Below are 144,179 nucleotides of genomic sequence, written 5' to 3'. Positions count from 1 at the left end.
TTTGTATCAGTCCAAGATCATAAAAACCTTTTTCACTGGTTCTTGGCCTTTTCAATCATTTGAGGCTAAATCATACATTACTTATGGCACAGATACATACATGTTGGATTATGTTTCTCTTAGAGGTTCAACAAATGTTTTTGTAAGTTGGTTTGAATCTTGAGGTAAAATTTGTGTCACAAGCACATTTTAAATCAATACCACCATGTTCTTTTCTCTCGTGTACTACTTTCAGTACTACATGATACTCTGTGGTATTCGCAGCCACTGAAGGTTCTCCTACACGCTTTGAACGGAAGAGAGAGACAAGGGGTATTCAGATGGTTGTGATCACTGATAGATGTCACTAAATCACACTTGTCCTTTAAAGGACATATGACACTCTGAATTACAGCTTTAAACTTTTACTAGTCACTTCCAAGTCGTTTTGATTTTGCTATGTAGTTCTCACAGTGGAGGAAAAAATGCAGTGCATCAGTGCAGGTGGACAGAATCCACATTGGCCCTGTTTTAGTGCTGATGTCCCACAGAAGCAGTATTTTTAATTTTCTTTCTGCAACTCACTGCCTAGTTTGACAAATCCTGCTGCACCTCTGCTTCGTCTCTTGTCAGGCAACATTCGTTTGTGATCTCATACCTGTCACACAAGCAAAACTTTGAGGAAGAAAAATACTTCGACCTTTTTGACCCACAGTCCCAGCATTACAAAGCGCATACTAAAAATGTCATTGGCTAGCGAGGGATTGCTGAGAGAGATTGGTTCTGCAGGTGAACACCATACAATAGATTTCAGAATAGGCTGTGCAAACCTGTTTGTACAAGAGGCGTCAAATCAAGGGCATTATCTCTGGTGAAGCCAGCATACTTTCATTCTTTCTCATTCCTTTCTTCTGCCCTGACATCTCCCAGAAGAAAGTACAATGCACTGCATGCTTTTATGTAAAACAGCTCCGACCCCTTATAACCTGAGTTATTTGATTAGTTGTCTTTCCGTCCACAAAACTTCATATTTTCTGTGAAGCTAATGAAAGTGAAAACGGCCTGGTTGTTCTTAGTGTAACTGATAGAGATTTACACTTTCACTGCCTCTGATTTACTGTGATACTTGCAGTAGTAAATCAGTCCTAAAGTTATGGACAGAATCTTGTACACTAAAGTATAAGGGGGAGAACATAGAAGAAAAAGAATCCTTTATTCGTCACAATTATACACACAACATGCAGAGTTGAGGGGGAAACTGCAACCCTGAATTTTGTGAAATTCTTTCCCGCTTTTTGACCCATCCTGGTCAGTCCTTCCTCTGCGGCATACCAGGAGCGGTGGGCTGCCAGATGACCGGGGACCCAGTTCTCGTTTGTCGCCATTGGTCAGGTGGTGATCTTCTTGCATGTTTTAGTGGGGGTATTTTTTATGGAGGATACCCCAGGTGAACATGAGGAGAACATGCAAACTCCACACAGAAAGGCCCTTATTAGGCACCAAAGGCATGGTGGAGGACACGCCACTAGCGCCTTCTTGCTCTGAGGCGACAGTATTACCACTGAGCCACTGTGCCACCAAAGCTACTTGAAGTGGTTGTGTGTGTTGCTGTATGTCTTAGTATGTCTAATATCAGTGTCTAAGAATATGTTTCACTTTTGTGAGTAATGAAATATTAGTGTCACTGCATCTTTACAGTCACCAAGTTCATCTTTAAGCATATTCTGGGTAAGCCTCCATGTCAGACTAGGACCTCGGAATTGTGGTACATTCACACAGAAAGTGACATTAGACACCACTTTTACTTCTTTGGTGATCTCCAATTACCAATTATTATAGTGTGAGGTCTAACCTTAGATTGCATTATATTGTGTAGAGGTGTGTCCTTTCATCATACTTAGCGCCTACATGTCTGAATTTATCTAAGAACTCGTCAAAAGCTATTCTTGACTTAGTTTTCCTAATAATTTCACTTCATTCATTGACCTATTTATTTCAGTAGTCTCTGTACCACTGCAGTCAGTGGTGATTTTGACAAGCTGACTTGTTATCAAAGCTACTGGACCTGGCAATTGTCAACATGGCATTTTATTAATTAATTTAATATGAAACAAAGAGTGTGCAGTGGGTGCAAAACAACTGCTTTTGTTCACAAGTAGTTCCCGAGAAGTAGGCCACGTCGAGTAAAATGGATTGCACAGAATCTTCTGCACACAGTGTGTTTAGATTGAGAATTCTCAATCGATGCTACATTTTCTAAAGGATGTTCCCTTCACCCTGAAAATGTCATCCTACATTTTACTGATTCTCCAAAAAGAAGGCTGTATCATCTTCCGCCTGTATGTAAGAAGAGAAAAACATTTCAGCTTGTGACAATATTCATTCAGTAGGTTCAGTCTATAGCAGACAAAGGCCTGCCCTGTCTTGTGTAAGATTCAAAACACTGAATGTTTTTTCTGCTCAACCCCTATTATACAACAAAACATGAATCATCACTTTGATTTTATTATGTTTTATGCACGATCTTAAGAGGTGTTTGACTTTCCTCATTTTTCCCATGATAGCGAAGCGAGATGCAGATTGCTTTGGACATGATATGCACTGCATTATTCTTTTTAATTAGGGGGCTGATGTTTATAAGCCCCAAACAGTAACTCTAGATAATAGTGGATTCATGTCCAGTTAATCAAAATCCTGTTGGCAGATAATGGCTGCCAGGGGCTCCACCAGGTTTGCAAAAATTTAATTAGCAAAGCCATGAATCTCTACTCTACAATGCTTGCTCAAGGGTGAAAAAGGACTGAACGCAACATTGAGTTTGTGCTTGACTGGTTTAAAAAGTTAAAAGGTCTTCTTTTAGACAGATTGCAAGTCGTAACATCTTTACTTTTAAGTGAAAACCCAGACACAGAAATGCATCTACTACACATAATTGCCATGTGTGCAGCAGAGCTTGATTTTGTTTTTCTGTCATCATTGGATAATTAGCTTAGCTGTAGTGGCTCTGGTCATAGATGTTTGGACTCTGAAGCAGAACGCGGAGACATAGCAGGTTTTTTCAAAGCAGAGGTCAGCAATATGAAGTCAATCAGCAAAGGCAAACAAATTCAAACAGGGAGCAGGCCAGCAAGAAAAAAAGAAAAAAGAAACAGGAAAGAAACATGAAAAGAGGCTGGAAAGCTATATGGCTACAGGGGCACAAAAAATGATCAAGCAGTGATTAGGTGGATGGCTAAAGAGGGAATGAAGAGCAGGTGAGCATGACGGAGTGGAGTTCAAGTAATGTGGAAAGCCCGGAACACACTGGGCACAATTGCTAGACAGGGAGGACAAGGCACGTTTGGAGAGCATTTCTTGAATGTGTGGAGTGTCTATCGCTTCACCTATGGCCAAATAGAAGACAGGGATGTTTGACTTCAGCCGTTTAAAGACACTTCAGAGACAGCACAGTGGTTTTGTATTGTAACAAATCAAATTATTCTAATCAAAGGCGTGTTATGATTATGACATGTGTTCTCAAAGTAAGAAACAATAACAATGCTTACATGTTGATGTTTTGCAAGCTTACCATGTTCACCATCTTAGTTTAGCATGTTGGAATGCTAATTTTAATTTCCAAATTACCACAAAACACAAAGTACATCTGAGGTTGATGGGGTTGCCATTAGATTTGGAGATATATCCAATTCTGGACAAAGTTAAAATCAGTAGGCTTCATCATCTCAGGACCAGCGACACCTGTGTTAGATTTCATGGCAATCCATTCAAAATTGTTACAACATTCCGGTAAAAAAACAAAAATGGCAACCTCCTGTTGGCATTACAGGCAAAGTAAAAGGATCACCAAAGTCGGTGGGCTTCATCCCATGGGAAACATGAATGACTACTAAATTTTATGGCAATCCATCCAATAGTTAGAGGTATTTCAGCCTGGCCTAAAGTGGTAGACTGACTTACAGGCCAACACTGCCATCCCACATTAGCAGTGTGGCTAAAAAGCAAATCCGAATCAGAAGCAAAATGTATTTTGCTACTGCAATATACTGTCTGTAAATGCATATGAGTGTGATTTTGAGGATGGGTTGAATAAATTGTGATTCTCTGTGGTTCAATTAAATTTACTGCATAGTATAGTCTTGTCCATGTAAGCATTGTGTAACACTAGTAAGACCAGTGCGAGGACCAGAGGACTTTTTCTTCTTTTTCAATATTTATAATGCCCTTTTTACCTTTATATTTATGACCTATTACTGTATATGTGGCCCTGTACAACTATTACATTACTGGCTGGATTTCAGGGTATGGGACTCATGGGTATTCTTGTTTCTCTTGAAAAAAAAAAAAAAAGGGAGGGTGCACAGAGAGAGTTCTTTTTAGGTGCTGGACAGAGAGCACACAACAAAGGGATTACATAAAAATAATAATAAAATCAATCCAGTAATAATATTTGGAAACCCTTCGGTGCTGATTAAATCCTTTACATTTTATCTTGTTGTTTCTGTAAAACTCATGTCAATTTTCCTTGTAACATTGTTGTCTCATAGAATAAAAATTTATTAAACAATAATTAAACAATACAATAATTCCTTGAGAATGGAGAGAAGATTTGGTGATTTTATGACCACATTCTGCAAGAGATCAAATGAGTTTTGGATTCACATCTCTGCTCTCACCCAGCTGCCATCCAGACAAACAAATGGAACCATAGTCCAAGCAAAGCCTAATGCACCACGGAGAGGACATTAGAAACACATATCCTGTTTTATTAATGTGGTCAATACAGTCCATTAGGCCAGGGATTTAAAAGCCACAGAGCTCTTCCACCTCCATTAATATTTTCCTATGAACCATGGCAAGCTTGTTTTTTGTCGAAGAGGGCCAGGTTGCTTTCCATATTCACCAAACAGCAGGAACAGAAAATTGTTACGCTGACAGTATATGAAATTTGTATAGCATTTGTATGTTTTGAACTTTGGTCATTCGAGTTGGGATGTGCATAATGTGAAAGTAACGTCATGAGTTTCAGAGATCACTGGCAATGTTATTATGGCATTTCACAGTCTCACAAGATGAGTTTCATTTCCATTTGTTTGGACAGACTTTCCTCAATGGACAAATTTCATGCATTAGCTAACACTGAGGTATATTCAAACTTGAGGCTTGAAGATTTTTAAGCTTGAAAGAAGCAACTTTGTCCACTGATGTTGACTGGAAATGGATATCTGAATAGGAAAATCTTTGGCCTTATTGTGTCGCCAAATTGAAATAAGGAATTCAAGAGATAGTCAGATAGTTGGTATTGTTGCAAAAGGTAAGGCATCAAAGATCAGAGAGCCCAATGTCTTTACATGACTAATTACTCAAAGTGATACAATAGGACAAGAATAACGGTGTGATACACGTTGTTAGGCTGGGTATGAGAAAGGAAAGGTTTGAAAATTACACTATATTTAAGAACTCAGAGGCCAAGAAATCCTGAGGGCATATATGCATGATTGGTATTGGCAACAGTTCAGAAAATGTATTTATAACAGTGGATTTAGGCAGCACATACATTATGAAGCACATGTTTCATTAAAACTGCATGCCAGTTCTGAGTAAATTGAAGAGTTGGCACTGGAAGGCTTTTGAGTTCTTGTGGTCTGCTTTTTTACAGTTGGACAAAAATGCTCTATAATCACATAATGCACATTGTCAAATAAAAGCTGTTATTCAAATAGTGGATGATTCTTACTCAAATGATGAACAATTTTTATGGTCATACAATACACTTCTGGCCCTCCATCTGCAGTTCGCGTGACCAGAAAAGAGTGACATGATGTCAAGTGCAAACAACCTATTGTTGACACTAATCTTGGACGCCCACCTTGAAACTGTAATGATTGTATTGATCTTCAGTGCTGCAGGGTTGAAGATGTGTGTGAAGCATTTACGATTTGTGGCTTTTTTACAGCAACACCCATATTTGAAGCACTGTAGTCAACTGCAAGCCAATTGGTTGTGCTGATACTGAGCTTCAGGTGATTGTGATGAAGTCCTCTGTACTCCTCCATCTAACATGCCTCATGTTTCTCACTAGAAAAATATAAATAAAATACACTTAATGTATTTTTCTAAGTGAAAACACATGAGTGTGGACAGATGTGGATGTAACTTTGCTGCAACTTTACTGGTCCATGAGGCATTACATGAGACAGTAATTCTTGTTGTTATGTGAGACTTTATTCAGGATTTTAATCTTTCAGTCACGAATGCACTAAGAAAGGTTTGCATGCCAAAATGACGATGCTTGGGGGGGCTACCATAATCCTACAGAGGCTGAGGATGGAAAGGATGTCGCAGAGGGCTGGGTCATACTTTTGTCAAATTGTTAAATGGTTACATAAGCTATGAAATCCACTATCTACATCTTTGATTTGTTTTGTGAAAATCAATAGTCTTCTTTTTTTTTATCTGCTGAGAGATTACATGCCCCCAGTATTTTCTGGCACCATCGGTGCATATCTGTATCTGTGCACTATATAGCCAAGGTTGTCAAGTTATTTCCCTCTGTAGTCCCATTCATAGCTTGTGTCAGGCAACTCCCTATGACAGTAATGGCTCTTTAAAAGCTTGGCAGAGGTGTATTCCCTTTGCTGTTTGACAAGGTTGAGCAGCAATGGTCAGAGCACACCTTGGCCCACACCTGCCCTCTCACAAGAGCACTATTTCAGGTGTGTGGATGTGGAGTATGTCCTGATTCACAGGGACATTATGTTGCACAAAGAAATTCATGGGTGCAGTGTCATGCCCTCATTCCAAGGATTTGTAGTGATCAGTTGAGAGGGTTCCTTTTTTCTTTTCTTTTTTTCTGTATTGTATCGTGATTCCCAGGGCAGAGAGGGACAAGGCAGATAGCATAGGGAGATAAGACACAAAACCCTTTTATTCACCACCTGGTTTGAAACAGGGAAATTAATTCAGTCTTATTATCTGACTCTCTCAGGAGCCAGAGGGCCGAAACTTGAATGTGGTCTGCAGAGATTTTCCAAAATTGTGTCCTAATGCAGGTACTGTACATTATTCAAACTCGATATAAATATGAAATTCTAAGTTCCTTGAAATGTAACAAACTTGAAGAGTTCATAACTGGTAAAATAATGGAATCATTTGATGTATCAGCTGCAAATGGAACGGCATTTAGCTCAGACAGTGTCCTAGTAGTACAACAGTGTAATCTTTGTACATTGTACAGAATTTCCACTGTGTTATTGTAAAAATGTGAGTTTTGTATGGCTTCCCCAGCACAGATTGTGAGATTGGTGAGGTTTGACCCCAAACAGTTTCCCACAAGGTTAGCATGCCCTCCCTACCATGTTCATCTAGTAGCCCCATACATCAGTGGTGACACTGGGAAAATTAATGTCACTGTGATCCAGAGCCCAGCGATGCCACTGATGGCATCTTGCTCAGTGGCCAGACACATGCGAGATCAGGTAAATTTATCCTCAACAAGAAAAAAAACATATGTTAGCTTTAATATTAAGGGAACATAAATACGAGGCCTCTTTCCGTCTGTGCTTCTGTCTAAGTAGAACTGATCTCAAATACTAAATGCTGACAATAAATTTAACTCTGGATAAGATATTTTATCCACAATGCTTGACAGCATCACATATATATTAGCTGCTATTGCAAAAGATCTTGGATCTTTGCAGCATTCAAAAATAAAACTAAGATGATGGTATCCTAAGAACAAACTCTGTATTTTTATGTATTTTTCTAACCCCATACTGAAGAACATTCAGTATGAGGTTAGAATAACTGGAGTAGATGAGCAGTTCTCAGTGAGAGGCCCCCTGTTTTAATTATGCTATCATTAATAACACATTATAGATCAGTCTTAGGGAGAAACAATTCATCATGTCAGTTGAAGGGTCACAAACATGATGAAGTGATTAAAAGCTAATGTTTAGTTAATGATCATTGCAATACTTTGAATTCAGCAGCACCCGAGTGCTCTTTGGCCATTTTGGTAGACTATTATGTTAAAGACTGAAATGTTTAATATCTTACTTATCATAATTCTTGCATTGATTAATATATAGTTTGTGCAATAAAGTTTTAGGCCATTCTTGTACATTCATGATAATGAAACTGCATGAACTGATATTCTTATTCTTTGGAATGCTGTACTTTCACTGCATTCTAATAGTCACTGCAGATTACCTTGTAATCCTTGAACTCGTAATTATAGCAAGTTTACCTATAAAAAAGAAATGACCTTGTAATTGCTTGCAATACATTTCAGTTTTACTGCACATTTACTACCTGTGATTACAGTATATTTAACTTGTAACTGGCTGTTCCTCTTACAACACTATCTAATGATAATACAGGTAATTATATCTTTTTCAATCAACATTTACTCAGGTAACTGCTGCACCATTTAAAATATTTTATCGCAGCCCCAACAGTACAAACTTCCTTTTCATCAATACCTCAAAATAAAAAGCTGGATAGAAAGTGTACATCAAAGGGTTATTTTGCGGCGTGTTCACTGCCCAGCTGCTATGAAATGGATGGATATGATGTCCCACCCAACTACCGACTGAAACTAACCTCTTAAAGGAAAAATATGATGATTATCTTCTACTGGCATCTTACACAGACAGACAATATGTGCTACAAGAGAGAGACAAGGATGAGGGATACAGGGAGAGAGAGGGAGAGAGAGAGAGAGAGAGAGAGAGAGAGAGAGAGAGAGAGAGAGAGAGAGAGAGCAGGCAACATTCCAGCCTGCAGTAACCTTGATGACACCCTTCATTACTATGTGCGGGCTGACATCCTGACAGAGGCATGCGGCACCAGATGGAGGGGAGGGACACAGCACTATTCCCACCCTCCGCTCGTCCTTTGTAGAGGGGCAGTGAGAAGGAAGTTGTGGGTAGGGAAGAAAAGGATGGGACAGAAGTTGCGTCGGTGCACAGCTTGACTGACACTGCACTGGCTCAGCTCTGCAAGGCTGCCCTTGTCCTTGTGCTTTGACAGCAGGTGGCCTAAACTCTGGCCCGACCTTGCCATATCAAAAACCTCAGCCTACAACTCTGCATGAATCGGGAGGACCCTTACTCCAACCCCTGTACAATTTCTGAACATCCCCCATAGAGAAATCAAAGCCAGTATGCTTCATCACAAATTTAAAATCACAGCAGGGGGGAAAAGTTCCATGACTTAAAGATGATGTGCAGCAATTTGTGAGTGCTAAAAACTTCTTAAATAAAACACAGATGTTATATTGATGATGGTCACAGTTCAGCATGAAAATCCTTCTCTATGCACCATACTCTTACTTATTTAATTTAATCCAGATTTCTTCTATGGAAATCAAAGTTCATGAGTGATACTAAAACAAATTATTCTTTAAAATACAGTGAGCAGAAAACACACTGTTTTGATGAGAAGCCACTTAAATGGACTGTTTGTCTGAATGCTACGGTGCAACACAGAAAGCTATCTAACAGTCAGTGCTGTGGGAAATACAGTCATGGTGGACTGATCAAAGGTGGCATTGCCAGCAGTCCCCTTTAAGGACATTGGCAGTTAGCACAGGGCTGCCCAGCCTCTTTGTCTTCCTGGCAGCCCTTTGATGAGAGCCCCCTGGGTGATTCACTCTTACTTACAGAAGTGCACACGGCTGTTAAGAATGGGATCAAAACAGATTGAGAGGGGGTTGAATGCACAGGGAGGAAGAGTAGAGCAAAGGATTAAAAATGGGAGATAGATAGGAAGGATAGAGAAACAGTGTGTAAAAAGTAAGAGACGGAGCATGGGGCAGTCAGAGGGTGACTTAAGGGGGGGGGGGATTAAAATGTTGAAATATTCAGTCATATCCGTCGGTTCATTGTTGTCACGCTGAAAGACAAAAGGTCATTGTATTTAATGGCCTTCCTGTCCTGGGGTGGGCAACATGGGTTGTGTAATCAACTCATCAATTTGAACAGTGAATCAGTCATGCTCATCTTTGCATGGTTACAAATCTGATGTAAATTTAGATGAATCCCTGCCCTACTTAACTCATCAGCCTTGACAGTTTTGCACGGACTTCGCCAGTCTTCATTAGCGTGTACTGCATGAGCCACGGGGTGAATCAAAAAGGTTTTCTGTTGTATCTGTTAAAAAAGAAAAGATCTATGCAAATGATGATGTGTGAACAACGTAGACCAGTGCATTTCAGAATATATCAGACTATCTGACTGGCAGTGGTGGAATTATTCTGACAATTGTCTGAGTTCCCCCCATTTGCTTCATGGCAATGGACAATGAGTTGCTACTTACGTACAATACCAATGTTTATGATTGTCAACTCATTAATGGAATTGTTCTAATCACTACGTCACACAAATACTGGTAATAATAATAGAAACATGAATGGCGACACTCTACTGGAAATTAGTAACTCTGTTTACACCTGACTCAGAGCATTTCATTCAACATCGTTTATCAGCAATTAAAATTAGTCTTTCATATCTATTTCATTTTTGATGAAGTTTTTCCAATGTTGTCTCTTTCATTTGTGTTAGAGTCTCAGAAAAGAGGACATCAGGTATTGTTCCAGAAGTTGTAAGAGACAAAAAATGCGATGTGCATGTCTGACAGGCACTATTAGTATAACTGTTTGATTAAGCATAACCAAAGTTTTGCTACTACCCTAAATGAATGTGTAATTGGCAAAACTTGCACACACATTTTACTGATGCAGAAGAAGACTCAAGAAATACCCGAATGATTAGCAGAAAACCTTGTTAAAGTATCACATGCTGCACATGAACGTTCTGTCTAATACAGCAAAGAAACATTTCAAGTATCATTGTATTTGTATCTGAAAGCAGATTTTGATGATGGAAAAATTTCAATTCATCATGAATTCATATGTGTAAAAAACTACTTCAGTGAGAATGGCCTCCAACAGGGGTTTACGAGAGCTGCTTAGACTCAGCAATACAGTAAACGTGCTGGATTAAAACCAAAACAATGAGCTAGAAGAGGCTAAACAGCTCTGGAGAGCTGCAGAGTTGGATGGTTAATTCTCCACACAATGAGGGACCTTTATTCAGTCCTACACAACGTGGAACATATCTGTCATCGCATGTACATAAAAATGCAGCATGGGCCGTCTCTTCTGCTCCTGTTTGTCAGTGGTGTAATATTTCATCCTATCATTGATTGGCAACAGCATTGGTTCCTGGCTGTTACTGCAGCGGCAAGAGGCACATATTAGACCTGCTAAATTTTGGTGGCAGATGGCAAAACTGTGTGCTCTCCCATGGGGTGGCAGCCAGCTGGCCTCTCCCTGCCACTGTGACTCGGGTGAGCAGTAAAGTTGCCACTTTATGTATACTAAAACATGAAACTTTTTTTTTTTCCTGCTTCCTACTGTGTAAGTTTTGCACATTTAGGCATGCCGTGGGAAGTGATTCAATATGCTTTTATTTGTCATGGATTATTATTGTTTAATGTGGAGCAGAGGTCAGTTGTGGAGCATCAAGGGTGCCTGCAGGGGGCACAGTATTGAAGGAAATCTATTAATATTGATGCTACTGAATCGTCTTGGACAAAGGAGCTTCAAATTTCAAGGTGCATCATTCTTGACATGATTTTTTATATAATCTGAAAATGGCAGCCTCTAATGCACTCATCTGTTAGAAGGCAGCCCTGACAATCCTTCCAGCCCAATAAGCCCTAGCCTTATTTGTTGTGATTGAAGAGGGTCATGTTGTAATTCCAGTTTCTATACAACGCAAATGAAACCGAGAAGGCCTATAAATAATGCAAACGACCTAAAGACATAACACCAAAACAAATGCACATGGCTGGGGTTGCTAGGCGACAGGCTCTTTAACTACGGTGTACAGCGTGAAGGTACCAGATTAATCCCACAGCCATTTGCTGTATGGTTCAGCCAGAGAGCTTTAATAGCCGCAACAGTCTGGGGGAGCTGATGAAATTATTGCAGTGCAGCCAAAGTTTGTTTACTGAAATGTGAGTAAACTAAACACAACAACATGAATGGCCTAACAAGCCCTGTGTTTTAGTGGTATGTGTTTGTCTTTTAGGCAGAGAGAGGGAGACTGATGCAAGAAATTTATCATGCCATAAAGCATCACGTCCAACCAAAGTCACAGTTAAAACAGTAAAGCGTGTGGTGTGCTGTCAAATTGATGGGAACAAACATAGAAAAGAAAGAAACCAGAGAGAGCAAAGAAATAGCTGTGTCGATTTCAACTAAGCTCCATCTGACATTGAGCAATTTGCAACTCATCAAAACTGAAAAGTGCACCAGGAAAGTAAATAACGTTAATAATGTTGGCCACTGACACAATTACCAAATACACAGGACTAATGAATAGCTTCACATCTTGTGGAGTGTAACAATCATTTTATGTGACTAAATCCTAATTTTGGTCAAATATAAGGGTCAACAGAAAAAGTCCAAAATATTGCATTCATTTTTTTTTTAAAGTAGCCACTCACAAACATTTGCATGCCTGTGTATACGCTTTAGATATATTGGCTAGCAGCAAAATTGAGGTCAAAATGACACCTTTTCTCCATGGCTGAGTAGTGTGGCATCAGCAGAGACTAATTACTTGTCCTACAAATCATAAATTGTTTTGCCAAAGATTCCTCTCAGTGCCATGCAAAATAAGGCCAAAGGTAATCCCATTGATTAGTGTCATGTGAACTCCGCACCTTTCAACAATGAGGTGAGCATGCCGTCCCATTAAAATTAATTAATTACCTTTTGCCATTTGGGAACCATTTAAATTTGTAAAAATGTGCCTGGGCCAGGCAAGGTTAATTGGGCATTTAGCTCTCAGAGCTCCCCTCAACACCCAGGAGGAGCTTGTCCCTAAAACAGAAGCAGGTCCTTAATAAAAGTAGCACAGTGACCCCTCACATAGACAATAACTGGTTTCTTGTCTTTGACCCCACCCACTGTGATACTGATAAATAGATCCATATGAATGTGCCTGCATAATCTTACTCCATTCTACTACAATCCCTAGAAAGTAGGAGAGGGAGGCTAGAAAGGTGTTCCTGGCTTGTGTTTTGAAACTGTGATCATGGTGCATGTGTGTGTGTCTCCCCCCTGACAGAGACAGATGGAGAGGGAGCCACCAGATTTACCAGAGGAAGCAGTTTATAGAATATTGTCAGGGGAGAGTAGGCAGTTTCTGAAATACAGCTTTCAAGTCACAGCCATCAATCTCGCTGGTGCCTGTCTAGATCAAGCAGGCTGGAGAGCTAGTTTGTTAGTGTTCACAAAAGATGAGTGTGTTACGCTGCACTAGTCTGAGGCCTCAGAGACAAAACAGCCGCCAGCAGCTTCATGCAAAGAACTAAGTAGAAAAGGTGAAGCTGTCGGTCATCAGTATGTAAATAAGTTGCCCCATTCTGTCAATCATACAGTGTAACTAGGGCAGTGAAACTGTAGGTCCTGTGTTAATGAACAGCCTCCTAGGACTATTTGCAGGCACAAATACATTGGGGACTTGCAACATGTTAAACAAATTTGACCGTCCATATTTTGACCCTGTTTTCATCCGATGACCCTGTTAAGGCCTAAAAAGGCATTAGGCTCATGATGATACTCATTTTTCAAAAGAAAAACCATATATACAATGCAGTGTATTTCACAGGATGGGCAGGAGAGCTAAGACTTTTAAACTGGTTAAACTGGTATCAATAAAATCTGAAAATATGACATCTGATATCGATAACTGGGATGGCAAAATGGGTATCAACTTGTTTTGCCAGGCCAACTCAAAATTATTTAGTCGATGTAAAATGGTGATGATTAAGAAAGTTGCAACACAAACTCCAACTAGAAGAAGCAACATAACACGTTACTTAATTAGTTTTACTTAGGTTATGTGTCTCAAAGTCTGAGTACTTTCATAAGGCAGCATACTACAAAAATAACATATATACCGCCATTCATCATTCAGCAAGCATGAAATCCTATTCGTGCCTCTATTTCTTTACCTCCAATGAGCTGTTAATAGATTAAACCACTGTGTTCAATATAAAAAAGGTAACACTGTTCTCTTCCAATAAAACAGAGGGTTACAAATTCCATTACCACCATCCCTGGTCATGTTCCTGCTGTGCAATGCCCCCCTTTAGTTGGCCTCCAAATCTGATTGGACCATATGGCTTGTAAGGCTTTGATGGTAGAAGCTATATTGGAAATGAATGTTATGCTCAATATATAAAACAAAGGTACACTGGGGTCCGCGAACCTTAATAGGTCTAATAGAGAAATCATGTGTTACTAAAACTGTGTGCTTGCGCAAGTGTCTGAAAATACCCAAAATATATTTTCTAGCAGCAACTGAGGAGTCCAGGAACACCTTGAAAATGAAAGAAATGATACTTTTTGGCAAACAGAGGAGTAGACTCCACCGTGAGGGCCAAAAAAGCAAGTCTGGACAGAACACGAACATGCAGCTTGAACTGAAAGAAAAGTATCGTTGCAGACAACAGAGAAAATGTTCTAAAGTCACGCATCAACAACATATCCAATTATCACTACCCAATCCAATAACGACTACCTCAACACCATCACAACTGGCATAAACATCAATCTTATCATCAGTGCTAAAGCTTTATATGCATAGCACTCATTATTTGGTGGGAGGTGATAATTTAGCTGTATAGCAGAGGATTCTGTCATGCTTGTGACTTTGTTTCTCAAATTTACATCCAAAGGACAGTCACACAAATCCACAGTAAAAAAGATTTTCCCAAGTGTTCACTCTGACGAAGTCTAATTAGACCTCTGCTAAAACGGTAAGGCAGCTCCGGCAGACTTTTGTACATTATTATTTTACATTATTTTATTTTATTTTACATTATTATTAGTTTATTTTAGCATAGTGGCTACATGTAGCTAATAGCTACTTATGCTGTGTTAGCATAAGCATGAGGCACAGCCCTGTTAACACTGTGGAGCAGGGTCACAGACATAGTAGATAATAATAATGCAGGGTGATAAAACATTATTTTTCTGGTTTTTGTTTGTTAAATGAGGGATTGTAGTGTTCAATTTACACCTTTGCGGTTGCACAAGAGGTGTATTTGTTCATCAAAAGAGAAGATTTATTGTGAATGAACAGATCACAACTGTTCTTTGGAGGCCGATTTTTATCTTACACGGTGTCTTTCATGGAAATTCATTATTTTCATTTCGATTTTGTTGTACAAATTTGCATTTGCTGATTGTTAAGTCTTGTGCCTTTGTATTCTTCACAAAACTGCCATGTAAGTCTCCTATTTATAGAGCTGCTGTGCCATTTTGTGCTTTGAAATCTTGCTTTGACTCATTGTATTATGTTTTCTTTGCAAATTTGTGATTTTGCTCTGCACCTGAGGGCCATCATAAATAACACCACTGCTGAACCCAAAACATCATAATATCAAGACAACAAACCACACTCGTTTTCACCATGCATGAAACTGCATTAAGGTGTTTCAAGTCATTTTCTTCTAGCTGTGAGCCATATGACAACATTTTGCACCTAAAATACTTTATGCTTTTTGTGTGTGTGTGTGTGTGTGTGTGTGTGTGTATGTGGGGCTTGTCACAAAATTCACTCTGTAGAATGCCCTTAACATAGGCACTCACACATTTCTGTCATCCACAGCTGTTAACAAGATTCTAGAATAACAACAGCCTTGAGGTGTTTACGGTGTAGTGTCTTCAATTATCAGGAGAGCTACCTGCCAGGTTGTGTCTAATTCCTTGCAAGGCGAGAGTGTACACTAACAAGTGTGTTTATTTCTGTCAGCTGTTTTTAGGCCCAGAGGAAAGCTCAAACTTGACTATAAGTTCACCTGTTCCTTGTTAATGGGCTTAATTTAGTTGACATTTATTTCACGGGAGCTGGACCGTTTTCCCCACTTATCTCTTATATAAGGTGCGTGTTTTCGTCGCCCCGCTTTTTTATCATTCTGGTCTGCTTTCCTGTTGCCCGGAGGGTCAGCGCTTTGTGAACTTTAAGAAATATGTTTCTTTTGTCTTTTCTGTGCTTCAAAACATAATCACTTGCTGTGAACCAGAGGGAGGAAGTGATGGAGTTTGTGTCCAAAAATCAAAATCAAAATCTGATTTTTTTTGGGGGGGTGGGGGTCAAACTCTCAATGGGTGCAACGTTTTTGACAGACGGCATCCGTTTCCTCTAGTCTTCCTGGTCCTGTGCTGCTATCTGCCAGGTGTTGACTATGAAGTTTCAGACACCGCACCACAAAAATATGTATTCAAGACACTAACTTAAGCACTATGATGTGCTTAAAAGTAACTAAATCAAAAAAGTAATTTCTCTTGCTTGACAAAGAAATGATTCTGTGCCAAAGAAAGATTCATTTAAAGTGTTTACAGCAGGCATGTCCAAACTATTCCACAATGGGCTGTGTGGCTGCAGGTTTTTCGTCCAACCAATCAAGAGGATGCAGTCTGACCAATCAGCTGTCTGAAGACTGAGATCAGCTGATGAAATGAGTCAAGTCTGGTGTGCTGCTGCTGTTGGAAAGAAAAGCTTCAGCCACTCGGCCCTTTGTGGAATAGTTTGGACATGCCTGGTTTACAGTGTACTTTTTAAAAAAATATTTAAATGAGTGGTATTTGTTACACTAATACATTCAATTAAACTCCTCTTGAGATATTAATCTATTATCACTAAAACATAAGCCTAAAGAATAAACAATGTGTACTTTATTTCACATAAAAATATCCACACATATAGCATTTACATTTGGCTGTTAATTGTTGCTAAGACACTGGTAGTTTACTGACTGCATCCCAAAAATAAGTCTTATACCTGAAAGTTAACTTTCTTTTATTAATTTTCAAAACACATAACTCTGATACAGTCTAGTTCAGTGGGCTCGTTCCCTCTAGTTCATGTGAATCCCATTATCAATGCCAGAGGTTTGAAGTATGCTTGTAAAAGTGTGATTTAGTAATGTAAATTTAAGTCAATGCAGTCATTCAGTTACCACCTGCAAAGACGAGCCTAGCATGAGAGAGGGCACTTACGAGAGAGCTCTTAATTGAATTTGGCAGGGAGTGAGCTGAACAGGTAAGATGTTGGTTTAACAGCATGTACTAATGGCGAACGTGTCCAGTGAGCCTGTCTCACACTGAGAGAATATGCTGGCGGGCACCAAAGCAGTAGGTGTGCATTCTGAGGGACAGGAGACCTCATTAGGTAAATTGATAATTTCATGTCTGATTAGGTCAATTAGTTGCGATTTGCGATCAAATGTGTCACTACAGAATGTTTCGAAACCATTTGTAGTAAACAGGGATACAAGGATAGGGGGTGGTCAGTGAGGAGGTTTCCAAAAAGCTATCTTGTCAAAAAGAAAGTAATGACTATCTTTATTAGCACTGAACTGAAGAGTTCTGAGATTCACAGGGGAGCTTATATCTGTAGCTTTCACTCAATAGTGAAGCAAATATCACGAGTCAATTTATTGAGACTGTAATATCGTTCCGGAAATTAGCTTCAGGGAGCTCAAGGTTGATATACAAAACCTTCCATTACGCCAGTGTTGATGCTGTAAGTGTCGGCCAGGTTGGCGTGATGTTACAGCAGTTCAGATCAGAATTCATGTCATAGGGATCAGATACAATGGCTGGTGAGGCAAAAGTGTTGCATCAGAAACAAGACTCTTTTCATGTACAAAGCAAACCATGTGACAGTCTTACCTAAGGGGTCAGACGCAATATTTCTATGAGTATTGAAGTCACAGATAGTGAAGTGTAAGGATTAAAAAATTGTAGAACAGGAGGGGTGGGGAACCTTTTTATCTATCGAGGTCCACTTCAATTTTTAAAAAGTCCTTTGAGGGCATTACTCAGTGGGGCCCACAGAAATATTTTATAGGGATGGCACACACAACACATATATTACACTAACCTCTGTGTTGACTGGAATTACTTCTCTTTGGTGAGGCGTCTGATGTCAGATGGTAGTGATGATGATGATGATGATGATGGTGGTGGTGGTGGTGGTGGTTTTCCAGGCCAGTCTTTGCAACAGTCAATTTTGAAGAGAGCTGCTCAAAGTTGCAGGCCTTTGCTTTGCAACTCAATAACTTCATGTTGTAGGTTGTCAGGCACATCAGCGGGTTCCACATTAAGCAGTGTGATGACCACGTTCAATTCCTCAGCTTATTCATATGTCACTGCAGGCTTTTATTCTTGCAGAGTAGGAAAATGCACAGTGTTACCTTTTTCCAGTTGCACAGCTTTAATTTCTCTTCAAATGATTCCACATTTGAAAGCAGAGGGAAGAGAAGCTGGCTGGAGCTTGAGGTTCTGCTCTGAGAGGTAATTCATGTCCAACATGGAGGCCAAATCACAGACACTTGCCAACACTTTCCATGTCAGGTCTTCCTTCATTTCTCCAACATTTCCTCTACAAATTCTCCTTGTGAATGAGGTTTTCGCTTCTTAACTATTAGCTCGCTGACCACAACGCTTGCCTGGAGAACACTGTCTCTGTCAGAGTGGTCTGTGAAAGCTGCTTGTTGGGCCTCCAAACTCCACCGAAGCGTTAACTTCGTCCATGCGCACTGCTCCTTGTAGCTCGTCCAGTTTAGCATGTTTGTGCTTGTAGCAGTAATTATGTTCGAGATTAGCCTTCTTCATCACTGTCCTCACAAACTAACTCAGACACACTGCTCTACCTTTTATTTCGACACAGAGAATCGTCCAATTGTCTATGGAAAGAACAACGCCCCGCCTCTAACTACTTTTCCGTTGACAGGCGCTATGATACGTTGACGTAATACCAGCGTCTCTTGTGTTGTGTTCAGGGACCGCTCGGAAAAATGTGAAACCAACTGTTATTTTCCTTATTGCTGAAAAAATTAAAAGAAGCAATTGCTTTTTTGTATTTATGAATTGCCTCGAGGGCTTGGGAGGTCAGAGATTCCCCACCCCTGACGGACAAGAAACTGGAGGTAACAAAGCCGTTCAACGATTGTGTAGATGGACAAAGATCGATACTTGAGATCCACAAGCACCCAAAACTTATCTGACCACATTTATTACCACTGTAATCAAGTTTAATTTGATTATGAAAATAGAGGATACGTCCATTCCTCACCCACAAGGACTAAGACTGCTACAACTCACTCCTGGCGGGTGTGCCCATAGACATAATATACGTAGACGCCTCATTACGTGCTGCAGCGTAATCCAGCGTCGCTGCCATCTTGGGTGGGTCTCCGCTAGCACCAGAGCCAACCGAAGTCGTCGTAAAGAGCGCAACTATGCCCCTATTTTATTTATTTATTTTATTTTATTTAGCTTCCCAGCCCCAGTTACAAGCTTAACAGGGTAGTGCAAGATGCTGGAATGACCTGGAATTTTAAAGCTAACTTTTCCAGGCCTTAAAAAAAAGAAAAGGAAAAAAATGTAATGAGCAGGAATATATGGGAGCTTTGTATGTATGTATGTGTTAAAATCAGTGTATATCACAAACATCAGCAGTTTCAGTACAGGCTATTATGGAGAGAGAGAGAGAGAGAGAGAGAGAGAGAGAGAGAGAGAGAGAGAGAGAGAGAGAGAGAAATCAAATGAACAATCAAACTGTAAAATCAGTTATAAAATTAATTCATTTATACATTTATTAATATGCCATACCATATGTCTTTATTTTGCTCTTTAACAAAGACAAGGTATTTTCAGCATGAAAGCAGTCTTTAATGTGTGACACCGTCCTGTATCATAACTACATCTCTGACGTTTGTAACAAACCAAACCGTGTGAAAATCGGGTTAAAATTAGAGGAGTTATGATGATTATAGTAGCTGGACAAACACCTTCCTTCATAGAAATAAATGCACAGGGGACGCATGGGAGACCCATCCAAGATGGCGGCCGCGCTGAACGTCAGCTCCAATAGGAAGCGTCAGTCAATGAGGCGTCTACGTTTAGTATGTCTATGGGTGTGCCTGTATGAGTCATCCTACCCCTCCACCTCATCCAGAATACAGCAGCCCACTGGTCTTCAACATACCCAAATTCTCCTACACTACACTGCTCCTCCAAACCCTGCTCTTGCTACTCAAATCCAGCTAGAGACACTGGTAACTGCCTACGTTCTGCATATGGCTCAGGCCTATCCAGCATCCAGGAAATGGGCAAAAAAAAAGAGAAAAGGTTTTACAGTATCTTATCAAAACATTTAAGCCAGCCTGTCCACCACGCTCTGCTACTGCCAGTCAGCTTGCTACTACCTCAGTATGTGGCAAGCCTAGCTACTGCTCAATAAAATCTTGGCTGCTTGCTGTCCTGACTCCATGATGCTGGAATGAGGTCGCCGTTGACATCAGGATAGCAGAAAATGCACAGATCTTCCATCACAGAATGAAAACTCACCTGTTCAGACTGTACCTTGGCCCATTTATAAAATAATAATAATGACAATTTAAAAAATCAAAAAGTTTTTTCTCTCTCCTGTATTGTCGTATTGCTCTAAATATAGCACTTACATTCAGCATAATCGATGAGTTTGATGTTCCTGCAACTTATGAGTTGTACCACATGGCTAAATGCGTAGACCCTTTGATGAGTTAAAACAATGCAATGTAATGAAAAGAGATACACATCGTGTATCTCCTCACTTATTATGAAGGATATGACAAAGTTGTTGTTCACCGCTCTGCCTTGCCATGGATTTAATTTAGGAGCGGAAACATTTGTCTCTGGCTGTGAGGATATTTCCATTTTTTCCCTATCTTTTTGTGTGAAGTTGTGCTTGGCTAAAAACTGCCTTGTCTTTGATAGCACCTCTATGTGATGCAACATGCACCACACAGTAAGGCACACTAAACAATCATTCTGGGAATGTGACTTAACATAGCTGGCCACTCGGATAACATTGTATTACAACAGTCACATTTGAGTGCAGTGCTTTTGTGACTAAGTAATTTAATTTGATCTGCTAATTAAAGTGCAAAGAAATGTGGGATCACAAATCAGCCAACGAAAACTGCAAACCAACATGGTTAGCATCCTAGAATATGACAAAGAACTAAAACTTGATTTGCATCCGAAATAATAGATTCAGCGCGACTGTATTGGCTGTTTTTTTGTTTGGGTTTCTTATTTTTGTCTTTTTGTGATTCACAGATTTTGTTAGCCCTTCTCAGTTTTCCTTTGTGCTTCTCAGTTTGTATTTGCGTATCTGACCTTGTTCTCCACAGTAATTGGAATAATGTTCTGGAGTGTGGATTCTGTTTGCTGCTCTTCTACTGGTCCAATAAACAACCAGCCACGTCTTTGCAGGAACTCTGGAACATGACCATAGAACCCCGATGCTAGCATTGCGGTCATACCACTCCCTAAAAGTTGAAATTAAAATTGTTGTGTTTGTTAGTTTTCCTTACCTATTTATGAAATCTTGCTGCTGATGATGAACAGCCTGATTAACATGTGTCCAATTACTTTACGACCAAGGTCAGAAACTTCCAATCAATTATGTTGCAAGTGCAGCATTTAGACTGCCACTGCACTGCAACATGAGAGAAAGGGTGAGATTTATTAAACCTGTTGTGTCTCACATGAGATGTTTGCATTACAATAGATTTTCAGTTATTCAATTAGCTTAGTTGGAGATGAAGAAAAGGAGAGGTGAACCCAATATGAATTGTTCAATTTCCATTGATTAATGGAGGACAAGAGCAATACAGACAACCTCTGCCTTGCAGCTTTCTCATAAAATTGACTTGTTCCTGGACCTTGACTTTTTTTCTTTTTTATTTTCCTGTTTTGTTTTTGTTTTTGTTTTTGTTGTTGTTGTTGTTGTTGTTGTTGTTGTTGTTGTTGTTTTCTTTTTTGTCAGTAGCCTCCAATCTTGGTTGTTGAGTGCCTCAAATGCAAAGCTCAACAGAGTACGGTATATATGCCATGTACACATATGGCAGACGAAGGCATGTCAGTATATCAGGTAGTTATTTGAACAGCTGCTTGCCTTCTGTTTGCATTTAAATCAAATTATCTTAAAAGCTTTCCCTCCATTTCTCTTTGTAAAGCCTATTCTTTAAGTTCAAGTCACAGCTTGGGACAAGAGAACCATTTTCTTTGAAAAGGAAGAAGCTCCGGGGAGGTAAGCAATTATTTATTCCCATCAACTAAAACATTTACCCTCACCGTTTTGAAATTCTTACACTTATCTATCAGAAATGTTGCAATGCTTATGTACAATGAACAATGCTAATCTCTTTACCTTGTTCTCATAAAGCAATAATATAGTGTAATGCAAATGTTAATAATGAATGACTGCAACAAGTTTTTGGATTATCATCCTGATGGCAATATTTCATGTTAAATGCAACATGCTGACATTGTAACACATTATAATCAAATATATGCTTTAGTGAATTTTGAGTGTTTCGTGCAGACACTTTTGAGCCTGTTCTTAAACAAGGATACCCACAGACAAACATGGGTTTTTAGCCCTATGACAGAAACCTGAATGTTCACTTACTGGCAGAGCTTCCATTGGCTTGATTAGCCATTTCAACCAACAAAACTGGTGAGATGCCAGTGACAGAGCATGTCCCGCTTTTAGTGTTTTTGCTCTTGGTGAGGGTTGAGACCAAATCATATAAATGTTACTGGGAAATTAGCTTGCAGAAGTTCACGGAGAAGCTAACATGCACAACTCCAAAGTTTGCTTCTCTGTGTTTCTGACAAAATTCTGACTGAGCAGGGAAGGGTATGTTGTAGCTAGCAGCAGCTGGGGTTAACCCAATCTTGGAACCCATTGGCTGTTGTCCGAAAACGATTTAGCCTCTGGGGGTAACGGCCGGTGCGGGACTTCCGTTGTCACCAGTGGATGTCCGGATAATAGAAAACAGATATTCATGCCAAGACTTCGTCTTCTGTGGTGCTGTCATTGTTTAGAGTCCAACCAACAACTTGACTTTCAAACTCAACACAAACTTTCAAATATGACATTTGGGTTCATCTCTATTCAGATATCTGCATGTGAATGCAAATGAACTAATAGATAATAACAAGCTAAATTGTCATCAGACGATTGCGGATGTGTTCCGAGATTGTATTTTAGCCACAATTTGCTCAATTTACCTCCTAGTTTAGCTAATTCTACTGTACTGTACCACAGTGTCTTACTCTCTGAAACATTTGTGTGCATCTGCAGGTTAAAAGCACCAAAATGTATTTCCAGTGGTGTAGTCTTATAGAAAATTTTCAGTACGGCTGGCAGAGTTAGTGGAGTCCACCTGTGATGTATGTAAGAAAATACTTCTGCCACTTTCTAATCTTTATATGTGTAATTATCTCACCTCCTGACCACTGAATGACAGGAAACTGAGGGTAAGTCTTGGTTCCTAACTTGAAAGCACATGCATATGTATTTTTATTTTTTTTAAAAAATGTCATTTTTCATCATGATTCATATTGCTGTGGATGTATAGAACTATCAGGCATATCACAACTGCGACTACATTACTTTTACCAACAATAACAGCATGTTAGCAATTCATTCTATAATGAAGAAAGTTTTAATTTTATTTTAATCACTTTTTCTCTTAATTTGAAACATCCAATTCCCCATGTACTACAGTGTTTGTGTTGGCAGCGGGAGGCTGAGGAATTATTCATATGATAAATAAGAGATTTACTGAACGCTGTTTTCATAAGCTGATAAGATGATAATATGAATCTTGTGTGATCTGTAATAAATAACTTAAATGATATAATGTCAGACATTGCAGCCAGAACACAGTATATTGTCATCTAATCTCTATCATAATTTTTCATGAGCTTAAAAAACAGCTCTTATATAGTGGCATTAGTATCATGTAAGTTATAATTCACACAAAATTTAAAATAGGACTGCCATGCACAGTACTTTACAGAAAGAAGAGTATACTGTACCTCATAAATGTACAATTTAAAACAAATAAGGATAACACAATAGTGGCATGTATTAAGCTGATAAAATTTCTATTTCCCTGCTCATCACTAACAATAATTTGTATTAATAATTATTTGTACTGGGCTGCACGGTGGCGCAGTAGGTAGTGCGCGTGCCTCACAGCAAGAAGGTTGCCGGTTCGATCCCCGGGTCAGGCGGGGCCTTTCTGTGTGAAGTTTGCATGTTCTTCCCGTGCATGCGTGGGTTCTCTCCGGGTACTCTGGCTTCCTCCCACAGACCAAAAACATGCTCATTAGGTTAATTGATGACTCTAAATTGTCCGTAGGTGTGAGTGTGAGTGTGAATGTTTGTTTGTCCTTGAATGTGGCCCTGCAATCGGCTGGCGACCGGTTCAGGGTGTACCCCGCCTCTCGCCCATTGTAGCTGGGATAGGCTCCAGCCCCCCGCAACCCCGAAAGGGATAGGCGGTATAGATAATGAATGGATGGAATTATTTGTACTAATCATTGTGTGTGTGCAGTAGGGGGCACTGTAGCTTTTATCAAACTAGACTGTATTGCACAGACAACCTGTGCTATCACCTGACCCATCCAGCATTAAAACTTCAGCGCTGTGCTGCTGCAGTTTCAGCAGGGACACCATCTTCACAGATTTACAGTAGTTCGTCCACCGTCTCCTCACTGAAGTCAGAAGCTGCCTGTCACTTTATGAGACACTTGAAATGTATTCAAACATTTGATTATTGTTTTTGGAAGCTGATACTTTTGGCCACCAAAATCAGAATGTGTCAGTTGCTCAGTGTTCTGAATCCCCCCTGACCTGGAAATCTTGGGCAATACCTTCAAGTTGCTACTTACATATCCCCCACTTCATCACGGGGGTATATTTCACTGTATGCACGGTAAAGCCTGAGAACAGTTCTGCTCTCATGCTTGTATCAGCGTGACTTTTAGCTGCTGGAGTGCTGCAAAGACAAAAAGCAGGCCATGATTAACTGGATCAGTAGTTGGATAGAGCTATTGGGTCTGTATGAATAAACACTGAATTTGTTAGTAATGAAAGCCACCACCTTACTGAATGTGAATCCTTGGACAGGGGCATCATTTCTTTCACTGCACTCAGCAAACAATAAAATGTGAAGCCACACAAAGAAGTGGTTGGCCGAGGAAGAAATCTTTGTTATCAGCAAATTCAGACACAGGATAATGCTTATGTTGAGAATTTTCTATGGAACCAAAAGCTGTAGTTAAGAGTAAGTATTTAAGCAATGCATTGGCCATGCCTGTAGCTGACACTAAAAGTGTCTGGCTCTTAGGATTTGTAAATAGTCTACATAGAGAATGTGCTGCATTGTTGTTCATGAAATACTAATAAGATGTCCTTTAAAGGGAAAGGGTACAAACAAGCCTTGCTCTTCTTATTAAATATAGCATTTTAATGAGAAATAGATTATTATATGAAACATTCATTTGAAATAAGCTGATATAATGATCTCAACAGAACAGCAAAAAAGTACATAGGCAAGGTATTAGGTGTAAAAATCTTCAGACATATCCATGGATACATGTAAGCAACACTGTGGTAGCATAATGCCATACGAGTAAATGTGCTTGTTTTAATGACCTTGCAGTGGCTCAAAACTAAATTGTAATGTACAGTATGTTTTAACAATATAAAAACAGTCATAAATTGTCATGAATCTAATTAGATACATAAGACATGGGTGCCCTGTCCTTTGTGCCAATGTACTCAAATGGAGGGCTTTTCTAATGTAATCTTTGTATTCCCTTTCAATACTGTTATATTTTATAATATTGTCACTGTAGCGGAGCATTGTTACTGCAACAGAGTTAATATTTACAGATATACTGTACAACAGGGGACAAAAAAAATATCCACCATTACTTCAAGTCATTCTTTGTCTCTGTCTGGTGGTTGATTTCCCCACATGCACAATCCTCCTTGAAGGCATAGTTCTCTGGAGGAGATGAAAAGTGTATATTTGATCAACATTAATGGTTTTAAATTCTGAAGCTAATTCAGTGTCACTCCTCTGTGTAACATCTAAAAGTCTTCTCCAGCTCTAAATGTGTTAAAGGGATAGATAACAGGCACTTAATAATAATAATAATTAAAAGAAAAAAAAGAATAATAAGATAACAGTTCATTTGGATAGTCCAATGTTGATGCTGAAGAATAAAGCCCCCTATTTACTGCATCCTCATTAATTACAGGCTTGTGGCCACCTCAAGCTTGCTATGCTTAGCTTCAGTTTGTAAAAATCAGCTCTACATCTGCTTTAACAAATCTGTTCAGAGACACTGTTCACATGCAAATGTTGCAATGGTAATGCTAAGGATGCTAACATATTTGCAAAAGTGTTTACCATGTTGGCATTAGCATGCTAATAAGCTCAACACCATAACTGAGCCCAACAAACTGGTACAACGCCATGGCTCTTTGAGACAGCTAGCAGTTAGCAGCTACACCCAAGCAGATGCAATACTTATAATACAGTACATTTTACTAATATCCACTGGTCCAGATAGCCTCTCTTCATGCTGCTGAGCCTTACCTACGACTGCCATCCTATGAAAATTGGAAACAATAGCACTGCAGAGGTGACCGCTCAATCACTAAAAGCACCTTTATGAATATATATGGATACTATTAGCCTGACAAAGATATAGACTGATCAAAATGTTGGCCGTGAGATTAACTAGACAGTATAGAGCTGAGCCTGACAGCCTGAGCCTTACTTTTCCTGAACTGGCCACCACATGGGCGCTAACCCACACATTGGAAATCTGTAAACTATTTTGCAGACTACTGAATCACCTGAAATTGATTAGATCTGTAGTGATACTTAATAGTTAAGTGAATAACTGAGTTGTTGCATTGTGTTAAAGGCGCTTCACAAAAAGACTGACAACATTAAAGTAATACATAACCATTATCATCGTCACACAATGCCGGACATGATACAGCCTAAATCATGACGAGAATGCACTTCTAGAGACAGCTGTTTATGTTGTGATTGTGGATGCAGAAAAATCTGCAGCTGACAAGCACACATCTACAAGAATCAGAAACAGGTTTTATTCTGCTGCTATTTCTTGCTTAAGTCATTGCCCTCTATTTTGACTGCTGTTTACAAGAGGTGTTGGATTGGTCGAGGCCAACCAATTTCCAGCTTCATCGCTATTCCCACCCACATTTAATTCACAACCCACCACCGTTGTTTCTAGATACACAAGACTAGTCTCATCACTATGTAAAAGAATAACAATAATTGTTGAAAGGAACACAAAATTAAACAGAAAATATCAACCAAACTATAACTAGGCCAAGAGAACAGACATAAAGAAAAAAAAAAAAAAAACTGGTACGAGTTTTTAGATGTTATTCTAAAAGCTTGCAACTGGGCTGCCAGCTTTTACACTGGGAGGGAGGTTTTTTCCAGAGTTTGGGTGCCAAGGCAGGAAATATGAAGTCGCCTCATTTTTAAGTTCATCCCATCTAGGTCCAGAACAGCTTGGTTGTATGACATGAATGACCTTGCCTTCACTGTTGTTAACAAACATGCAGGTAAATGGACTGGACCTACAAAAAGTCATCAGCGATAGTTATGTTTCAGCATCAGATTACCCAAATAAAGTGTGACCAACAATACATAGGTAGTGTTTCATATTTCAGTTTGATGATTGAAAGTGTTAAACAACTTTGCAGCTCTGTTGATGTTTCCAGCAACATGCAAAACAAGGTTAAATTTCATATCCGGAAAGAAAAACAGAAATCTTTACATAAAAAGCTTACAGATTAAACACTGCCAAAAAGGTATTTTAAGCTTTAATATAACCATTTTTTTCTTCTTTCTTTTTTTTTTTTTCCTGTGGCACAACAGAGAAATTCAATGGCTTTACAACACGATTCTTATCCAACATAATATGCCTTCTCTTGTCATCCGTCTTTTTGCTGTGCTCTTATCTAAAAACTGAGAGAATAAAATAAAAACATACACATGGAACACTTTTTTGTCATGTTATGAAGTAAGTATACTCTGTGAAACGGGGATGGACTTTATGTCTTACTGTATGTCTACCTCAGGGAAGTGTATGGCTTTAAGTTGTCTCGCAAATGTGCCTGAATGATGAATGTTTACACTTTGCTCTTGGTGCTGAAAAGCTCCACAAATCAGCAGTCACAACATGTACATTTTGCAAAGCTGTACAAAATAGCATTGATTGTTAAATCTTCAGACCACAATATTGCACTCACGCACCAGGAGGTACTGCCTTGTGAAAAACACAGCTTGAATTTCAAACACGGGAAGAAGCGCTCCAAATGCAAGATTTAGCTTAGACTGGAGTCAATCTCAAATGACACATTCAATTAACGAACAGCAATAAGCATCAAGCCAAAAAAAGGTGTACGCACATTTGCACACGCACACATACACACACATTCACCCACATATATATGTATATATAAACAGCTGGCTTTTTGTTATTTGACATGACTATCCATTACTGCCCTGCTGTGTGCCTTATGTGTCAGAACAATGACAGAGTGCCTCATAACTCACAAAGAGCAATTCAGATTCGCTGTGGGGTTGAAATGTAATAAAGAGTCTATAAGTAATGTGTTGACTACTTACTCACTAGGGCTATTTAATCCTTACAATGTATAAACATTTTTAATATTAAACTGTCCATTATGTTTGAAATATTTTGCACATTAGCTGAAATAAAAGGATATCTGTTCTGCCCTTGTGTTATGTCATTATTCCTTTAAAAATGTTTTTTCCAAGTAAAGAATGGCAGTTTCAGATATAACCTTTTGATCCCTCAGAGTAAAATCAAGGCCTCATTTTCACCAGTACATAGATTTCATTTTTTTTTCTCTCTCTCTTTCTCTTTTAAGATCTTTTAGGGAATGACAGACATGCTGGGACAAATATGATACAGTCCTTATAGTGGTTCCATAAATCTTCTTTATCTGCCTGAAATTCTTTTCATCACTGCCTTTTTCCTTTGTCTCTTTAAGAATTATGCTTACAAAGTTAATATTACATCAAAAGGCAGAAAAGGTCCAAAAATGAAAAAGAGAAAACAAAATTAAGATTAATATCCCCTCATAGTTCATTTGTTGGGTGTTTCTTTTGCTGTCCTTATCTTAACGTTACTATGTTCAACAGAGTTTAGCAGTCAGGTGATCTGATTGTTTTAGTATCTCTGTGCTGTACATGTCCAAGGCATGATTTACTCGAATCATCTCGCTGTTGTTGAGCTTGAGCCTATGCTTTAGCATACAAGAGAAGAGGTCCAGCTGGGGTTTGCCAGGTGCAGATGGAGGGGCAAGGCGGTTAATCCGATCCCTAATGTCCAGTAACAGGAGCATAACAGATGAGGATGAGTAGAATTGAGTTCCTTGTGTGTACGACTGGTTAACCTGCTGCACAGCACTACGGAGCAGGTCGGCATTAAAGCGCAGGCTGTAGCCGAACACTTGGATATCAGATATTTTTATGTAGATCTGCCGCTTGTTAGGGTCTGCAAGATCCACTGGACCCTGTCCTGTGTCATTGCGTAGGCCAGTTGGAATCTTAGCACGGCTACGCAGGTAGATGTGCACCGTCTCAAAAAAGGTCTTCCACCGGTTGCCCAGCAGGAGAGTCCAGTTGAAGCACTGGGAGTTCTGCAGTCGTACTTTTTCCCAACGGGGGTAACCATGTTCCCCAAACGGCATGCTCCAGCCTTCTGAGTGGCTACCACTGAATGGGTTGACATAAACAAAGAACATGGGGTCAATACTGCTATTTCGCATCTGGCAGATCTTCATAGACAGACCGATTATCATGTGGAGGTAGTCCATCCGATTTTTGTTACTTTTGAGAGTCAGGGACATGCGCTTGCGCCATCGAGGGTCAAAGAAGGTCTCTAGTCGGATCTCATTACTGATGAAAGTAGTGTGAATGTACAGTCGGGAATCCATTTTCTGTAACAGGTATTTGAGTTCCAGGTCCTGAAAGTCCAGATCAGTTTCAAAGCTGATGAACTGCTCACTACGTTCTGAGTCCACATTCTGAGGCTCACATCGACCACGGTACAACTTGTAGCCCTTGTTGCAGGAGCCACATTGTGAGATGTTGGCCAGGCTGCACATGGCACAACTGTTGTTTCCACCTATGACACATGGGATGGGTCGCTGGCATAGGGTGACACCCGTGTGGCACACGCATGTCCTTTGGCTCTCCAGAAAGGTCCCCCAGAACCCATTCTCATTGCAGTAGAGGAAGGACTGAACCCTGTTGAGCCACTGCATCACAGACCTAGGGAGAGAGAAGAAAAAAATGAGGAAAGAAGTATTAACAGTGGTCAGATGAATCTATCACCATGGACACCATGTGGTTTTAATTATACTAACTGTATGGTAATGCACTTGAAACTATGGAAAACTTTTCAAGGCATTTGACATTTTCCACTGCCATACTGTATTACTCAAAGATGCAGTAACATACAAAAAGAAATCCATCATTAAGTTAATTCGGGTGGATTGCTGTACCATTCTAGTAGCTTCAAGTAACCTTCAGCAAAAAATCAATGAAAAGCCAAAGCCAAATGTTTGGTAGCAATGTGCACATGAAAACCATCTAGTCAGGATAGTCAGGGAATAGGATAATTTCTTCCCTTCAAGGGGAGGAGTTGCGTTATTTCCCTGAGGGGGAAGGCATTACTTGCTATTCTTATCTTGTCTCATCTTTTCCCCTCAGGCATCTTTCCTTGTCATCTTGACAGTGCTGGAACTTCTTTTCTGACTGTAGGAGGTGAATTCTGAATCCTGATTCTTAGGAGAGGAAGGCTGGTCAAGGTTAGCTTGACATGTTAATGAACCTAAAGATTAACTATGATGGATGACATTGCATTTCCGGCAGGCCAGAAAGCCCCCAAGCTATACCCAAAGTAAGCCCAGAGCAGATCTTCTATAGAGGACAGTGGAAGCACACTGTTTGAGGCCACTAATTTTGGCTTCAAATTGAGGCTGGGATAAATTGAAGGTGCTGTAGTTTTCAGGATCCCATATTCACACACCATGTTTAGGCTCTTAAGGCCTGTATTTTCAGAATTGTAAGCATCAACTTGAAGTGTGCATAGTCAATAATACCCCACATAAAACATCTTTACAAAACATAATGGCAGTACTTTCAGTGGTCATTGAATGCATTCTTGCGCCATTTATTGTAATCACTGCTTGTAATGCCAAGGTAATTTTAATATTGCCTATCAGGTGTTCATCTACTCCTCAAAAATCCAGAAATTCGCTATTCCTTGAGTATTTTTTTTATCCATAGTCCCCATGTATTCCATTCTCCCCTGTAACTTTTCTGGACAAAGTTAGTGTTTACAGTAAATATTCATGTTTTCAACATTCAAACCATACAGGTTATTAATCTTTATAACAATAATTTAACCACCAGGGTAAATACAAGTATTTTATCTATCTTTCACTATTCAGTACTGCATGGCTTGAAATTGTTCAAGGACGCTGTTGTGAGGCAACAGATTTGAAATGATGCAGTCTTGGACAGGTTAAGTTTGTATAATCCTTACAGTATTAAAAAGGATTATACATTTTGAAAGAGTCTGAAATGTAGAATAATAAATCATCAGCATACAATCTGACTTTATGTTTTTCTTTCTGGAGGAATACTGCATGAACTTAGCTGAAAGCCCAGTGTGTCTGTCTGAGACACAGAGGGCCATGACAAAGCAATGGTATTTAACATTCTGGAAATAAGAACAGGCTTGCCCATCTGATTCAAAGAAATAACCCAAAGAAGCACCATGCAGGTGGGTAAACCATACTATGTTAGCATCCAGTAAGCTCGATTGGCTGTACATTTCTGGGTATCAAGGGTTTTTCACATGGTGGAGACACTTGCATGATAAATAGTCTGTGCAACAGCAGAATATCAAATGCCACATCAAATACATGAGATACAATTAATAAATTCTTGTAACACTCTGACATACAGTATATGCTCCAGGAATTCCTTTAAATGTTCCAAGTCCACAAAATGAAATGAATAAATCCAAAAAATAAAAACCTAAAAAACAAAACACAAATCTGTATAAGTGATGAATCATTGATAATTCTGAAGACTGTAACTTCATAAAAAAGGATTTAAAGGTATTATTTATTTCCATGGATTAAGTGTAATCTGGATGCATCCATTCCCTTAATTCAGTATGCTTGAATTTTACCAAGTCAGTCAGAAGGTTACTTGTCTTTGTGGATAAAAACAGATTTCCTCCAGTCTGGAGAGGATGTATTCTCCTTATATTAAATCTGGTGAAGGAGAAATTGAATAGCACAGATCTAATTTAAATATCTTCTCCATGACTTCAGTTTCTTTTTCTCTGTGCAGTTTCTTGATTAAAAGTGTTGCGTAAGATAATATGTCTCTGAATATATACTTTGAGTGTCCTTTAAGAGTTACTATTAATTGAAGATTTGCATAGTCAATGTGGCTTTAAATGTGCTCAGCAAGTATTTGATCTGCTCGAAAGTGCCACGCCTTGGTTGTCTATTCTGGTTTCTCTTTGGCATGATATTTGTTTGCAACATGACAGCATGAGACAGAGTTTCAAAGCTTATGTCTCACGCCAAACGCTTGAAAGTTGGCAACCCCTAAATATGAATTATCCTCAGATTTTATCTTTGGCTTCAATTTTCCTGACCTGTGCATTTTTTGTGTATTTTCTTGTACTCTTGCCATGAATTCATGTGGTCTTTCCAGTGCTGCAGCTGATGGTGTCACACACTGATTTCCCCATTTGTTCCATCATAGACTTGGTATGTGCCTTTTGCAGAGTAGCTATTTCTTGAGCTTGTTTTCTTATGTGCACCAGTGTATTGATGTCTGCTTTTTCCTCTTCCCAGAGATGAAATGTCTTAATCTCCTGGTGCAGGCACTGTATTTGTGATTTTATATCATTTTCCATTGCCTCTCTGTAACGTTGCAGTTTGGCCTGGAGTGTCGTTGGAGAGATGGGTGTATCATGTTAGGTTCCTCCAGCATGTGTTTGCTGTCTACTCCTGTATGAATATAAAAGGAGCTGCCAAACAGAGATATGCCAGTATACCAGTTTTATTAAAGCAAGTCACAGCAGGGCCGGCTAGGATCCACGTCTGTCTAGGTTTGAGCTCTTGCTACTCTGGCCGTTACTTGCAATGTTACCATTAGCGAGTAAACCTACTGAAGAACAGCTGGTTTATGGGTGTTGAGTCATAACCTTCAGTGAGAGAGCAAACATGCATTTTACATGACTGACACAAAGTAAAGCTGTCATGTCAGTTGTGTCAATTAACACATGCAATTGTAACATATATGAAAACATGAATGGGAAGAGACACAGACAATATGCTGAATTTAAAGTAATTTCTAGTGAACTTTATTGAACTTCTAGCAACAAATCTGGTTTCATTTGTAGGTGTAAATTCATTCTGTGTTATTTCTGTTGCAGAGTCTAAGTCTAGTTTTCAGGTTTGATAAAATCATATCCAATCACTGTGGAACATTTTTCTATGAATTTTTACCATATCTCAGCTCTACTAGTTGTGTTTGTGCAAAAGTTTGATGATTATCAGGATTACCTGGCCACGATAGTCATTCCATGAGCACATCCCTACTACAAAATAAGAAATCTTTGGAGGAACTTAACTATGTGGTTATTGTGAAGGAAAATTTTCAGCTGCTGAAGTTTGAAAGCTACTGCATTGTGAATGTTTGTGGGTAACTGGATTTAGATTTAAGAGATCAAACTTGCATATTATTTTGACATATGTAACTTGTAAATATTACAAAAGATTAAGTAAAGTGGATGTGACACACTCCAGCTAGTAACTCAGCACATTGCATGATACAAAACATTTTTCAAACACAGTTTACATATATAAGTGTGCGTGGGTTTTTTTTTTGTTTGTTTGTTTGTTTTTGTTTTTTTTGCCCCATTGGAAATGACATACAAACAGACTGCTTTCACAGATGCCTCACATATAAAATTATTCCCATTATTTTTCATTGCATTGGACACGGGCATAGTCATAATGACCCCTCCATTGAATTGTTTTGCAATGACTGTTGAAATATCTTTTCTAAGACGCAGAACCAAAATATGGTCTATTCTACAACTGTCTCCCTCAACAAGCTATTTGAGTGCATCATGTAGCAAGTTTTATTTGTGCCTTATTTCTTTCCATCTAAAGCAATGGCTTGGCTTAGATTTGCCATAGGAAATTAAGTGAAAATACATTAGAACAGATGCTGTTTGTTTTTATGAATTCGAGTGTACTGTGTGTTTGTAATGGGGCATCAAGCGGCCCTGGTATTCAGATGACATACATCATACATACATTGCTCCCACCTGGAATTCGCCTCTAATCAAAATAAACCTATGACCTAAGACCAACAGATCGTATTAACAATATTGTGATATTTAGAGGGCCCCTGAAAAGTCACAGTAGGAATTTCATTTTAGAAATATGTTTGCGTTACCTTGCAATAAGTTTTGCATTATTTTTCAATACTTTTGAGAAAGGCTGGGCTGGCTTATGGTATGGTACTATGTAGTAGACACTGTCTGGCTGTGATCTAAGGTGCAAGCCTGTGTTATTGCACTGCGATAGATCTGTAGTAGAGCTGGTTTACCTTACTCTCACTGACAGCTGTCAAGGCTGCTTGAGACAGGCTGGAGCTGTGATTATGACAATCACAGCTTGGCAATTGCCGTCAATGTGACTGTTATTGTAGCTATGGCTGATCTTTGGTCATCATAGACACATTCATTTATAATGGGAGTAACACTTATGCAGGACTTATATGTGGACAGGGAAATGACCTGGCTGTGCTGGCGGAACATTGTATTGAATCTAGTGTATTGCTGAAATCCTGTGGTGTATTGTAACAAATCTGTCATATCAACTATAAGCTCCTCACAGCCAGTGGCTGTATGCTGTCAGAGCTCTGGCTTTTGAACGGAGTAATGAGAAATAAATGTATAATATAAGGTGTCACATCATCTCTCCTTTCTGTGGTATTTCCAAACTGGCAGTGTATCATAGCTGGACACACTTACTGTTCCTATGGATCGGGGGAATGCGAAGAAATATTACGAGGTAACCCAAAACGTTATATAAGGCAACACAAAAAGTCTGAAAAAATTTCCCACTATGACCTTTTTGGGGCTCAGTTTGAGAGAAAGCAATATCTTTGGTTATTTCATGTGACAGGATATCTGCAGTATAGAACAAAATACAAACATTTGGACAGGATATGTTTTAGCAAAAACTGTTAGTCACTTCAAGCAGTGTCACTTCAAAGTCGATAGAAATTAGAGCAAAGCAATGCATCATATGGAAGGTACATTCATATTTGTAAATATGCTTGACTTTGAAAATGAATAATTAAAGCCAATGCATAGCTTGGATGCAAATGATTTGGCTGGGAGTGATGCAACTTCATATCTGTCACTATTAATCATTTATACCAAAGACAAACTGCTATGTTCATTCTACTTGGAGCAAGCTGCTTTACTCATTACAGGAAATGCAATGGCAAATCCAATACAGTTCAGCTATAAAATCTCCACACAGTTATTGCAGTGAGTGTTCACAACAGGAATTTACGATGCTTGTAATGAATGGATGCCTTGCGGTGAGGTAAACCTAGAAAAAGGTTGTGATAAAGTGGTGATATTGTAATTGTAATTATGGCCAGCTAACAATGCTTCTGATGCCTGTCTCATTAGCTGATGTGCAGATATGGGCCGACTTCATGCAGATCTAATATGAAATGATGAAGTACCAGCATGATTTAATTTTTTTTTTTTTTTGGGGGGGGGGGATAACTTTGACATCATATCATAAGTTTACATCATAATAATTGCAATGGGTAATAAGTAACAACCTCTTCCCTTATTTTGCATCCATAATTTAATTAAAATAAAAAAACTACATACTTCGACTGGCATAATATGGATGCTTTAAGGCTGCATGTAAGAATTATGAGATAAAATCAAGCTCAAGAGGAGCTGGTTCATTAAGTATGAATCTGTCTACTCTGCAGTAGTGTCAATCAATACTTTATCACTGGATGCATATTACAGTACCTCTATAACCTAACCCTCTATTTTTAACTTAACTACTGTATAGATATACTGTACATTTACTCATATTCACAGTCATGCCTACATGAACAGTGCCTGCATGATAAACAAGGTTTCTGAAGCAGGTAGTGGTCAGTGACATGAAATACATTACACATAAAAAAAATCTGAGTGAATCCAAGCTCACCTCCATGATTCAACTAGCTTTCTTAACTATCTTAAAAAGCTTTTTTTTTTTTTTCTTTTGTTCCTTTTTCTCTTTTGACTTATTTTTCTAACACTGCAAAAGTCAGTGTTAGCCACCTGCAGCATCATGGTAGAGCAATAGCCCTCTTAAGAAGGACCAATTTCTAATGTTGCCTCTTTATACTGCATACAGAGTACTTGCATTACAGTACTACAGTTCTCTTATTAGTGTTAATAAACCTGAGAGATGATTTCACTGTAAGGCTAATCATCCCCGAGGTTTACTATTATAGCACCCTGGCATCTCTTTTATCTTGGTTACCTTGATTTGATAGGACTGACTCCTTGAATCTCTCCTTCCTCCCTTAACAGCACTATGAACAGGTTTTCTGGGAACCTCTGAAGATAGCATGATTTTGAATGTTGTAACACGTAAAGGTTAAGATAGTACGGCCCCCTGAGGAGCCACTGTGCTTGCCACTTGTTGATCTGACACAGAGTTGCAAAGTGTTGGTTGTTGCTCAGGAGGTAGAGCGGGTCATGCACCGATCACGGAGTTGGTGGTTCTAACTCCTCTGGCTCCTCCTGTCCACATGTCAAAGTGTCCTTGGACAAGACACTGAAGCACAAATTGCTCTCGATGGTCAAGCCAGCAACTTGCATGGTAGCTCGCTGCCATCAGAGTGTGCATGCGGATGAGAAGTAAAGTGTAAGATGGATAAAAGTGCTATATAAATGCAGTCCATTTACTGTTTCAAAAACTACAGTGTTGATGGGATAATCTGTGATTGCACGTGTGTAGCTGGGAAATTCTTCCAGCAGAGGAGTCTGGATGGCATTAAACCACTGGAGTAGTCAATGAACATGATTCTTACACTCCCTGTTCAAGTGGGAGTTTGCAGAGAGGAGCAGGTGGATGGCAGCCTCATCCTCCCCATTGTCGGCCTAATGTATGAACTGGAGGGGATCTAAATGGTCTCTCACAAGGGATCTGGCCTGCTGTCATTTAGAACCCCGGTGTGCCCATTCTTGGCCACTGGGGCCAGGAACAATGTTTTTCACATCATCGTCAGCACCCTCTGCAGTCTCACTGACAGGTTGAGGATGTGCTGGAAGGCCTCCCTGAGGTGGTTGGCATGCAACTTGAAAACACTTGGGCTGATGCTTTATGGGCCTCCAGCTTTACCTCAATTCCCTCATCCTCTGATCAGCTGTTGTTTGCTGCCCAGAGGAGAGGTGAGGGTTGGAGTCCCTGTTGGCATGGGGGGCCCTGTTCTTGAATCAGGGACAAAGGAAGAGACAAGTAGATCTTAATGTGACTATACTGACTGTACACATGCATAGGGCAAACTCACGAATATAACCTTTTAACATAATAACTTGTATGATGCAGCTAAATATTGATAAAATGATAATAATAATAATTATTATTAAAACAAAAAAGGGAGTTAATGAGACTTGGAATGAAATAAAACAAAATTAATTTCTGTACAACAGTTTATACCAACATGAAAAAAGAACAGTAAAGCTGAATTTGAAACCCATTTGTGAGCTATAGACCACTTACGCCTCATTCACACATGTATGCAAAGCACACACACACACACACACACACACACACACACACACACACACACACACACACACACACACACACACACACAGAGGTAATGAAAACAAATAAGTCCTCCATCTGATGCAAAGCTGTCTCACACAAGCAAGCAAATAAACACACTGCTCTTATTTCCAGTGCCATCAGGCACCCTTGATGCGTACTCCATGGAAGAGGAAGCGCATACTGCGTCTCTTTGATAACACTTCAGAACAAACCTCAGCCAACTCTCACACACAAATGTGGGTGTGCTCCTTTTCTGTCAGTGACAGTTGACAACTGCTCATTTTCAGACCATTTAAATGAATATTTTACAGATTCTGTTTCCATTTGTATGGTGACATCCCCAACACAGAACTGTTTTAGGGGTGTTTCATGTGGCACTTGGAAACTTTGCATATTTTGCAGTGTTTTCTGATATTTGCTAGAGCGGGTGGGGAAATTCCTGGCATTTCAGGCAGTGCTGACACTATGGCACATCCGCAGCAGGGCTCTTAAGCTGCAACTGCAGTAGGTGGTGACAGATGTGTGCAATGACCTATCAAGAAAACTCCCACAGCTACATTTTCTTTTCAGACTGCGATGTGAAATACAAGAGTGAGCAAGAGTGCTTTGGGCATGTGCAACGCTCAGCACTAAGTTGACTTGATGGACAGAAACAACAGAACCATAAGTTGAAATATATAATGAATGACATCTTTACTGTGCATGCTTCAAGAAGCAACAATCAAAATACATCATCTTAGAGGAGATATTTCGCTGAAAGATGTCACTCCTTTGTGGGTATACATTTTCACGTCTGCTTTTCCAGCTCTTGGAAAAGAAAATATCCAAAAATATCAACATCAATAACAGCATCCTTGCCTTATGCTGCCGAGCTAATCCGCATCTAATTTCCATACTGAGGTCGTATTTCTACCCACCTCTCCCTTGGTATCTGGTGGTTTGGGTTGTGGTGACAACGGATGCTGAGGCCAAAGAGCTTGCGGGCAGTGCGCTGAATCCTGCGCCGCTGGATCTCCAGGGAGCTCTGAAGGAGCCTGTAGCGGGCCTGAAGGTCCCAGTCGCTGCCCCACAGGAGATGCACACTGCTGATGGGCAGAAAGTGAGTAGAGGGCAACCTCTTCAGGAAGGACTTGAACTCATCTGGATGACAGAGAGGGATGGAGCGAGAGAGCAGATTGTAAAACAGAGAGATAAGGAGCGGAGCGAGAATGTGGTGGTGTCACAGAAAAAAGTGAAAGTGAAGACTTAAGTGAAGCTGTGATAAAGCAGAATGCAGAGTTGCAAAGATGTAACCTTCTGTATTCGAGAATATAATAAATCACTTAAAATTTGTACTACGTTCTTAATACAATAATTATCTAATTGTATAATAATAATATAATAATCAGAATAGAACATCTAAGGTAAAGGAGAGCAGGATATATCTATTCTTCAAGCAAGTGAGTTATACTGATGTTTCCATAGCATCTATCAGTGACCCTACCGGCGTGTTTTCAAGCAAATGCTAACAGTGTAATCTTAGTTAGTGGGTTTGCTTGACAGAGATGATCCATTCATTTATTCAGCTAAACAAGCAACAGACAAACAAGCAGCTAAATAAGCAACAGAAACGTTGAGACTGTTTGCAGGACTGGTGAGTGACTCTTGAATCTGTTAGTCCGTCTGTACATTGTCCATCTAAGATTACTGTTTACAGTAATAAACAGCAGTGCCGGAGTAAATTTGGTGCTGTGACAAACAATAGTTTAGGCGTTTTAGCAGAGCGGGACACAAAACAAACCTTCCTTTCACTCTGTCAGAATGAACCTTTATTAGTATAAGTTTCCAGAGTTGTCTCAAAGCTTAAAGTAAGCAAATAAGTTGCTTTTGTTTTCTAAGGTAAGAACATGAACTTGCTGTCATGACCAAAATTTGATCTGGCCAATTCATCCAAAATGAAAACCATTTGCCTTTAAGGCACTGCAGAAGGACCATCTGAAGGACCTCTATATGCCTTATGTTTTCAAGGATTCTATGTCAGTCCTATAGTTTCAAATGTGGCAATGGCCAATGAACACCCAGCATTCTGGCTCGTCTTATTCACATAAACATGTGGTCGGACATCCGCTGCTTATTTATTTTTTGGATTGCCTCTATTGTGAGTATTTGCATAGAATTGAGACCTTCACTGCAGTAAACGCCCTCTTACTCCCACACACTTACTGAAGAGCACTGCCCAAATACATTTGTTACCACCAGTGGTGATGATTATCCTCACGTTCCTCTTTCTGCCTCTGATTATTCTTGCTCGTCTCCTCAGACAGCCTGTGAGTCCATCTCTCTGACCCGTGTTTTCAACACTAGCTCTATTTTATAACAACAGTGGGCATGAAGATGTTACTACAACTTTAGCAGCAAACACACAAGGACAAGGAATCTTTTATCTCTGGTGTTAATTAAGGAAAATTTTGAGTAAAGTGACTCAAGAGCAGTTCATCATTATCTCCAAAGAAATTTAAGCACATCATTATAAATAATAGAGTGAACAATTTCACACCTAAAAATGTCTCCTTAGCAATGTCAGCCCGGCACAAAGATAACCATCTCTGCTAAGGGTTCACTTTTCATCTTTATGCTGTCATAGCTTAGATGATGCAAAGCTACACATGGTCTATTGCAGCCAATGTATGAAATGGGGGTGCCACAATATCTGCTGTGGAGGAAAAGATAACACAAATGTTCTTGGAGAGAATGCAACGTCTCTGCACACTCAACTCCTAAAGGAACAGAGCCCCATGTTGAAGACATGCAAAGACCTGTACAGTAAGCCAGCACCCTCCTACAGACCCCTCCAAGACGGTCTGACAGCATTAACCACAGAGTTAAGAGCTCTTTTTCAGTAACAGCCGAGAAATGTCAGAATTTCCTCCACTCTCCTCTCAGGCATGTCAGAGCTCTCTTCCCCCTTTTCTTCAAAGACGCCACATTTCTTCTCCTCCCCTGTTTTGAACTTTCCACACTCCTCCACCCAGTTTTCAGAGATGTCTCTTACCCCCCTCGCTGATTTCCTCGAAGAGCTCAGTATCAGCAGCTCCCAATATTCAGAAATGTCTGATTCCTTCACCATTAAAATCCATGATAAAATCATTCCCTGCCGGTTCAACAGATGCCAATTCCTTTCACACATGCTTCAAAGTCATCGAGGATCCCATCCTTAATTAAGCTACCAAAGAGTCCATGTAGTCCATCGAATGACTCAAGTCATTCTTTTCAAGTTTCACAGCACTTTATCTAGAGATTACAGCTCTCCCTAATGTAACTCCATCTTACCATTTGTGCCAATACTTCTTTATTTGTTGGGTCCCAGAAATATAATGACAAATATTTTGTCATTTCTAATTTGCCCCAGTGAAGCACAAAACCAAAATGCATCAAATCAACTGAACTAGCTAGTACTCTTGCAGAAGCTTAAAGATTTCCAGCATATTCCAAACTTTTAGTAAATCAATGTGCCATCTGAACCAAGACTTTTTTTCATCAGCCAATAGTAGCGCAAAGAGGGAGAACATATTGAGCATGTAGAATGTGTAGCTGACGTGGTAATTTTTTGGGAGGATGCACAAATGCAGCAATGTTTGTAGTGGAAATACATTATCTGTGGACGTGGTAGACGGTGATATCAGTCGTGGCAAATCAAATCAAATCACCATTCTCCTTCCTTTTAAAAAGCACCTGACAAGACCAAAGAAGTTTCTCCCGAGAGGAAACGGGAGTCTTTGTAGAGAAGGCGCTGTGCATATTGCTATCAGCAGAAGAAAGGTGTCCTAACAGGATATATTTCATTTGCAATAACATTTTACTTAACTAATAATAAAGTGAGGAGGGAAAAAAAACGCAACTCCTGATACAAACTCACTCTCTGTAGTGATTACATTAAATTACATTTTGGTTTTATCATGCTGGGGCAGAGGTCTTCATAATTTACCAGCATGAGAATATAACCACTGTGCCACTGGATGTTGAACAGCATGGCTGGAATAACCTGTGTCTAATTCAATCCTTCATAAAAAAGATTATTGGACATTGATTGTTTTCTGTTGTTGTGGTTGCACACAGTAAATTGTACAGTCTGTCTGAAGAATCTGATATCACGTTGTAAATTTGGGTGGTTTTGAAGTATAAAAATTGAGTAAAATGATGCTCTCCCATTTTAGGACAAATGTTCACTCTCACTCTGAGAAAGATAGCGATTCCTTAATTTCTTCTTTTGGGGAGTGTGCGCTGCACACTTACCAAGGCATTTTGTTTTCTGGGTCAGTTACACATTTATATAAATTCTTTTTTTGGACTCTTCCTGTGTACTTCATTTTCAAGCACCTCTTCACAGATGCACTGCACTCTGTGACCTCCATGACTCACATTAACTTTCTTCTGTGGTGCATAAATATATTTATCTGTTGCTGGCAGGTTTTATTGGGACACTTTTATATCATATCAATAATAGATAGACACGGTGCCTTGCCATGTAACAACTGGGCGCGAGCTGTGCTTTTTTCCCCTACTGTGTCTGCATTTGCATTCAATGAAAGCAGATACATTTGTATGAGAGAATATATTCCTTGCCATGACATTCAAGCATTTGACATATGAAAGTTTTCCATTCTTTACAAACAACAATCCTCAAGAAAACAGGTTTCTATGGCCCCTATGCTCAAAAGTTGAACACAGGTTAAAGAAAGATCATCATGATGGTCAGAGGAAAACTAATGTTTACAATTGGTGGGAGGTTCAAAGTGAACCCCAGTCTTTGGTGTTGGAATAAATAAATTGCATTGTCTGCTCATGCGCGCACCTTAACTCCTGTACCTTGACTTGTCAAAGAGTTTTGTCTCTGGACTTGTAGCACCACGAACGTATTCACACTAGTTTATGCGGTGAACCTAAGAGAATTGTATTCTCTATTATTTATGTAGATTTGGCAGTGAGCGAGGGAGAACTATGACGCCAGAGCAAAAAGAAAATTGCAAGATTATGAGATTACTTTAGCTGCCTGAGCTCTGCATGTGTGAATTAAAACTACTGCATAAATATATAAGGAATTCTTCCCCTGCAAAATAGTATAAAATATCTGCATAACTAAATCTTTAATGCAATACTGCACAACAGATTATACGCTATTTCATAATTGTCATGGTAAGTAACAGTTGGAGGAATTTTCATCTTACCAGAGTTCTCAAAGTCTTTATAAGACGCAGCCCAGGACTCAGACATCCCCAACAGGGTGTTCTCCATAATCTGTATGTCGGTGATGGGACAGTTGCATTGGGGATACTCGTCGGCACACTGACAGATGCATTGGTTGTCATGGCACACATACTCCCCCTCTCCATTGCACATGATGTAGCTCAGAGCTGACTGGACGAATTTCTCCTGCAGGTACTCTGGGAAGATGACCTGAAGACCTGAAACAGAGATGAATGGAGGTTTTAGTGAAGCATAATGCATTTTAAATGTAAGTACAAGTCAATAATAATAATAAAAAAACTAATTCCAATCCTTGCTCCATTGTATTTGTGTTGGAAATCATTGAAGCAGTTGGCCGCAACATAAATCCAGTAATCTGAAATGTGCAGCCTCCATGCTGTTTATATCTTAAAAGTGCACTGAACAATAAACTCTTTTTTTTTCCTCAACAAAAGCTTTGATAAAATGGCATGAAAATATGCAGAAAGCCAAAGAGTGAGGTGAATTACTTTTTCATCATTTTGTATATATTTTAAATGTATACTGGTGTGTGGAGTAAGAACGGAATCACATACAGTAAATAAACACACAAGAGAAAAAAAGTTACCAGAATGGGATAAGGGGCGGTGAAATGGCTGACTGCCCTTCCAAGATTGCTTTGTGTTATACGCACTCATTTATTTTTCTGAAAAATACGTTCAACTTGAGCTGTCTGTTCTGCTGCGGGTCACTCATGATGTGACAATGTATAACAGTGATTGCTCCCTGCTCTCCTGTGCTCTGTTGGTTTATTTAGCACAGAATTGCCTCTGTGTGCACATGTGCTTTACGGTGAACAATAAGTGTTGCCGTTTGTATTTGCTGGCGGTTTGCATTAGCAGCTTTGCAGCATTCTGCTAATTAAACACTAATGGCAATAGCTGAATTTGTAATCTAGAGGCCAATTTGGGGCTGAAGCTGAAAGCACCTCTTCACTCTCACCACTGACAAGGTATTTATAATTTTTAGACTCCGAGCCAATCCATATCTCACCCTGGGGATCTCATAGAATTGAAGCTTGGACAGCGAACATTAAAGCCTTTCTCTTCAGTCCAGGCCCGGGAAAATAAATCCCTAGCTCTACAAGCCACTGGATTGGAAAAGAACTAAATAGATTTTTTTTTCCCCTTCTTGTATGAAACAGCATCTTGGTGAGGCAATATTTTCTTAATAGGTTTTACTTGAGCACAAACAGTGCTTCAGCAGCAAATATGCAGCCAGGAACCAGAACATAACATGTTATTGAATGATGAATGATTGCATTATTTTTACCGCTCACGTATTATTTTCACCTTTGGGTGAAAATAGGAATCCATTTATGCAAAATCAACATAATGTAGCTGGAATGAAAGGGAAAGTAAGCACATAATTTCATACCGAACACATGAATCATTTTCAGGGTGTTGTCATGGAGTCAAACGGTATCTCTTATTATGCATATGCATGTGGCAATTAACACTCCTTATTTTCACTCTCAACATACTAGACAGGAAACTGTGGGTAATTGATACGCAAATGACAGTCTTAACATGTGCCAAGATTTGACTCTGAAGCACAGGGCAGCTTCAACATCCATCATCATGGTGACAGCTTTTGAAGAAAGCCAACACATACGCTGTGTATTCAGGCAGCAAGGTTCGTTACTCATATCTAGGGCTGTGCCGAGTGCCATGTTTCACATTTGAAGCCTCTACTGAGGTTTTCGAATGAAGCTTCAGAAGTCTATCATCATGCTTTATGATGTCATCACCAAAGAAAAAGAAAAGAAATCCTCCAAAAAAACCCTCAGTGATTGATTGGATTAAAGGAGATTAAGTGACTTTTTTCCTTCTAATTAAATCATCTTCCTTAATAATGAATATAACTCGTCAGTAAATACATCTGAATATACTTTTGTGTATGTATGCCTGTAGTGACCGCTCTATGGTCAGACTCAATGTCCCGCCCACAGCGCAGTCTGATTGGTCACAGACTGTAGCTGTGCCGATGCACGAGCCGAGCTGTGTTTTGAAAGCAAGGCAGGTAGAGCTGAAGTTGCAATTAACATCACAATGTTACAATCTATCGAATGCTGATTTTGAATTTGCATGTCAACGTTATGAGTCAAGCTGTGAAGCTTCAACCTATTTGGCACAGCCCTATTCCGCTATATCAGTTATTGATGCTAATAGTTTGTAATCAGTTCAAATGCAAGGCTACCACAAAGCAAAAAAAAAACAAAACAAAACAAAAAAACCTCTGCAGTTGTAGAGCACAATAACACTTTGAACTGTGCAAACACTCTTTGTAGCAAACAAACCTTCCTTGTAATGCGTACCTTTTGTTGAGTATCAGCAGGTTCCCTTCTGCTCTAAACCTCATCAGAACCACTGCCCATCAGTAATGAAGGGAACAGAAGGAGGGAGGGATGGAGGGAGTAAAAGGGATGGATGGATGGATCATGTCTGACCACAAAAGAGTTGGGTTGCACAGGGCTTTCTCTCCATCAGGCCTGTCTGTGGCCCCTGGATCCAATATTCATTTAGCTTGATGTATTCCTGGGCTTGAAACTTTAATGTGATTTGTGGGAGAATCCAGATGGCAAGTTCACGGATCAACGCCGCTCACTGACAGTGCTGGTGCCAGCGGCCGGGTGCACAATAACACCGAGTGCCTCAGCCCTCCCTCCTCCCCTCTTCTGTCTGAGCAAACCTCATACCCCCAAACCCTACAGTCAACACACAGAGACACATTTTCTTTTTCTGATATCAATGTGTTGGTACCGGTGGATTGCACCAGGAACTGGTCGGGATGCTGACATTCAGCTCGGCACTATCAGTCTTGCAATCTCAAGTTTTCCTTTCTTCTCACCATCCCTTCTCCTTTCCATGCTTCTCTCTCTCTCTCCCTACCTCATTCTCCGTGTCTGTACACATCTCTTCTGTCTTACTTCATTACACTCACTCCTACTCCCGCAACACTCATGCACATGCCCCTTGACTCGTCCCCCATCATCCTTTGGCTCTCATTCACTCCATCAATCACTCTCCTCATTCCTGTTTCTTCACCTCTTCTGCTCTCCTCTACATTGTCCCACCGAGCACGTGCTGTACTCAAGTATTGGAAATTTGATGTCTTGTCCTCCCACTCCAGTGTAGAAATGATGTCATGCAATAAAAGTAAATCCATCAACATTTGTTAGTGCAGTGGGGAATGAGCGAGACAATTGGAGCCCTCGGGCCAAAAATGAAATTAGAAACTAATCAGAGTAAAAACATTTATCTTGGTGACTTTCGTTGCTTTGTTGTTTTAGTGCAGTAACATGTGAAAACATTGAGAATGATTGGGCTATAAAGCTACAATTTACTGTGGCTTTGAGGCAGATTTTGTGTAGAGGAAAACACTGGATATTGGAGTACGGAGTTCCACTTACCATCATTAAAGACATGCCGATAAAATGAATAGGTGCATATTGGAATTCCCGCGCAACCATTTGATAACCTCCTACTTCATGCTCTGTCAGTGCACATAATTCCCTGCAACCCCAATGCCTGGCTTGCTCTAAATAAATAGCACCTCAAAATGGCAGTTAATCTCATTGCATACATCAGAGGCTGATATATTTCCTTCACGTACGTTGCAGGATATAGCCCCACAAACATTCCATGAATGCTAAAAATGGAAAGTCTGTGACTCTGCAACTGTGACTTTGCGTTTTCATTATATCTCTTTCCAGAGTGCTCTATTTTTACATGGTGATAGATGGGGAGTGTAGGCCGCAACTGAGGCTTGTAACTGCCTTGGCAAGCAGTTGCCTGCTTATTGCAATGCCACGCTCCGCCTCATAAGTTACAGTTTCATTAAAGATTAATTGACCATTGTGTGGCTGCAATTTCGCAAAATAATCATTACTTAATCCACTGGTGCAATAAAGTGCATTACTTCAATGGGGGCATTAAATTACCATTGGAGGTTATCGTTGCAGCCATGATACAAAACCAAAGACCTCTGAACTGGAAGATTGCCTGTTTCTCTTCAGTCCAGGCCTGCCCAGTCCGCCATGCTGATCTTCAGATACTTAAAAAAGAGGGGGCATATAGCTTCAAGATTTGCTGCGTTGGCCCATTTCACACGAGAGTGCCTCTTCCACAACTAAGAGGTAAAGGTGCAGCTAAAGTAGCTATTTATCCACTTTTCATTTTTTTACATAAAGAGCTTTAGGTCTTTGACAGTGTGTGTGTTGGGCCTGACAGAGGATAACACGTTCCACTGGAGCTACTCTCAGCTCTCAGAATATGTTAGCATTTTTTAAAGTTCTGAATGAGGTGTACTTAGCATTCAAATGGATAATGTGTGGCGGTGTCTGTGCTGAGTAGATTATCGTAGATTATCATGAGTGTTCTCAGCGCACTTGAAGGCAGCAGCCTGTGTTATCAAACAGTACCGTCGACTTGAAATTTTCTTTTTTGTGTGAGGCAGTGCTTGTTTTGGGACAATTTAATAAGCATTTCCATCTCAAACATCCTTTCATGTCCAGTGTTTTGCACAAAAATGTATTTTTTTCCTTGAATGCTCTGTTGAGGTGTTTTAGATTTTTATGGTACATTGCTGCTGAGGCACACGTATATTTGAAACAGCAAACAACAGAGATGTGGCAAATCCCATTTCCTAGAACATATTAACACACAAGTGCCCGCATATGCATATGTGATACACACCACTCTATCTGTGTGGAACAGAGAGACTTGTGGAACACAATGTGTTTCACACAATGTCTAGAGTGTTTGCTTTGAAGAAACCCACTTATTCATATTGTTAACACAAAATGCACAGAAGGATGCAGGTGCAGTAATCACCGTGAAAGCATAAATTACATATAAAAATGGTCTTGGCATTCAGGGCTTGCTGCTCCTGCCTCCTGAAAAGGGGAATTGCTGAAATTGCATGTTGAAGCAATTGCTGGATGGAGGAGGGCAGGCTGTCTGGAGAGGTAGATGAGCTCTCCATGGTTCTGAGTTATTGCCAGTTGTGCTGCACACTGAACACAGACACACAAGTTGAATCGGAGTAAAAGTAAGTAACTGATTGCTTCTCTTCTCCTTTTCCTGTGTGTAAGATCATAGTAGCGAGAATGCAATTTCATATATTATACGGGAAAAATGAATAACGCCCTCTGTGCAAAGTCTGTGCAAATTGAATGGAATCATTTTGTTTTCAATTAGCAGAATACTCTCAAACACAGTGAATATTATCTGCATTTCAAAATATGTGATGCGGTTGCTGTTGGCTGCTTATGCACTTCAGTTGCACTGTTCAAGCTGTTCCGTCATGTGCTGCCATGTGTCCCTGCACAGCAGCAGCAGTAGGGCCTCTGCTGGTGAGACATCTTACTAGTGTCACACATTCATGTGCACGCACACACACTCGTGTATGAGCACATGTACACACCCTTTGCAGGCTCTTGCAGAAATCACATGTTTTACAAGAACCCTGGAGAGGGGGAGGAGAGACATATGACAAGCTCTGACATTTCTATTCCAGCTCTAAAAGATACAACTGCCCTCAAAGTGTCAAGATGTGCTGTACACACGTCTAAGATCAAAAGCCCAGATTTATCAGAGAAATTACATCAAACATCCCTAAATACTGAAATAATGCTAATCTGTTTGTATTGGGAGGCTTTACTCTTTGCTCAGAAGGAACAATCTACTGATTCATTAACAACCTGTTTCATAGTAACACAAAACTGAGAGCTAGAGTGCTTCATAGTTATTCATATGCCCATGTGTGTATCATCTTATTGGCTCATGAACACATTCTGATTTTAACTCCTTCTGTAAGTCTAAATATATTATAATGCACATGTATAACAGTTTGAGACTCTGCTGTAATAGATTCATTCAGAGGTAAATCACATTTGTAATAATCACAATTGGGTTTATCAATCTTACTATGATTTTAACTACAATGTAACACTTTCATGCATATATCACCCTTATTATGCATTATTTATGTTTATCATTTGCTAATATCCACTACATCCATGCAAATATTAAAATATCCAGTGCAATATTACATATTTGTTTAATGTGCTTATATATTATTTCTTCTGTGCAATAGTACAAAATGCTGTATTTTATTATCCATTTCCTACCATGTGCAATTCAAAAAAGTGAGCCATCCTTCTAAAGGTAACTTTATTTTTATAATATTTTTTTATATAATATACATATATATATATATTTGATTTTATTTTGTATTCTTTTTTATTGTCTATTTGTTCTTTTTCTACGTCTCCTCCTTTATTCTTGCTTTTACTGCCGTCTGTAACAACGTCATTTCCCCGGCATGGAGATCAGTGAAGTTATATCTTATCTTATCTTGTCTTAACTTATCTTATCTTTCTATGCATGTACACATTATAACCTGCAATCTAAGGTGTTACACAAAGGGTTTGTAAAAACTGTTCACGGCAAGGGCCCTTCTCGATACAAAAGAAGAATAAAGTAAAGAAAACCCCAATCAATGGATGAAATTCTGACTCCAACAGAGAGAGAAAAAGACTGAGTGGAAAACCGTGGCACTTGCTGAAATGGCAGCCTGTAGCTGGCAAGGGCGAGTGGGGGGAAAAAAACGGAGATTTATGGTCATGCTGGCCCAAATGGAAACTCACTCTTGATTGACCACTTCCAATTGAAAGCTGACCTCCAGGTCAACATGGAAAGATTTCATCAGGTAGTGGGGTTTCAGCATGCTAGAGAGAAGTGAAAAAATGTGTGCAGCCATCCATCTTGATGGAAATGATGCAGCGTTATCAGTTCTCTCGGCAAAAGGACGCATAAAGGAAATGGTTGCCTCGCGCCAAACGCATGGGCAGCATGTCCGGGAGGTTGCTCATTACCTCTGACCGCTCCTGTGACAATCCAGACATACAGCTGCTCAGGTATTGTGATTTCTAGAATAATCTTTTAAACCGTGCAATTAGTGTCATGAAATAAAGACACGTTTTGCTTTTGTACTGTGCCCGGGTTTGAGGAAGAAAAAGAAAGACCAGACAGTTTCATCCATTGAGAAAGACGCAGAACAAGAGAAAGACTAAGATGATGAGAATGCGTCTCTGTGTTTGCTGTTGTGCTCATCCAACATTTGCTCTCCATGTTTTGCACCAAAGATTTTCCTTCAGTAAATTATTCTCTGGTAACCAAGGACATTGTGTTTACTGATATACTTTAGTGTCCAAATCAATTTTTCAACAAGTCTGTCATCAGAAACAACTTAATTGATTTGTATGTCTGTTTGTCTTCCCCACAGTGTTTGCAGCGTTTTCACTCGAAAAGAGGGACAGGCATCGAGCGACAGAGCAATGAGTATCTAATTCATCACTCTCCGCACGACTTGCCTACAGGGCCAGTTTAATTTATTTTCACTTCACCACTTTGAAAACTGTTGGCTCAGGCTATTCTAACATATTCATAAATCTTCCAAGATAGGCTCATGGCTCTTCCAAGATAGGCTGTTGAGGAAACTGGAGGAAAGAGGAAAGAGAGGAAGCATGCGGTGGGGATTGAAAGAGGCAAATTAGTTTGCTTTTGTTTTGGTGCTAATTTATGACAGCCACACTGGAGGTGATTGGGTCCTTGCAAGGTAATGGCTTGTGGAGGTTCCCGGGCCTTTTATCTTTCTTTAGCCCAGTTAGCCAATTTGCTATTTTCAACCCCCAGTACGTGTTTTCTCTATTTGTGCTGATATCAAATTACACCGCCAATGTTCCAATCTTCTACCTAATATACAGTACTGAAAGTCCCTGCTGTTTTGCTATTTAAAAAAATCCCACCAATTCAAATACAGAAATCAATGATGAATACATGCATGGCAGGAAATTAGGATATTAAAAGAAAATAAAAATGCGACTATTTTCTCACAGCCACCTGAAATAAGAGTATTTTAAGTAAGCAATGAAAATCCAGACCATTTAACTACCACACACTAATTCCCTCTTTGGCTTAATTCTCACCCCTCAATAAACTATTTTTACTTCCATGTCCCAGTGGAGGAAGAAAGTGAGAATCCAGCCAAAACCAATATCATTGGGTTTCTAAGCTTTAGCCTGGAGAGAGGACAAACAAACAGATAACAAATTAACATGGGAGAACAAAAGTGTATTTAAATCCCAATTGCAGTAAAGCTAAGTAGCATGGATCTTTCCTTTGGACTGAACTTGAGAGAATAAACAAACCGTCTACGTTCTAATGAATGAGATATTAAAAATTCAAGAGTGGCTTCCCATTATGGCTTTTGCTACACAGGATGTGTCTTTGGCCCAGCTGATAGTTTGTAATCCGCAATAGGTCGATTATATCATGTTCAGACACATCGACGTGTGCAAGGTTACGCTGTAAGTCACATCCAGTGGCAGACTGGGTCAGGATCAATGAGTTCTTCTTGCATGTCCACAAACAGTCTCTTCTAATAACATATCCTGATGCCCTCCTGTGTTGTATTTAGCTGCCAATAAAGCTGTGCATATAGTAAGCACTCAGGCGCTAACCATGCCAAAAAACTGAAAACCCCCACAGTCATATTAAGTTTAAGCAACGCAAAGTTTCATGTGTGATAGATCAAAGCTTTGCTAAGTCATGCATGAAATCTAATGTGAAAAAATCGTTCCAGTGCCATCTCAAATTCTGATGATTTCTGGGAGGAAAAAAAAGGAAAAATAATGGGAGAAAGCAGAAAGTGTTGGTTAATTTGCCAAACATTTCAGAAAGCAAAACTGTGGGAGAGAAGAGGACTGAGTTTAGGCTTTGATAGGTAGCTCCCTTGATGTCAGAGTCCACTACAGCATTCTAATCTAAATCTAAGTGAAAGCAGAGGGAATATCCAGGGAGTGTCATATCCGCATTGTGTTATCTGGAGCTCGCAGCCCCACCAGCTCACAAAGAGCAGACCACAGGGGTGAGAAGGAGAGAGAGAGAAAAATTCCCTTTTGAAAATTCTGTTATTTTGGAAGGAAGTGTCTCCAGGAGAAATTTGACCACAACTAAACTCACTAGCTTGCTTCTTTCTTGCCGATTAATTTAAACCAGTATGCTGTCTGAGACCATCCCAAAGTTAATTCCACCAAAGCGAATCGCTGAAAAAGCAGCAAAAACTGTTTGGTTACAGGTTTGTAATCATTTTCTTGTGTATATTTTTGAGTTAAGTTTTGCAGTTACACGTATGCCTCAAGGTAGATAAAGTGCTGAGGTTTGGAGTGAAAAAATAAAAGTAGGGGGAGAAAAAGGCATGATTAAAAGTTTAATTAGAAGAATGAAATGGAGTGGGTTTTCTATTACTGCATCCTCGTTGTAACTCACATGGTGCTGCATACTAATACGATCCCCTTATTTAATTCATAAGCAATTAAAATAGCTAGTGTAGATTAAGGTTTTTATGAGTTTATTCATTTCCAAAAGATGAGGGTGCAGTAGCATTATACATAAAGGATTTTTATCCAACCTTTAACAGTTGGTCTAAGATAATGAGAAAGTACATGTTTAGACTGTCCAAAATATGGATCACCTGTCTGTCTGTAGAGTGCAGACTGTGTGAAATCATACTTTAGACACGGCAAATGACAAGCAGCCAAATGAAAAGCATTATAAAAAAACATGTCTGGCTTGATGAAAAGTAGAGTTTAAAAAAAACCCAGTGGAAGAAAATGGCAGAGATTTTAAAAAAAATGAGGAAAATAGGCAGAAACGATAAATGGGCTGAGTAAGGGAAAGATTAAAGCAACGTGGTGAAAAGGTTTCCAAAAGAACCGTTTTAGAATCACCCAAACGGAGATAAAAAAAAAATTAGTGAAAAAGCTGACAAAAATGTCCCTGGCATTGCTTATCTTTGCTCACCAGAAATGTCTCCTGTTCGGTGGAAGATCACACACACGCCGCTCTGACACATCAACTCAATCACGACAGAAAAAGACGCGCAACAATGTACAGTATGCGATTCTGTCATTACAATTTCTAAAAGCTGTAGAATTCATTCTTCATTCTCTCGCTGTGAGGGACTTAGACATCTGTCTCAAAAAGCCCTTCTCATCCACCCAGAATGCATTCAGCTGGGCCTAAATGAAGTCAGTCAATCAGTCAGTCAGAGTGCACTTGATACTTGGTTATTCTCAGCCAGTGTTAGGCAGCGTATTGTGATCCAACCACATTGGCGAAGGTTCCCGTTAGCCACAGGCCTACTTCAGTTTGAGAGTGCGCTGAAGAAAGCCTTGAGCTGAAAGTTGAAACATTTGTGCTGCATTATTTTCCCTGAGATGACGAATGAGGGAAACATTTTTTGAGCTTTCTGGACCTTCCTTTGTGCTTTATGTCACAAACGGTTTCATTAAACACGGCAGATCAAAGAGGACGGAGATGCGCTTTGAGAACTAAGATGCGACCTTGTTATTTCAAACTCAGCGAATCAACATTTGTCTTTCTCGGGATCGAAACTGCAAACCATCTGGATGACATGTTTTCCCTGTCCTGTGAAAACCATGTATCTCCAAGATGTGTTTTTTTTTCTGACAGGATATATTTCAGCCAGTACAGCTGAGGTTTCATTTTTGTTTTTTTGCTAAGCAAGTAGGGATATTTCCTCAAATCATGAAGGAATCTTACCTGATTTTAAGACATATGGACATTGGAAGCCTGAATGATCTTTCTATGTGCTCTAGTCATGCTGATTACCTCATGAGCTCATTGATTTGAAGCACATGCTCGCCGTGTTGAACATTCACAAGCCACCTGTCTCACACACAGAGGATGTGTAGAGGAGTTAAAAATAAAATGACTGCATGAGAGTTACAAGTGTGCAGCTCTCTCCTCCATGCTTTGATGTCTACCTGTGAGCCATTACCTCACGTGAATAAGCCTTTATTTCCCTTCAGCTCTTTATTGAAGAAACACTGAAAATTGTGAGGTGGTTAAGCGCTGTTGATTCAAGTTCAGTGTGCTCATCTGAACCTCATCTTTTGTCCCAAAAGTCAGTCCTGCACATTTTGAATCAGCTCATACTCATGTGGACAGAGTAAACAGACAGAAACCACCAGACAGGAAAACTCAGTTCATGTGTGTTCAGTCTGTCTATGGAGGTCCACTGGGGTTATATCTGTTTAAGCTTAGCAAGATATGTCTAAGATTACTGTGTTCAGAGATTATTGTAAAATCAAACTTCTATTCCAACTAAAATGTTGCACAGTGTGCAGATTTTGCACATTAGGGAATGCTGCCAGTGATCCGTGATCTTTCTTATTAGCCAGATGTGAGTCCTCCCCACAGTTTAAATGCCAAAAGTTTGCATTTTAGCTAATTGCCTGGTAAAAGGTCAATAGGCATTTGAAAATTAGACACACGGTGGGTGTTCAATAGATGTGCTGAGAGCTGCTAGTGCTTATAAGAGCAGTCATGGGCCCAGCCAGTGTCTTCCTCCTCAAGGGATAGTTTGTGAAGTCCATTTATGGCGTGTTGTCAAAGAACAGGACAATGCTGTCAGAGCTGTTATTTTCTGGGCACTGACTATAAAGACCGGCCAAGGGATACAGTAAATCTGTGTTTTGTATGAATAAAAGAAGATCAAGCTGCTCTGGGAGGCACTACGAGGTTCACAAGTTGTTCCAAAAGGCTTATCCATTAACTTGCAATTTTCCTCATATCCAATTATTCTAAGTGCACCCAGACAAAAGGGGAAAAAATTAAACATGCTGCTGAGATGGTGCTTTATACCTTCTTTTCTGTGGAGTGAATGTATTTTTCTTATCACTCAGAATTACCATAGCAATAACTCCAAATACTCCAGCACAGAGAAGATGGTAGCAACCACCTATCAATGCACTAAAATGGCCAGAGACACTTTACCAAACACGTAGTACCATCCAAGTGGACAAAAAAAAAACAAAAAAAAAACACCCTAGCTGGAAATGTCCATTATATCAAACACCACAGCAGTTACCCAGCCATGCCCACCCAAATGTCCACACCACCACACCCAGCAACAACCTCGCAACACCTTAACAATCTACCTGGACAACAAGAAAGTATCTGTCAATGCCCTCCGAATCAAACAGTTAGCCCTGTTTGGACACACCGTACAGATTGACTAGATAAGATAAGATCAGATAAGACTTTATTGATCCCACACCAGGGAAATTAAGTGGTTTACAGCCAGCAAGTATTACAAAATGCAGAAAACAGTGGCACAGAAGGGTTGAGATAAAAAGTATGCAGGCTATAGACTAGAAAATCAACTATGAACATGTACATTCTGGACAGATTCTAAAAAATACTAAATACCATAAAAATACTATTGCCTATATTTTTATGAGAAAACTACCAATGTCATATGTTGTATGGACCATATCTGCCATGGACGCAGCATCCTGTATCTCAACCTCAGCCCATATCTTTCCAAAACAGAGAACTCTAGCGATCTACAACAATATGTAAAGGCTTTATGTTGCACTTTCCAGTAGAGTAAAAAAAAACATGATTTTGAAGCTGACTGACTACCTCCTGCCAACATGGGACTCGATGCAGACCAGAGGCTGTGACCCATGTGAATGAAAAGGTTTAACCTATGCCAATTTCATATGTGCAGGACTGTCTTGATCTGAGAGGAATACATATGGCTCACCAGGAGATAAAATAAGACTCGTTGTTACATTTAACCTAATATTCATGACCTGTAAAACTGTAGGGTGCATTCAATGATTGGATTTCATTAGAAATGTATTTGAGCAGAATAGACCTTAAAGCTCTCCATCGACTACATGCCTCTACATGCGGCGTGTGAAGTGCTATCACTTTGAAGGGCACTACGCTTGATGAAGAAGTTACACCATCAGCTGTCTTTCTAATTAAAGGCAGACGATAATTGCTCTTAAAAGAACGCATTTTCAGGAGAACACTCAACACCTCCTATCACACAAAATGCACACACACACACACACACACACACACACACACACACACACACACACACACACACACACACACCAATAATTTGGTCTACAACAAAACTCTAAGCCAGAAATCACCCAGAAAAGCTTTTCCATTCTTTTGGGGTTATTATTGAGCCAAAAGAAAGAATCTTTGGCAGGCCTGTCATCTATCAATCGGGTAAAAAAACAGTCTTCAAAGCAGAAGGCTAATACATTTGGTGCATGACAATAAAGCTTTTCCAAAAACCTATAGAGTCCTTTGAGTAAGTGGCAGTGGAGGACTTAAAAGTGTTTCTTTGACAAACCACTTAGTTCTCTGATTTTAGAGGACGAGTACTGATCCCTCTCTGAAAAGGAAAGGGGGGGGAGATTGTGGGTTGGATTGAAAATAAGCCTCTCTGATTCTCAAACTGGTTTTAATAACCTGCGTAAACTTGAATAAATCAAAGAACCAATCACTCTATTCAAACACTTGACCACAGTTACACAGTGTTTCATCATTCTTACTCCCCAGGGTGGCTGTCACCGCGAGCAATTTCTTCTCTTCGGCTAATTATTAGATGTGTCAATGTTTAAGACAGAACTATTTTCACTTAAAGGAATGGAGCCACTAATGAGTAAAAGTTGGTATTTGCATCCACTGATGTATGATCTGTAAGTGATTTGCAAGTAGATTCCTTTTCTAACACTAAAGAAGCTTGATGAAAGTCATTTATATGTTGAATAGATTCTTGATGGACTAAAAATAAATCAGAGTTTGACACTGATACTGATAGTTAAGTGAGATGGTTAAGTAGAACAATGCATTTATACACCGTACCATGGATAATGCGAGTTTCTGCTCTTACGTCTGAATGGTTTGCACAGTTCATGCAACTGTTATGAATTCAGGCCTGTCTTTGGACAAAGCTCAAAGAGACTTAACATGTTAGAACATCTATAACCACAGAGAGTCATATTGCAATCCTCAGAGGGGATCGGGAGAGCAAATCTATCCGAGTCCCAATTAAAAAACGCACTGACAAGGCACAAACTGTTTCCCCTCTCCACCTAAGAGCATGTCATGTACAACTATGGATGTCTGATTTTAAAGGCCAAAATGGAGTTTGACCCTGCTGCCCTGTCATGTCAAACATCACGAGGCAGCAGATGGAAAATATTGATATGCTGGGTTTGTTTACCTTGCAGATGAAGCTTGCTCTCAGGGCTCTGCAGAAGAATTGAGCTAACTGAGTCCAGATTGTCATAGCTACTGCATCCCAGTGGCCCCGTCCGCGTCTCCGTCACCTGCAATAGAATTAAAACTAAAATGAAAGACACATTTGAGAAGCAAGCAATTGCGGTGTGTGTGCGTGTGTTTGAGTGTGTGTTGGTGCAAACGTTTGCATGCACATAACTCATACGCTGTCAGTACTCTGTTCTGATGCATTCCTCTTGCAGCGCTCATCACAAAGTTAGGGATCACAAGACTTACCAGCAATTAACAGCTGGCAGTACGACGTCAACACCTGTTCATGACTGCTGTCAGAGGATAATGTAACAGTCATTAGAGTTTCTTTTTTGATTGACTTAGTTCACACTAGTATATTTAACACCCCGTGGCCCACAGACAAAGAGTGATTGTGTTGTGGCAGCATGTATTGAGACAGGTTCTCACACAAGAAACATGTTTTATAACCTTAGCATTTTTTTCCCACCTACCATAACGTGAGGACTAATTGACTCAATGTTCAAAAGAAGGATTAATTGCATTTTAAACAACACCTCTGCACAATGCATCATTAGTGTAGCAGTCGGTGACATGTCCAACTCGGTAGGATGGGATTTCTTTTCGAGTCACTTTAAAAACACTTTTTCGAAGGAGAAGCATTAATGGCCATTTCACTTGACCTTGTTCCATTCCAAACAATAGCACTGAGACTATACAGTAGCAGCTGTTCTTGTAGCCCACCCTGAATCACCATCAAAAGAAATAATGACGCTATTCAGATGAAGAGGTGAAGAGGCTGCTTTAAAATATACAGCCTCCACATGAGAGACCTTGAGGAGGCTGCTCTTGAAAAGAATGGAGTGAAAACTCTTCTCCTTCCAGTTGCCTTTGCCCATTAAGTCCTTCCAGTAGTTCCTAATAGTATTTTTACAAGTTTCCAAAGAGCCAAATGAGATAGAAATCAGGGAAGAAGATTGAGGGAGAGAGTGGGTGAATCTCACCAAAAACCTTTTGTCTCTTTCAGGTCTTTGTTGAGCACAAACAGAAAAAAAAAAAAAAAAGTCTATGCCGAGAAGCAGATCTATAATACATGGCAGACATTTAAGATAGTAATGGAATATTACAGTTGTTATATTTTAAGTTCAGAAATAAATACACAATATTGACATAGTATCACCTTTCAGCTAATGAGGTGAATTTGTTAGCAAGCAGCTGTTCCGTGTCTGAACAGCAGATACAGAGCAATGTTAGCATGCATTAGACTCATGTTTCTAGGCACCTGGTGAATATAATATAATGAAATATCTGGCTATGTTGCAGCTAAATGCTTCTTGTTCACCCAACTTGTCATATATAGGCACTTAGTCAGGACCCCTTGGTGTCACTGTCACTTTCAAAGAGGTTAACATTGTGAAATGGCTTTTATCTTGGGTTTAGGCACCAAAACTACTTGGTTAGATTTAGGAAACGAGAATGGTTTACCATATACAAGTGTAGTTAGCTCACTTAAAAACAGAAACTTTTACTTTTGGTTTACTTGGAAATAGTTGGAGGGCATTCCAAGATGATCCACAGGACTGGAACTGGTACTAATTAGGACACACCTGATGAGTTTCCAGTACATTGGTTATTGTAGCCCATTGCGCTCTCTGTACATTTACATGTAAACTGTTAAAACAGCAAAAAAAATGATGTGCTACTTGTACTTGAAACCAATCACTGAAATGTGCTTCAAAGTGGAGTCTTGAGGAAGCGCTTCACATCTTCAGTCATGCTGAACCTGGCAGAAAATCTTCACATTATCTGATAAATAAAAATGACCAAATTGTTGGAAAGATATCCCCCACCTATGGCCTCAGCAACTTGTGCATTCTAAACTAGTGTGTGTGTCTGTGATTGACAGTGTGATACCATTTTTCCTGTCTTTAATGTTGATACAGCAGCAGATGGTGGGCTGACAACCAAGAAATTAGACAGATGTATATCTTAGCCTTGCCATCAGGCTGTTGGGGGGAAAATGCAAAATCAGGCGAGGAGACAGGCAGGGCCTGTAGGAGAGCTATACGATGTTACTATTCAGTGGCTTTACTCTTGAATAAACTAAGCCATTTTTCATCATCCTTGGTTACATGGCATTCACATCACAGTGCTGGAACATGACAACTGTATGCACTGTATGATTTAATCCCTTTTACTGTTAAGGAAAGTCTGAATACACTGAACATACCTATCAGCATATTACAGTATGTTACTGTTGCATTGGAGTGACATTCTTAATGTGTGTGTCTTAAAAACAACTTTAATGACCAGTAATAGATTCAATATAGAGTGACAGAGAAACATCATTAGCTACCATAGAAATATTTCACAATACTTTTGCGATGTCATAAAATACATAAAAAAGCAATAATACACTTTAAGGTCAGTGTAATTTCTTTACACTACCAACACTCTTTAATAATGTTCCGCCTCTGCAATATGCTTTCATTAACACACACACACACACACACACACACACACACACACACACACACACACACACACACACTGAACTAATGAACTTGAAAGTTCATCAAGTGTAGTCTGTTTATTTTTGTTTCTATAAAACCTTGTTTATATCCTAGAAGTTAATGTAATCCAAATGACTCAGAATAGATTACTAAGACTTAAGACAAGGTCCTACTGGTTAGTAAAATTGCTTTTCTCAAGCTGCTGCTGTTATATTGCAAGTATGCTGTGCTCTCTATGTGAGATAACAATATAAAATCTATTTTCATATGGAACTATCACATTATGCAGTGATGAAATGCTTTGCAGTATTGCTCAGATTCTTTATAAAACACGGTAAATGATCACATTTAAAGGTGTCATGAAGAACTTTCCTTGTTACCAGATGTTACCGTCTGGGTGAGGGACAGCGAATGTTTTGACTTGGTTGCAGGATCTTCAGAAGCTTGGATGAAGGTACATGGATGGGACACAAACATCCCACAATGGACTTTAGTCCGCTTTGGCTTGCATGAACCAATTCCACCCGTCTGTCAGTCTAATATTACTCAAAACACAGTATGTTTTCCTGGATATTGTTAAACTGGGAACTATTTTGTTCGACTGTTAAAGGTTTAAGTGACATTAATGAACATCTCATTGCATTTTTCCCCAACTGGTCCACAGTTTCCAAACATGTTCCCTTCTTTATTTCCTTCCAGCCAAGCACTTTGAAATGCACTGCATGGCCTTGCATAAAGTGCATGTGCAGATTGATTACAGAGCTCCACTTGCCTATCACACTCTACCATCTTGATGGCTGCTGACAGTGCTCTTTTTCCTCGCTTTTTGTTGTGCTTATCGCCGAATGAATTACTTCCTTCAAAAGGTTGTGTTGCATGATCCATGGTGACAGAGCAAAATGAATATCTGTCCTCTGTCGCCAACGGACATGTTCCCAGGTGGCAATGGCTTGCTCGGGCACATTTACATTACAAGTTACACACAAATCACACATGCGCACACACATACACACTCTAATGGATGTGCATAAACATGAGCACAGCTTGCCACAGCCAGTTTACCAGAGTAATTTTCCCCCAAAATTATTAATCCGAATTGGAAGCAGACATATCCAGCTTTATGGATTAGAGACTGACCCTTGTAATCTGAATGACTTTAGGACAGCATATGCAGCACTTGTTAGGCTCTCTCCTTTCTTTCTCTCCAGCACACACCATAAGAGTACTGTGCACCAGATTATGAAAATGGAGTATAACGTAATAAAAATACAAGGAGCAATCAAAGGACTGAAGTGGGCCGAGGGGGACTTAGAGGATTTGGATTATTAAGCAGAACACAACAGTGGAATCCCACTGGGCCCAGACTATATCACAGCCAACAGTCAGAAACCACGGTTCTGGAACATCCTCTCTAATTGTCATCTGTCATCAAGAAAATCGTCTAACCAAATAAATAAGAGATGATGCACATGAGATCCCAAGTTTCTTTTGTTTCTGTACTTTCTGTTGGCAACCAGCTATACACACACTATTCCCCAAGTCACAAGTGTTGGAAAACTAAGTTTCCCCTGTCCATGAAAACTTATTTGCTTTTAGTTTGATGTAAAACTCATCCTGGTGACATACATAAAATGCAGCTACGGCACATCAAGTGCGTGTAGACGGATGTTTGGGTTCTGGATGTGTGTGGGCTTCTGCTGAGACTCAATATCACTTCTTGCTTTTCAGGATGAATCCCATATGAACCCATGTCTGTCAAATACATGCTGAAGCAGTGCACCAGCCAAACATTTTGACCTGGAGCACTTTTTGGTTACATGTTGAAACCTCAGTCTACTCCTTATACCAACCCAGATACCTAAAAAGTTGGGTGGTTGTCTAAAACGTAAATAAAAACAGAATGCAATGAGTGCAAAGTGCTTTTACAGACAACAGCTTTACAAAGTGTTCCTGAACCCATGTAGTAATATCCTTCATACAATCATGTGTTCACAGAGTGGTGAACCTCGCTCCATCCTCGCTTGTGAACCACTGAGCCTTTCCAGGATGCCCCTTTCATACCCAATCACGATACTATCACCTGTTACCAACGAACCTGTTTACCTGTGGAATGTTCCAAACAGGTGTTTTTGGAGCATTCCACAACTTTTCCAGTCTTTTATACCATGGTCTGGGTGAATACTCGATTCTGATTGGCTGCAGGGTGTCCGTTGTGTTCCGGTCAGATAGCCTGATTGTTCTAAATTATTGCGCTGGCTTAAATGCTAGTTGGTAACCCTGACAACAGAAACTCAGAACATACATTAACATACGTTATTTCACAGTTTATTTATCACAACGGCAAGACAGTGGACAACATGAGTGATTTTACAGTTTCCTTCAACCTATTTGGTGAATTTGATAATTTTGAAGACTGGGGTGCAGCAGAAGAGAAAGAGAGAAGAGAATATAAGAAGAAGGAGATGCGACACAAGGAGGTGACATCGGACAAATGGAACAATTTAGAGGATGACAAGGACGAGGTAAACACAAAGAAAACCACGTAACATTACGTTAAGCAATTATCTCACTTCCCTCCACTGATTAGGCCTAATATAACAGCTGCGGCCAACCGAGCTGTAGGTTCTGTGGCCAGAGCCGGTTACCTTGGCAACACGTCACAATGAGAGATATTAAATAGTCCACTCAGCCGCTTCTTATGAAAAACTTACGATTTTAACAGTAAAAAACAACATTAACATATTAATAATGATTTAATATTTATTTCTTTCATAAGTGACCATGGTATAATGCCCTTCGAGGTGTCCATTATCAGAAATGAATGGACACCTCATCGGGGACGCGGAGGCGTCCATTCATTTCTGATAATGGACACCTCGTCGGGCATTATCCCTTACTTGTTGCTCCTGTCCCAACTTGTTTGAAACATGCTGCAACTTTTCTGGAATCTGGGTTTGAAATACTCGAAAATTAGAACAGAAATGTTTAGTGCTATTTGATTGGAAGTGTCTTAGTTGACACACCCTAATTAGGCAGCTAACAGCTGTACTGTACTGTATTTATCTTATACTGTCTGATACTGTACATGTTTTTTTAGCATGGACTTCTTCACTCCAATGCACATGTCTTTGGTAAAGCACAAATTCAAAGTCTCATGAGGTTACTGCAATATGACAATTTCTTGTCTCAGCAGTCAACATCAGAGGCAAAAGTCGCCCCAGGACAGAGGAAAGTCATGCTATTATTGCATTAGGCAATGCAAATATTCTTACTGAGCGTAATTACAAAATAGACTCACATTTTCATGGAGCACTGTGAATTATCTGAGATAATTGTCGGCCTCTCAGAGCATAAATTGTAAGATAAATGTCATAGGACTTCCTTGTACCTAATTAGAGAGACTGAGAAGTGGGTCATTTTCAAATAAGAAGATGTCATCAATATCTTCCTAACAATGTTGAAAACAGTGATTGTTTCATTATTTATACCTTATTGTCATTTTGAGGCAGTGTTACGTGAATTTGGCCCGAATGCTTATATCTGCATCCCCACCTGTCAATAGAAAATACAGGAGACCAGACTTTTACTTCCAATTAAATAACATTCTACAGTAATGCATGGAATGAAATTAAAAAGGCTCTAAATCTCTGGACTTAAGCAGTATTAGCTTTACATTAGCACTGCAGTCCTGTGATAATGGAGAGGGAGAAATCATATGCATTACATGTCACCCTTGGATGTGTATCAACTGTTTCAGTTGAGCAATAAAACCACTTTCCACCAAGTTCATTAAAATTATCACAGCATATGGAGCTCTCATTATTTCTGTAATTCCTGTAACTCGTCATGGGAGCAGGGTGTTCTCACTCCTGTTTTTCAAACCATACTGCGAGCAGAATATTATACCAAACCTCACATTATACTTTGTCCCTGGGTTGTGTTTCAACTTGAAAGACCGAGGAGAAATAAAAGGCAGTTTGAAGCTATGTGAGATAAGGAAAACAAGGGATGAAGGCAATAAGATGGGTGAGTGGGACAGGGAAGAGTACTGTAAGGTTGAACTGTCTTCATTACGCATCGCCTCTACTGAGCCTTCCTAATATGCCCATCACCTGCCATTCTCTTAATGACTTGCTATTTCTGGATACATAGAAATGAAGAGACGTGCTCCTAAGTAATTCTCCAAGCCTGAAGATCTCTGAGGACATTTTTTCTGCCTTGTTCCTATCATATAACATGTGGCTACAGTGTTACCAAAAGTCACATCCTGATTGTTCGTGTAATAGCACATTTATACATGTATTTCCGTAGCACTCCTTGTATGAATAATTAAATTTGCATTCTTTGGAAAATACAAAATTGTTCTGTAAAAGCCATTTTTAATGTAACTCATTTGTTTGAAATGATACTCAGAAAATGGTTAACTTTGGGGCATTTCTAATTATAACTATTGTACCCTCAAATGTGCAACACAAGCAAGACTGCATATAAAATCCATCATGCTTGCTCATGGCAAATGCAAATTAGGTGTAAACTGCTCCAAACTTGACTACTGCAGTCGACAAAAATCTGGGTCATATTGTATACACGTTAAAATTCCTTTACCTCACATGAGGCTCATGTGACTGGATTGTGGTGTGAGAAACAGGATAGTGTGGCTGTGGCTGCTACACGACCACCACCCACAGCACTGCAGCATCATCAGGAAATATGCATATTGAACGCTGGTGTAAATCAGTCCACAGCAACTGTATGGATAGGTGACCTTGTGAGGGATGCAGTAAGCACACTCCCCAGCAAGGAATGCATACTTGCACACTTCATGCATGAATGACTACACGGTACACACGCCACAGTCGGCAACACGCACTCACTCACATGCGATAGCACGCGAGCACGTATGCACTCAATTCCTAATCGCACTTCTTCCTGCATAATCACACTTTTCCACAGGAAGGAACTCATAAAACTGACATTTTCTTTCCATTAAAACACTCCATTGGGTATCTTATTTTCATTCCTAAATGACCCTCACTCCCCACTGGAGTGCAGCAAACAGATTCAACCACACAAAGACAAACAACCACATCATTTATTTCTACCAGCAAGGTATGATATTGTTCACAGTGGGGAGATAACACTCTTCGTATGGACTATATATATATATTGCTTTGTATTAGAAATATAATAATGTAATCATGTTAAATGAATTATTTTTCCTGCTAAAGGATTACATATTGGTACACGAGTGGCAAAGGGATCAGAGCTGAATGGCCCAGTGGTTAAGCATAGTTGGGAAAAAAGTGAAAATGATGATGAATACATATTTTGGCAGAAGAAGGGAGATAAATATGATTTATGAATCAGTACAAATGTATAATACCTCCATGTTGAATGGATTCTGTGATTTTTTTTTTCTTTTTTTCTATTTAATAAAACAGCTGCAATACGTTCATGGAGATAAATGATGTATATCAGGATTCCTCTATACTGGACAATCTCATTATATCTTAACCCCAGGCCAGTTTGTTCAGCACTGTGGCTCTAATGTGTGTTTGTTTGTCTTTGTGTGTTCGCAGGCTGCAATAGATTTAGCTGTAGCTTTGAAAGACAATTTGAGAGACAAGACTCATTCTATGGTCATGCCTGGTTTTGTTCCTCACCTTTAAGTTACATATACACATCTTGTTTACTTTTGTTTTAACTTTTATCTCCATTACGCAGCTCAGTGCACAAGGGAAGGTGAGGGGAAAAAGCATTTGTTTTAGCCCATGTATTTCTGGATATGTGACTTTCAGGTAAATAAGGCTTCTGTGGAGATTCTGCGGAGGGCGCACAGTGGGGATATGTCTTGGTTTTGATTAACGTTCACATGTAGCTAAGACCTCTTAAGCAGTGCAAAAGCTGAGGGAGACAGAACAGGGTATCAAGGATGAAAGGTTTGATAAATTCAGCCAGCCACTACGCACGTACCAGTCCACACATTTAGTGGCAAGCAATTGGATATGGTCTGCACAAAGGAAACACACAGACAGAGAAAGCTATTCCCTGCTGTTTTAAGCCTATCTCATGTTTTATACTTTGTTTATCACTGATGTTGATCACTAGTGAATTTTGCATTTTATATTATTTCAACAATGAAATCAGTGCTACTTAGGGACCAATTTGTACATGCTCTTAAAAGCACTCTATAATGTGTTTTCAGTATTCAAACCATTGCAGCTTGCACAGCATGTGTTACCTGTAGGAGTCCAATAACAATCAAACAATTGTTTGTATTTCTCGCTGATGAAAAGACGGCTGAGTTTATAATGAGAAAGCTTTGCATTAGCCTGCACAGATGTCTGATGACATCAAAGACTGATTGTTATATTTCCTGCTGGCTGCCCTGATGTTCACGTACTGTTCCGCTGCCTCATTAGTAGTCTGATAATGACACAGTTAATCAAATAATGCTTGAAAAAAAAGATATACACAACATACATTTTGTTTTGATATACCGCAGATATGCATTTAAGTTCAACTGAAGTTAAATCATATAGTTTTTGTCTTCTACAGCACACGCATATGCCATGTAAATGACTTTGTCACCTGTATCCTCATTTGAGAAAAAAATCAGAAACAGAAATGGACAAAAGTGTATTTTCTATGTTTTAGTTTCATGATGGCACATCCTGTTTTTGCATTAATTCGATGCAGACATTATGTCGATACAGCCAATCCAATCTTGCATAAAGTAGTCAGACTGAACCAGACAGCAGCCTGCCTTTAAACAACCACATTAGCTTTCCTGCTAAAGTCTCCTTCTTCTCGAACTTTCAAACATGAACACTCGTCTTTTCCTGCATCTTAGCTCGTTGAACAAACCAACTGACAAGGCTAGCACTAGTTCGCTGTTCAGCTGCAGCACATTAAAGGACCAGCGTGCATGATTTAGTGGCATCTAGTGGTGATATTGCAGACTGCAACCAATCAAATGTCGCCTCACCCCTCCCTTTCCAAGCATCGAGGAAAACCATATGCTGGGAAACTCGGTGGTGATAGCTAAGGCCTGACGGTGCACTCTGCAGACTGCGAGATGCCTTAATTTTCTTCTTTTAAATAATATTTGAGACGTTATTTATTATGAAAACATGGATCATTTAATTGATTTCAGTTGGACTTTAAATCATACAGTGTTTTGAATGTAAATCTGTAGAGCTGATTTAACTGTAAAATGGATTTTACACACTATTACTAGACCTAACTTATAAACTGGATCTCTAAATGTCCAGTGTAGTAAAGGCATATTGTCATGGTGTGTAGTGTGTGGTTGACAGATTTTTCAGATTTGCCATACTATATGTGAATTTGCCACATCTTATGTCAGCAACCAAACCTGATGTAACATTTCCTCAGGGTAAGAAAACAGATTTGGTTACTATTTTGTTTTGGTCGGAGGAAAACTGCTATCCATCATAGGAAACAGTTCTGTGATATCAGGCGAAGAGCCAAAGAAAAGCTGGCGGCAAACCATTTGGGACATTTTGTAGGGAGGGGGCATCCACCAGCTTGTCCCTGACATCTGCACAATATGTACCCTCTTTTCTTTTCAAAATCAAATGCAATTGTGGTTGGTGTATTGCAACAGCACTTGTCAAGGGGCTTTATTTATCTATGTATTTATTTGTTTTATTGGCTGGGTACTCCCTGGGTAACAAGGGTTTAATCGGCAAGGTTTTCTGACCACATTTGTTTGCTAGATATTGAAATCCCTTCTGTTGGACCTTATTGCATACAATGCAAGAAAAAGCTGACACAGCAAACAAGACAGGCATCATGTGTAAGAGGCTGTGAGAAATCATTTAAATATAATGTAGTCTTTAACATTTTAGTCTTTCATATGAAGCTGTGTTGGTGGTTTCAGTATTGTACAACCAGTTTGTGATGGGGCTATGTGACCTAAATCAACTGAAAGCATAAATCTTGTTGGATAAGTAATTGTAATTTGCCCATAGATCAAAAGGTTTGATCTGTAATTTTATGCTCTTTTAACATTAAAGTTATAATACGGCTAATAATAATCACAATATGGCACAATGCAATGTTGATAATTACATTTACTCAAATACTGTACGTATGTACAAGTTTGAGATGGCTATATTTTATTTGAATATTTTCATTTTGCGTTGCAGTACTGTACTACTAATCTACCCAGTAATATACAAATTGGTTCCACATTGACAAACTACAACATCGTGATGCTCTTAAATGTTTTTGTTCAGATCAAAGTGGAACAATATAATATTCCACATTAACTTAAGCTTTTTAAATGAGCCATTCTAAATAACAACTGCAGTTACTTTGATTATTTAAGTACATTTTGCTGATAATACATCTAAGCTTTTACTGAAGAAACATTTTAAATTCAAGAGTTTTACTTGTAGTGAAGTTTTTGAAGACTATGATGTAATTATGATTCCAACTTTTGCTTTTTAAATGATCCGAGTTCTTCTTCCACCACTCCAGCCTCTGTGTATACCCAGATGTTTGCCTCAGGTTGATAATTATCATCGCTGAAATCTATCTTTGATGGAAGAGAACATACATATTTCAATGCATTTAGTGTCTGGAGAAAATATCGGATAATCAGCAGTTTTATTCATTGCATCAGTAGTTTTATATAATCTGCATACATTTGCTTATTAATTTCTGGGCATTCAGAAATACTGGATAAAGGAAGGCTCTCCTTTTCTTGACCCTGGGGAATCAAGCAGAAGAAAGTGGAATATTGGCATGGTATCGTGAAGGTACAATGCTCCCTATAATAGCTTTTGATTTTAAGATTCTTCTTCAGGATATAATAATAATAACATTATTATTATTATTATTGCACTAATTAATGTAATAATACATTACATGTCAATTCCTAAAAAGTAATTTAAATGAAACTGTTTACGTGTGTTGTAACTTTATGTATGCAAAATGCCACATGTAGAGTGATTAAAAACTGTTGGAAAGTGAGCTAATCATAAAGAAATGAATGAAATGATGAATTCCTCCGAGGCTAAAGTTACAACTGCCTCACAAAAACATAATGGTGGAACAAACCTGATTTCTAACCTGCTTGCTTGGAGACAGGAAATGTCTAAAACATTTCTGCTGTATTGACACGTGTTTTTCATCCTGATTGTAAGTTTGCACTCCAAAGCTGGTCTCACAGCCATACTGAATCAATATTGGAGGAGCAAAGCCCTTGTTCTCTGTGTTTATAGATCCATGCCTTCTGCTGGACTTTGCTTTCTCTGCACATTCTGGTCACTGTCTGTCTGCTGGCGACGTGACTGGAGAACTGCAATTTATGCTGCCTTTATTTATAGTCGAGAGATATGAGATCACAAGTTCAGCCTTAAGATGATTTTGTCTTACTATGCTGCATGTATCTGCATTTTTAAATATCACTCAAAAATTAAATCAAATTGAAAGTATTTTATATGTCTTTTATATATTTTATATAAAACTTGCTCATCTGTTGCTATTTTAAGTTGTTCCAACTCTCATTTCACAAAGATTTTAATCTAACGCTGTCTGGAGACACAAGCATATCCATCCATTAGCTCCATGTTCTTAAGCATATCAACAAAAAGACTTAGAGCCATGCATATGGCTCTCAAGTTTTATGCCATGCAAATTATAGTACAGAGGATGGAAAACATTTTTCTTTGGAGAGAAGGTGCCCTGGACTCTTCTCCCAGCCTATTAGGAAACTGTCTGCTGAAATGAGCCGAGTTCATGTGATTGGCTATTCCTGAAGGCTGCACCAGCTATGTCCTCTGATAATAGGTTCCTGAATATATATGCATATTTATGCCTATTTTATTCTTTACCCTCTTCTCCACATTCTCTTGTACCTGTCAGGACCACATTGCAACAAATGGTTGGTCATACAATTGCATCTTGAATACATATTGCTCCTTAATTTCCTTTGTGTCAAATATTTTGTGGCTAAACATATTTTTTTGGAGAAATAAGCATCATATAAGCACTATAGACTGAAAAAAAGAAGGTACTGAACTAAACTATGACACCAGACCCCTCTACAGGACAGAAATTTAAGACTATATAATAACTTACTCTTATTAATCTTATGTTGCTTATCATCGATCTTATTAACCAAATCACCACAGACCAATTGCACACAATGAAGCTTTCAGGGACCCTCAGGCAATTGACCACTATGCTTAGCCAGAAAATAAGCCTAGAAAATGTGGCTCATAACACAGAAAATTTGGAAAAACTTGATTTGCTTGTAAAATGAAACCCCCTTCGAAGGCACATCGCTGGTGCAGTGTACCAAAACAATAAAAATAAAAAAAAACACCAAACACAATATGTAGCCAGCCATTCCCACTCAGCAATGTTTGTTTCACTTGATGGAGCAAGCCTATTAAGCTGCTATTTTATCCTGTTAGAGGAGCAATAGACATCCACTGTGAGTTTCAAACAAGTCATTACTAACTCTCAGAGGACGCAATACCTGATAGGTGAAAGACAAGCTATCTCGCATGCCTGCATTCCCACTAACCAACTCACAAACTCACTCAATCTCCAATCCATTCCGAGCCCTTTTCCACACTCAGACAACGCCTCACCTCTTGACATATGCTACAGGTCCATCAGTCTTGATCAGCAGACATGCAGTCCACTCAGCTTTGCAGTAACTTTGCGTGAGTGTGTGTGTGTTTGTGTGTGTGTGTAGTCTCTCCTCTCAACACCTACTGCCTTCCCTTCCAGAGAAACTGACTCAGCAGCCACTGTCAGGTCTGCTTAATTTTGTCATGCTTGACTTCCTGCTACCTGGAGTCTCATCTGCCAGAGCCCCTTAATCCACTTGTCACTCACAACAACAAAAAGCTAGGAAGGTGCTCCTTGAATGAAGACAGGGAGGTGGAGCATTGGTGGGTGTATGGGTGAGTTGAACTGGAGGTTTTTGTGCAGGTGCACAGGCACAGGTGCAGCAGCTGTGGGGGCTTCGGACTTGTGGAAAATTTCAGCGAATGCCAACACTATATGGAGAAGAAGCCAATAAATCATTCTACCATCCAAGCAACAGAGAAAGTAAAAGGGGAGTATTTTATGAAAAAAATAATAAAAAGCAGAGGAGGGAATGGAGTGCTGTCATTAGTATTGTCAGACTTTACAAAAAATAATGATTAACTCAATGAAAGATATTTCAATGAGCATATAATACAATAATTCTAACACTGATAAACTATTGTAAAGTAGATATAATGTCAAAGGAATTTAAAGGTTTTGTGTTTCAGTGACCAGCACGTATACTGTACATATATAAGCCCCTTTTTTTAATTAACAGAAGCATCTATGCTCACTATGTGTAAAATGTTCACTCATCTAATGCTGCACTTTCTCCTACTTTTTAATAGCTGTAATATATAATTATATAATAATTTACAATAACATAATAATCAGTGACATGCTTCCTGCTCTATCACCGTCAAATAGTTCAAACATTTGAGCAACGGTTCTGTTCTTTGACAACTTTTTGGCCATTGCAATTAAAAGTGCATTTTTATCAATGCTAATTTTGCCAGACCCTCTGGCTAAGCAGGGCATCAGGCCTGCAGCTGCTGCATCCCACTAGCCCGGGATGAAGACATGGAAAGAGGATTGGCAGAAATGGGCAGTCCTGAGGATGTTTGATGTTGTAGAGAGGAGAGATAAGTTTAAATTAGTTTTCATGGATCTCTGTAGTCTGTGTTCCAATATGCCTCCAGGATGCCTACACTCCTGCTGATCCGCAGTGCAAAAACTAGCACTTCGGCTAGAATACCTACAATAAGCAAGCAGCTTGATGTGCACAGGCGTTTGTCTGGTTATTTTGCAACAGCCTGGTGCTGACTGCGCATTATTTAAATAAGCCAGCCACAATGAATTAAAGTTCTGTAACTGCACTTTGCTTTGATAATATGCATTTTTTTCCCAAAGAAGTGAAACTTAGAAATGTAATTTCTGTTGCCCCCAGACATCTAAATTCAATCAAATGACAAATAAACATTTCAAAACAGCTTAGATGCAGTTATGGAGTGATGATATTTCCCATTAATCTGTAGTTCAGATGAGACTTTAGTGCCATATTCACAATAAAATAATGTTTTTGATGGTGCTGTTTACAGCAAAAGTGTTACAAATACCAACAATTGCGTCCTGCAGCATTTTAATCACTATGTGAAACTCACAGCTCTCCGATCAGCTGTGTCAAATTACATCAAACAGATGTTTAACCACATGCCAATATGATATTCAGCTGACAGATGACAAAATGTAAGGCTTTTTTTTTTTTTTTAAATCAATGTTACTTTACGAAAACTGGACATGATCAATTGCATTTATACCCTTGATCGTGAGGGATTCATCTTGTAAGGCCTGTAGGACACAAATTGTGATCTATAGAACCCACAAGGGGTATCTGAGGAGGTCCCCAGATAAAGTGAGACATTGTCCCGTGTCATAGTTGGCAACATATGTTTTCAAATGGGGCTCTGGAGCCAAAATCTGTCAGCCTGCAGTCAGACTTGAGAGGGTCCACTGATATTTACAAAAGGTGACACACTGCTGCAGGATGAAAGTCTATACGATCGCATGTCATTCCATTTTCTCTGTGGCGGAGCCTATTTTCTCATCTGCAATCTGATTTCTGCTAAGAATTGTATGATTGCAGACCCATGGAAAACCAGACAGGTCTCAATAATTATGATCACCTAGGCTTGAAATTAACACCAGCCAGCTCACTCAGAGTAGGTGAAATTTGACTATGGCAGGTAACACAATTCTAGCAGCAGATTTGTTGGCTTGTTTATTCGTCTCTCTCGATTTCCATATGGAAATAAAGCTTTTCCAGTACAGAGGCTTCAAAAGTATGTGCTTTTATGTATTCTCTCCCACCTACCTGCTTGAAAATAGAAAAAAATAAACATTTTCAATTTACTGCACAGCTATCTTATTGTCCATTCCTGAATTTTGTGTTATTGAGTGTAAGGTATACTGAATGTCATGAAGTGGTATGTTTTTTATTCTTTTATCTACAACACAGTGGTGGTTTCTTTGTAGCTGAAGTGCACATTAAAAGAGAAGAATTGGAGAGAAAGAAACATTTGCATAATGAGTATATTGTTTTTGTCACTACACAGTAAACATGTGGATTGAGCATGTGTGAGGTGATATATTTGGCATATTTACTTATCAGTGAACATACCTGGGTGGAATAACACTAGACATGTACAGCTGCAGTTCACTGTCAGTAACCTATGCAGAGGTGCATTGGGTTATCAGGTTCTCTCAACCTATACTTGAAGAATAATACATGAACTGAACTGCAGACTTGTTTGTCAAGTTCACATCTTAACAATTCATATGTATTGTCTTGCAAATAGGTGCACATGAGCAAGGTCATAGCAGGCAGGGGATGTTTTCTGGGGCCCTGGGCTCTATTATCTATTTGTTACACAGACATACACATGGAATTATAATGCCTATTACTGCCTCTTTGTTATAGGACTGATTTACTATTAGACACTGTGCGGGGCCTGAATTGTTGTGGCCATGCTTCGTTTTAATCCTGTGTTTTCCTGGCAGTAAAACAGCCTTAAGTGCTTCCATGTCATCAAGCACTGGATGAAATTTATGTTAGTAGAAAGACAAGTCATTACAATTCTGACATCATGTTTATAAGTCTGGGTGTAATAATCAGCTGACTGAAATACTTTGATTTGTGTGTTTACATGCCATTTGATAAAGTGATAACATGCGCAACTCCAGTTTGCATGATTTAGTACAGAGAAATTTCTCTGAAGGAAGTGGAATGCTGAGCCATGTTCGATGTTATTATTGTGATTATTACTATTGATCGTGAATTGGGTTTAGTGAATGTATTTGCATGAGTTTCGAAAATAAGCCTTACTCCATGCTGATACCTCCTCTCTCTTCACCTAAGACATGAATGAACATTTGGGCTAATTACTGGAACATGCTCTCGAGGGAGGGGTATTCCAAAACCCTGGCCTATTTGGTTTTACTCAATGTTATTTATATTTTACATTTCACAATTGCTCTCCCTGGCCCCCACTCCTCTGTCTTTCTGGGTGAATGAGCATGCGAATGACCATAGCTGACAAGCAGTTGCAGGCAGAAGGCTCACACAGCTTAAAAATCCCATTTTCTTCTTCTTTTTTTTTTTTCAATCATTCGTCTGATGGCAGAAACAGGAGAGAAAGAGGAGACTGTCTCCACCAGAAAAAAATAAATAAATAAAAAGAAAATGCAGAAATCAGTCTGTGTGTCCAATTGCTGTTGGTTAATGTTCATGGTTAAGTCATTTTCAGCACCTCCTAGTGGCAAAATGTGCTAAAATTTCTCAAATGACCCTGGCATGATGAATATGCATATAGGAAGTACGTGTCTAGAATCAGAGACCGCAACTCAGTCACATGCAAGAAAATGCATGTTTTACGATCCATCTGCTCCTGCGTGCATCCTTCGGCCTGTGGTAGCATCTTCTGCACTGATTTATTTTCATCACTCATCACTAATTAGATTAAGAAAAAAGATCATAGGTTAAAATAAGGGTGTTATGCATGTCATGTGGCATAAGTGCATTGTGCAACTTAAAATGGGTCAGCGCTGACTTTCGCTTTCACACGGGACACAAATAGCGGTCTCTTGGGTGAAAGATCTGTGTTTGTTTGACCGATCCGTCCGCCCCACCGTCCTCCAAATGCAGACTTCCTCTTTATACAACATCACGTAACATTCTCCTTTGCTCCCGTCATAATTATTCCAGCCACTAGAGGTTGCCACCAAACAGTAAACATAAATATGGGTCATAATAACCTACTTGCAAGGTCAATCTGTACAGCTGTTTTTCTGCTGAGGATGGACTTGCTGTTAAAGCTGTCATAAGGGTTGTTTATATACTAAAAGCTGCATCATCAGTATAATGAATACTAGTTTACAAAAAAACTGATGCATTTCTATTTATTCCGAAATCCAGTTGTCAGGTGCATGCAAGACATCCCTCAGGTGGTGCTTCCATGTTTCATCGCAGAGCTGTATTGGCATATGACATGTGTTTGTATGTGCACGTTCAATATGCACTAACCTTGATGGCATTGGTGGATATTTGGATCTCATGCAGCTTCCTCATCGTGCCATCACGGTCAATGAAGTAGGATGAGGCCAACTGATGAAGGGCTTCCACATTTTGAGTAGCGTTGGCAAGCTTCCTGTCCAGCTTGTTTTTGGCCAGGTACATCGTCAGCGCCTCCTCTCCTGCAGGTTGCACAAGGAAAGGGAAATATGATTAGGATTGTACGTACTTAATGCCTTGGAAGTTTTTTGGGAAAAAAAAACACTTAATGTACTCTAAAGTGCTAAAGTGAAATAGAGACTAAAAATATTTAAGTTCTCATCTGAAGAAATTACCTAAATTTAAGGTGCACTGAATAAATAATGTGAGTATACTGTAGATATCTTCATTTGGGAGTCCAATCCAGACTTATCTCTGCTGCCAATAGAGCTCTTAACAGTAGAGATAAGTCAGAGGTCTGAATACCAAGGCAAGCACTTTTAGCTTGAGAAACCAGATGCCCCAGTTTTCCAGGAACAGTCTCAGTATTTGCTGTTTTATCCCCAGCTGGCACCGTCCCCAGAAATGTCCCCGGATTTACCCCTATTGGGATGGCATTATTTCCATGAGAGGTCTAGTGATATAGAATTTTTACCCAAATACCACAGGAATTTTATCCTGTGGAGAACAAATATATCACATCCGGTATCTTTTTTTTTTTTTTTTTTCCACATCTACCCCTGGAAGGGAAAAGATAGATTGAATGCAAACACACACACATAAAAAATTACATGAGTGATTGCAGAGATTTAATTATGCTGAGAAAAAAAACAGAGATGAGTGCGAAGCTGCAGCAGTAGGTGTTAAAACCATGTGGAGCCACTTGAGGAGGATTGTGTTTATTTATCCGTACAGTAGGATTGTGAGGCATGTTCCTGGATTACCACACTTGCATCGTTTGTTTTTTTCTGCCCCCCCCTTTCATCTGGATGACTGACCAAATGTATCCACGTGCATGGTTAAATGAAATTACTGACCCTTTGCGGTGATACTAACAAACAGGCTGGAGAGGTGTTAAATCATTTCTCTCTCTTTCCCATACTCAAAACAGATAGGGAGCACTTTTTTCTATTCTTTTCAAATATGCTTTTAAGCCACAGAAGAACGGCTTAAATAACCAAGTTGCTGTCTCTTAAGTCAACAACAATCTGGTTGGAATTTGGTTGGTGTCTTGCTGATATAACTATCGGCCAGAATTAAGACAAAGACTCCAAAACACAGACTTGGGTAGACCTGAAATCCTTACTTATTTTCTGAAGTAAAGAGGTAGAGTTCCCACTTTGAGTGTGATGTGAATTTAAAATCACTGCCACTGTAATGAGGTCACAACTACTGTGAATACAAAACTGATTATGCGCACAAGAAAATCAGCGTGTGTCTAATCCCTCTCCATAAATGCAGTTCTATGCTCAGAATTAAAATAGGAGAGGTGAGAAATGAAAACCCCCAAAAAATCCTCACCCGTCACCGTGCGTGTGTACAGTATGGACTGTATGTCAAGTTTGAATGTCCACAGGCAAACAGGGGATGGACGCATTTAAACGGAAACCACTGACCTTTCAGTGAGCGTCTGAAGGGGAAGAATGCGAAAGCCTAGAGCAGTAACAGGGACAAATATTTACTGAGCACCAGACAATCTCCCTGATTTGCATGTCATATGTTTGTCTGTTGACACACTATGAAGGGTTGAGCTGCTCATTCTATACACATCCCATTTTTCCATCTCTCATTCCTACAAGCGGAAACAGACGCATAAAAAGCAAACAAGCAAACACCAATTCATTTCCACGAGCTCACACACACACTCGCCTTCCAAGATTACTGCTCAAACGGCAAACCATATGCCTGCGAGTCGCTCAACAGCGTGTCACATATGTTCAGGTTTCTAGTGATGTGAATGGTTATTTGGCCCCCGGCGATGCATTGGAGTTGGTCACTTAACTTGTGGTGACCGTGACCAGGGGTGGGTAGAAGTCAGGGCCAATGTCTCATGCCTGGTTAGAGTACAAGCACTGAGGGGATGAGGCCCCATTCTCTGACGCTACCATGCTCTCTCTCCCTCAGGGGTTAGCAAAGTTACTTACACACACTTGACTTACACTACTGCACAAGAATAATGGCGCCACATTAAGCCTCTGAAATGCCCTTTTTTAATCTCTATTGCAACTTAGTGTCGCATAAAGGAGGCCTTCTGTACATAAATATTTTGTGGTTATTGCTACTGGTCAGGCAAAATCATTACCTCCGAGGCTTTAAAAAAAATCATCTGAGTGCACCTCTCTGTAAGTAATACATTGTGTAACATTATTACAGGGCACCTCACTGGCACGCTGCCAGAATTAATCAGCTCACGCAGAGCTCATGTGTTTACAGCTGAGAGGTATTTAAAAACGATGTACTGTTTCACCTCAAAATCAGTAAGAGTGAATGTGAAAATGCAATCATTCCCTTAATATTGGAGTGAATGGACAGCAGTTAGTCTAAAGCCAAGCGTGTCTCATACGGATGCTCAAGGGTACCTTGTGCATCCGTATGAGACGCAGACGGGTGTGCCAAAGCGTCAGTATTTGAAAACCTGGGAATGAGAACGGGTTGGAAAGTGTGCATCTACTAAATATGAACATTATATATATGTTTATATTTTCCTTTTAGGTTCATGCATGCTGATTTCACTGAGGGTTGTGAGTTCAAGTAGGGTTTTAAAGTAATGGAATGGCCGGGAGTGCTCCATTTGGTGTTAATGGTACATATGTGGGTCACTTTATGGAGAACATTAAACTATACTGCTTTCTGCACTGCAGACACAAGAAGCTAATGGATGTTTTTGTTTTTGTTTTTTTTCTTTTATCAAAATTCTTTCATAAACCATATAGATTCACAGAGTACATGCACAGATACAGTCGAATGCATCAAAACATCCTGCTTCATTCTTTTATGTATTCAAATTTTGGTCAAATTTGGCAATAGGGAACCAAACTGATGACTCTGATAATAAGCTTTTGTTGGTTTAACACAAGTAAAAACATAGGGCTGTTCTAAGGCCAACACAATCTGTGTATTTCACAACATACCACAGCAGAGAGCAGTAAAACCCCACCATGGCAATGTATGAAAATTCCAATCTCTCTTTCTTTCTCCTTAAAAACAGGTGGATAGACTCTAAACTAAAATACATAATGAATGCATACATGCAGCACATACAAATAAATAGAGGAATGAATGGAACCTCAATCCTATTCAACTATAACTAGATTGTCTCCGCTTTATGCAAGAGATATTACTGAAGTGGGGCTGCTGCTTTGAGATAGGCACACTCTCACTGTCCGGTTATGCCCTGTACCTTTTATGTTGGCAGCAGAACAACAGCAGCTACACAAAGTTTCAAGTGTGATGTGGCAGAGGGTAGTTGTGACAGCTTTCCCTGGGTGGTCTTCCACTACAACCCAAGGCACAGCCAGTGTTCTGCATATGAACTGCGGCCTCAAGCTTCAGTGACCACAAGTCATTTCGATAAACTACTCCTTCCTCTTCAGTGCTGAATGCATAGGACTGTTGCACTGAAAAGGTCTCTGATCGAGTCATATAGGTTGTGCGTTCACTCGAGAGTAGCAGGGAAATGAGTGTTCAGAGATCCAGCATGTGAAATCTTTATGTGGGAGCTCATCACTGTGGAGTTATGCCAATACAACCTTCCTTGATCTGATATGATCAATAGCTGATGCTGATGTTAGCTAACCTTAGCAAAAAAAAGTTGATTTTGCTGTGACCGTGTTCACTGACTTGATGACTCGTCTCTTTTCGTGGTTATGTAGTCTCACTTTAAATGTACAGTATGTCATTTCTGCACACCTCAATCAAAACAATGAAAACTAAAGATGGAGTTTGACGGCGTTGTGAAGCAGTGTGGGATCATGGGAGCTGTTGTCTTCATTATTAAACCACCACAACTGCCAATGAAAATGATGACTTGACACAGGCTGAACTGTTCCTTAGCGAAGTAATATCTCAAATTTTTAGTCACAATATTTTTAGTCTTGTTTGCTGACAAATCCTCTGATGTTTCTTGTGTTTGCCTGGAAGTTACGGCAACCAGAGGGGGATAAAAGGGACGTGACCAGATGAAACGCACCTTTACCTTAAATAAGATTATGCATTTCTCTGAGTTTGATCATTGTTGGAAACATTTGGGATAATGTACTGTAAGTACACAAGTCAACAAAATATATAAGGTCTAGTCAGTTTTAGACATTTTAATGCAGAAATGTTACATTTCACACCTTCAAGAGCTGGAAGTTTGTCTTTTTGCCCCCTTAACCTGATGTGCAGGACAAGAACCTCTTCAAAAATCAGAGCCAAAGTGAATTCGATCGTCCCATTTGTCTTCCTATGCCTTCGTAAACATTTGCATATCCTCTCTCTCTCTTTCAACTCAAATGCTCTAGACCACAGAATTCACGGTGAAACAGCAGCGCTCTCACTTGAAGTGGAAAACTGATTTCAAACATATGAGGGAGTGGGAATGACAGATGTGATGAAATATGTTCCTCACAGCTTTGGCAAAATGCAAATCTATCCTTTTTCTGACAGCAGCACCCTCCTCATTTGTACATTTATACACAGGCTTGGTTTGCAGTGACTCCGCCATCATTCTTAAACTCTGGACACACAGAAAGGTTTTGGATTCCACTCTCCATAGACATACTACACCTACAGTGTTTTTCTCAGTGGCTGGAGGCAAAGAGAGATGTTAAGCATCTATGTCAAGCTGTTTTGATGTGTTTTCCAGTTTCAGCTTCAGAACTTCAGTGATGTTCTGAAGCATTAACTCACAGTGGTGGTGTCTTTTGTTGGGAGGACTGAAATGTATTTGCTCTGTTCAAACTTCAAGTCTCCCACGCGCAGTGAGCACCCAGGATGCAGTCGGGTCATACCTATGTTGCACTTCAAAATCCACATCCCTTGTTGCTTTCTGTAAAGCATCCACGCAAGCCAGAAATCGGCTTCAGCTGTTATAAGGAGGTTGAAATGTTCAGACAGCAGAAAAGCAGCAGGTAATTGTTAATTTTTTCATTCGACATCTCAAGCGGATGCTGTCAATCACTGTTAACAGAACGTGGCACTGTTTCTCTCTTAAGTGCTTGTTGGGATGGAGCATTATTACGTTGTCATATTTCCAAACATTTATGAACAAAGAGCAGGAGTTTTGAATGAACATGGTCCAATTTTCAGTTCAAATGGATATTATCATTTTTATTACTTGTGTTATCTTATTTGTAAGTAAATCAGATGTTATCATGTTCAGCTGCTTAAACGTTCTTTGAACCTATAAAATCTGATTAATCTTTTAAAGTGTAACAACCACAGCACAATTAGTGAGTCATTGCCTCGCTGCACCCTGGGCCAGTACCTCTCCCCAGGCAACAGAAAATATAGAAGCCTTTATATTCCGTAAAGAGTGGCTCCATAAATCCAGACAAAGACAAAGAGTATTGTCACAAAGAGTTTTTTGTTCTTCGAGCAATGCGTGCTGGTGCCTGGTGCTTCCAGGCACCACAGGCGCCATTGTTTTTGGCCTGAAAAGAAGCCAAGGGACAATGAAATGCAAAAAATAAATTGCTAAAAAGGTCACACTTTATTTGCAGAATCCAGTAGTAATACTGTACTAAACTTAGGGCTTTAGTTTTAAACAGGGGATAAAGGATGAGGTTGCATGCTCAGTTGAGAGGATTAAGAGAAAAAACAGCAGCGCCGGTCAGTTGTTCAAACGGTCGATGGCAAAAGGGTTCATTTGCAAAAACAGATAACTCAGTTTTCATTTATTTTCCTCTGAGGAATATTAATCAAACTGGTGTTGGTTTATTAATTTCAAAAAGAATAACTTTTATCTGTTTTTTTGCAAATGAACTTCTTCTTCTACTGTTGAATCAATAAAGGATGAAGAAAGGGTGGATGACCTGACATAAAAAATGTGCATCATCAACACACTCATACTCATCCTCCATCTCTACCGCAACAACTAATCTTTGTTTCTTTAAGGTCATCTTTCCATAAAAACCTTAACCATGATCATGTTCTTTTCCTAACCACAACCAAGTAGCTTCAGTTGCCTGAATTGGACCAAACCTCAAAGGTGCCCTGTGGAGTTTTCTTGGTTTTGTTTCATCAAAAAGTGCAAGAAACATGTTGAGTGCATTACCCTCTTCATAAAAAAAATTGCAAAGCTGATCATTTAATATTGTTAATGGTGTATTGTTTCCATCAAAGTTTGTGAGCTTGCAGGTGCATTGACATGCCTCCTTTTGTTTTAATACCATCCATTGCGTCCATTGCTCCATAGTGCGCCTAGTGCTCAGATACTCCACAGGGTACCGCCAGCTGTAGGCTGGTAAAAGCTTCTCATACAGCCTGCAGAATATTAATGAATTCAGAAAATTGCACACATTTAACATGACTCACCAGAGGAAGAAACCCAGGCCATCCTGAGAGTGATCACGCACAAGCTACCCTCAGCATCCATATGAGACGCACTGGACTTTCAACAAAGGCTACCATAAGCCCATCTGTGTCAATATTAGACGCTCAGAACAAGGTGGCATAGTATAACGGGCAACAAAGTCCGCAAATTGGGGAAGGCGAGGAGACACACACACGACTCACTCAGAAGACAAGCGTTCATGCCCCAATTGTTTTTGATGCCTAAACCTAAGCAAACGGTGACCGTTGCACAGCATTAACCACATGCCACAGAGGCTTTCTGGCAGAAAGGCTATGTGCTGTGATTGTGTTGGGTGACTGGAGCAGATACTCTTGAAAGGCCATGAGATGCCTAAGAGCATGACAAAACAGCAAGATTTAACAATCGGGTATGTGACGGGTTGGTATTATGGGAGATAACTCAGGAGTCGTCAAAGAATAACTCAGCTTGTCTATGCAAGAGGCAATTATTTTCACTGGAAAATTGTTGTATTGAGTCTCTAAGTGAGTATGTTTATTTGCTTTCAGAGTTATTTGTTGAGATAAGGACTCATTGATTGGTAGTTGAATAGTTGGTTTTGAAATAAGCAATGACTGTCTCCTTGGCTGAGGTCTGAGAGCATTTTCTAGTTAGGTATCCAGTTATATTTATGGATTTTCTGTGTTGTGCTTTATTTATTTTCGTTCACACTGATACAGGCTGATAAATGTTGAAAATGTGAAAATGTTAAACAATAATTCCAATTTCAGAAAGCACCCGACTTAATAATCTAAGACTTTTTTGAAAGGATCATAAGGGTTCAATCAGTTTTGAAGACTTTGAGTGAGAAAGTGAGATAAGAAGGTGGCTTTTATTTCAATATGATGCTTCTCAAATACCCCAAAAGTGACAACTCTTTATTTTTCTCAGCTATTATGCTTCAGTCACTTCACTTGAAGATCACCACATTATGTGCATTTGCTGTCTTGCGCAACCAAGACACTCACAAAGGAAAAACAGACAAAAAAAGAAAAAAAAAAAAGACATAAAAGTGCTTCAGTGGATATGCATTGTAACCATTTCTATGTAGTTCAGAAGAGTGGACCTTTAATGGGGCTATTTAGACTTGACCACTCAACTTTAAGTTTCCTGTGAGAATGAGAACTCTCTTCTTCCCTCTCAAGTGTATAATGACTCTTGAGACCACAAAGTGTAGGTGCCTAAAGAGAGAATTAGCCCTTTTTTTTTCGTACTTATCACTAGCCTGGTGTGCACATTTATTGGTTCACATAACTGTGGTCTTTAATGGGGAAACCCAAGATTGAGATAAGAGTGTGCTGACCCATAACTTGAAACAAAATGGTCTCAAGGTTGAAGATAACATGGTGATTACTCAGAAGTAGAGGAGAGGAGCCAGAGGTTAGAAAAGTAATGAAAGGCAAGAAATGTAAAGAGGAAACATATAAAGTGATGCAATACGATGAGAATAAGAAGGATGCTGTGGTTGAAAATGATACTGTGATTATTTCTGTGGTAATTTTAGCCACCTGGTGCATCGATGGTGATGGTGTTCTTCCTAGCTTAGACACACTTAATTACATTTCATCTTCATATCATGCTTCAGTTCAATATTGTATTTCCAGATTCCAAATTAGTGTCTCAGCACGCATCACCTTACAGAGTGGTGTGCGTCACACTGCGACTCTTTCACGCCTGATATTCCTCTGCACAGTTTAACTGAATTATTAAAGCCTTTACTGTTTGACATTAAGTGGACTGCAAAATTTTAAAATGAAACAAGTCTCCTACTGGATTTCATTTTTGTGTTAAATGTTTAAGCACCTATGGTTCTAGCTGAAGTATCAGTGCTGATATACAAAAAACTGTCTCCATTTGTTCTGTAATATTAGACAAAAGGCTCCGTTCTAACTCTTTTTGAAACAGAACAGATTCATGCATAATTGTGGCTTCAATATATGCAAAATTCACCATATTCTCTTCATTCTTAATCACTAATCCTAATTTATCTTTTATGCTAAATCTTAAAACAAATGAAACCAGGGTAGCAAGTTTCAAGATCCAAGTATGTCTGTACAGTGAAGACAAGAGAATACAAGTGCTACTGGGACTTTGTGGTGATCTCATTCAGGGGCTCTTTGAATACTTCAAGCGTACTTCCGAAGGGCTCATTGCATGTGGAATATAATGTGAAACAAAAATGTCAAATGCAGGTCTCCTTCAAATCCAAGGCACACTGTAAGATTTGTGCAAGATTAAAATTCCTTTATTTTTCTTACTTTTCAATATATATTTAAAAAAGCCAACACGTTGTGACTGACACAGGTCTTCATAAGGGTCAATGTCAGCAGCAGACTCCATTGTGTTACACTAAGAGGTGAGTGGGAGGATGGTTCTCTATAAGTGTGAAAGCCTATTGGTTACAGACTACACCAATGCAATACCGTTAGGATTGTATAACTGAAAGTTACAAAATACCCAGGAAGCACGAGATAGAAAGTTTTCTTTTTTGTTACACATTAGCTTAAGAATAATGAAAAGATTTCAATATATGGAACTATTGATGGTTCTGGTGAGTCATAGTCAATGCATGTGCTTGCTCAATGTGCAGGAAAATGGGGACCAGGTTACACATTGAGGAACTTTTGCGTAAGGTCCACCTTGACGTAGTAGCTACATTACATCCATCTTCCTTTTTTACATGTAGGTTTACCTCTTGCCTCCTTCTTCCATCTCCATTATTTTGGAGATGTATCACTTCCTTGTTTTTGACCAATGTGCTTGTACATTGACAGAGAAGCAGCCTCTCAATAGTGTAACACAATACAGATCATTAAGCTCCTTCTGACAATGACCCTGATGAAGACCTATGTCGGCAGCTGAGGCTGCCCTTATACATTCATACAATGAACCCTTCACAAGATGGAATATGTCTGTACAGTGTTACTGAAGAGAGGAAAAACATGCCGAAAGTATCATGTGTACTTCTCAAAGACGTTTGATTGTGAGATAACACAGTGACATACATCATTCTGCACAACTGGAGTGACTACTTGGCAATGTTTCATGCATACATTTATATAACACAGGGTTTGAGTAAAAGAGCGGATTATCTTACTAATTATATCTTTGAAATGCAATTGGCAAAGTGATCACAGTTAGCTGCCTTCATGCGTCCCTTGGAGCTTGAGATAAGATAAGAGATTCGAGGGAGAAGCCATTTATATTTAGACTTGGACAGCAGGGGTGCTTTACTTTTATTTTGGGAAGCAGATCCAAAATACTGAAATTATCCATTAGAGGCATTTATTCCTCTTTCCACAGTGAGCTTTTGGAACTGGCAATTTAATGCGACTTATACATTTTCTTACATTCGCATTATTTTGGGACGGATGCTTTATTACCAAAACATTACCAAAATAAAAAGGAAGGTCTTGAAAGCAGGTTACATAAAACAAAATTTCCTTAATGAAACTCGCATTTCTGTACAGTCTCCCGCCTAAAAGTACTCTTTCTCTAACATAGGCTACCTGAAATGTGCTGAGTGTTTTCTTTATTTGTTGTTAAGTCTGTGCTTGTGGATAAATCAGAGCAATGCATGTAATAATCATCCTACCCCACTTACCTGAAAGGTCCATAAGCACAAGTACGTATGAAGAAGACTACCTTCAGGTTAAATTTGGTATGTACTGTACATAAAAAATTCAATTACCATATGTATTGCTGTAATGGTCTTGGGAGTTGTGAATAAAATTGAAGCTGCGTTGTTCGAGCCGTGTGCATTGAGGCAGCTGTTTTTGAAGATGAATTTCTTTCGAAGACTCCTGTCATCAACGTGTTGTTAGCCCTATCACACTTAGTCCGTCTACCCATGATGGAAAAAAACACCACGTAGATGTAAAACTGCTAATCACATAATGTTCCTATTTGCATCGAACGTTGCTTGGGGCAGTAAACAAGGCCGTGAGACATTTTCTTAGAATTCTTCTCCGAGGGCAACACACTATGGCAACTGAAAACTAATGTTGGCAGTTATTTGCATTGCAATCCTTCATATTGCCTCTGTGAACATGTCAATTTTGATTTTTGACTGCCAGCCTACGGATGGTCGAAAGCCAAAATACCTACGGGCTATGTGTACAAAATGAAACTCATATGAATGTTTAACCTTCTATTATAACACTGTCTGTAGGTCTGCTGGCCAAGCCACCATGTAACCTCAGTGTGGTCTGAATATGGCTCATCATATTTTCACATGTTTTTCATAAAGTTGTGTTCTGCATAAGGTAAGTCTTACATACAGACTGATCATTTCTCATGCAAGAAGATTATTCATTAAAAGTGCATATTTGATAGGTTGATGGCTTCCAGCTGGCAGCCACACCTTGATTCCACAATAATAAAGACTGCAAGAATTCCCATTATTTTTCTAGTGTTACAGTTTTGTCTTCACTCATCAAATGGTGTTCAGTGGGGATGGAGTTTGGCAGCTGCAGATATAAGATAGTCCTGTCATATAGTAGCTTTGATGCAAGTTTTGCGTCACTGTCCTGCTGGAAAATCCACTTAAGCCAGACGAGATGAAATGCTTGTTCAGAATAGAGTGATACTTCTCTTTGGTCAGTGCAGCCAATACTCTGCAAGTCACCAACATGGACAACTGGCACATACCTGAATATAGGCTTCACTATATATTCAAATGTAGGTCTTACATTCTGTTACATTTACTTCTCATACAGCAACAAATTTCGACCTTCCGGGACAAATTTTTGGGTTGTGGGGCCAAATACTGAATGTTTAGATGGACTTTGTCATCAAATAAATGGACTGGAAACTGCTGCTCATTCATCAGTGCTGCTCTTTGTTCATTCAGTTTTGCTTTATGGATGCAAGTGCTGCTCTGGCACCAAGATGTCTTATGAAATGGTTCAGTAAGCCTACTGCTGGTCACTTTAAATTGCTTTTATCTCGCTTTGGAAGAAAGTCATTTGGTTTGTGTATCTGGTCTGCTCCGTCCGGCCCTCTTGTGATGGAGCTGCAGTTTTGCTGTGAGAGAGTTTTTCAACACCCAGGAGAACAACTTGACCCCAAGCTGCTTCACCGAGCTGTTTTGACATTGTTGCAAACAGGCAGATGAGTAATCTTTGACACCGTGGTGTTCCAGTTTCACAGCACGTTCATTTGTCATTGAATAATGATATTTATGTGTATAAATGAGTAGGGAAATGTTTCCTCATTCACATGCTGAAAGGGTTCTGTCTTGTTTTATAGTTTGTTGCACATATATTATTATTGTTAATTAATACAATTCACATTAAACATTAATACCCACAACTAGCAGTTTAACACCTAATACGACTTCTCTGCACAGATACGTCTTGTGCTCTTCAGTTCAGAAATATTCCACCTCCTCTCATCCACCATAGGAACAAGTCTCCTATTGTTACATGCTTATATTTGGGTAAAACACCATATATATGATGCAGTCCTAACGGTCCTTTAGAGTCCTGTTGTAATACTTAAACCTGGCTGCATAAAATTACTACCTCAAGTATTATTTGCAGCCCAAAACATTTGTTACTTCCAATAAAGTAATTTCATTGACAGGAAGCATGTAAGCAAACCACAAACTATGTGTAAAAAGCATTTAACCAGTGTGTAAAAACTGTTAATCAAGCATGGAAGAGAGCAAATGAACCTCTCGTACCTCCCAGGGTGGCTGAGATGAGAATGTGGGTTCCATATTTCTTAATGATGGTGTCGATGAACTGCTGAGTCGAGGGTCTGCGGCCCAGCAAGCGTACGCTGCGCTGGAACTCAGGCATGAGTGGCACCGGGTTCCGGATCAGGTCCCTTCTCTCAATCGCTGTGTTCCTCACCTTCCAACGTGCAAATTCCCTGATAATCACAGGAAAACCAGCTATCACACCACAATTACTCAGTTCATCCGACCACATTGTCAACAATATAAGTAAAACACCATTAATTACAGTGTCATAACACATTAATTAGCACCACTCCAGCTCATCAAAGACATTTGTGGGGGAAAAAGTACACATCTGCTAGTGGTCCAATCTGTCAGACAATTAACACAATAAGAAACGACTGGAGTGTGTTAATAATTTATAAAGCAGCTCTGAGCTTTTCACAGTCACATTCATTTAAAGACAGTAAAACGCAGTGAAACGTATCGCACATCGAGTTTGGTGATGCAGAGCTTTGCTTTCTGTTTTTTTGTTTGTTTTTTTTTTCACTTTTTTTTTTTTTTACTTTATTATTCTTAACCACTGTCCTGGAATTTTCATCTCTGATTGTGTATGTTGTCCTTTAAATTGCTCAAGGTCCTTTTCAAGCCATGTGTCAAATTCTTTAGTTTATATACAACTAATCAGCAATGGCATTTTGAAGGAAATGTAATGCTGATTGAACTATGTATTTTCATGAACATGATGAAGAAATGTTGTTAATTAACATACCTGGCAAATTCCAGACGTGTTGATACTGAGTGTATGTTTATTGACAATGCATTTCATTGCTTTTTTTTTTCCTGATAAAATAGACAATCTTACAATGCACGATCCACTCATAGTGACTGCAGCATTATTGAACATTTTTTTACGACTATATTTAAGCACTTTGTTAATGTTAGAGAAAGATCATGGTCTTTTTAATGCAGAAAAAGTCAGCAGCAATAATAAACTTAGTGCTTTTGTTGCCTTAACCTAGCCTCAGCCTGGATTCTGCCGTCACAGTCCTGCACTTTGTACACTGACCATCCACCCGGTCCACCTCGTTGTGACTACAGCACAGTACATGAAATGTTGTGTTTCGCACACTTTAGCAAATGTTGACTGTGAACACAATCCGGGCAGCGATTACATCAGCACGACGTAATTATGAATGCAAATTAATTGTATATAAATATCATTTCTAGGAGACGGGGCTGCCTTTTCTCTGTGTAACATTCCAACTTGAACTTTTGAGGAAAAGAATCAAAAAAGCCCACAAGGGATCATATAAACCAACACCACAACTTGCTAAACTGTGCATCGTTCTACCCTTGTTTGTTTCCACTGCAGTTAAAGATATATTCCACAGCGTAAATATTAAAATGATTCAGTAAACTATTTGTGTGGATGTTCTTGATGTCTGCTTCTGCACCCGCTGAGACACACATCAAGAAAACATTTCCACATACAGACATTACAGGCTTCTCTGTTATTCTGAGGGTTACAGAAAAACCAAATATCCCTGCCCTGAGGATAAAAACACCAGGTTTTCTTCAGCCGTCTGAAATGCAAAAGACCCTACGCTGTTATTGAGTCAGTGGTTAATGCCTGTCCCACAGCTGAAAGTGATTGGGCATTCATGTTCGTATGTTTCTTTGTGTGGTAAAATTGTCCGTATAGAGAGTTGCATACAAATTTAGATATATAGAACAAGTGGTTCAAACAGTGGAATTCAACACGTCTTTCTCCTGGGAAAGGTGAAGGAAAGGAGGATTTCTGATGTCTCGGTTCTTCTAAATCATTAATGCAAATTTAATCGGAAGCTGTGATTTTTATCAGCGTCTGCTCTTTCTGCCAATCACACAAATGTGACTATTTCCATATGGATTACGCTCAGCCTCAGACATACATGTATGTGCAAGCTGATCTGTCAGGTCTGGATGTGTGATACATGTGCTCACACTTTTACCTCAAAGGTGTGAGTATGCATACATACAGATGTACAGTGCCCATTCAGATGGGGCGCAGACGAGTCCACACTGTTGAAACGAGCACAAAACTAATTCTCCTGTCTATAGACAGGGGAAAATGTAATTTCCTAATTACTGACTGATAGTTCTAAAAGCATTTCCTCAGAATTAGATTTTGATCGAATTTAGATATATTTAATGATGCAGACTTTAGTTTATGAATGATGAGTCCAATTACAGTAAGTGTGTGACTTAAAGTGCAACAAAAGCGCCATCAGATCAAACACAAACAAAAGGCTTCATTGTTTCAATAACGTAACCCTAAAAGCCTGCTGTAATTGAAATCTGAGTTCCGTTCAATAAATGCGTATAAGTTAAATGAAAAAATCAACCAAAAAACAGATGCGGATAAATAAAAAATACAAAGAGTCACACGCACACACGCACTGCAATCCAAAACCATCCATGTTTCAAAGGTTTGCAATGCTCTTTCTGCTTTTTGGATATTGCTTTTTAATCTCATTAAAACGTGTATTTACGTCAGTCTTGAAGAAATCAAACGGGAACAGAATACACAAAGTCATTTAAGAAGCAATTCTACAACCTCAACTTTGATGAGATTAACTCCATGAGTCAGTTAACGGAATCAGTCGCATTAAATACGGTTGGTTAGTCATGTCTCTGTAACTTGAACTAATTATACATAATGCAATTGTTGCATTGTTGAGTGCAAAAAGTTTGCCAGGATTTCTGTGGAAAACGATGACGTTGTTGAGAGTCAGTGTAACCTCTGCTCTCCTTAATGCAGCTGGTGACAGGTGTCAACACTCACACTGAACAACATCTAAAATGTGTGGAAAAAAATCCTGCATGCTGACCTGATTGTAATTAAAGCAACGCAAAAAAGGCACAAGGGGTTAAAATAAAAGAAGCATTATAGAAGTTCATTTAATTACATGTACACGTCAAGCTTTTGTGTAATATACTGCAGCAAAGTGAAATAACACTACTAAAATACAATAACATTGTAAAGGTTCGTTTAAGAGACTGTTTTATGACCCAGCAGTGCTATAAAATGACTTTTTAATTGAAAAAGTAAGCAATGTGGATAAAAGCTCTGGCACAGTGCTTCATAGCAGCTTCATTCAGAGCTTTACTTTTCCTTTGCAGCCCTCAAGGGCTCATCATAATGATTTAGCCATGAATAGGTGGCTCCCCTCAAACTGATCGTCAGTTACTTCGTTTCAATTCTCTGACATGCAGTCAGTCAGTTTGCCTGAGCTTGGCTTGACGGCAGCACTTTTAAATGCTCTATTCACCACTGCATATTAGTATTTTAGGTTGAATTCCTCTCTGCCAGTTGCGTATATACAACTTCATTATATTGCCAACATTTCACAGCTAATAGCCTGACAACCGCTTCAAAGAAGAGACAGTTTTACACGCTTATTCTAGTTCTATCAAAGAGCAGCAACAGGAACGACGGGAACATCAGAGCCGGCTTGATGCATAAGCAAACTAGGGCCCCCGTGGCCCTTGAGGGCCCACAACGGTGCTTGAAATGTCCCATGAGAGCTTTACAATATTATTATTATTAATAATAATAATATTATTAATATTATGTTCACAGGCTGGCTAGCTAATATGACTGGTTTAATTAATTCCTGCTGCCTCTGCAGGAGCTGGTGTCATGGTAGTGTTGGTGTTCATGCGCACTGTAGCAATGGCTGTATTTGGATATGCTGGCCACATACTACCAATGAAGGCAGCATGCACTACATTGCACTGGGTAAGAGAGGTCTGTGAGTGTGACTGGCTGGCTAGCTACTCTTACAGCACCTGGTAAGGGTGGTGGGACGGTGCTGGAAAATTTCCCACATTTTCAAATCCCACTTATGCATGTTGACAGGGATGCATGTAAAACACACTGGGCCTGCATGCCATTACAGCAATGTACAAACTGAGACAATGTTGTTTACACAAACAAAGGAAAATGTGTGTGTGTGTGTGTGTGTGTGTGTGTGTGTGTGTGTGTGTGTGTGTGTGTGTGTGTGTGTGTGTGTGTGTGTGTGTGTGTCTCAACAATGTCCACACATGTTTAATAAATATGTGTGCTGCTTTTATTTGGCTGTGGGATGAATATCTATTGAATGAGGCATGTTCACCACAAATGTATGTTTTGTGTATGTCCTGCAACGATTATGCCAACTTTGTAGACTGCAGGAATCCTCTCGCCTCACTACGGTAGTACACTGTCAAAATGTTGTCATGTTGTCTCACAAAACACATATTAGTTTTCTGTAGATATATATACTGTACTGCTAAAGTATATAACATATAATCTATATTTTTATTCCATAATTACGGTTAGCTCCAGGAAAAGTAAGGAGAGCCCTCAAAGAAAATCCTGCCTACGGCCCCCCGTTGATTACATGTTTACCCAGCCACGCTGTAGTCTCTGAGAGACTGAATGCTTATATAATGACAATGTGGAATCCAACTGTGTGCCGCTTTTTCTTTACTCTGTCTAATCACATACATCACTGAGAAATGTTTTCCAACCGGATATTCAATAAATGCTTCGTGGCAGATTTGTAGAACTTTTGACTTTGCAATTCCTCAATGTTGCAAAGACACAGATTCTGGCGGGACAGGTCTCACCACTCATACTAGTACAAGCTGATTCAGCTTCCCCTCTTGTTCCATGACTTGGCTTTATAAGAGGTACACGTTGCTGTTATTTCTGAAATCTGGAGCAAATATACAAGCCAGCAGAGCTGAGAGAGACTGGATTTGCAGCAGATGTACCAAAATTTCTCCCTTTTCATTCTTTGCCCAGCTCTCTCTCACTTTATCCCACTCTGCTGCTATTTGCCTCAGATATCAATTCTTTTTCAGCGAATCCTCCTCATGGCTCCGTCACTGCCAATTATTACATAAAACTTTATATGGCAGCCATATGTACTTGGGCCCTTCTGCCCCAGATTAGTCATGCCAGCAGATGGAACCTGCGACATGATTCAGTACTTTACTTCACAGCTCCAAGACCGGTTTAATGACCTATCAAAGGAAGTTAAGAGGAGATAAATGGCATTGCAGCTGCATAGAGGAAAATGGAAACGTAGGTGATTATTGCTGCATGGTCCTCAAGTATCTCGCATGGGAGGGTGGGCACATTATATTTGCCTGTGTGGAAGCGTCTGTGACGTATAGAAAATACAGGATAAATAGAGAGCCATCAGTAAATACTCAATTAATTTAGAAAATCTGTAAATGACATGAGTCTTTATATATATTTGCTTAAGAGTGTCACAGTGGCGCTGTGTACCACATATACTGTATGGTGGATCCTTATGCATTGATAATGTGCACTCACTAATCCCACATACATACATTAATGCATTCTAACTAGCAACATTATGAACGAAGACTTGACGATAGAGGAGTTTTTTCTTTGAAGAAACATCTAAAGTTGGTTAATCACCCAGTGCCTTGATTGAGACCACCATTTTATCTGATTCCTCTCCAATGTTTGTCTTCGCACAGTTTAGTCAAGTAGACATGAATGGTGGTTGCTAGGAAATACATTACTGGAATCAAGCAACCAACCTCATTTCATATACTGTTGATGAAAAGGAGGATGTTTTTCACCAGAGATCATTTGCTGTAATGAATGTACTAGTGGCTCTCACATGTGTGCTGCTATTTTAGACTTTAATCAAGAAGCCTGAAGAAAAGTAATGTTTAGACACATCGATTGGAAAGAAATGTAATTTTTTTTGAGGAGAGAACTTAGAGGGGACTCAAGGCAAGTCTGTCGAAGTCAACCCTTGAGCAATTCAGTCAGCAAAAGTAGCTTTGATTTGCTTTGGATCTCATGCATGACATATTAATATGAGCTTTGTACAGTGTCTCGTGGCCATGATGCTGACTGTCCTTCAGTCAAATTGCAGTGAATGCTCATGAACATACTTGAAAGTCATCTTTTGAGGATCAACTGGATGCAAAATGCAATGTATAAGTGAGTTGGCAGAGCGAAAACAAATTAAAAATTTAACAGAATGCATTAACACATTTCTGCCAGTGTCCTGGTTTTATTATTTTGGAATAATTGATGTTTACAAGGGGTGTAACGAGTAATTCATTGCACCAGTGCGTCAAGTGTAAATTATGCCAATTCAACTGCATCAATCTGCTAAAGGAAATAAACAGGATGAATTACTGACTTCAAAAATGATCAACTTGAAACACTTTGGAACAAACTACTTGCACTTTCAAATAGTTGATCGTGCTTGTGACCAGGAGATTAAAATTGTGCTGCTTAACATTGAAGTTGTGATCCATGAGATCTTCATGAAATCAGACCATGTTTTGACAATATTAAGTTGCCATTTTTCTGCTCAATACCTCAATATTTTCATTGTTGATTACAAGGCCATTCATGCTCTGCACTGCCTACCTATGGACAAGGGATTCATGGGAAATGATGCATTGATGTAATGCAGCTTTACTGTTTTAGAAAACCAGACTGCTGTCAGTTTGTTTGGCTGCACTGGGAAAAGGAACACCAACTGTGGTGGCATAGTTGTTCTTCTTTTGTATTTTTGAGCAGTATTGCTAAATCTGTAAGGAGTATTTTAAAATCCTGCCTGACCTCTGTCAATGTTAGTCACTCTGCAAACTTCTACTCCCACATACAAAAAGTATGTTGCCGCCAGTAATGAAAAGGTTAGATTACTCTTTCTATGAAGGCCAAATATATATGCCTTCACTGTACTATAATGTATAAAACATTGTGTAACTCAGTTAACTCTTTGCTGTGATTGTGTTGTTGCAAGGCATTATAAACATGATCATAATACTTTTGTTTGTCTGGTACTTTTTTTTGGTATTACTGTATACTTGCTTGCCTAACAGTAATTGCCTTAGTCAGTCTACATGGGTTGTAAGGTGTTGTGAATATCATGGTGCTCTCTGTAACCATAATGGATGGAAAGTGTGGGTATGGCATGTCATAACACCTTCCAGGCAGCATGTTGTCTGCTTCAATTAGAGTTGGGCCGTATTGACATCCAGTGAATATTCCCCAAAGCCCTGACAGGGGCAGGAAACGACCATCATACAGCATGTCACCGCAGGCCCTTTGTTGATCCTGGCACTAGTGCCCAGATTAAAAAAAAAAAAAAACTTGACAGTGCATGACAGACATTCAAAGTGGGAGTGTGGCGGCACAGAGGAAAGAGAGTTTTGTAGCAAGAAAATCTCTAATTAATTGAGTGGGAAACTGGCTCTGCAGGACCCAGAGACAACATGTTCTTGGTCGCCTCATAAATGACAGAAAATAATAAAAGCAGGAGTGTCATTACTTCTTGTTTACCTCTGTCCTCCTCTCATACCGTATCAAAGTCTTAACAGTCAAATGCAATACATGTTCCGATACATCTTGACCTTTCTCAGTCTGTGGTAGAACAAAAAACACGCCTATGCTATTTTCTCTACACTTGAAGCACAGAAGCAACCATTTATGATGAAACAAACCGAGTAAAAATGTTACACCTAGCTATAAACATGTTAGTGGTATGATAACACCCTGACTTCATTTGAAGCAGATAAGATGTTGTCATAAAGGGCGACAGCATGGCACATTTCACAAGGATGATGCATCTGCTTTAGAAAAACAAAAAAATGCAACAACAAAAACAGGGCAAAATAAATCTTGCATGTTTTTTTGGGGGGGGGAGTTGATGTACTTTGTGCTTGTCTTCTTGAGTGACTGCAGATATTTAGCAATGTGGTGTTCAATAATAAATCAGGAGAGTGTTAATGAGGCAGTGTTTGGTCAGCACGGCATCTGCATTAAACACACAAGATCTTTTCATTCTGCTCAAGTGCAAAAATATTTAGTAAGTGTATTTATTTAGATTTTTCATTTTTAATGGATGAACATTTTGGTTTACAGTCAGTGAATCAAAGCATTATTAGCAAAGAGGAACTAAAATCTGCTCTTGGATTGAATCTCAGGCTACTGATTCAGGAGAATGTTTACTGAAAAAAAGGTTATCTTTGTACAATACTTGCAATTTTAGTAGTACTTTCAGCACGAGATAAGATCCCTATTAGGTCATACAGTCGATGAGAGCTCACGGGGAATCAGCCCCCCATGTCCCGTACATCCTGCTCATAATGATCGTTTTTACACACTGTCAGAGAGATGATGATTCAATGCTGTTATACTTTCTGTAGCTGAAGTTCATACTTATGTTGTACTGGGTAGTAAGTCTGTCTATCACAGAGAAATGATATTTGCTACAATGGAAAACAACCTTACAATGTTTGCCATTGTTTTAAAAAAGCAATATTTAGACTGCTTTGATTCTGCAACAAAGCAGTAAGAGCGGTTGCTTGCAGAGTAGCAAAATCTGAAATGACTTATGACGCCAACAAAGTCACATCTGTTTACTGACACTTTGAAAGTCAGCAAGGGTTTCAGCATCTGTTTGGTGTTGTCCCAACAATGTTAATTATTGATTATTTGGAAGTTGACTTTTAATTATCAGAGCTATAATCATTAACATGTCACATCTTGATTGAGAAATTGGATTAGTGTGACGGCATAAAAGATGAAAAACCCGACGTCTGAAATCTTTGTAGTGCAAAAAATACCATAAAAGGAGCTTTCTTTATTTTTAGCCTCGAGGTTTTGATTTATAGATAAAGATACAATATTTATCCAGCTGAAGTCACACCGAATGTTTAATTTAGAGTTACATTATTTCGCAAACCCTGTTGTTCCAATGCCTCTGCTATATTGTCCACTGAAAGCCCCCGCAGCCATGGGGCTAAACATAGTTTCATCAACTTCCTTCACATTCACTCTGCAGTCATCCAGTTCTGCATATCACCTTTCACACAGATCATGGTTTTATCTTATTGAGTCTCACTGTTTGTAGTTCACACTGCAGAACAGCAATATTATGAAACTGCTTATGCAAACCACTCATTTCCTACTGACGCGCAAGGTGGCTTTTATTCTGAAAGAGCCACAAGAAATTGCAAAGCATTTGTCGCTGACATTAGTGGTGAATGTGATTGTTCGCCAGTTTCATCAATTCATATTCAGCATTCTCTGATGATGAGCTTTAAACATTGTAGAAATTAATGGGACAAGATGGACCGAGCCACAGTGAGCTGTGGCATGATGGGGTGCAGAAGACAGGCTCATCAAGGTAAAGATACAATATTTATCCGGCTGAAGCCACACCGAATGTTTAATTTAGAGTTACATTATTTTGCAAACTCTGTTGTTCTGTCGCTTCTGCAATAATGTCCACTGAAAGTCTCTGTAGCCATGGGGCTAACCACACTTAGTTCCTTCAATTTCCTTCACATTCACTCTGCAGTCATGCGGTCCCGCGTATCACCTTTCACACGGTACATGTCTCATATCCGATGAGTCAGTCAGCTCTGCTATTCTTGTCCACATTCCCATGATGCATATTTGAATTTCAAAAGAACTAAATCAGAGAAGAACTCATGGCTCCACACTCTGTGGTTGCCATTCATGATTCTGTATCAAGTTGACTTTGTATGAATCTGAAACCAAGTGCCACAGGCTAACTGCTGGAATCAGCGGTGGAATCATGGACAGGATGACGATATAATCAATGCAGAGAAGAAAGGGCAGAAACTTTATCTGAAACAAAGTCATTAATTAACATTTGTTTCCAATTTAACTGAAGAATTTGTTTCCCCTACAAGATTCCAGTTGTATTCAAGGCGCCTGTGAAATGCAAACTTCATGGAATAAGCTGTGTTTGTTTGGCGCCACTGATGCAGTGGCGCTTGCTCCTTCTGAAGTGAGGAGGAACAGACAGCATCGGTTTTCATGCTTTGATGAAGGATGAACCTTTCATTTTTAGCAATTTGTTCCACTACTTGTTTTTTAGGGATGACTTGACTAATACTTCAAAGGCTGGTTGAAAAGGATACACTACAAAAACATCATTTTGAATCTACTTTAGTCACATGTATTGTCACATAACAAAATACTCCAGAGGGTAACAGTCAATTTCCAATGCCCAATCAAAGGTGTGGAAACATCAACTGCTGTCTATCCAATCCCTGCCCTAAAAGTCTAAATCAGCTCCAGCTCATCTTATGTTTCTACACGTCAGTTTAAAAGGATTTCATTTCTACATCCCAACAAAAAAACAATAAAAATAAATAAAAAATAAACTTTGTGAGGTCATTTGCCAGTTCTGCATTTTCTGTTTTAAAAATATTTCAACATAATATGGTGGCACAGAAGCAGTGTTTATGCTGATTAACACAGACATAATGATCCATCAAACCGACCATTAAAAAAAAGAAATAGCTCTTTATCTGCTCTCAGTGAAAGCACAGTGTGACATGGGCAGGTCTGTTTTCATTTTGGATTTTTGCAAAAGTTGAAAATGGATGCTCAATCACAGCAAGAAAATGGTTGATAGTGGTGCAGAAACATAACCTCCGCTTCTGTGTTTAATTACTTGCTTACATTTGTATGAGTGGCTTTGTTGCAGTGGTCAGTTGCTGCCCGAGCAGTGGCCTCACTGCTCACACCAGAAGACATTTCTAGAAGGCATTATGCTGGTCAACAAGCGATTGTGCTCCTCTGCTTTTTTCTGATCACTACTAGAGCTGCTCTTCATACAGTGTATTAGCTTCATAAATTTATAAGAGAAATGTGCTCCTGGATAAGACGGGTGTCGCTTCCTCCGCAACAATAAAGTTAAAAGGGCCATCGGCCTGTGTGATGATCTGCAAGACAGGGCTTTGTTCCTGCCCGTGTGTGTGTGCATGTGTGTGTGTGTCTGCTTGTCTCTCGAACACTGTTTAAATGGACAAATACGTGCATCAAGTGCATAATTTACAAAAGAAAAAAAATAAAACACAACCACTGACAGCAGTGATACTATTTCTAATAATTACAGTGGATGGGCAGATTTTCATCATGTTGGGGGAAAAAAATGGGGAATTGAAACAGTGGGAAGAGGGGCAGGAAAATTAAAAGCCTTGGCAAGCATGGGATGCAGATTTCATCAGAATCAGATAATTCATATATATATCATTCATAAAGTCTCTAGTAGATCATCAGTGAGGGGAGAAAATTGAACAGATGCTGAAACTATCACTGCAGACAGTAAGATGAGTGTGGAGCTCCACGCCACAGCTCGCTCTGTCTGAACGACCAAATTGGTTAACTTGGGCGTCAAAAGGAAGCAGGCTGCGCTTCGGTGATGGAAATCAGTTTGAAACTATATTATCTAAAGCAGTAATTGATGCAACTTTTTAGAAATGATAAGGAATAATACAGTATGAGCCAAATGACTGGGGGTGGGGGTAGGGGGGGATCATCTGCACCATGATGATCCCATTTGTCTGTGGCCATAATACTATCTTATTAAAATTAATTAGCAAATGATCCTACACATGGAGATTTTGCATTATAGCATCCTACATTATTAACAAAAGCCCATTAAGCATTCCATCGACATAATTGATTGAATCTTTGCCACACTGTTCTTTACAGAGCCATGCTCATCTGAGTGATAGTGGTGCACCATGAGGGCCTCAACAGAAAACGCTGGCAAGCTGCAAGGACTGGGGAGACTTTGATCCAATAATGGTAATTCCCCCATGAATGACTTTGTGAAGCGATTTTGTCTTCCCACACAGTATTGACTTATTCCCTTTCATTCTGTACATGGTGTTCCCACACAGAAATGGTGCAGCATGATCTCATCTACTTGGATGTGATACATTTTCAGGGATGTAGGATAAATGTTATTACATCTAGACCATCATTTGGCCCAGCAGGCTTTATGAATGTGTGGCTTTTCAGAGGCTGCCTCCTTTGAAGAACAACTTGTCAAGGCCACCAACAAGGGGTTTCCGTGATTTATATCATGCAGTAGCTTTTTCCGTTGTCCAGTTCATGTGATTTACCAGTGAGCGCCCTGAGGTCAAACACCTGGCAAGTAGAAATTCATTCAAGCTGTCCTTCACCTTACACAGATAGAATAACAAATGGTGTTAATCTTGACATGTAAGGACTGCAAAGGATGCACTCCTTGGATTTTAAAAAAAAATGGGAAAGAAGGAGAGAACGTAGTGTTCATCAACAGCACTCCAAAGCATTGTTGATTCAGTTTTGGTTTAATCAAATTTGTAATTTAGTATGTCTTATCTTACTGTGAGTATTCATATGTGGATGACATTAAGGTTTATATACAAAATTTACCTCGCTTGACATTTACACGCTTTGCTGCAGTATATACTTTGGTTGGTAATTAGTCTGTGAAAAGCACACGTCAGACCAACTTTTGCGGAGATTCAGAAAACTTTTATGTCAGAGTAATAACAGTATTTTCAGATCCTCTGACAGAACTGCCATTTCATTTCACTTTATTCATTCAGCCTGATGTTGTTTTCATGTTATCCGGTTACTTATTTGGATGGGGAAGGATATGTTATTTTGTATTTCCCAAACAATCAGTAGCAAGTGATGTATGCATCCTGCCAGCATCGTTTTTGTGTTGTCGTCCATTTTCCTGCCACCATTAGCTATGTAGCAAAGTAGATGAGGGTACTGATCAAAAGGCCTGAAACTAGGCTTGTGTTTTCTACCACAGTGCACATTGCTCAGTCAGGGTATTCTGATCCAGCATGAAAAGAGGAAGCAATAGCAAATATGGACAAAAATCCTGGTTGAAATGTTTACGTTTCTGTCAGTCAAAGTGCCTCACAGCTGCCTCACAAGCCAGAGTAGACTGTGCTATTTTGAAACAATCAAGCAACCAGAATACTCTCATCGTCTACAATGCATTACATACTGCAGACTTGCATGTTCTTGTTCCTTGGGGGGCCGTATTAACAGTTATTACTTTAGGGAAGGCCCCGTAATCTGAGACCTTGTAACCTTTGTTCCTGTGCTGCTACGGCATTATGCAGCAGCTTGACGGAACGGAAAAAAAGAAAAAAAAAACAGGCCTCTCATGGTAATAAGGAGGCAAGGCCCAGTAATAAATCAAACAGAGAGATACAATTGAATTCCTGTGTGAATTTCATCCACCAAGAACCATTCAAAATATTATAGAATGAAGCTTAATCCTATGCTCCAGTGCATGGCAAAGGGCTACGTGGAGTGGGACGTAGGTGGGATATTATTAGCGGGCTGAACTGTTTGCTCGTACTTGTTTTACTTATTTACTCTTGAGTGCTGGCGTAGGCAAGATTCCTGAACACAGCAGTGTAAATAGTGCAGGAAATTGGAGGGGCTATTTCGAAATTCTGTCATAGTGCTGCTAAAAAAAAAAAAAAAGAAAAAAAAAGCAGATGCCATCAGCAGACAGGCCATGTAAAAATATCCATGTGACTGTTCCAAGCTAATGGGTTTAGATAAAATTAGGTGTGTGTTAACAGTAAATCGCTTTAGACTCACTGTCAGTGTTCCCACATGTCTGTCAAATTAATGATAATACTGTACACGCTGTCTAACAGAGACACTGGCACATTTTTCATCAAGTAAAGAAACATTCAGTGAGGCAGCTGACATTCTAAAAGTGCCATTAAATGCACTTTAAATATCTCATGGAGTACAAAACGAGTTCTGATCTGAGAGATTTTCTAAGAGTCAGTTCAATTTGATGGACTGGATTGTTCGATACAATATTGCTGCTAATCCTGCCAGAATGATGAAGAAAACTGTCAACAAATATAGCAAAAATTGCCCCCACCCCACCCCCATTCCTTGTTTCACAAACTGCAACAACATGTTTCCGTCGTGATGCATGCAACATGCCTGATGCCTGCAGAGTCCATCTGTGTGAGATGGTGGCATTGGACTGGTAGTGGTCATACTGTTGTCAGTGCAGAGGAAAGGAAGGACAGATAGAAACAGAGAGAGAGGGAATCAGTTGTGCGGAAAGAATTACGTCAAGGTTACTGTGATGTACAGGAGGAACACGCAGAAGTAGAAAGGCTGTATCTAATCTTATAGTGTGGGTCTTGGATTTTGGCAGATTGTTGGCTTCTTTTTCCAGCTTTTGTATGAGCTTACAAAAGTCTCTTTCTGTTATGTATTTTGGGTCTAAACAGGGGTAAAGAAAGGTGAGAAGAAGAAAAAAACAAAACAAAACAGAGAAGCCTGATCAAATTCAGGAATGTGGCTAATCTGTGTATTAATTTTCTTTCCAGTAACTGCACTGCTGTTGGTTTAAAGCTTTTTACAAAGACGTTTGGCTGGAATATCATTTTATTTAATTTTGTGTCTGCCAAAAGTGGACCAGGCCCAGAAGAAATCCTCAGTGAAGACAAAGGGGAAATACACATAAATCTAATTTGCTGACAACCATAATGATGCAGTTAATGCAATAAAGTGTGCTCAGTGGTAACAGAGCACAAACTTATAGCTGGGTTCTTCTTGTTGGAGGCTCATAATGAAATAGTGCAAATGTTTTGAAAAATAATTAATGTACTTCACAGATATTCAAGTATTTAATAGATACTTAAAATTATCCTACTAACTCCATATTCACACGTAAGCATCTTAGTTATTAACCATTAATTGGAGCATATCAGCAAATGGAACGTGATTCCCTAAATGGAATATGATTGCTGGCATAATCGCTTTGTTAGTGCACTCTGTAATTGTGATGAGGCAATGAAACGAAAATGGATCTAATCAAAAACAATCTCTTAATTCACTTTAATCTCAAGAATTTGATGGGACATGGTGCCGGAAGCGAATGCACGGGTGAATGACATGAGCATGTGTTTGAATCTAATTAACTGTGTAATGTGAGAAGTTCTACTGCTCAACTATTCTGACTGTGTGGGCAAGGTCTGCATGGGAATGATCATTAGCCTTCACAACAAATAATAGGATGGATGGGAGAGACTTGACTTGCATCCAAGTGAAACCCAGAATCACATGAAATTTCAGAATGTCTTTTCTTGCAAAGGGGAAAACATATGGCTGAATGATCACCTTGAAAATATTGCTTACACTGCATTCACAAAAGCCACCACAGTTGAGATTATTTCCCTCTGCCTCCCTCCCACATGCAAAGTCTTCCTGTATACTGTATTGTTTACAGTTTATGAAACACCTCATCACCCTCCGTGTCCTATAATGAAATCACCAACAATGCTCTCCTTATGTACATATAACGAAAAACCTACCAAGGTCAAGTCGCTCATGCAGTAAAACGAAACGACTGCTATTGTCAGTGCCCTAGATGCTGCTTATTGTATCTCATCCATTTGCTGCTGAACTCAATTTGCCCCATAATAACTGTCAGTCATACCCCAAATAAAACAGCATTATGTTGATGATTTCTATGCACTATTTTCTTCTGGTGTAGAGGGTAAAATAAAAACCAGCTCTTCCAATGCAATAATCCCTTTATCTTTCTATCTACCTGAAACAAAGCTTCTTACAATCTACTTCAGCCTCTTTAATTCAAGGATATCCAAATGGCTTCTGTAGTGTCACTACAGTTACTATTTATGGTGATCATATCAAATCATAAAAAGAGCAAAATGTGTTAAATATTGTCTGGCAGATAAATGGACAACAAAATTTGTTTTGTCAACTTGTTGGGAATTGCTGCACAGGAGTGAGGAGCTGTGAAGCAAACAAGATGTTTGAGGATAGATTTCAGCACCTTGGACAGCGATAGCTCCTCTCACAAAGAGACGCCTTTGGATTCGGGTCAAATTCAAGAAAGCCAACAAGTGTTCAGGGGAATATTCTTTGAGGCTGTGTTGGAAAGCGCTTTTTAAAAAAAAAAACAGATGTCGTTTCTTTCCAGTTTGAGATTTGCTGTGTGCTTGTATGACACACATTCAGCAGTTTTTCCAGTCAAGCGCAAGTGAAAGGAGTACGGAGGGCCAAAGAGGACATATATGCAATTTTCTTTTCTTTTGAGCAAGAAAAAATCTAACAAAATAACGCTCAAAGGCTCCAGATCAAGCGAGTAAGTGGACTTTGAGCTGATTTTTTTTTTGTCAATTAGTGCTTCCAAGGCAAGCTCAACACCTGACATTAATTTAAACTGACATACTCTGTGATCAGGAGAGAAAGACTTGTTCTGTCGAGATAACAAAATGAAAATCTTTTCATTAAATTAATTTTTTATTCAAGAAAAACAGTTTGTTATACTGAGACAGACCAGAACCTTAATTGGTGTAAATTTTCTGAATAATTTCTTGTGTTTTAGCTGTTAGATATCATGTCAGAAGCGTTATAGCGGACAAACGCATTAACAAGTCTGTGGCGATATATGACATCATTGCTGCTTCACTGCTTCAAGTCTGAAAATGAGGAACATGTCATTACTTGTTAATCACAATAATCAGGCCTTTGCTGTGTGAGTCTCTAGAGATCATGACTTTCCTAATGATATCATGCTAACATTATACACTCTGCACTACCTACTACATGGAAAATTATGTAATGAATATCTATTTATACATGTAACACTGCTTGTGTTGTATGAAAATCTTATATGTATGTCACTTTGGATAAAAGCATCTGCCAAATGACAAACTGTAATTGTAATCATTGCTGAGTGGCAGCTTTGTGACTAGCTCATATCCTTATTTAGGCTCATTAAAGGACATTAATCAATGCTTTACGATAAAAATGTTCAATCTTATTTTAAAGTCTAAATTCTTGGCTTTAATTCAAGCCCATCTGTGAGTCTGAAGTCACTTGGACCCCAGTGGTTCTTATCATATGGAATCATTTATCATTTCATGTGAATGTCAGGTGAAAATAATACAGATCCTCTGTCAGCAGCGGTTCCAGGAGTGTTTGCAGCTCCCAGAGTTCCAGGTCCTGTAATATTAAACTACACAAAACCACACAAAATCAACCTGGACTGAAACCTTACAGATTAAAACTTAAAGTAACTGTGAATTTGTAATTCACTCACTACACGAGCAGGCAAACAGCCAACATGTTGAGGCAGGCATTACATAAAAGCCCGACTGAGATTCATTTTGGACAAGTAACCTTTCTGAATTCCTACAGTACAGGAAACCCCGTCACACACTACATTTCGAACACAGCTAGGATAACATGCCCAACAGTTTCAGTGTTTTGCTGGAAGTGAACTGACTCAGATGTTCTGCGGGAGGCCGAGAATAAACCTCTTTGTGCTTGTGTAGGTCACACAAACCACCAAAGCTGTGCACTGACTGCGGGACAGAGGAGTAAGAGAGTAAAGACACCTCTGCTGAGGCATTCAGCAGAGGCCCTGCGCCCTGACTCTGGGACTGAACGGACTCAGAGCTAATACCATTTTTTGACATTTAGTATATTTGCGAATTTGTAAATATCTCAATGCACATTTGTGATGGCGTTTTTGTCCCTGATTTTAATTGAGTAGTTACATTTTTTTTTTTTTAATAATAGTAAAATGAGAGCATTTATCATTTACTGTCCACTACAAAAAAAATGCATAGGGTTGTGCTTGAACTGACTGATCGGCATCAGCTGTTTGCAATATGCTTTGCAATGACTTATTCACAGCTGTGTGGCTACTAATGCCCAATAATATGCAGGTGTATAGTGGGGACATTGTAACCTGACAAAATCACTTAGTTTACTCTGATAATCACACTCATGCCAGCGTACTTTGCTGCTCCCAACCTCCTCCTTGTGATGTATTTCATATTGTTGACTTAATAAAGGAGTACACTGTGGGGGCTGGACCTTCCAAAAAATATCTTCACCTTCCAGTTGACGATCACAGGTGCATGCCTTATTAACTGACGTATGTTATTAATTACAAGCATTATTAATCACAACAGTTGTCATAGTAATAATGCATGACCGTATTCTTCAACTACGAGACCATTAAGTAAGAGTTTTTCTCAGTAATCTCCTACTTAGTGCTTTTTGATGGTAAGTAATGAAGTTGCTGTACCTGAATTCTGATCTTAATAACTAGAATACGAATCCAGAATAAGGCATTAAAAAGTCCTTTATTATGACTATTCCAGGGCTAATATGCTTGGACCACCACATCACAGAAATGGTAATACGAGGCATGGCTGCTCCAGCATCTTCTCGCCGGACTGCTGCTCTTGTGGTGATGCTGTATTGCCAGTCTCAAGGGAGAGTGGCACAGGCGTCCCACACATTGAATTAGTCAGTACTTAACCCTGACAGTTTCTTCTAGCCTCCTGTTTCTCCTCTAATTAGCATCCCTTCCTTGCCAGTAATTAAGTTGTCCCACAGCGGGGGCTTTTTACCACTAGGTAGGAGAAGGGAAGTGGCACGGACTCCCTCCCAAGATCAGCCCCTGTTGATTCTCCCAAACTTATACAGCTGTGAAATGCAGATCAACACCCAGTATCAGCACTGCTCCATTGACTGTAATTGCAGTGCAGCCCCAGGACAACATTGCGCTTTGTGTAATTGTGTCTGTGTCTATGTGTGTAAAAGAGAAAGATGCAGAGATAAAATGTAAATCCAATGTGAAGCAAGTTTTCCATCTTGCACTAATCCTGCAACATTAATACTCAGATTTGAAAGTCGTGTACAAGTCCTCATGTTTCAGTGCCTCAAATCACACAATACTCGCACACATTAAGTCTCTCATGTACCCAAAAAAAAAAAGTTTGAAAAGAAAAAAAAAAAATCACTAAATTGGTGCACAACAGTGACAGGCTTTGCTGGAATGTCAGCTTGCCTGATTGGCCGAGGCGAGCGTTCGAAAACCCAAGTGTTGGAAGTGATTACTGCTTCAGTCAGCAAATGGGAATTCACGTCGTCTGCCAGAGCATGAGGTGACAGCCAACGTCCTCCGTGGTGGCAGCATGTTCATGACTCATCTAATCAAAATTTTCACAATCACCTCGTAACAGTAGCACTTAGAAAACGCACAAGATGTATGTGCTTTACGGCAAAAATACTAATTTTTAAAGGACGCTGTGTTCAAGGGCTGGGTGGAAACCAAACATCCTGGACTCCAAGTTGTTCCAAGCACTACATACATGAGAAAGTTATTGTTTTTCCTATTTCGAGTGTCATTATTAATTGTTGCCTCTGTTATCACTCAGCATTTATCCTGACTCCACAACAACGTTTGTGCTCAAGAGACCGTCCCGTTAGCTTCTAATAAAATAAAATAAAAAGATGTCGTGTCATCTCACGTACACGGATGAATAAAAAGAGTGAAATAAAGTTTCATTTTCTTGGCTCTTTCCTTGTCAAAAGTCCTGGATGTTATTAAAAACACTTTGACAAATGAAAAACACGTGATTTTTGTGAAGCGCAGCGATGATGAGATGCAGAGAAGGCTTTATTGAAGGACGGCCTCTGTTTTTTGTTTGGGAGAGAGGGAGAGAGAAACACTTGGATACATGGTATCTGTGAGTCATCTGAGGCACTCCAATGCCGCTGTTAGGCAGCTCTTCCTCACCTTGACTACGACCTCACTGCCAGTGCACCTGTCTGCTCCCCCATTCCTTGTTTTGATACTGAACTCACCGGACCCCCTTCCATGTCTCTAGCACTTACATACATTTTTTCTATCACGCACTTTTAGCACCTTCCTGTCTCCCTGCTTAATGGCATCTCAGACCCCTCGATGTCTCTGTCCTCTTTCTACAGTCTGCCTCATTCCTCCTGACTTCCTGGCTGCCTCGCTCCTTCTCTTCCTCTGGCTACAGCCTGCTGAATTAAACATCGCAGCAGCCTCTCTCAGCGAATCTGCCGACTACATCAAATCCGCCTTCCCTCGCTCTATCCAATTACAGATGGCTCATCCAAACTAATTCAAGACCTGAGTCGGACAAATGTTACACCTTGTTTCTGTTAAAAACAAATCGGGCTCAGATCAGCACTGACACAGACGCACTGAACTCGTGACAGAGCGTGGCGTGTTTTTGTCATGTTTGTTCATTAAACAATTAGAAAAAAAAAAAAAAACACTGATTCAACAGGCGATGCTGTGCTCATTTCAAATTAAAAGAGAAATGATCGTTAAAAATTTGGAATAAAAGGTGAAGGGAGTCTCGAGCTGCTGGGCTATCTGTTTGATGAACAGTTTAAATTAGGGGCTGAATAAAAGAAGTTGTTTGCACATGCAAATTAGAGTTGTAGATTATTCATTCAAGGTTTAGTGCTGATCAAGTGGTTGTCTGTGGACTGATTATCGTTAGGAATAATTAAGATCATGAAGGAAATGTTCGGCTAGAGATCCACATAATGTGCTTCCAATAAATATAAGCATGTCAGACTTGTGAGAGCTTGCATTAAACAGTGGTTTGGTGTTGATATGGAGCTAGCTGGAGGGCAAAGGTACATTTCCATGTAATCTATATTACATGATGATTATTATGATCATACATTCGCTGGATATACATGTTTTACAGTGTTAAGGTTGAGCACCGAACAACCTCAAAAGGCACGTGCTTGAGGTGGAAACCAACTGGAAGACTGGACATTAAAAAACATCGCCTCTGCCACTTCTTACTTGTACTTGTGAGCATGTCAGTGGGTGCAAGCTAACTAGTAGCTTGCTCATCAGCAAAGATTTCTCCACTTTTTCTCGAGCTATTTACGGGATGTGGTGCCAAGCAACACCTCATTTTTGTTTGTACCAGCAGTCCAAGCGAGGAATATTCTTAGATTTAAAGCTAAAACTAAACAGTTAAGTTAACAAATCTGTTAAGTTAACATTTTCAACTTTTGACCTTGCATTTCTTTTCGTATTGCAGGACCATCAGTATATAACGTATATAACATTATCTAACTCTCAGCAAAAAGACAAATAAGTGTATATCTCAAACTATTTCTTTACAGAATCCACCCAGCGAGGAAGCTTGGAATACACTATCAACCACAGCAAACACTCGTTTGTTTGAACTGACCAAATAGAACGACAAAATCCACTGGCACAAAATAAAAATAATCTTAAAAGACCTCAATCACCCCAACAACAGACCCCTCACTCTGCCCGGCCAGGGAGGCCTGAAGGCCAAGACAGAGAGGATGAGGAGGAGTTTCTTCCCTCTATTCAGGTCCTGAACCAGCGTCTTTACACACACACACACACACACACACACACACACACACACACACACACACACACACACCATTTATAATCCATCTACCCGCCATGTATCACTGCCACACAGACGCCACCTTATATTGCATACATTATTATGCACTGGTTATGTTTTTTCAGCGTCCTGGAACTCACTACTGCTTATATAAAGCCTGGTTATATTGTTTCACTGTTTCATTTTCCTGAAACACCCACTCACGTTGAAAATCATTGCAGATTATACTGTTCATTGTTCCTCCATTCATTTTTTTTTTGGTCTATTTTATATATTTCCATTTCAGTTAATGTATTTTCTTGATTTGTGGTATTCGCCTAAGAACTCTATGATCTGAGTTATAAATTCAAAATATAACCTCTCTTCCAAACACATGATTGAGGGTTTATGTTACTTGCATTGAGTGAAAACTCAAGATGCCCATGTTCTTGTAGCTATCCATTGTATCAGTTTTGTCATTGTCATTTTAAGCACAGCTCTGCAGAAGCTGGCTATGACAGTCGCCAAGAGGCCTTTTACTTGACTTCTTAGCTTGCTACCGATTAGCTTCAGAAACCATGTAATGTTTAGTTTTGCGTGGGGAAATCAGTTGATGCAACATTACTCAAATGAAAAGCGGCTTTTACTGCTGCCTGGTCCTAAGAGACCGCAGTGGAATGAAGTGAGACAGAAATAAATGCCAGCAAGGATAAACTGAGATATTACTGAAGCTAATATCTCCCAGTTTTTGTGCAACACAAAGCAACCGTCTCAGATGAGGAGATGCAGATGCTTACTAATATACAGTGTAATATCAGAATGAAAATCACAGTGTGGATATTTCTCTCTTTGAACAGAGCTATAGCAACTTTGGTAACATATTTATGTACATGTAATCTCCAAAGGTTTTAATAGATAAAAAATAAAATAAATGTACACTGCCTTTGCTTTTATCTTAAAAAGTGCAGTAAAACATACAACGGCTAAATTGCTCTTTTTAAATGAGTCTGCTACTTGGTTTATACATTATATTATCATATTTACGAACTGTACGTGTTTTAACTGATTCTGTCCCCACTTTCCATGAATGATCCTGAAATTGTTTTTGTTTGGCTTTTTTAATTCCAGTCCCAGTGGCTCTGTTTTTGTTATTACCATTTCATTTCCAAGTATTCGTTTTCCATAGGTCATTCAAAACCTTGGATCTGATTTGAGGTCTTGATGAGCCCCGGTCCAATGACATGAGTAGCTCTATCAACCCTCTCTATTCATTCACTTCAGCGTGCCTTTTTTAAAGTGTGATCAATCAGAGCTATTCATTGTCATAAATATTTTTATTCTAAATAACAACCCCCCATCTCGCTTCTTTGATTACAGTGCAATGCTGATTTGAGGCCTTTAAAATGCATTAATGGCGACCAGATTTGCATTTATATTGGTTTTTCTCTCAGGCACACAAGAACCTGAGATAGAGCTCTGCGAACAAAGACCAAAGAGAGAACACGCATCATCTGAAACACATTCGACCCCATAATAGAGTACAAGCAACAGAACCAGAGATGCTGGTGTGAGCAAAACAGGCCATCGAATTTCACCACTAACTGAAACACACACTGACACACATTATTCAGCTGCAGGTCTGATACAAGAGCTTTATGCAGCCAGCAGTGAAAGTGGCTTTCTTGCGACTGATGAATACCATAGAGGAAATGTACACCTATGCATACAATAACAGAAGAAGAAAAGACAAAAAAAGGAAAAGAATTCAGCTTGAAGATTTCCAACAGAGGTGACACAGTGGTGATGCTTATTTGGAGGAAACATGCTCCAATGATTTTTTTTAAGGGACATAAGTCTAGAGGGAGAGGATAATTGCTGCCTTGTGGTGTGTCTTTCCCTTTCAAGCGACTGTGACCTTTTCAGAGCACTAGACAAGAGGCTGGCACTTCCTAAATCTGTGTTTATTCTTCAAATTAGGCAGAGTGCCCATGTTATTAAAGATGGGGCAGATTTGTTTGTTGCTGATCAGGTTGGCACTGTCCATGCAGCGTGCCTCCGAGGTAATCTCTCTTGATAAGAGAACCCGAAAGGAATGGATGCTTTGTCTCTCTGCAAATCTGATTCAACCACTTTCCACCACTAAATCGTCGAGGCAGAGAAAGTCCCCGGGGAAATTTACAAAGCGATTCAGTTCTCATTGCTGGTTAGAGTAGAGCACGGCTGGGCAATCATGTGGCAGGAGGACCGAGGGTATGTATGATTTCATTCCAGCCAAACACTACACCAGCTGATGTCACTGATTTCCTCCTACTCTCTGGTTGAAGATGTGCTAATCACTGAAATTAACTGGTGTTCCAAGATGGAATAAAAATCCTTGGAAAACATTTGGATCTCATGGGGAACGTTTCACACCCTTTCCAAAAATACTGTATATGATTATTCACTAAATATGTATCCCTTGCTGAAATGTAGCTTTCATTTAGTTGACTTATTAGTCATACAGTACTGCCCTGTCTTACACGGAGTTTGCTGTCTTTTGCAGTAATGGATATGCTCAAAGGCATTATTTGAGGGAAATCACTCAGAACACAGCACCAAAAGTAAAAGGAATCTATCAAGCTTAACTTTGCCTGACAGTTCTGCGGACATCTGACAGATGCAAGTGTGGATTGCTGATTGTCGTCATTTAAGTTCTAATGAGAAATAAATTTCACTCTCTTCATGCAGGATTATAATTGTCTTGTCATGGGGAAAGGGACATCTAGCACTGATGGCTGAATTTGATGCCACTAATGGTCTGTTAAGAGGGAGAAACAACAGGAGCCACCTGGGCCCAGAAATGTTCCCAGCAGCACCCAACATGCAAACACACACTCTCCGTTTTAATAAATCACTGCAGCATCAGAGACAGCACTCGCAACTGCACAGTGTCTGTGGGAAGCGGCTTCAGAAGATCTGCCTCTGAGATTCATGTCTCTGTGCAACATCCTCCTCTGTCAAGTTACACATTATGCAAATGCATTGTTTACTGTTCATGTGACAATATCAAGGCATGGAAGCCAGTGGGGACCAGGGGCTGTGGCAAGTTACCAAGAGAGACGGAGGCGAGAGAGAGAACAAACTCTGCCAAAGAAATGTGGCATATGACTCTCTTACCCTGTCTCAGTCTCTCTACTTCTGAGTGAGCAGACTGCAGACGGATGCAGAGAAATCAAAGCACATAATTCTGAGAAAGAGGTTTTCCAGCCGTCTGATTTCTCTACCTCTACCTCGGTAGGTGATATACAGTATGAGGAGCTGAACGAGAAAAATGTAAGGTGGAAAATATAAACCGTGCTGCAATTATTGAATTCCAAAGTGTATTATATGGTCACAAGTACAGATACACGTATATAATCGGCAGAAATCGATGATCGGCGGCTTCAAGAGTATTTGTAATGGTCGTAATTTAGGATACAATTGAGGGTAACACTTTATATGAATGTACACATATTGAACGTTAACTAGCTGCGTATGAGCTTCATGATAGTAGCATATTGCCTATTATAAAGAATATATCAATGCCTTATTCTACATGACTGTATCTAACTATTAGGCCCATAACTATAATGACTAATCAGACTGCTAATAAGTTGCTAATAAGCAACTAGTTAATAGTCAATGTGTGTACTGTATAATATGTATAATATATGTGTAACAGTACCGTATTTGAAGATGCTAGAATGTAAATTCATACTGTACATGTGAAACTGAAAAGTAGGGAAACAGATGGATTTCTCGGCCGCATGATTTATGCCTTGTAGCTTAATGTGACTATACCGCCACGCACCGTTTAATGTAACAAGAAGTGCACAACATATTTGGTTAATCAATATCCAGTTAAAATGGTCTGGGGTCCAATTTGGCAAAGTGAAACTTGTTGTTCGACTTATAGAGCTAATGTAAATGGGTTTTATACAGCTGCTAAATGGTATTGTTTCTCCACTGTTAAATGAGGACTCCAGTTTTACACATTATGATCCATTTACCTGTGCTAAACTGCTGTTCAGTGTAACAATAGAGAGGTCATTAAGGTTATCCTGGCTTGAGTTCAGAGACTGTATTACAAGCAAACACAGAAATGCATTTCAATTGCATTATGGGAAATGTAGGATTCAGTATTTTTGGATTTTGATCAAGATATCTTGATCTCCACTGTCCCGATTTTGCCTATTCTTTTGAAATCGGCCTCTCGCAACTCTCCCGACTTTATGGAAGCGCAATAGTAAACTGCTTGAGACCCCTTTAATTGTTCAAATTTGTCCAAAGATTGTATCTGTTATTAACAAGCTGACTAATACCGTACCAGTGTGCAAATATCTGTTATTCTATAATAAGATCCTAAAGCTATTGTGCTTTTTTGTTTATTTTCATCTTTTGAAGAGAAAGCGAAGTCTGGAAAAGTGAAGCTATATTATGAATATTATGTTTATTATTTCATGTGACGCTGGGAACAAAATTCGTCCAAAAAAGACACTTGAGTAATTGCAACAGGAGCAAAAGTGCTCGTACTTCATTAATATAAGAAAAAGGAGTCCACAGCGCTCGGAGTGGCTGCCAGTAAATATCAAAAATGCACACTTGATAGGTTAAAAATGTACACAGTGCAGCTTTTTGCAACTAAAATCTCAACAAAGAAAAACCATTAAAACGGACGGACCCTTATAAAGCCCATGCGACATCAGTACACAGGCTGAAAGTGAACTCACCTATAAATTTTATATCTGGTCGTAAATCCTTGGCGGAATCTTTCCACAAAGGACAGATAACTCCGAGAGTGGTGGAAAGGTCCACGGTCAGAGATGAGCCAGTCATATTGCTTGGTGACATGTTGTTCAGTGGCCAATGGGTCCTGGCGGGAAGACTGAACTGTTATATGGTCCCATATAAACAGGAAGCAGATGACCTCAATAAACCTCCAGTTCATGCTTTTTTTTAAGCCGCTCTCTGTTCATTCTCGCTCCATAATGTGGAGACCTGATGGGAGAGAAAAGAAGAGGGAAGGAGGGAGGGAGACAGAAAAAGAGAGCTGTTACATGACACAGTCTATTTTAGCAGCATGAGAAGATGTCATAGAGTTAGGTTAATTGTGTCGTACTGAACAAATAAGATAGTGCCCTTGTCATTGTGACTTTACTGTGACATGATGTGTGTTTATTTTCTGCTGTTTCTCCGATTCTCCGATTGCTCACCCTTCATGCCTCCCTGGAGTTTTTTAGAAAGCCACACAGATTGAGCCTCTCCATACAAGAACTGTTACCCTTTTGCAGATGAGCGTGAAGTACATCATCGGCTTTGTGGCTGTCTTTTTTTTTTTTTTTTTTTTTTAAAGCTAATTGGTGTCATGATAAGTTCTGACAAGGTTAGGAGATGGCTTTATGATATGTTATGACATCCAGCCATTAATGTAGAAGAAAACCATCTCCCTTTACCCAGTGGTGTCAATTATTGCTGGAGGAAACCTTCAACTATTGACTTGTGACTTCATGAATTGTTAAAAGTATTGTGGTGCAAAATGTCTTTTTCATCAAATATAAATAGGAATTCAAATTGATTCTATGAAAGCTGTGAGGGATGGTTAATACAATTGTATTACTGCCCTGAGAATCACACAATGGTATTGTAATACTGAATATGAAGCTGTGCTCTATAAATATTTTAGACTGGACACACAGAGCAGATCTAAACAAGGCCAGATTTATGGTGTGTCTTTATTTAAAAAATCTTAGAGGCAGCAGATAAAATACACTTTAAATAAAATACTAAAGCTGCCTTGATTGGGCAATGCTAAGAATACAGTTGTATGATTAGTATTCTAATATATATATATAATACAGTATGGCATGTACAGCACAGCATAATGGAAAAAAATGAACAAAAAATCTTGAAAACATTTTCACGTTTCAAACAGAACATTAAAATGCCACACTTCGTCATTGTGCGTTCACTGCGAACATTATTATCCACTTGGCAGAGAAATTATGTCTCTTAGTTACTGATAAGGAAACGATTTTCATCAGTAATTGCATTTAAGAACTTTGGCCTCTGGCCGTGGAGCACCCAACAGCGTGCTATCAAGTACTAGTGAATGCAAGAATTTTTCACCCTTTCATGGTTTATTAGACAATAACACATCATAAAAGAGCAGGGAAAATTTAATGGGCCTAATCTTTCCCTGTTAAATAGATGATGAACTACTTGATTGCAAAAGTTAAAGACATCACAGTGGCATACTTTAAGGGAGATTTTTCTCTGTCTGTCACATTATAGTTTAAATGAGTGTGTCAGTATTCAGTGACAACTTAAATTAATTCTGCATTTTATTATTTTAGCACTTTTTCACCTCCTTGCAAACAGACCAGGAATAACCCAGCGTAATTTCAATATCTCAACTTGTGGAACTAATTATAATTATACTGCCAGATTTGAAGTATAATCAGTTCAACTGAAACAATTTCAACTATAAACCGAGAATGCTAGATTTCAGCTCTAATTGTTAATTTGATGGAAGAAAAACTAGTCCTCTTTTCCCGCCATCAAACAGATACCAGGTGACAATGTCAAAATACGACAGTGTTCTTAACAGGCCTTATTATCAGTGCTGTGGAGGTTCCGGGAGAAGTGCCTCCACTCTTAATTTATGCCTCCAACAGCAGTGATATAGCTGTTTGTAATTCCGAAAGCAAATCTTTGCTTAGGATTGCTTCATCTTCCCTATTAGTTTTATCAATTAAATATTCTAAACACCATATGGTATGGTGCTATTATTTGAGGTAAAGTAACAACGCAGGCAGGCTGCAGATTTTTTTTTTTTCTCTAGGATTGCAAAGGCATGACCCGCCTCACTCTATCTCTGATTGGCTTATTCTGATATTCTTACCCTAACCATCTCCTCATACATAGAACTGACCGACCCAACCAACTAAGGCAAGGTGTACTAGGCACTCAGAGGCAGAGTAGGGAAGGTCATGCTTTTACCAACAGTATGCAGCACACTATTAAATGATGCATATCAGAGGGGATTTATGAGTGGGTATGTGCAGCAGCAACTGAAAATATGCTGCAATCCTGCCTATACCCTGCACTGCACCACTCTTAATTATTTCAGACAACTTTGAGCTTGGCTGTCAAAATGAAACAATATCTGATAGAAAAGAAAAGCTCAAGGTGGGATCAGACTTTAAACACCTTGGAATCATCCTAGATCAAAATCTGTCATTAAAAAGGTAGTTAGTACCATTAAATTAAACCTAAGATCATCCTGAACGACAGAGGCAGCCAGCCAACCTGTTTATGCGTGTTATGATCTTTTCCCACGTAAAGTAGTATTCTGTTTTACAAGCAAGCATGAGAACTCTGAAACCATTTGAGTCCCTTTACAAACAGACATTAAAAACACTTGACCAAAAGGTCAATAGCCAGTTCCATTGCCTTACAATACAAAAGCACAACTTATTCAATTTAGATAGTTTGAAGCATTTTGCAGATGCTTGCCTCATCTTTAAGGTCTTACATGGCCTTGCCCCACCCCCATCGAGCCAGCTCATAAAGGGTCTTCTCAGTCATAGCCACCCACTGCCAGAGTGGTCTACCTCTTGAAAAAAGCAAGATCAATAATTAACCTTTGAACATAAACGCCTCATATGACTTAAAGCAAACCAAACTTGCAATCATGAGTAATTACTACCTCATCCTTCTACTCATATTTCTGTTATTTCTATAATCATGTTTTGTACTGTAGCCCTTGTTGAAGCATTGTATTGCTGACATTAGACACTGATTTGTGACAACCTGCCCAGGAAATATGGGTGAAAATTAGCTCAATTAGCTAACTCTGGCACATTTAAATTGATGTGTAAAATGAAGTGTTGATTAATGTGCATTCCCCCTGGTAAATAAATAAACAATAAATGCTGAGCCGGGGATGGATAATGATATGCTTTTGTTCAAAATGGAGCTTCAACGTTTATGAATATTGAAACGATGAAATTGAGCAAATGTGTCATTGAATGAATGTATCTGAAAATGATACCAAGTGGTTTCATAATGGCTAAATAAATAAAAATAATAGCTAAAATTAAAATAGCTGTAATTAGCGGGGTTCAAGCACTATGTGCTGATGTGTGGTGAAGATGACGTTTGCGAGGACAATAACTTGTCTTCTTAGCATTTTTAAAGCTGAGGAGTGTTTGTAAGTCAGCGCTGGAAGTGGATGTGGCTTATTGAAATACACGTATGTTACTACATAATTATGTGTTCATGGATGCAAAAGCTATCATTATCCACATAAGCCTTTAATACTGACCATTTTTAAAGTGCAGCAGTGACTTTAAACAGTTAATTAGCTAATCCGCTGATTGCAGTAAATTACTACACTTGTTGACAATAGAGTGTGAAATCTTAATGAAATCTTCTGTCAGCATTTTACAACGTAATATGAACAAGGCTGAATGGTGCTTTCTGGGACTGTTTAGAAATACAAAAGAAATGATCAATCATGACCACATTTTCATATTTAAATAATAATTTGAAATGATCATTTAGCACATTACAGTACATGGTGGCAGATCTTTATGGTGGCTTTTAGGGGTTTATCACCAGCCAAGGTTTGCAGGATGGGACCATTCACACAATTTACCATTACATGCCCTTAAAAATCTCCAATTTATTACATTCATTACTAAAAACCTGACTCTTATGTTCACTTATTAAATTAAACACTGAACGCTAAAGTTAGTGTGTGCAATATCAGTTCTGCAGTTGACCCGGAGGCTTAGTTGTTTCTACCACCAGGAGCATCTGAATCCTCCTGCAGTGAGTACATTTTGATTCATAGAGCCACATTATCAGAGTAAATCTTTTGTGCTTCTTTGCATAAGCTACATTTCTGTCTTGTGTTACCATGAAATGCCAAATTTTCTGGTTGCTTGCTTTGTGAGTTTTGCCACTGAACATTAACACACTTAAAAAAAAAAGGGACTCTGATTCATCAAACAGCACCAAGAGATAAAGAGGAATACTGGACAAATATGAGTCATCGCGGCCACTTGTTATCTCTCATGATGACATGGATGTTGTCATCTTTTTGTGATGTGTATTTTTTTTCTCAGTATTGAAAGATCCCATTTGTCTTGACGATGAGAATTATGATAAAGAAATGATATAAAGACAAAAGATAGTGGTGAAAAATGTGCGGAAAGGGTTTTGTTTTGTAGTGAGAAAACGCGTCGTTATTAGAAGAAAGGCTGATGGATTTATCAAAATGAATGTACTGCAAGCTCACCTCACAATCTGAGGGCTCCACTTTACTGAATCAATACACACCGTTGCAAAACACTGTTCACATGGAGTGGGATGATGGACCTTTGGTATTTTGGGGGTTGGAGCCATGTGGTGCAGTGCATCAGCTGCACAGCTGGAGAGAGGCTGCGATTAGGAATCACATACACTCTTATAGTTCCCTTTAGAAGATGCAGACTCTGCACCACACTGCTAGTTCAGATTAAATAGTCGGGAACATTCGCAACACGAAATAGTAACTCGAGAATACACTGAAGTTTAAGTGCTGATTCACCAAGACCAACATGCAGCACTGTAAATAAGGCAGGTGATGTTAAATTAGCTTGGGAGGAGATAACACATTTGGTTGATAATTGTTGACCAGGTCCTATGAGAACTGGTGTCCGATGTAGGAAACAGTTCAATGCCACCACAAGGAGAGCCAAATAATTTGGCAGAGAACCGCAGGGACAGTTTAACAACTGGATGAGGGCCATCCACCATGGACAGTCCCTCGCTGGTACTGAGGATTTGACTGCATCTGCAAAGCCAGCTCAAAGTGTAAAAGGTTTTCGTGTTGGAGGATGGCATTTGGAGATACACTCATAGCTCCACCAAGTCTCTAATTGGCCGCAATGTTGATGTTTTGGGAGGAAATCTGGGGATTTTGGGAGTGCTATTAATGACATCAGCGACTGTATCTTTCAGGTGAGAAACTGCAAACAAGTAAAGTTGACAAAACGCTGTGGATTTGATGAGACTTTTTTAAGTTGTGCTGACGTCGGACAAAGTTTCCACCTGTTAGTTCTGAAAAACGATGCACAGAGGGAAATCAGACTTCATAAGGAAACACATTTTCTGCATGTTTTCAGAAAATCCAGGTGCTACACATGAAGAGCTGCGGCAGCCGGTACCACACCTACACCAAGGTCAGAGTAGGTTAGGGAAAGAGGAGCAGAGCTGCATTGAAAGGATGATGGCGCTCAGTTCTTCTGATTCACTGAAGTGCATTTGATATGTTCAAAAAGGAAATGGTTCCCTCTGAATGGGATGCCTAAAGTCCATCTGAAATTAAATTGTATTTTGTTATCCGCTACAGCATACGTATCCGCTCTGTAACTCACTTGTGCTGTGTTCTCTTTTGAGAAAAAAAAAATCAGAAACCAAAAGGTCTATTTTCTGGTTTCTTGCATAAAGCAGTAGCGTCAGTGTTCTAGACGTCATACTGAGCCAGACAGCCGCCTGCTACAGAACACAAGAGCCACAGACTTTCAACAACAACCACATGAGCTTCCCCGCTAAAGCTTCCTTCCTATCCAACTTCTAAACACGAACATGAACATGTTTTGTCCGGCAAATTATCTTCTTGAATGAGTGAACAAGCAAACATTTACTGAGAAAGATGCACTGGCACACGTCCACCTAAGCATATGCTTTCTTATGCTCTTGTGGTCCATACTCTTCACTATCATTAACAACGCGCATGTCTTCCTCTGACATGCAGGCGACAGTGCAAGCCGGCTGAGATGAAAAAGAGCATTTCTGATGTTTCCCCAAAGACTTTTTTTTCCCTTCCTTTTAAAAATGAGAAAACCACTTGCAATACATTCACAGCAAGTTGACATGACTTATCTTTATACAAAAAGGGATGAGAAATGTGATTTCAGTTGGACTTTAAGGTCAACCTCACTGTGATGGAGAGAGTGATGCACACAGGAGCCTGTTGCTTTAAGAGAAAATGTTAGATGGCCGAGCCTGCAGACCAAACAACCAACATCACCCAGGGGATCTACCCTAGCTTCGCATTCATTTTTTTATTCTAAAAATTATGCATTTTATCAGAAAACCCAGTCAATCTAAGCAAAAACGTATGCACTAATTAAATGTATTGACAACTCCACCCTGAAATTTGCAAGGGCTGATCCAATCAATTCCTTTTAAAGCCTTAGTGCTCTTTTGATTACGCAACGAAAAATATTGCACCAAATATTGTGGACTCCACTGGACTCGATCAACCTCATGGCAATGTGTAATTTTTCAAACTCTCGCTCCGTACTGAGGTATTTGTGTCCAGCTGCTGTGTGAGATGAAACGCCCACAGATCCCAAATCTCACATGCATTTTTGATACCATTCCTGTTATTTGTGGAGTGGATTAGTGCGATAGAGAGAGGAAGAGACAGAGAGTAGATCACGTTACCCTTGAATAAGCAGGGTAAAAAGGGGAGGATGTCTGCTTCAGGAAATCACAAGACAGGACAAGGGAGGCTTGTTTTCTCCATCCTCTTTTTAAACAGCCTTATTCATGCCGCAACTCCTCCTCCATTCTGGTTCATTCAAGGGGATTCAATCTCCATTCTGGTCCCGTCACTAGCTTTGCCAATCAATTCCTCTCTCCCCTGTGTGGAGCCCTAAGTGTCCCTCTTTATTCTATAAAGTTCAAAAGAATGGGGAGGCTTGTTCTCCTTATTTGTATTCTCAATCCCAGAGAGGCAAGAGATCAGGGTAGAAAGGAGGCTTTTGCGGGGTACAGGTAGACTCAAGGGAATTAGAGGAGATGTACTGTCTTTCTACACTATCCATGTATCTGCTTGTGCATGACATCTGGTCACCAGTATGCAATATTCATACTTTCGACATTATTTGTCGATGGAACTCTATAAGCAAATGGAGTTTCCTCTCTGAACTGTTATCAGCACGGCTGCCTCAGAGCGAATTAATTCCCAGTGATATGGGTATAATGCACGAAGTGTAGCAAAACCTTTGACTTAAGGTAATGGATGGCTGGCAGCCTAAAAATGAATTTCTGTACTCCTCTGGGTTATTTTAGCCTCACAGTTTATATTAATATGACCTCAATGGAACCAATGGGTTATGTGAGACTGATGCAAGGGAATGACAGAATGATAAGAGAGAGAGGGAGTTGCATCTAAAGATGCCAAACCAGTGTCATCTGGATTCTGAGAATTATTATTGCACAGCTTACAGCCATGTCTGGAAAGGTGCGGTAATGGGCTGCCACTTGCAATTGCTGGGAAGCGACAGAGGAATGGGAAGGCCGGCCGTGGCTAACTTCGTTTGTACTGGATTCTTTTTTTTCCTCCTGAATCTCTCGCCTTGGTTGTGTCGTTTTTCTAAAAAGGACTGCAGAGGCACCCTGACCTTCAGAAAACATGGCTGAGCAAGCAACACTCTGTTTGATAATTAAATTCTCTGGTTGGTCAGCAACCAATCAGCTCAGCTCGGGGATCAATGGCTGATTTTAAAGAGCAAACTAATTCACTAATGGTCAGAGTTATTCCAATTTACCTGGCTGCTGAATTATTGTGTCTAAATCTATTCTGGGAGGAGAAGGATCAATGCAAGCCGGAGAGAGGAGCTGGTTGCATCTGTCATGTGAAGCAGTGCAAGGAGTGTGTTGTGAGGTTTATTTGATAGCTGCCCAGCTGAACAGCAGCAATGCGGGGGCGGTTTATGAGATGGTTCTAAACAGGGACCGTCTCTGTCATAAAGCAAACTAATTAATAAGGCGTCAGAGTCAGCATGAGAGCAAGCACTGTGGATGGCAAATGTAAAAGGTTTTTGGATGTATGATTTGGATAAATGAAGCACATTGGCTGACTGAGGGGGAACTGCATAGATTTAGTATAAAAATATAAAGAAAATACATTTGCCTTATGAGGGATTCTGCAGGGAATAAAAGCATTGTGAGAGTACGATCTTTTTTTTTTCTACGTAGAGCTCACCTTTTCATTACTGTTGTGAATGGAGAGAGCTTAATTGATTATCAGTTGCATATGTCTCTTTCCACATTAAGTGAAAGTAGTGATTTGCTCATATGTTAATCTCATTCTAGGAGAAGGTGTTTTGAGCTGATAGGAAAAACAGAGGGATTGTACCTCCTTTAGCCAGCATCAGAGTCCTTCACCAAAGAGAATGAGATGCTAGCTAGCACAGGCAAACTATTTGTCACCTCATCCACCACTGCTGCTTTATGCTACTGTGGCTGCGTTACAGATGAAGATTGATCATTTGTCAACTCGCAAATTGGCTTTCAAGTGCTTTCTCTAATTACTCTGTGGATTTATTGATGAGAAACCACTGACTGCTTTCCTTCGATTTACCTTGGTGGGCACCGTCTTTGTTTTGAATATGTTGTCTCTCACCTTCCTCTCCAAAGGCATTAGAGGGGCAACGAAAATGGGGCAAAATGCTCCAACCTTAGCAGATTTCGCATGCTACCTCTTGTTCTAAACGTTCCACTGAAACAATGTAAGATTAAAGGCAAAAACGCCAGAGCGAATTCCATTCCCTTAGCTGGTCACAGTGAAAATGCACCCAGAGGAGCCCCTGACATGAATAAGAGCCTGAACAGGAGTAGCTGGGAGGATGTAAATGACACTGTTCACACTGCAGTTCTTCCCTGCTCATGCATGTAAATGTCAAGTGATGTTATCCACTGTATGTTTCCACTGAATAGGCCCAAAAGGTCTAGACCAAAGGAAGGAACGTACAGGGAGAAAGAGTATGCCTCGGTGGAGGTCTAAATGTGTTTATCTCCTAGAGAGCACATGTAAGATAAGTATAATATAAATATACCCAAGCTGCTCTCATGTTTCCTCTGAAGTATCCTCGTGCATGCACACATTTGTTTTTCTTTGGCGCATTTGCAGCTATGCAGTCATAAAGAAAAAAAAAAAAGGCCAGAAAAGTCGGCATGTAATGAAGCTGCAGTTCACCTCAGGCCTCATTAATATGTTTGTTGTTTTTTTGTTGTTGTTGTTGTTGTTTTTTACTGTAATTACTACCATAAATTAAACAGCATGTCCTACTTCCTGCTTTCTTCCATCTGTGATTGATCTGTCATAATTGCTTGTGTCTGTAACATTTTATTCAAATCTCACTATCAGTGCTCTGGGGTAGGGTGTGATGAAGTGTTGTTGCGAGGCAACTGTGAGACTACAATTGGATTGCAGGGCAGCATTTTATTTTAGAGACATATGTGAGGAAAGTATCACCTTATCAGGGTGAAGGCATGATTTGATCATCCTATTTCAGCGTCTGAGGTGCAGGACTGTGGTAGGGAAGAGAAATGTTTCTTGTTTTGTTTCATCCTGGATTGTATCAGCGTGCGCACGAGATGAAGCCCGAACAGAACAATGTGTTTCACTCTAAGACTCGTCCCTCCTCACTTGCACCCCTAACGAGTGCCATACTTGAGCAATTTCTACTGCCAGATGTTTATATATCACAGGAAAAAAAAGATAAAGGAAAATGTTTTGCCAGCACATTTCTGAGTGTTAACGCCGTTTCACCTAACCTTTTCATGACAACCTTCCACTTTTGCACATTTTTTAAGGGGTTTCTCTGACAGAAATACATAACAGCTGCTGCCCTCTCAAGAGACTGGACCACTGGCATTATGTGGAGAGAGGTTTTGTCCAGCTGCAGTGGTTTATTTTTGTTCACTTTTCCTACCCCCATTTGCTCCACGCACTCTGATGCAATGCCATCCCTGAATTTACTGACCTCATTTTCTTCCCGATTTGATGTTTACTTTCCAATTCACCCTTTGACGAATTGCTAATCACGAGACCTTGGCAAGAGTTCCCTATCTGACCAACCGCCTTGCTCTCCAGCAGCAGAAGGAATGGAGTGTTAAGGCGATGGTCACTGCTCCTATTGTTCCTAATTCAAAGCCATAAATTTGCGAAATGGAAGGAAAGCAGAGGAGCAAGCACAGACTCAGTGGGTTCCATAAATCAGCAAAATCTGCAGAGACGCAGAGCAGATGGTGAAATAAAAAAAAAAGTGCTCCCATCTCAATTCCTTGCAGATTAAGCATTGCAAAGCTAAACTGCTCTGTATTACGTATGCCTAGTGTCAGTACTGTGCATGAATATCAATATTCTAAGGGTGTTTTGTTCAGTGCCAGGCTCAATCTCCCTCACAGTTAGAGTGAACTTACTCTGTGTCAACTGCAATTTGGTGTCATCTATTAGCCTACAGTATGCCACTTACAATTTAGTGTTGCAATGTACTTCACAGTGTCAACCCCACCAAGACACTCATAGAATACCTCTAAATTTGCCTTTTTTTAATATTCAGAACTATATAGCATCCATAATATACAATCTATAAGAAGAAGTCTTTAAAGGATGGGCTGTTTTATTTGCTTATAGTCTCCAGATGAATTGGATGCATCTACTGTACCATTTAGACCTGGGAGTATTTTTAGTGAATACCTTGCAGTGCCAAGGACAACAACAATTAAGTCTCAAAACAGATGGACATACTCCACTTGGATATTAGTGAGACTTTGTTACTGTCTGATTCAAATATGATTAGCCAATAAATCTGAAAGATAAGTCACTGTACACAAAAAAAAATGAAGGTCACAGCTTTTCTCATTACAGTTTATTTTAACAACTGTGATGGCAAATTTTGTCATGTCATGACTTTGAGTGATTTTTACTGAGCGCTTCAAATAAGACGTGATTCACTGTATCTCAGAGGAGAGACGAAGTGATAAGGGTACTGCTTCGGGGAGATGCTCTGTCATAGACACAAGCACGCTCACATGCACGCACATAGTCATGAAGTACATAGATCCACATGGGCAAAGGCATCCTGAGCAGACATTTTTAGGCCTGATATGACTAAAAGGATTGTGAATTTTTTGCTGAGAAAAGCTCTTTCTTTTCTGCACCACGTTTCGTCTCCTCGTCTTGGGAGGTTATCGTTTGCAAAAACGTGCCCTTGATATGGGTTACAGCAGCCAACTTGTACCCATTCCCCATGTTAAGATTGAAAATAGAGTGCTCTTGACCTCTTGCCTTTGAAATTCTTTCACTGTCGCTGTATTCCCCCCTTAAGCTGTCCTCTTTCTATGCCATAGCTCAGAGGCACTTGCCACAAGGCTAGCATTTTCATTTCCCATGCTCTAGCATTTCTTTGCCTTCTTTCCCTTTCCAAGACCGAAGTAAACTGAGTCATAAGCCATGCAAAATGCATGTCCTTGTATAGAAATTCAAATAATCTGTGCTTATGAGCACCAAGCACAGAAGCCTCAATGCATGATAGCTCAAAGACATGCCAACAGCTGACAAAATTTGGAATGCGTGTGCTGTGAGCCGTAGAAAAACAGGGGTGACTATCTGAGGTCCTCTTCAAAAGAAAAGAAAATCAGTTTTGCAAAAAATGGATAGGTTCCATCACAATGTTTTTGATATCTTTATTTTCTTAACATGAAACAGGGTAGCAAGTGGAATTATAAATGCTGTGAATCCTTAATAACTGAAGTTGCTGTTTTCAAAGCTACCTTTCAAGCCTACAGGTGGTGAGACTTTGATATTCACGAGATCAAATTTTCAGTGCAGCATTTCTTAAAGGCAAATAAAACCGATGAGTGGCCGATATCACAGATGGGTGTCAGCTCAATACTGTAGCTTTCTGATGCTGCCGTTACAGAGAGAGGAGCTAGCTGTGAAGGCAGGTTTAGATAGAAGGGGAGCAAGACGCCTCATACATACGAGCGACAGAAACAGGCTTCTGCTGAGAAGATCAGCACCTCCATCTCATTTTCTAATGTTTTGTTTTCCAGCCTTGGATGCATGTATGAATTTGGTTACATTTTTTTTTTTTTGGCCCATTTTTGCAACATAGTTGTTATTGTGAAGTCTTTGTGTCAGAGTGTATTTGGTGTGTGTCTGCCTTCTGTCTGTCTGTCTTCTCTTGAGTGGGCTCATGGAGGTCACCATAGAACAAAGCCTGATTGTTTGGCTTTTTAGGAGAGAAACTGTGGAGAAAACTTGCATCAGTTCACAGCAACATTATGCTGTTTAGAGAAATTATGCCTAAGCGAGAGTCCAGCTGGGAAAACTTTTTTTCGGGTCTGAAATTAAGCTTTGTTAATCCACTTCCTCTTTTGTCATACGGCTGTGGCTTGGTGGAATCATTGTTTTCATGCGATGTGTGTGTGTTTGCAGTGGATCTGGTACAACGTTTGAAAAGGGTGGCAAGATTGTTTTTGTTTAAGTGCCAAAAAGGCCACTAAAGCCATGAGCCTCAGAAGCAGTTGAATGAGTTGGTAAAGAGAACACTGATTAGCGATTAGCTCCCATGTGGGTAACAGAGAAGGAGTAAATTTTAGACTTACTTGATTGGATGATGAACTAAGAGGAGGTTGCCTCTTGAATTTTAAACTGATCATAACTGAGGGAGGTGGGAATAAAAGGAATGCAGCCAAGAGGCGTGGCTTGGACGGAGTAATGAATGAAAGAGTAGCCTAGAGGTGAAAGAATTAAAAATGAAGTAGTCTTCCTTATTAAACTTTCGCTAAGCTCAATTACAATGATAAAAGACTTGCCTGATGAACCATTCAAACAAAAGAACATTGGATCAGAGCATCAAAGTACAAGCACATTTTGTGGAATCTCTCCTGAGCTCAATGGCACATTAGCAGAATGTAATCTGGTGTCACTATCCGTGTCTCTTTTGAATGCAGCCAGACTCTCATCCAAAGGCTACAACCATAGCACTTTTTTCTGCTCACCGGTGTGACTTGAATATGCCGCGTTGCCTCTTCTCTGCCCTACATCGGTGTCATGTTGGTGTGCTGAGTCTGCAGAAGCACCAGAGAGGATACTGCTCAGCCTAGCTTCACCTGGACTGGCCCCTCCATCATTAAAACTAACAACGCCAGCTCCATCAGCGGGGCAGCGCAGAGGTCTCCAGAGATGGTGCGCATGTTTGCGTGTGCGCTTTGCAAACATGTGCGTGTAATATGAAAACATGTGTGCTGGTCCTCGTCCCCGAAGATACAATCGATGTTTTTCTGTTTGCGAAACGTGGCACACAGTGTATTGATTTATTGAGCATCGATACAGGCTCAATGAGATGGATCAATGCAAAACACATTGGCAATGTGTCATATTTTACAGAAGACTAAACATACACTAATAACCACATACAGTACGTCAACAATGGCACGACTGCTGTGATCCCTTTAAAATACTGATCCTTTTATCCCTTAAAATGAAGAAGCTATTTTCAACCCAGGTTTTCAGACAGTTACTTGGTTCAGGATATGTCAAGAGCTTTCATAATACCCATTCAGAATCAGAGGGAACAAGAACATTTGAGGGAAGAAAAAAATCCACAGAGAACAGTGAAACTCCAAACAGAGACCAGAACCTGGATTCCAAACTTTCTTACTGTGAACAGTGTGAACCACCAAAACATATTTTTACCAAATCTCTGGGAAGCATCATATCAAATAATGATGTAACTGTAACATCACAGTGTACAGAATACCCACATCACTGTAGCATCACATCCATAATTTATTTGTTGGGAATTAAATATAGCCGAATATGTTCAAAGTGAATCACAGTATACAGTGGCTGATTAAATCATACATGAGATGCTTCTGAATTTACAGTGCGCACCGTGCGTCTTCTTCCAGTCAGCACACTGTCAGCAATTTGATTCAAACACAAATCTGACTGAAACACAAATCTTTTCCCCGTCTGGCTCAGGCATGCTTGTCGGATTTTGTAGGGTTTTCATGCTAAAATGGCATTTTGGCGTAACAAATAGGCCCACAGTGGGTTGATTTGTGATACATTATTCACAATTCAAACACTTAAGATCTGTCTGTGTCTGTCTTCTCTGTGTAAATAACATATAAGACTGGCACTCGGTGATTACATGTTACTCCAAAATTAGAAGAAGACTGTTAATGGAGTGAGGTGACAGGTTAGCACAACACTGGCGGCACTGCACTTGGTTGAGAAAACAAATTATTCATGTTAAGGGAGTCAATCAATGTGTAATTCCAATGCCTCTGCCGTTTTGATAGAAGGCAACAAGTGTGTCACTCAATGAAGTGTTTCAGAATTAATTAATTTGGGAATATTTTGATTTATTATTTCCTGCATATGGATTGACTGAGTAGGGGTATCCAGTTTTACCCAATTAAGATAGAATGAACATACAACAAATGAAGTGGATCTGTTTAGCTTCATGGGTCTGGATGTTTCATGTCCACGAAAAGACCGCAGTAAAACAGATGAGACTAAGAAAAGGGGCTTTTTTGTCTTTTTTCTACCGAGGTGTTTCTAATAAGTCTGCTTTGGCTGCCAGACATATTCTTGAACTCAAATCAAAAGACATTTGGCCTGGCCTGCATCTCTATCAGCTGATTTATGTGATCTGATACACAATCATCCCAAAGCATAATATAATTACCCCCGACATTTCTTGATTGCATTTGACTCGGTGCAAATCAGGCCCGGGGGGAGCATCATAAAGACCTGTTCTGCTTTACAACTGGATTTCACATTATTACAGTTGTTTTAGTTCATCTCAAAAACCTAATTAGTTCACGTATCCTTTGGCAAGTCTTTCTTTTTTATATATATACTCGAAGAAAAGTCTACAAAAGATTCCCTGGATGCTCTCCGTAACCCCACTCCCTTCATGAAACCTCTTGAGTTTTTAAAACCAGTTCCATAATTGTTCTTGCTACCACAGTCTCCATCTCCTGTCAACCCCTTTCTCCTCTCCCCTCCCTCCTGTATCCCCAATACTCACCATCCCTGTCACCCCAACTCCCCTAAAAGAGGATCAGGAGAGAGGCCCCCTCCAATTTCTCTCCACCTCTAATAGGCACTGCCTTGTGTTACATGATCACTGGGTGTCAAGATTAAAGAATGGCTACTGCTTCCCAGGGCAGACATAGATAGGAGACAGAGAAAATAGCACTCCATAATTACTGATAAATCGAGCACACTGCCTCCTCTCCTTCCACTTCCTCCCCATCCACCTGGCCCTGATGTCAATGTGAGGGGCTGAGCAAGTTAAGCCGAGAAAAAGTTGACCACGCCAGCCACTTTTTTGCACTGCTGATATTGCAGTTAAGTTCGAGCAATTCAGGGCCAATTGACTGACTTGGAGCTTTTATTCACCCTCCAATCGTCTCCTCTTTGAAGTGGGACTCACAGACCTAGACTCACATAAGGCAGCTGCAGCCAGAGCACAATGGCACCAGCTTACACTGCACGAAACTACGCCATACTACATTCTCTACTTAAGCTGCCATTCTCAACATACAGTACAAGTCTTGCCTCCAGTCTCTGAAAGAGTTATGACCTACAGAGGACGATGGATGCACAACAGAGCAAGTGTCCCTTTCTACTGAACACTACACATGTGCAGTGTGAGGGATAGCGGCTGGCATCAGCGGTAAAGGATGGCCAGCTGGTTGGGTCTCCTCCCTCCACAAGGCAATCACAATAGGTTGCCAGGTGGCAACCCGCTGCCATTGTTTATTAGTAATCCCAACAGCTTTCATGGAAACCAAAGTGGAGGTGAATGGAGTCCAGCAGTGCATAAAAGCCTCTGCTGCAGTGAGACTGTTTTGCTGTATCCTGTCATACAGGAGAATTTGAATGTTTAGTTGAGACGGCAAGCAATTAGACGGTGATGAGGCGTTACCATCGCAGGCAGCGTACCTGTGAAATAACGAGGTTAATATAGTATGTGATATACCGCACGTGCCAAAAAGCTCTATATTGGTGGTTTCATGGGAGAACTGGTGCATCTGTAACATTGCCACAATGGTCAATATATTCAGAAATATGTAGTGGTTGCACTTGCAGATTTGCATATCACACAAGAGTGGAGTATTAGCCTTGGCAGTGTTCTGTGCTCAACAGACTGATGTTCAGTGTAGTTCCTGTAGACATTATTTTCAGCCATGCTGTGGCCCCTTTACTGTCACTTTTTTTTTTTTTCATGGTGAAGCAAGCCAACAAGCTAGCTGCTCAGGAAGAAAGCATTAATGAGCACAGCACCAGATCTATCTAAAATCGCTGAGCATATCAGAGAAGCGGGCAGTGGTTCAGATGTCTGAAACCGGGCTCGTCTTTTGAGATCTAAATCATTTCAGGATGCAAAGATGATGTAACTCTGTGTAAGGAAAGTGTCGTTCCATCTTCAGTTATTTTGCAGCATAAAATGTAACATGTGCACTGTAAATTTAAGACATTTTTGTTGAAATTTTGGATACAATAGTGTAACTGGGCTACAAAATCCTTGGCGAATTTAACTTGATATTCAATATGAAGATGCCTATATGACACTGAATAGAGCAGCAGTCATCTCAACCCCTATTTCCACTTAAAAACACCTTGATCAAAGGGTTAAGGACTTAAAGCAGAAGAAATAACGAAATCATTAAGCAATGCGATTAATATCCCATTGATATATTTGTCCTGCTACGTCTCAAATTAATTTGATTCAACGTGTCCTCTATTTCACTCGTTTCATGGACAAAGTTCCTTTTCTGCTTTTAAATATGCAACACTTGATCCTCTTCTCTGAAACCATGCTGACAGTTGACCTAACCCTCTTTCCTGCAAACTATGAGCGCTTTTGTAGATTGACCTTTTTCATCCAGGATTAGAAAAAAAAAAAAAAATTAATAACACAGCTGGGATTCTTCATGAGTGAAAATAATATCTTTGCTGTAAGACTGGGATTTTCAAGAAGAGGGTCCTCTGAGGTGTCCCAAGACAGAGCAGTGATCTTATTTTTATTGGGGAATGAAATTAATGGTTAAATTTAGATGATTTACAGTAGTTTTCCAGGAGATTTCTTCATTAGAGATGGTATAAGATACACAGTTCCAACTGCTTCAGTGTCTTTCAGGCAACATCTGCTTGCTTGTTTCATCTTCAGTGGACATTGCAAGTGGGACTTGGCAGGGTTCAGTTTTAGTTCTTGCTTTTTTGAGATTTTAAATCCCAGTTCTCTCCCTTTCAACTGAGAAATACTTGAAAAAAGTGGGAAGTTTTTAACCTTTGCCGATCTGGAAACACAACAGCAGAGAGTCCAGGCTGCATCAACCCATCTTCACATTCATCACCTGTGAGTTTCATGATAATTCTTTAATGTTACCAACTCCTTTCAAAGCACATACAGCTTTAATAACTTCAAGTCATGCATGAGCAGACAGACGCCTCTCAAGATGATTCGCTTTTTGCACAGTCCAAAATGTGAATTATAAACAACTGACTTTAATTGTTGCCGTCCCACTTAACAGTACTGATACCATCTTCATCTGCTACGCATGCACAGAGCATTTTTTAGTTTAACTATAATCCCAAACACAGAATTTCAAAAAGAAATTACCAAACCATAAAGACTATTTAGAGGCAACACATGCAGGCTTGGAAGTGATATTTTATTTATTATCTTTTAATCAGATTCTTCATCCTGAGGCAAATCTATTTCATATTCAATAATGTCCAGAAGAATATTGCAGCCTAAAGGTGTGAATTTTCCTTCAAACCTGATGACCTGAAATAATCAAATGTAATAAATTGTGTATTGTATTATCATAATCATTCCATATCTACTTAGTTCTTCTATATACTTTTTATTTATACTTTTACTGTACTCAAGGCTGTATTCATTTTGCCTGTATATGGGAAGGATCCAAAAGGCCGATCATGAGTCCAACTCACGTGGAACTACACACAGATATACTCATACACCTCGACGTTCATTTTAGCTCAGGTGGATTCATGCACATCCACCACACACACACACACACACACACACACACACACACACACACACACACACACACACACACACACACACACACACACACACACACACACACACACACACACACACACACACACACACTGATATCAACATAAATGCATGTACACACTGAGACCTATAAATGCAGTTAGGTTCCTTTCCTTCTTTGCAGATTCTGGGCCGTGCTCTGCCTGCTCTGATCACACTTGCGTGAATAAACCAGTATAAACCGACGTATTGCTTGATTAATCTCAACTTCCTTTGACCCTCAACTTAATCTTCCTTTCACAAACACAAGTATAAAACTCCAAGTACAGCGGTGAATCCACATCAGTTGAAAGCACAGGTCATTATGAACCTCAGTTCATATTTTTTCTCATCATTCATTCATTGATTAAATTAGAAAAGCAATGATTGCATGAATGATGAGCAGGAATTAGGCTGACCAAATAGAAGAACACCAGTTGATGTCGCAATACAAGGTTATAAATGTTACCATGGCAACAGCCCTGAAGGTGATGTCAAATGATCACAAATAGGCATGGATCACCAGTCAATCAATGTTCCTCAGGCTACATGTGACAGGATGTGGTGCTTAGGCAGTAAAGCTCACATAGTATGAGTGTAAATGTGTTAATGGTTCGCCTATTGGGACACACAGGATTGACATTAGTGAACATTCAGGATCTATGTTGAGAATTCTAATTGATACACGCATCTGCTTTCACAGTAGATTTTCAGCCTCAGCCACTCAAACGATGCTCAAAGCGCACACATACACAGGGACATGCAAGGTCAGGTACATAAAACCTTTAGGTTGGTACTTCTGTGAAACTGCTGTGTCAGGTCATTCACGTGCTACTTCTGGAGTCAGTGGCACAATGCCTTTTACAGCACGAAGGCTGTGGAGAGAATGCTGCGCTAATCAACTGTATCTCCTACAAATGTCCATTTTGCTTTAGCAGTTGCATTTCAAGGGAAAAAGGTTGCTGCCTGGATTATGGATGATCAAAAAATAAGGCTGTGATAAGGATGGGGTAGGTTTAGGCACAAAAATAACTTGGTTAGGTATGGGAAAGACAATGGATTAGGATAAAATAAACACTTTGTTGAGGCTTCCATTAAGTTTAGTGGACGTTCGACATCATGGTTATTATAATAAACACGTGGTTATGGTTAGGGAACAATCGTGGTCAAAAAACAACACTGTCGGCTTGAAACAGGAAACAGAGAGCAGTAAAATGAGATGTTTTGCTGACTTCATCAACGCCGATTTTCTCCCTGCTCTATAACAATGTCACCTGACTTCCTCCTAGAGGTTATTGTCACATTAACCTAAACAAACATTGGTTTGCAGCACCTGAAACAATGTAAGTTAATGGGTGGTTCTTCTTGGAGGACAGCCTTCTTTTCCAGACATACAGTAAGGTAAAACCGCCACCACATTTAGGTAAGCAGGTGTATGTTTGAACAGGGCTTTAAACAGTTCAGTAAAGGAAAATAACTTTACATAATTTGGGACCTCAGCTTGGAATGAGTGTCAGGGTGCATACTCATTTCACAATTAGATTACAAGTGAGGCCACAAATTGCCATTAACAAACAAAACAAAATCAGTATACACATGCTGATCCAACAGCAAGACGTCTGCAATGAGGTTATATAAGAAAGCTGAGACTGTTGAGTTAATGTTTCTATCCCTTCAGGAGCTTAGACAGATAAGAAAGCATTCACGGCACCTCATAATATTCTCCCACTCCAATCTGAATATTCAAATCTGATCAGTCATTTGCAGCATTGTAGGCAGCTGCTGCCCAGAGCTGCAATATAGGTCACTGATGCTGAGAGCCTCTGGCACGAGCCAACAGTGCATTGACTCACCAGCATCCCATCGGTCATGGGTCAGGCTATGAAGCTCCCCATTCTCCCAAATGACTGCTCCGATGTTTAATTTTTCAAAATTCAGACGTAGTGCATGTCCTGGAAATAGAAGCTTCTCATCTCCGTCTTGGCATCAAAGTGTAAATCCCAGGGTATTTCATATGTTTTAGCAAATGTTTCTCTATTCTTAAAGAATAATTGGGGGTACCTAAAATGTTCCAGCAGGGAGTGCTTCTCGCTTGCAAGTCAGCACTAGGAAGATTGGAAAAGATTAAAACCATCTCTGTGAGAGGCCTAATTAAAATTTTTCAGAGAGATTATCATCCCATGATTGTTCACATCTCGAAATGAGGCTTTTCACACAGGCACCCACTTAGCTGACTCAAAGAAATAAGTAATGCTTTAGATATGGTTCTAAACTTTATTAGCAAGTGTGAAAGTCTAGGATTTTACAAATCTTTGAATCCATTCTTTTCCAAACAAATATTAAAATTAAGTTATATAGCTAAGATATAAATTAAGTTCTATATCTCATTTACGATGAGATAATCGTTTATTAATCCTACAGCAGGAAAATCTGCAATGTTACAGCAATATAGTAAGAAGCATCTGTAAAAAAGCAAGATGTGATATAAATTAATAAAGGATTCATTCGCTTGTGACAGATTACGGATGTCTTAATTATAACTGGTTTAAATACATATAAATATATCATAGCACGCTTGTTTGATTGAATCTTAAAAAATAGATTGTTAGATACATTTCCCGTTTTTAAGTTGTATCCAAAATCTAAAAATAAATGCGCGCGTGTGCGCGCGCACGCACACACACACACACACACACACATACATTCTGTTTGGGTTTCAGTCATGAAGATAGTCTTTCTTGGAGTTTAAACCTTGGGACACATGCTGGGGTGAGTTTATGGCTCTACTGCACTTGAACATGACCATTAACACGACCATATTTTTGGTCATTTGAATGCCAATCACATCTGATCCCCTTAGCCCCTTTAAAGGCTTATAGTGTGAGCTTTGCTTCAGTGCACTGACAGTTGCACAGTGAAGTCCACACCAACTGCTTTTTCAGATGGGCTCCATTTTCTTAAGATGTGAAATGCCCATTTCAGTCTGGTCTGCCCATAATGACCAGAACCAATTATGACAGATGAAGACTGACAGAGTGCATTTTAAACATGGGCTTATTTTGTTGCTTGCCTGTAATCTGTTTTCCACAATATGCCCCAAAGGCTGCACTCAGTGGGAAAATAGGTAAATTTACATGAATATGTACACCCATGATGACGATTTGGAAGTAAGGCAGACATGTGACACAGCTGACAACTATATACAATTACTACAATAGTTGTCAGCTGTGTCTCCCAAAGTTTTAACTTCGGGAAGAGAGCGATACAGCATATGCCACCAATGCACCTCAGGAAACATTTTTGATGAGAATACGGAGTTGCCATCCTGGAAATCTTTGGTGGATCTGTGAGAACTGTTGTTTTAAATGCGTAGCCCTGAAATCACTGTTGATGCAGTGGCAAGTGTACTGTAGAGCCCTGGAAGCTGTGAATAACACAAAAACACTGAGCCAGAAGGCATGAAGCTAGAAGGAAATCATTCTCACGAGGAGCCCGGAGTGGACTGGGTACGTATTAATGTGTTGAAAAAATGTGTTTTCCAATCAATGCCAAAAACTAGGAAAATAAAGTAAAAAGAAACTGGACTGGATTTTTCTTTAACCTCCATACAGCCTGATGACAGGCTAAAGATCAGTGTTGTTTATATGCAACTAATTAACAATGTTCATTGACCAAGGCAGGAAGTGATGTGGCATTCATACGTGAAAGAGTCTGCAGGTCGGGGTCTTAGATGGCTGTGCAAAAGAACTGAGCTGTCACATCTAACCATGACTACAATGTTTTCCTTGTTTTGTACTTTGGTACAGATATTCCTCATTAACTAGCTGCTTATTATCATATATAGCGGAAGCATATCGGTTCTTTATTAGTCATTATGATACTCGAATGTGCATGCTAATAGGCAACTAGTTAATGGTGAAGATGTACATCTTAATATTTACTGTGCCCAGAAAACTGATTAAAGCAGCTTCAGCAACACATTAATCATGCTTAAGTTGCGACAAGTGGATGCTGTAGAATATAACACTGAAAAATGTCCTTAGTGAACAACATATAGTATACATCAGCAGCAGAGGACCTTTCGCAGACCTTGGCAGTGCAACTTAGTGATGAATTGTCTGCAAAGTATGTGGCTGTGATTCTTTAAAGGCAAAGAAATAAACACCCATGATTAGAAGGAAAGGAAGATAAAGGTGACAATGCTCATACGTTTGCATGTATGATATGCAGAAACATCCACAGAGCATTAAGTTTCCAGTAAAATGTGTTTATACTGTGGCTACTCACAAAATTACCATACAGATGTGGGTGGGGCAGGAAAAACCCACCACAAAATTGCCAGTTGCCAAATCCTGGTCACAGTTGCATTTCATCTCCATGCAAATCGAGGCCCTGAGATATTTTACCACTGAGAAGGCTGTATTTTGTTTGTAACACCTCAGACACAACTTCTAGACTGGAGCAGATCAAATTTTATTGCTGGAGGGAACATGAGAGGCAACAGTGAAGCAAATTAAGTTAAAGGTTCGACGTGTAATCGCTGGACAGTGATGTGAAAGACCAAAGCACATCAAAACACCGCTCCCTCTCTCCTGCTCATGGTAACATGGGGCAGAAAATTCAAATAGACGTACAACCAGTGTCAAGCAAGACAAATTACTCCAGTTATTACTGTGTTGTCAGAGTTATCATAATTTTAAGGAGTAATAACTGAGCTCCCTGGCAGTGTTTAATGACTCTGGGGTCAGGTTTGTAAAGGCTCAATTTAGCATCACTTCTCTACCAGGTGTCTCCTATGTAGCAACCGCCAAATGTTAGGTCGAGATGGAAAGTTTGCAGAGGACTATGTATGTTAACTAAATATACAAGGTCTGCATTTGCATATTTGAAAGCAGGAATCTTCAGAGCAAGATATAAGGAGGGTTTCTTTTTTTTTTTTTTTTTTACTTAGTGTCACTGACAACCATTCAACAACCTCTGCTGATACACAGAAGTCAAATTATGGCAGTCACACGAATAACATCAAGGTCATCAGCTGATCTTCGTGACCAATGTTAAAGTGAAAACACTGCAAAAATTATAATTCCAGTAAAAAACTCTATAACTGGAGCTCCTGCAAATACACTTAATATTTAATGTGTTTTTTTTTACACATAACATCATATTTAGGTCCATCAGCAGTCAGAAAGTAAGCCACAATAGGCATTGCTTTCAGGAACTCAAAGTGCATATGTGTATGTGTCTGCTGAATAATAGATTTCTTTCTGCTTGCAAACTTTTAATGTGCAATTTATTTCTCGACTGTATGAGAAAATGGTGCTCATGTTCCCTGACAAACATTCAGACTGTGGTCACCTACTGTGAATGGATGGAGGAGGAGAAAGAGGGAGCCACAGAGAGACCAGACAAAGACCACTGCATTCAAATGAAGAACTGTGTGAATTGAACGCCTAAATAGTTTTTTAACAATCGAATCGTCACTGTTTGAGGATGTTGAAGATTTTCCGGAGCTGCTTTCAGCTCCCCTGAGGTTTAACACAAACTCTGACTGACTGACTGACAGCGATAGCGAACAGCAGTAGATCCAACTATGAATTTCAAAATGGTCCTTCACGAAAACTACGGTTGCCCTCTCGGACAATACGTCATTGTCTTTCTACAGTGCACTGCGCATGAGGGTGAGAGGATGTCACTCCACATGAATATTCAGACGAAGGGCCATTGTGAAAAACTAAAACAAAATTCCCTCCTGGAATTGTTAATCAAGGCTTAACATGGTTTAAATTTTATGGTGTGCGAGAATGCAATTAACCACTTGTGATCAGCTACCAACCCTTTAATTATGAGGCTGCGGGGTGAGAATTCTCTTTTGAACATTATACTGTACATGCATAGTTAGACCCATGCGGTCTTACGGGACTGATAGCAGCAGTGTATGGGTCAGACGGCCCCTAGTGGAGGTCAAATGATTCAGCTGCCTCTCCAAAATACTGTAAACTCACCAGCATTTCTGCAAGATTTTTGTCACATGTCATTATGTGACCCTGTTGTTTGTTTCTGATAAAAACAGCTTTCTTTCTTTTCTTTTTTTTCAAACCTCTTGTGAGGCAGCCTTCTGGCCACTGCAGCTGCAGCCAGCACCCACATAAAAACAATGCCGTGCCAATGCAAGAATACAAAGAGAGAGAGACATAGAGGGGGAGACAGAGAGAGAGAGAGAGTTGGTGGGCTCTGCCAGACTAGTACTGTTCCCTGTCTACCACAAAGACAGTTTGCAAATAATATCATATTATACATAGAGCAGCTTCGAGCGCAAAAGGTGAATGCATGAATTCTATCATCTCTCCCTTCTAATTATGTTTATTGGTGTTTATTTCTTTGCTTTTTAAGAATTGTGGCTTTGTAGACAATTCATCAGTAAGTTGCACTGCCAGAGTCTGTAAAAGGACCTCTGCTGCTGAATGTTCTCTTTTCAGCCCTTCAAAGCATCCTCAACATTGGGTCATCTAAAGCCATGACACAAATATAGCTTTAAGCTACTGCTGGCATTTTCATTTTGGCAATGTGATGTGGAATGCTTTCCCTCTGAAAATGATTACATGTTGCCAGCGTTTTGCCATTGAAAAGGCCACCAGATTGAATGAGGCACACTGAATAAGGCAGCTTTTCTTCTGCAGTTTCCGCTGCCAGTGCAATTTTCTGCACTGCATTTGGAGAAGAAGACAGAACAATATCGCAGGATGTATTGAGTCACTGTCAATGCAATGTTCATTTCAAACATTGATGCTTAACTTAAAGTTCACATTCGGTATGGCGGATTATTCACAGCCAGGTGCCACACACATACACAATTTTTCAAACTGCTCTTTAAGGGCTGAGCCATTATATAGTATTCCAGTTAGACTGAAATCTTGCATTGCTCATATTGTTCACCATTCTATTTGTCATGAGACTGATTATCATGTGCTCGAAACCTGGCAATCATGAATGCATAAAGGGCTTTTTTTTTCTAGATATATTTGTTAATGTCACATGAATGTGAACTGATTAGGCCAACTTTCTAAAAAGACACAGAGGCAAACAAAACAAGATATGCAGTGGCAGTCATGGAAGTGGAGATAAATGCTTCCGGACCAATTTCAAACAGAAGCCACTTCTCTAATTTCATAGAGTTGGTATCAGTCTCATACACAGTTATCTTGCCTTTAGCCACATAATGACACCGAGTGTAAAAGAGCATGAGCTCCCCTCGCAGTTAGTCAGTGGAACAGCAATCAAAGCAACTTGAGGGAGCACGGAACGCCAACTTTGCCTCACTGGTGACACACACGCGCGCTCGCGCACACACACCACAAAACAAGCATGTACGTGCTTGCTTCCATGCACGCGCACTCTCGTGCGCTCAGAGCCACGTACAACACAGACCGGCACGTACACATGAACACAGAGCCAGCGAACTATCTGCTTTCACAGAATTCATCACAGGCAGGAATTCAGCCTTAACACGAAATCGACTAAACAAATACATAAAAATAGAACGATAATAGTAAATAATAACAGGAAGCTCGACCGCAACTCATTGAATATCCAACATCCAGGCTGGGATGACACTCACTTTTAGTTAACGGCTAATGCAGTTTCCGGGATGAATGGACCAACATGGATGTAAAAAGCCGCGACTGGACTGCAAACGGAATTAGCTTGAATACAAATATTGATGTCGACTGTACAGTGATCAGCAGGCCTGCAGAAACACATTCGCTCTGACTGATGCCCCTGTAATGCCATTCACTCAAGTCGCGGCGGGGTCTGCGTAATATGCGAACCCCAAATTCTGAGATCATTGTTTCTCACTATGTTTTTCGGCTCCTTAATGTCCGCACTTCTGCAGCAGCGCTTCGGGAAGACGCTGTCTCACAACGTGAAGAGAGAATGCAGTCGAGTGCACATAATAGCGAGAATAACTCATTTGCATACTGTTTGAAGATGATGGATTTAGGAGATTACAAGACTCGAGATATTTTTCTTCCTTGCAAAAGCCTCACAACGCTCCGTCGACATTCAGTCCGGGCGGAGCTTGAAAGGACTTGCACACCGATTATTTTAAAGGTAGCTACATAGTGAGAGGAACAAATTGCCTCCATCCTGCAAAAAGGACACCACCGGCCACCCCAGTAACATGCTGACCACGCAACATCGCCATAATTGTGCCACAATATAGCCCTGCCTACCCCGACCACTACCTCGTGGTCAGTGATGGACAGAGAAAAATACACATAAGATACCCTCATATTGTGTTAGAGGTCCAAGCCGGGATAGCCGTACTTACCTAAAACTGACTCTCCCGTCTTAGCTGTATCTGTGGTCCAAGATTTGTTAGTTCTCTAGCCAACAACTTCTGCTGGAGCATATGTATCCAGTGCTCATGCTGGTGGCTCAGTCGGTGATGTTGGATTGCGGATGATTTGGCAATCCTTTTCATGCTCAAGGGAAGAAAATCCTTCGTTTCGGCGTGGTCTCGGGCATTGGCGCGCAGAGGAATAAAGTAATGAAGTCCGTCAGGAGGGAAAGGAGAAAAGGGAGCTCTGGATGTGAGATTTATGCCGACGTGTTTGAAACTGTTCTGCTCTCTTTTTTTTTCTCACCGTAGGAGCCGTTAGCGGGTGGAGAGGTGTGGGATGGATATCTAGGAAGGGAGGCTGGGATGCACAGACTGAGGGCGAGAAAGGGGAGGTACAAAGAATACAGTCTCATATTGTAGAGGACGGTCATGGCAGACAGTAAGGGGTGGGTCTGGACTGTATGAGGCGGAAGGCGAGGGAACTGAGGGTGGATGAGGATAAGAAGCCGTGTCGTGACTTTTCTGTGCTGATAGGTTCATATTTACACCGAGGCTATGGGCTGACCACCACTGATAGTTTGACCCTTACTAATTAAGGGGGCAAAAGCGGAGAGGATCTAATCAGAGGGGCAGATAGGCTTTGTGATTTGATAGGCATGAGAGATTTTGAGAAAACTGAACCCGCAACAAAGTGAGAAGGCGGTGAGTTGCACAGAAGGTGCCACGCTGTGCCACGTGTAGGCTGTGTACTTTGCATAAAACACAACGTGACTGTATGACTGTATTAATGTAAACCTGAAATGACTCGCCTTGAAAGTCTCGCTTCGACAAATCCCCAAAGGCCAGGCTCTGTGGAGTCTATTTAACTTGACCTAAAAGTGAAACACCGGTGGTTGCTGTCTATGGTGCTGAAACGTAATTTAGCAGTATGATTGTAGTAGTTGCTATCCATGGTGCTGAAACACAATGTGCACTTATAACGTAGGTGTTGCTGTCCATGGTGCTGAAATACAATCTGTAACCTGGTAGTTTCTGTCCATGGTGCTGAAACACAGGCTAAATGTATTGTCCGGTGGTTGCTGTCCATGGGTCTGAAACACAGCAAGGGTTAAATGCAAGTGGATATGATCACGGTGCTAAGATGCAACTCAGGGGACCAATGATATTCAAGAAGATGTTATGTCAGTTAAAGATGTTAGACCATTATGACCAGTATACTGTCAATTGCTGTATTCTCTATGGACATACAGCCCATAGTCCACACCTGTTGATTGACTGGCATTTGTACTGCGTCTTGAAATCGGGGGTTTAATGACCTCATTAGAAGTTCACATTCTACAGTTAAAGCTAAATTTCACATTGTGAGTTTTTAAGGTTGATTTCTAGACTCCACATTGTCAAATTTAGCAGTTTTAGGTCAAAGATGTAAGTAGAAAAAGGGATTTCTGCATTTCTTCACCGCAGTTCTACTCTTGGTATTGTAAGGAAAGCTTTGCAAAAACATTAGAAGAATCATGTAAAGGGACGCATTTTACAGAAAATATACACTATACACACTAAAATCCTGGCTACAGATGACCGGGACATCTTGAAAACTAATATTGGCCTGACACATTTCTAAGGATTTGGAAAATTACTGAGACTTTCACAAGAAGCGTACTTTTGGGGAATCATCTAAAACATCTTGCTGTGGAAATATTGCCTTTGACCTAAAGCTCAACCTTTTGCATTGTGTTCTATGTGTTAGACATACCTTCATCATTGTGCACACGCTGCTTTTGTGTCTTTGATTTTATACAAGATGTGCATGTATGGTTAACCAATAATACTTGATTTTTATACTGTAACACAGCTGCACGTGCAAGTTGTAGGAATACCTGGCATAATTTAAGGAATTTGTGAATCACACATGAATAACTCATTTATTGCTTAATGATATGCATGCTATCAGTTTGTTAGTAGCTAGGTTATGACATACCTCTTGCTTTACTTACAATGTCAAGCTTGCAAAGTTGCAATATTATAACAATACTTTCTCCCTCAGCTGCAGTTTTAAATAACTTGAATCCATATCCACAAAACTAGAAACAGCAGATAAAACCCCAGTAACTTCAGTTCTTGTTGGAGTGAAATTACTATCATCATTCCAAAGTGAAGTCTAATTCAAAGCCCACACACTGTGTTTGACACTGTTTATTGCCGTTCTTAAATTATTGCACTTCACCATCACCTAAACTTCTTAACTGGATTTTGGTTGTCTTTTGTTATTAGAGCAAAATCTTTTACAATGAACAACTACTACTACTACTGCTACTACTACTACTACTACTACTACTACTACTGTGAATAATAATGATGACACTAATAATAATTTAACTAAGTAATTTCCACATAATTTTCAGTGTGTGTGTCAGAGAGGGTGAATGTATTCCCTTAACAAATGTTGCCATCCAGCTTAGTATGTAAAAGGATGAGTAAGAGTCCACACTGTCACTTGCTATTTAATGTTTACTTGAGAATTTGTGTAACAAATCCTCCTCAGGTTTTTACATATCCCTCAAAGTTTACTCCTAGTACCACCTGCTCCTTCCTTCGATACTTGATACTCCAGATACTATATTCCACAGCTGTGCTGTATTACAGAAACTCAATAAAATACAGGATATGGATGAAAGCTCAACTTAATATCAAGCTGGTAGCATAGCAGCTGAAACTTTGCCTCAAACCATTTTGGTCAGGTTAATGAAGGTTGCTTAAAATGTAAAGCTCCTCCTGGGCAGTGTGAAAGTTATTAAGTTTAAAAGTTTGGCAGCATCATGCTGATTTAGTGACACAACACCAATGAACGATGGGTGGGACCATGTTAGTTTAATTTAAGTGAACCCATCAACGTCTTTTTCAAATTCAGAGTAAGTGGTTTCAGAAATGCAATGCACAGACTTACTGCTGCACTGCCCAACATGATATAACTTGATGAAAAACACATGCTGTCTATTACAGTTTTATAAATTCCAGTGCACTCCATCACAAGTTATCAAAGGAACCTGAATGGAATTCCATAAAAGCGCTCTGTTTCCCATCTAATAAGCCATCATTTGCTGAGTATGTTCGACAGCTCCCAGTGGTTACATGTTCAGTTAAAATGTTTATTGTAGCTCAAAGTCTAAGCATGTAGAAATCATAACTTTTGAATTGATTTTGACACCTCTATATCCATTGTGGTCACAGACAGCTGTGCAACTCACTAGCTCTCCAATGGTCCTCTTGCAGTCAAGTGTTTGAAGCGTCCACCAACGGGCAAAGAACCTGGCAGGACCAGCATTCCAGAGAACTCAATGAGGCTAAATGGATAAATGGGGCCATTACAGAGTCATTAGCCTGGAAGTGGAGTGACACGTGACAAGTTGCCTTTGCAATAGTGGACATTAAACACTCTAGGGGTCATTGAAGTCATTACATTTCATAATTCTATTGGTCATAGCTTTTAATTTGAAACTTCCCTTCAACTTCCTTCATTAGGACATTCCAAGATTTACTGTCACTGAGCGAAAGGGTAGGCTTCAAATACATTTGACGTGGATCTTATTCTGCAAACATAGGTTAATTACATATACAGATATGTAACACCAAACTGGCAAATGATTTACAAGCCACTGTCAGCCTATGTATGAAACATGAGTTACTATATAAGGACAGGCTGGATTTTCAGAAAGATTGAAAATGTCAGTCAAGGCTTCATCGAACACACCAAAGAAAGTATTTTTTCCATGTGTTACTGTGCCTGGTTTAGAAGATAAAAAAAAGTACGTGTGTTACTGTATGTGGATGTTGGTCGTGAATGCCATAGTGAACCATCAATATAAATGTTGCAGTGGGTACACCTGTCTGAAGCAACGTGCAGCTCTGTCTGGGTGTTTTTGTGTGTGGTCGATGACAAGCAGACTGTTGGTAGGATGCATATTTTAAATTTCCTCATCTCCAGAGGGGAAGTGCTGGTGAGGAACTCTTGGCAAACAAAAAAGAAAGAGTAGGATTAAAAGAGGAGGCAAACAGACTGGAAAGAAAGAAAAAAGGCAAGAAAGGAAGGTCTATTAATTACTTGAAAAACGCGGTTTGAGGTTCATTGTGTACCACACAAACACACAAAATAGCTTGTAATTCAAGGCCACCAAACCCCGTCTGAACAGGTAAATACAGACCAAGAGCTCACAATCTTCTATTTTGATTGTTTGTCGATTGTTGGACAAAGTCCTGGTGAGCAAACAGACTTCTCGGGCATCTGGCATCGGAGGTATTAAAGATATTATAAGGTGTTCTACTTTCAACAAATAAATTCAGGGAGAGCGTTCCCAGGCAGAGCTGACAGGCAGTTTTACAGACATATATGAAGGTCTTACTGGTGAATCTGGGCAAAGACTAAAATCAAACTCTTGATGAAGTCCAGCCTAAAGTAGACTGCACTGTTATTTTCTGTGACAGCATACATACTTGCTCTTTAAATTGCATCTCCCGTTAGCAGTGGAGTGTAACAATTATGGAGTAATGTGGGACTACTTTCAAGACAGACAAAGAGGAGG

The 144,179-nt window shown here is 39.7% G+C and overlaps 1 protein-coding gene across 1 annotated transcript; it reads right to left on the bottom strand.

The window, feature by feature from the left end:
- Positions 1–27,778: 27,778 nt before the first annotated feature.
- Positions 27,779–140,005, bottom strand: brinp1 (bone morphogenetic protein/retinoic acid inducible neural-specific 1). Its single transcript, XM_070988533.1, has 8 exons — positions 139,591–140,005; positions 113,049–113,316; positions 87,208–87,398; positions 75,002–75,171; positions 57,309–57,414; positions 43,121–43,357; positions 38,834–39,056; positions 27,779–30,276 (listed from the first exon to the last, which is right to left on the bottom strand). Exons 2-8 carry the CDS (start codon positions 113,264–113,266, stop codon positions 29,136–29,138), a joined length of 2,286 nt encoding a protein of 761 aa, XP_070844634.1. The 5' UTR covers positions 113,267–113,316; positions 139,591–140,005; the 3' UTR covers positions 27,779–29,135.
- Positions 140,006–144,179: the final 4,174 nt, after the last annotated feature.

Source organism: Chaetodon trifascialis, chromosome 20 (genome assembly GCF_039877785.1).
Source record: "Chaetodon trifascialis isolate fChaTrf1 chromosome 20, fChaTrf1.hap1, whole genome shotgun sequence".
NCBI classification, from domain to species: domain Eukaryota; kingdom Metazoa; phylum Chordata; class Actinopteri; order Chaetodontiformes; family Chaetodontidae; genus Chaetodon; species Chaetodon trifascialis.
The sequence above is the reverse complement of the archived record's forward strand: the minus strand, read 5'-3'. Positions and strand labels throughout refer to the sequence as shown.

Coding starts and splice junctions, on each gene's coding strand:
- brinp1 (XM_070988533.1), bottom strand. CDS start 113,266: ATGAACTGGAGGTTTATTGAGGTCATCTGCTTCCTGTTTATATGGGAC. Junction 43,358..57,308: donor GAGCAAGCTTCATCTGCAAG/GTAAACAAACCC, acceptor TCTCTGTTTCAG/GTCTTCAGGTCATCTTCCCA. Junction 39,057..43,120: donor TAAAGACTTTGAGAACTCTG/GTAAGATGAAAA, acceptor TCTGTCATCCAG/ATGAGTTCAAGTCCTTCCTG.